The sequence below is a fragment of the Humulus lupulus genome, chromosome 1 (assembly GCF_963169125.1).
Source record: "Humulus lupulus chromosome 1, drHumLupu1.1, whole genome shotgun sequence".
NCBI lineage: Eukaryota > Viridiplantae > Streptophyta > Magnoliopsida > Rosales > Cannabaceae > Humulus > Humulus lupulus.
The window spans coordinates 53010119-53154297 of record NC_084793.1 but is presented as its reverse complement, the minus strand read 5'-3'; positions in this window follow the sequence as shown (position 1 = coordinate 53154297).

The following is a 144179-nucleotide window of genomic DNA, read 5'->3' as shown; positions in this document are numbered from 1 at the left end:
CTGGTTAAGACCAGGATAGGACTTAGTTTGTGATAACTCTTATCCGTAGATAAAAATTAACACCTAAGTCGTTAAGGAGACCTGGATATATCCAGGTACCATATGCCCCCCAAGTAACTGGGAAAGGGTCTTTCGTTGTTACTTTTAAAAATACACTTGCAAATAACGAGAAACATTTGATTTTTATTTATACATGGAAGGTGACCCTCTAGGCCTTACAAATGGCTCATTGATAATATTTCTTTAGGTGGATAGCGTTCCAAGTCCGCGGGACCGCCCCTCCACCAAGTCGAGCTAACTTATAAGTTCCCTCTTTGATGACTTCGATGACCTGGTATGGTCCTTCCCAGCTTGGTCCCAAAACCCCATCTTTGGGATCTTTCCCGGCCAGGAAAACTCTCCTCAAGACCAAATCACCGATGCTAAAGGCACGTCTTTTGACCTTAGCGTTGAAGTAGCGAGTGATTTTCTATTGATAATGGGCGAGCCGGAGTTGTGAATCCTCTCGCCTTTCATCCATTAAGTCTAAGGAGTGGCATAGGAGCTCGTGGTTCCCGTCTTGGTCGTAGGACTGGACCCTGTGCGACAGGACCTTCACCTCCACGGGGAGGATTGCTTCACTTCCAAAGGTTAGGGAGAAAGGAGTGTGACCCGTGGGAGTCCGATGTGAGGTCCTATAGGCCCACAGAACTTGGGGGAGCTGTTCTGGCCAGATCCCCTTCGCCTCATCTAGCCTCTTCTTGAGGCTTGCCTTCAGAGTTTTATTGACAGCCTCGACCTGGCCGTTCGCCTGGGGATAGGCCACGGACGAGAAGCTTTTCACAATTCCGTGCCTTTCGCAAAATTCGGTGAACAGGTCGCTGTCAAATTGAGTGCCATTGTCGGAGACGATCTTTTTGGGTAGGCCAAATCGACATATTATGCTTTTAACCACGAAGTCTAGCACCTTTTTCGATGTTATTGTCGCCAACGGCTCTGCTTCGGCCCACTTGGTGAAGTAGTCAATGGCCACCACGGCGTAACGGACCCCGCCTTTTCCGGTGGGCAGGGCGCCTATTAGATCTATCCCCCAAATGGCGAAGGGCCAGGGAGACGAAATCATTTTTAGCTCTGTCGGAGGAGCTCGTGCAACCGCGGCGAACCGCTGACACTTGTCGCACTTTTTTACATATGAGATCGAGTCTTTGGATAGAGTCGGCCAGTAATACCCCTGCCGAAGGATCTTCAGGGCCAGGCTTTGCCCCCCAGTGTGATCTCCGCAGAATCCGTCATGAACTTCTTGCAGGACGGCCTTCGCTTCACTTGGAAGAATGCACCGGAGGAGAGGTAAGGAATGCCCGCGTCGGTACAACACCCCTTCGACTAGCGTATACCTCAGAGCTTGATAAAGGACTCGCCGCGCGTCGTTGCGCCCTTCGGGTAATTTGCCCTCGACGAGGTACTCAACAATGGGAGTCTTCCAGGTCGGCCTGATATCAATCATTTCAATATCTGCCCGATCTCCGTCTATGCTGGGTTTCTCCAAGAACTCAACTGGCACCAACCCCAGGGTTTCTGTCTCTCCCGAGGTGGCGAGCTTGGCGAGAGCATCTGCGTTGGCGTTCTGCTCCCGAGGTATCTGTTCGATCGACCCTTGCCCAAACGTAGACAGTTCGGATTTTACCTTAGCCAAATAGGAGGCCATCTTGGGACCCCGCGCCTGATACTCGCCTAGAACCTGATTCACCACGAGCTGGGAGTTGCTGAAGCATTGGACAGAGCTTGCCTTTAGCTCGCTAGCTATCCTAAGCCCAGCTAACAAGGCCTCGTACTCTGCCTCGTTGTTAGACGCCTTGAACCCGAACCTCAGCGCCGAGTGGAATCTATGCCCCTCTGGGGATATCAGAATGATTCCGGCCTCGGAGCCGTTCTCGTTAGATGAGCCATCAACGAAGATCTTCCACGATGAACTTGAGGAGGTGAGTCTTCCGATGGGATCTCATGGAATCCCGCGCATTCCGCCACGAAGTCGGCCAAGGCTTGACTTTTTATGGTAGTTCGGGGAGTATAGAAAATCTCGAGCTGACTGAGTTCGACCGCCCACTTTAGCAAGCGTCCCGAGGCTTCAGGCTTTTGCATAACCTGTCTTAGAGGCTGATCAGTCATGACGTGTACAGAGTGGGACTGGAAGTATGGCCTGAGTTTTCGCGAGGCCGTGATTAGGCAGAACGCCAGTTTTTCCATCAATGGGTACCTTGACTCAGCTCCGAGGAGTCTCTTGTTGATGTAATAAACCGGTTTCTGAGCCTGGTCCTCTTCTTGCACCAGAACAGCACTAGCTACGTCCTCAGTGACGGCCATGTAGAGGAAAAGAGGTTCTCCTACCTTGGGCTTTGACAGCACAGGCGGCTCAGCCAGGTGCGTTTTTAGGTCGAGGAATGCGCTTTCACACTCTACTGTCCATTCAAACTTCTTGTTTCCGCGGAGCAGGTTGTAGAAGGGTAAACACTTGTCGGTCGATTTGGAAATGAACCGGTTCAGTGCTGCCACCCTTCCTGTGAGGCCTTGGACATCTTTCCGCGACCTGGGGGAAGGAAGCTCGAGCAATGACCTGATCTTGTCGGGGTTTGCCTCGATTCCTCAGGTATTGACTATGAAACCCAAGAATTTCCCCGATGCGACACCGAAAGTGCACTTCTGAGGATTGAGCCTCATGCCATATTCTCGCAGTATGTTAAAGCATTCTTCCAGATCGGTGACGTGGTTGCTGGCAATCTTTGACTTGACAAGCATATCATCGACGTACACTTCCATGTTTTTCCCGATCTGATCCGCGAACATTCTATTTACCAGCCTTTGGTAGGTAGCCCCGGCATTCTTAAGACCGAACGGCATGACCTTATAGCAATAGACATTAGTCGGGGTCATGAAGCTGGTATGATCCTGGTCTGCTGGATTCATCGCGATCTGATTGTAGCCCGAGTACGCGTCCATGAAGGACATGAGCTCGTGCCCCGCCGTGGCATCCACCAGTTGATCGATCCTCGGTAATGGAAAGCAATCCTTGGGGCAGGCTTTATTCAGGTCGGAAAAGTCGATACAGGTCCGCCACTTCCCATTGGGCTTTGGAACTAACACGGGATTGGCAACCCAAATGGGAAATCTGGCTTCGCGGATAAAGCCACATTTTTTGAGCCGGGCCACTTCTTCTTCAAGGGCCTCGGCTCGGGTTGTCCCTAAACGCCTATGCTTTTGAGACTTGGTAGGGACGCTTTTGTCTAGGTGGAGCGTGTGCATGATGACGCTCGGACTGATCCTTATCATGTCCTCGTGCGACCATGCGAATACGTCCAGGTTCCTTTTCAGAAACGCAGTCAGTTCCGCCTTTCTTCTATCGCAGAGGTTCTTTCCGAGCTTGACCGTCCGTGACGGGTTTTGTTCATCGATGCCTACCTCCTCGAGATCTTCAATAGCTTGGAGCTCGGACCTGTCCTCGCCTACTCGGGGGTCAATGTCCTCGCTTAAGGCGAGATTTTCGTCTTCGGAAACTCGAGGTTTTTCAATCTCAGGAGCCGCCTTGGGTCCCTGTGATTCCTCTTCATCCTGAATGGCCATCGTCACCTGCCCGGGTTTAGATTTTCCCTTCATGGAAATGCTGTAGCATTCCCTGGCAGCGAGCTGATCGCCCTTGATAGTGCAGACCCCTGTTGAAGTAGGGAACTTCATGGCGAGGTGCCGGACGGACGTGATAGCTTCGAAAGCAACGAGCGTAGGTCGGCCCAAAATTGCATTGTAGGCAGCGGAGCAGTCAATGACTACGAATTCGAGTAGTTTGGACACTGTTTGGGACTCGTCCCCTAGGGTGATCACCAGCTCAATCGTTCCTATCACTGCTGACCCTTCTCCTGAAAAACCATATAGCATCATCGAGGTTGCCTTCAGCTCGGAGACGGTCAGACCCATTTTTTCTAAGGTGGAACGGAATAGGAGGTTCACCGAGCTCCCATTGTCCATTAACACTCTCCTTACTCTCCGGTTGGCGAGCTGGACTGCTACGACCAAGGGATCGTTATGAGGGAATTGGACATGGCTCGCGTCTTCCTCCGTGAAAGTGATCGGTTGTTTCTCTAATCTTTGTTGTTTTGATTGACGCTGTTCCGGGACGAACTCCGCTCCATTGTGGGCCTTCAACCCATTCACATACCTCTTCTGGGCGCCTTTGCTCGTGCCAGCCATGTGCGGTCCTCCAGAGATGGTGGAAATCTCTCCCTCAACCACGGGGGGAAGGACGTCCTGATCTACCCGAGGCCCAGGTTGACTGGCTGGGATCTCCGGAGCGGGTCGACTTGTCAGGACCCTGTTCCGCGAGTATTGCGACAACGGACCTGCTCGGATGAGAGTCTCGATTTCATCTTTGAGGTGCCTGCAGTCGTCGGTATTGTGCCCGACGTCGTTATGAAAATGGCAGAATTTGGAAGTGTCTCTCTTTCCCTTAGGGTGTTTTATTGGCTCCGGTCTTTTCCAGGGGACTCGCGTAGCGTTGGCCAGGAAAATATTCTCTCTGGTTTGGGTGAGCTCGGTATACGTTGTGAACACGGGCTTGAATTTATCCACGGACTTATTCTTCTTTTGACCGTGCTGGCTGTTTTCACCATTCCCTTTTCTTTTGCCTCCACCGGGCTGGTTACTCTGCGTGACGTCGGGAGTCGCTACTACGATCTCTGTTCCCGTCCCAGCGGGCTTCTCGAGGACCTGGCTGGTCCCCGCGGCTGAAGCTTCAGCTTCTTCCAAGTTTATCCACTCTTGGGCTCTATTAAGGAATTCACTAACCGAGCTGACCCCCCTCCTTTGAATATCCTTCCACAGATCTCCGCCTACTAGGATCCCGGTCCTCATAGCCATGAGTTTGGAGCTGTCGTCGGCGTCTCTGGCTCGAGCAGCGACATTTGCAAATCTGCTCAAGTAGGCTTTTAGCGTCTCTCCAGGTTGCTGTCTCACGTTAGCTAGGGAGTCGGCCTGGACCCTGGCGGCCTGAGAGGCGCGGAATGCCCTCTTGAAGTCAGCCGAAAAGGTCTTCCAGGAGCTGATTGACTGCCTTTTACTTTGTTTGAACCACTGCCTGGCAAGTCCAGTTAGGGTGGAAGGAAAGATCAAGCAACGAAGCTCTGGCCCGATGTTATGAGCCATCATTAGGGTGTTGAACATCCCTAAGTGGTCAGATGGGTCTCCATCCCCGTTGAATTTTGACAAGTGAGGCATACGAAAGCCAGAAGGGTATGCCGTTGCTGCTATATTGGGGGCGAAGAGTTCCATCTCATCCCCTGAATCATATTCGTCTTTTTCTTTCTCCGACAGGAGCTTCTTCATCAGCTCCTCCATCTGAGTTAAACGTTCTAGGGTCTTGTCCTGAGATCCAGGGTTATTCCGGGGCTGTTCAACAGCTCCGGACCCGTCGTACATATTAGGTGGGTTGTTGCCCCTCCTATCTTGAGATAGGTCATTTGGGGCATTCCCGCCATTACGTACTTCGGATCGGACCCCAACTGAGCGGGCCTGGCTACCATCCCTAACTCGATCCTCTCTGTGAGAGTTGAGGCGATCTCGAAGGTCGCCTCCCTGGGTAGTATGATGACTTTGTGCTGAACTTAGTCGCTGTCGCAGGTCTCCTCCCGAAAGATCACTCCGTGCACTACCGGTCCAGTGACTCCTGCTGGACAGGCTCGAGGTGCGTCTTTGGCGGCTCCGACCTGATCCTTCCCCCGGCACCCTGCTGCGCCGGGAAGGCCCGGCCGATGGCGGGTCTCTCCTACTATTTCCGTAGGTCGGGATGTCTCGGACGGGCTGAGGAGACGGATATCTGATGGGAGAAGGAGGATGCTTGACTGGAGAGGCGATCCTAGTGCCGTCCGGACGGACTAAATTTGGTGGGGGCCTCTCGGCCCTGCCAGCTTGCTGGTTTCGCGCTGGGCGAGCTGGACGAGGAATTGGACGTTCTTCGGGGACGGGCTGACGTCTCCGGATCTCCTCGGCCCTCCTTTGGGAACTTCCTCGATCTCTTTTGGGCGTCCTCGAGGAAGGCTGAGAGCTAGGGGTTGACGTCCTAACCGAACGGTTGTACTGCTGCTGTTCGGTCCGAGGCATTTCCCTGAAGTTCGCCTCTTGGTGGTGTGATGAAGGGGTGGAGTTGGCTGCAGGGAGTCTACCCGAACGGCTATGCCTGGATCGATTACTCCGGCGAGACTTAGGAGCCTCGCCTTGCCTCTCTCCAACGTTACCGTTGGTTGTGAGAGGGGGTAATCGACTCAGAATATCCTGGATTTGCTGACCGGCTGCTGCTAGCTGGCTCCTCAGCTGAGCATTCTCCATCTCCACCGCAGTGTAATAACATGGATTCGGATTAGGCAGTCGGGGCGCCGAACTACCAGTGTCGTCTTGGCCGGCCGGCTGCTTTCCTGGCCTCTGCTGGACTTCAGGAACTTGCTCATCAGGGAGGGCAACATGGAGGGCCTCCTGCCCATCATGCTGTTCTGTCTCGTTGCCATGTTTGGATCGAGTGGTCACCATAGTTGTATGTTTGTGGTTGTACTAATCGGACTTGCTCTCAATGAAAGCACCAAACTGTTGACGCGGTTCTTCGGCAACAGATAATTAAGAGAAGAAGAGAAAGAGATTAGTACTAAAAGTAGAACCGTCACAGATATGAAATCTTTGGGGGAAGAACTAGGTGACTTGAGACACGTTTTTAAGTGGTTCGAAGGTTAAAATCCTTCTACTCCACTAGTCAATATTATTGATATTCTCTGGGTAATTGGTTTACAAAGTATATAGTTCTTAAAAGACTATTTTTCCAACCCCTATCAACTCCCAGGGTCTCCATATTTATAGGAGAAGGCACCTGGAAGTTGGTAGGGAGGTCATCCCGTGACCTTACCATTTGTCATATCAAGTCTGTGATATTCATGATTAATTCCTAAACCTGACACACAAGTGTGGTCTAATCAGTATGGAAGGAGATAATGGGCCGCACGACCCAACTCGTCCGTGGGTGTCTGAATACGCACGTTCCTGCTGCGTGTCCGAGAAGTCAGGGGGATATCGGACACGTGATGGCAGGAATATGCACGTTTATCTTGCGTGTTGACTTCCCATAGGGTCAGAGCTTCCTGAGAAGCTCGCTACCGGAGCAATCCATAACCCGAGCTTATCCGTCAGTGGTCGCCGGATGTTATTCCCAGCTCCTGGTGCGACAAGAGCGAGTTGGAAACAGGACCCCCTCGAGCTAGAAAGGGCCCGTCCTGGAAATAAAGCCTCTGGCCTGTGGGAGCCTCGGACTAAATCATGTTTAGTCCGAGGCTCGTCCTGCTAAACAGCCCGTGGGAAAACCAGGGCGTACAATTACATTCATAGGGCTATTAATAAACTATTAATTAATTTAAAATTAATTGATTAGTTAGTTAAAACACATTTAATCTAAAATAGTATGTGGGAGAAGGTGAACATCTCAATGTGACCTATGGTCTCCATTATTAGTACAACACCGAGAGATATGAATAGGGCCTCGAGGTGGCTTTGTTTCAGTCCCCCTAAGGAAGGTTTCTAGACATATTAATACCAAGGTTGACTTCTTACGAAGATAGGAAGAAGTGATGTATTTTAGGCTTGACCGACCCTAAGGCGACACTCTCTAAGTTAAGTCATGAATTTCGAAATAATGGGTTACACTTTACAAAGATGTAATTAAGCTTTTGTAGTGAATAATTGCATCTTGACGAAACCAATGGTACTTTATATTTAAAAGAGAAAATAGAGAATTATTTTAAGTTTTAAATTAAAAAGATAAGATTGTCTTATAAACTATCTGAATTTAACTTGACCGACCCTAAAACGACACTTTATTTGTTGGGTAGTTTTATTGTGGAAAAGTAAATGTTAATTTATGTGTTTTAATTGTTGCATTCATGCATTATGTTTACTTTTCAAAATATTGATATTTTTCAAATGATAATATTATTTTATTTTATTTTAGTTAAAATGTTTCAAAACAACTGCAATGTAGTGATTGACCTTAATGATGAAAATATAGTATTTTGGAGACATGAGATGGATATATTATTGTTAAGAGAGAATTTGATGGAGGCTGTTAAAACACCACTAATCGATGAACCATCAATAGATGCTTCGGTGATTGATCAGTTTGAGTACGCCAAGTGGTTAATAATAAATCATATGACTAGGTATTATTTACTCCAATCAGTGAATATAGAGACCAAAAATACTCTACAAAGCCTCAAATCTACATATGATATATGAGAGGTCATCCATGCTACATATGGATACATATATGGTTTTATGAGAATGAAATCCTATCGGCCAAGCGTGAAATAATCGCTGAATTTATGAAGAATAAGAAAGGTAAATATGATTTATTTGTTCTTATAACTAAGTGGAAAGAGATTTGTCATTCTGAGCTCTTAACTCAGGGTCCACTAACGATGTTTATTCTTTTGTGTAGATGGATGAATCTAACGGTTCAAGAAGGTTGCTGATGAAGATCATGAAGTGGAAAAGAGGAAAATCGTCTAGTTCAAGAAAGCGTTAAAGAAAGTCCTTTTATTTAAAACTCTTTAGTTTTATTAAAAGAAAACTTTATTGTTGTTTGAACAATGTTTAGTTCATTTTTTTTAGTTATTTTGGAATTTTATTGCATGTAATGACTTTAGAATATTTTATTTATAATTTGATTATTCTTAATTTTTTCTTTAGACATGCAATTGAATATTCAGACTATCACTTTCATTAAAATGAACAAATGCTTAATAATTCAGAATTGTTTAAAGTAGCAAAACCGCAACGTAACAAAAAGTTTCAAACGAGGATGATACATATCTTTGGCATCTTAGACTTGGTCATATAGGTCTAGATAGGATAAAATGGTTAACAAAAGATGGACCTTTGAGAGAACTTACAGTTGGAACTCTTCGAGTTTGTGAATCTTGTCTAGAAGGACAAATGATCAAACGTCATTTCTCAACGAAAGGCAATAGAGCCAAAGAACCCTTGGAGCTTGTATACAACGATGTCTGTGGTTTAATCAATGTACAAGCAATAGCTGGGTATGAGTATTTCATCACTTTTATTGACGATTACTCAAGATATGGTCATACTTATTTAATGCTTGGGAAATTTGAAACCTTTGGTAAATTTCAAGAATTCAAAGCTGAGGTTGAGAAGCAGTTAGGTAAGACTCTAAAGATACTTTGTTCTGATCGAGATGGAGAATATTTGGATTTAGATTTCAAAGATTTATTGCTGGAGCATGGTATTCTATCCCAACTCACAACACTAGGAACACCACAGCAAAATGATGTTTCTGAAAGAAGAAACATGAACTTGTTGGACATGGTCAGGTTTATGTTAAGCTACTCTTCACTTCCTCTCTCATTCTAGGGATATGCATTTTAAACGGCAACGTAAATTTTGAATGTAGTCCCATCTAAGACCATTAGCAAAACATCACTGTAACTGTGGAATGGAAACAAACCTAGTTTGCACCATTTCCGCATTTGGGGTTGTCTTGCTCATGTTCTTAGACTTAAATCAGGGAAACTTGAATCAAGGTCGGAAGTGTGCATTTTTGTTGGCTATGCTCCAAAAAAAGAGATGGTTATTTCTATAGTCCCAAGGATCAAAAGTTATTTGTTTCCACAAATGCGACCTTCCTTGAACATGACTATATGAATAACTATAAACCTCAGAGCAATGTAGTATTGGAGGATCTCACAGTTGATAAGATTCCATCATAATCATCTTCATCATTAAATGATAAACTAAAGACTGAGGAAACCATGATTCCTAAAAAAGAAACCCCGGCGCAACGTCGTAGTGGGAGGATTGTGAGACAACTTGTTCGATACGAACATGAGGCACATGTCCTTGTTTAAGATACAGACAAGGGCGATCCATTAACCTTTAAAAAGGCAATGGATGATCCTGAGAAGGAGAAATGGAAAGAAGTCATAAACCAAGAAATGGAATCGATGTATTCCAATTCTGTCTGGGAACTTATGGATCCACCTGAAGATGTCAGGCCCATAGGGTGTAAGTGGATATACAAGAAGAAAAGAGGTGTAGATGGGAAAGTAGAGACTTTTAAATTAAGGCTTGTAGCCAAAGGTTACACTAAGAGAGAAGGTGTTGATTATGAAGAAACATTTTCTCTTGTGGCCATGCTCAAATCCGTTCGTATCCTCTTATCCATAGCAGCTGCCAATGATTATGAGATATGGCAAATGGATGTCAAGACATCATTTCTGAATGACTATCTTGATAAAAGTATCTATATGGTACAACCTGAAGGGTTCATAAAGAAAGGGGAAGATCAAAAGGTGTGCAAGTTGCTGAAATCCATTTATGGATTAAAGTAAGCATCTAGATCTTGGAATATCACTTTTGACGAACAAAATTAAAACATATGGCTTCGAATAGAATGTCGACGAAGAATGTGTGTATAAATACATCAAATGAAAAGTGGTGGTTTTCTTAGTTCTTTACGTTGATGACATTTTGCTCATTGGGAACAATGTAGAGACATTGTCAAACGTGAAGAAGTGGTTAGCCGAAAAGTTTCAAATGAAATATTTGGGTGAGGTGAGCTATGTTCTAGGAATCCAAATCCTAAGGGATAGGAAGAAAAAGCTCTTGGCACTTTCTCAAGCTAATTATATAAATAAGGTGCTTGAAAGATTCTCTATGGAGAATTCCAAGAAATTTCAGTTACCGACCAGACATGGAATTTCTCTCCCCAAGGAACAATGTCCTAAGACACCTCAGGAGGAAGAGGATATGAGAAAGTATCCCTATGCTTCAGCAGTTGGGAGTCTAATGTATGCTATGTTGTGTACTAGGTTTGACATATGTTATGCAATTGGAATTGTAAGTCGTTATCAATCAAATCCTGGTTTGGAACACTAGATTGCAGTAAAGCACATTCTCAAGTATCTTAGGAGAACGAGACACTATATGTTGATATATTCAGGGGGTGAGCTAAACCCTACTGGATACACTGATTCTGATTTCCAATAAGACAAAGACAGTCGAAAATCAACATCTGGGTCAGTGTTCACTCTTGGTGGATGAGCTGTTGTGTGGAGAAGCATTAAACAATCCAGCATAGCTGATTCAACATGGAAGTCGAATACATAGTGGCTTGTGAAACAGCTAAGGAGGCGGTTTGGTTGAGGAAGTTCTACACTGATCTGGAAGTTGTTCCAGATATGGATAAGCCACTAATTCTGTACTGTGACAACAATGGAGCAGTAGCTAATTCCAAAGAATCGAGAAGCCACAAGAGAGGGAAGCATATAGAAAGGAAATACCATCTCGTAAGAGAGATTGTACACCAATGTGATGTGACTGTTATGAAGATAGCGTCGGAACAGAACCTGGCTGACTCATTTACCCAGACACTTCCTGCAAAGTCATTCATGGGCGCAATATGGGATTAAGGGAGATGCCTCACTTGCTTTGAGGACAAGTGTGAGATTGTTAGGATTAATGTCCTAAAAGTATGTAAAGACATTTTTATTGATTTTAAATAAAAGTACAATTTTATTATATTTGTTTGTTATAATTATTGTTTGAATTAATTATATATTAATATCAAGAAAATTCCATATTCATTCATGAGAATATGATCTTGTATTAGTACGAGAGAATTAAGATCATATATAATGAATAAAATAGTCAGTAACATATTAAAGTAAGGAATCTTTAATGAATGGTTACTTGTACGGTTTGCTAAGCATACGAGTTGCAAGTAATCTAGATTCATATTACTGATGTGGATAGACATCTTAGTAAATGTGTTGTATATAATAGAGTTTATATATGACATGACCGATGAGAATTAATTATCTTTATAAACTTGTCATTTGACGTAAAGATTTAATTTTTATCATAATAGATGATCATTTGTAGATCAGTTTAAATCCTGAGTATCCATGAACTCTTGTTTATGTTTATTTGATCTTTTGAATCATTCGTTAAGGTATCTTATAATAATGAGACTAATGACTTTTTTTTTTTGGAGATTCAATATCATGGATGGCTGGGAACATGAATTACAATAATGGAATCCATGCTTTCCTAACAGATCGAATATTGGTTCCCTTAAGGGTTGATTCTGGAACTGAATAGTTATTGAGCTCAAATATATAATTAGATTATAGATTAATTATTCACTAATGAATTAATGGTACTTAAGGATCAAGAGGTAATTAGAAGGGTAAAATGATAATTTTGGTCAGCTCTAATTAACGAACCAATAATGGAGGACATAACTACATATATTGATTATATCAATGGACTACTAGAGAAAACTTAGTAAATATAATTCTATAAATACTTAGAGTGTAATTACATATTTATAGTGGAGTAATCATGGAATTAATAAATAAGATTATTAGATTAAAGAGTTTAATTAATAATCTAGTTTATTAGAGCTTCGAATTATAGGTCCATGGTCCCCTGATCACCATTGTCCTACACTGTCAAGGGTAAGGATGTCAAAAGAAAGATTTGTAAAGAGAATGACTAAATTACAAAAGAATTAATTCTCTAGGGCAAGGAAATAATTATGTGATAATTATAGGTAATTGATTAATTGTGAATTAATTAAATATTTAACTATATAGTTTTTATTTTGAAAAACTATAGGTTAAAATTAATATTAATCTTGTTTGGATTAATATAAAAAGAGAGAATAATAAATATCTTATTTATAATATGATATTTATTTATTTAATTTAAAACTGATATTTTAAGATAAAATTAATTATTAATTAACTGATATTTATGTTAGGATAAATATATTGTCTTAAAGATTGGCTAAACAAACAAATGAGAAAATCAAAGAAACTTGATACAGGCTTGAGCGACACAATGTGTGGCGCCTATACCGTGGATTTAATCCTTGGGATTTGAATTTTGAATTTCAAATAATTATGTTTAATTAGTTATTCAATTATTCCTTTAAAATATGATTTAAATAAATAATTAAATGTAAATATCTAATCAGTTTTAATTTGAATTATATTTTAATTAAATAAAGATATTTAATCTTTATAAGTCTGATAGTGCGTGACTTGCAGAATAAGACTTCATTATTATTTTGAGAAATAAAAATATAGACTCCCTCTCTAAAGCGATAGTTTTCTCAAAATCTGAAAACTATTCTAAACCTTATCTCTGTCAAAACTCTCTAGATCTCATGTGTTGAGTACATCTAGGGAGTCACATAAATCAATCTTTTGAATCCTACGTGCCCACTGTTGGGAAAAATTACGCGAATTTTCTTATGAATTAGATTAGTGAGAATAAAAATAATAGCGAAAATAACACACACGCAAAAAAATGTCTAAATGTGCTGCAATTCTTTTACTGAAACTGAGAAACAAAAATACACAAAGTGTTTACAACACTTCTCACAACCCACACCCCAATTATACCCAAGAATTTTTTCTCACAAAAATTCTCTCAAAAGCTTTTCTCTCTCTAAGCTTTTCTTCTTTTTGTTTTGGGATCCCAAATACGGTAGCCAAACTCATCCCCGCCATAGCCAATGAAAGTGCATTTCTTAGATTTAGGATCAAGCTTATTCCTACCTTGATCACTAATATGCACATAAGCTACACAACCAAAAACTTTTAGATGTGATAGGTTTATCTCTTTTCCACTCCATAACTCCTCTGGTATTCTGTGCTCTAGTGGACTTGATGGGCCTCGATTAATCAAGTAAGTTGCTGTGTTGACTGCTTCTGCCCAGAACTGCTTTGGTAAACCTGACTGTATACGCATGCTTCTCGCTCTTTCTGTCAATGTTCGGTTCATACGCTCAGCTACACCATTATGTTGAGGTGTGCCTAGCACGGTTCTCTCCATTATGATTTCGTGCTCATAACAAAACTTCTTGAATATGTTGTCTTCATATTCACCACCATTGTGAGCTCTGAACTTTTTAATCTTCAGACTTGTCTCATTTTCAACCATAGCTTTCCATCTCTTGAAAGCCTCAAACACTTTAGACTTATGCTTCAGAAAGTAAACCCATACCTTCCAAGAGTGATCATCGATAAAAGTCACGAAGTAGTGTTTCCCACCAATGGATGAAGTGGTCGTTGGTCCCCAAACATCAGAGTGAACAAGCTCTAATCTTTCCTTCTTTGGGGTTCTACTACTTGTCTAAAAGCTTACCCTCTTCTGCTTTCCAAGTATGCATTCTTCGCACATGTCTATCTCAACTGATCGTAGACCTGGGAGTTTTCCCTTCGAATGCATGAGTTTCATCCCTTTCTCACTCATGTGGCAAAGTCTCTGGTGCCACATATTGGAATTTTCATTCCCTATTGCAACTGAAATTGAATAGCACCCACCTGCTGTCATGTAAAGTGTGCCGCTCTTCTTGCCATGAGCAACCGTCATTGCACCCTTTGAAATCTTCCAATTATCACCTTGGAAGTTTGTAGTGTAGCCTTCACTAGCCAACTGCCCTACTGAGATCAAGTTTTTTCTTAGGTCGGGAATATTTATGACATCCTTCAGCTCCCAAACAGACCCATTTAATTTAATCTTCACTACACCTTTACCAACAATATCACAAGGTTGGTCATCACCAAGGTATACCTTTCCAAGGTTTCCAGAGACATACCTCTCAAAGAATTCTTTCTTTGAAGTAGCATGGAATGATGCTCCAAAGTCTAACACCCAAGATTCTTCCTTGCTCTCTAGAGAGCATATCAACGCATCATCACCCTCTGAGGTAGAAGTAACATTTGCTTCTGCCTTCCCATCTTGGCTTTTTGGTGCACTCTTGCACTGATTTTTGTAGTGTGCAATCTTACCGTAATTCCAACACTCGATGGTCTTCGAGCTCTGGGAATTATTGGGATTCCTAGATTTGGACCTCCTATCTCTGGATTTACCTCGATAGTTCGATCTTCCATGGCCATTCCCTCTAGTTGAATTTCTCCCTCTTGACTCTGTATGTAATACTGAAGAGGTTGATGATTCACCCGACTCTCTCTGTCGGATCTCTTCACTGAGAACTAGATCACGAACATTGTCAAATTTTAACTTATTGCTTCTCGATGAGCTACTCACAGCTGTGACTGTAGCATTCCAGCTGTCTGGTAAAGAAGAAAAAAGTATTAATGCTCGTACTTCTTCGTCAAACTCAATTCCAACTGAACTCAATTGGGTTGTGACGGTGTTGAGTTCATTTAGATGTTGAGCTACCGATGAGCCTTCCATCATCCGCAAATTGAATAATCGCCTCATCAAATGAACTTTATTTGAGGCTGATGGCTTCTCATACATATTAGAGAGTGCTGCCATAAGACCCGCCGTGGTCTTTTCCTTTGCTATATTGAAAGAAACATTGCGAGACAACATCAATCGAATAACTCCGAGGGCTTGTCTATCAAGAAGATTCCAATCTTCATCTTTCATACCCTCTGGCTTATTTTCAGAGAGAGGTTGATAAAGCTTTTTCTGGTATAGACAGTCTTTGATTTCCAACCAGACATGGGAACTAGCTGAGTTACCCATGGGTAAGAAGGCACTTCACAACAAATGGGTGTACCGGGTGAAGAAAGAACATGATGGCTCTAAGAGATATAAAGCCCGATTAGTAGTCAAAGGATTTCAGCAGAAGGAAGGAGTTGACTATACTGAGATTTTTGCTCCTGTTGTGAAGCTCAATACTATTAGATCAGTGTTGAGTATTGTTGCCATTAAAAATCTTCATCTTGAACAGTTAGACGTGAAGATTGATACCAGTTGTCCTTCATCTGCAGCCATTGCTCCCACTCAAATCTGACTTTCTGATAGAATTTCTAACCAAAGCTCTGATACCTGTAGATTATGTCCCTGATAGTTTTGTGACAGAGTCGATTGAGACAAGTCCTCAGCAAAAGAAACTTGTTGGACAAAGCGGCACACAACACCCACACACGTCCTTGTGTGTTTGAAGATTGGTCTGGAAGATCAGGGTGTGAGATCTCATAACACTGGATAGGAAGATCGTTGATTTATACAAAAAGACTCAAGGACACTTGGTAGGCTTCAAGAGATAACCCCTGATCTGTTTGTATGTGATTCAATATTTATATATGTGTAGGATCTTGGCTAATATTAATATTTATTAAAATGGGTACATATTTACCACTGCGCACCTCTGATTTGATCATTCAATACCAACATCTCTTGCCTTGTCCCTCAGTGAGTAAGGGACACAATTTCAATCTCAAGGCATCTTCAGTAACTCCAATCAACTTACAAGAATCACTCACCTCCATGAATAGATGAAGATGAAGGTGTAGATCTTCTCTAGGCATGCCACTAAACTGACCAATTGTCTAAAGCATTTGAAACATTAGTGGCTTTAATTCAAATTGTGGTGCCTGGATATCTGGTCTCACAATGCCTGGATTTAATTCATTGAACAGGAGGACAACGTACTGTCTAATAGCTCTATCCCTATCATCGGCCACAATAACAGCGTTATGCCCATTATTAACAACTGCTCCCCCTTGAGCTACTCTTTCTTAAGTAGCTCCAGCCTGATTTGTCGCCCTATGAGCGACTTCCTGTTGAGCTCCTTCCTCAGCATCCATCACTACCACTTCCCTTTTTGATTTTTGTACTTTTCGCATTCTTCTAAATGTATGTTCGATTTCTGGATCAAGGGGAAGTAGTTCAGGGTCCTTATTCTAGTTCATACACTGCGTGAACCTGAAATTGCACAAGAATCACCCAAGTTAGCACGAAAGAAAATTTAAACCTAATTGCAAGATAATTAACTTTACACTAATTGACTTTAATCATTCCCCGACAACGATGCCCAAAAATTGTTGCGTAAATTAAAGCAAATAAAATTGTGCAAGTGTACACAGTCGACAACAAGTAATATAATGATAAGTAAGATTGTTTCCGCAGGGATTACTCAATTATTCTAAACTTAAACTAATGCGATTCAAGAGCGAAAAATATAAAATCAATAATTTGTAAACATTAATAATAAAAAAAATAAAATGCAAATTAATTTAACAACAAACAATTTTTAGAACCACAAAGCAATAACATTATGATGGATAAATGAGCTAAAACCCGTAATCCCCCTATTATGCAAGTCTAGAACTATTGTTGTGACAATGATGTGAGACCGGATGCAAAAATTCTGGGTATTTCTAAATTGCATAACCCTTTTTTCAAGTGCATTTATGCTATCATGCTTCAAATGAAATTTTTATATGTCTATGCTAAATTAATGCCAAGAACAACCAATTAAATCATAACCAATTAAAATATGCATGGTGATTATATATGTTTATATAAACACAATTAAATCAAAAATTAAATTGATAACATGCATCACTCAATTCCTAAGTCCATTAATCACAATAATTTTCATTATTATAATTTACTCAAATTTTTACTAAAGTTTATCAAGAAATAGCAAGAGTATTCAATATAAACAATTGAGGGAAAAGCATCAAATCTCATAGATTAAAAACAAAGTTCCAAGTCTTACATAATAGGGTTCAAACAAAGGTCTTAGCTACTCTAAAATTTAGTTCATATTCAAAAATCTTAAAACACACCCATTCATTAATTCAGCCATTAAAACAAAATAGAATTCTGAAATTAGATAGGGAGGTGAAAAAGAACAAAAAGGAATGAGGAACGTGTAATCCAAGATGGTGATGGTGGCAATATTCTTCTCCTCTTGCTTCCCCACATGATTCTTCTCTTCCCCTCCTTTCATTTAGTTTTCTCTAAAAGAACTTCTCTCTCTCCCCTCCTTGCAATGGCGACTGTCTTTTATTTCATAATGAGGCATAAGTCTCCAGAAAGGGAAAGTTCCCTTAGGTCATTCCTGTAATGCCCTACTATCTTAGAGCCATTACCAAGTGATTTATAAATGTGTCATTAACTCTCTAATCGAGGGTTTTAGGTTAAAAAGTGTGATCAAATCAACATAAAGACTCATTTGACGAATGTTAGTTATAAAATATTTGGACATACATTAATGTCATAAAAGTTATACATTGGGATCCAAAAATAATGTTTAAAAAATGTATTACTATTAAAAAGTTTCAATACAGTCGACCTAAGCGACAAAATCAGCCATTTACAAAAAATTCCTCAAACAACCCCGGCCGTAGCAGCTAGGTAGGCCGAACATGCACACGTTGCTCCACGCTCTCCAACTCATGGGTGGTCGACCTTCCCCTTGCCCTTACCTACATCATAGAGCACCCGTGAGCCGAGGCCCGACATGAAAACTCAACATAAAGCATATCACAATTCATTCCAGTAATAAACAACTTAAATAGATAATCGACTAAACATATAGCGGTCTATGCCGACCCAGGTGCTTTACCAGGCACTAGGTTCACGGTCTTCACCGAGCGGGCGAGTACAACACCCTTAGAGGGTCTCGCCCTAGCGGCCTGTATTCAGCATGCTTAATGTCCATCTCGGCCTTTGCTGTCCCCGACCTTCGACATTCTCGGCCTTCGATGTTCTCGACCTTCGCCATTCATTTATAATCATGCACAACATAGCATAACATTTATAAGTATTCACACACAAATTAAACACAAATAATAGGGCCATGCCCTGCTCTACGAGTACAAACAATTTTCTTACCTGTGTCCTGAGCTAATTGATTAATGTGATCCCGAGCACGATCCCCTAAACCTGAGCCTTGACGTAAAACCTAGTCACAATGCCTCAATAAATAAACATCCATCAAGTCCTAATCAATTAAGAACTTAAGATTAATATTCTAGCCTTCGGGACCTCGAATTCTACTAAACCGGGTAGTAGAATTGTAACGCCCTAGTACTCAGGGACCGTTACACTGTGTATTTTAAATATTTCTAAACTTACTAAACGAGTAATTTGGCCATAAATGTGTAACTAAACGTGATTAATAGTTTAGGGTTAAAAAAATTGGTCATAGGTACCATCGTTTCATTAAAACGTTTACTTCATACATGGGATCCCAAAATTTATTTAAAAGGTTAACTACAATGAAAAAAGTTACAACCTGTTGACCTAAGCGAAAAAATAGTGTTTAACCCTAGTTCACTCTTTAAAACCTCGGTCGTGATGGTCGAGCAACCGCATATGTACACACCATCACCTAAGCTCTCCAACTCAAAGATGGTCTAGCTTTCTTTTCCCCTTACCTGCACCATATAGCACTCGTGAGCCAAGGCTTCGCAAGAAAACTTAAACATGCTCATAAGTAGTTAATAGCATGTTACCAAATCATAATAAGCATGCCTACAGGTAATAACCCTACTTATGCATGCATACCATTCATATAAATGACTATAGTGTCATATCGAGCCAATTGCCCAAGATAAATGATCAATGAATCATACCGGGGTCCAATGCCCATAATACATGATTATAGAATCATACTGGGGTCTAATGCCCCATAATACATGTGTTGATCCTCGTTTTGGTCAACTGACGTGGAGTCAAATGCTTGATGTGATAGAAGGTATTGAATAAGATCTAATGGAAAGAAAAATAAACAACACAACAATTTATAGTGGTTCGACCCCAAGAATTGGTAATGACCTACGTCCACTTAAGCTATTATTGATCTTGATTCTCAAAAGGGGTGGTCAAAGAACTAGGGTTCTATGAGTTTCACAAACCTTAGAGGGATGAGTAATACAACCGAATGATAATAGCCAAAATTCTCTTCTAAAGCCTAAACAAAAATTAGCCAAAAGTCCCTCCCTTGAGCTATTTCTCTCTATTTATAGGCTCAAGGTGGGTTACATGAATCAATCAAAGATATTTTTACCTAATTAATCGGATAATCAGGTATAAATGGAAATAATCTCGGATATGATTACAACTGTACAAGATTACTCATAAGTATACGGATTATACGAGTCGTCTGGTCGTATATAAAACTCAAATGACGTGTTAGGGGAACATCCCTGATCGATGGTTGAACAAAACCTCTGCCAGGTGTCAGCCATGTGTTGAAAATATTTGCCATGTCATCCACACGTGCTTTTTGGATAACATTTGCCCCCAAGTTTATTTATTACGACTAGCAATAAATAAACTTTAGGAAAATGACCCTTCGATTACCCCACCAAATCTGTCAGAGTTGTTCGTGCCTTCTTGGAAAAAGTGACCTACCCACGTCCAATCACGCCTTTTTGGTTCCCAAGCAAACCTTTGACAGCTATCACGCTTCCCCATTCTTCAAAAAAGGGGAACTTATGATTGCCTCTTTTTAACATATCTCAGACAAATATATATAGCCTTCAAAATTACCTTTTCACTTTTTACAAGCTATCTCTTTGTCAAGAACACTCCAAGAACTCCCAAGACAGAGCCTAGAAATTTCTCCGAAGTTCATCCTTCGTTGTTCCAGGAATCTGCTGCTCGCGCACCTAGAATCGAAGTTTCTCCAGGACTTCTCAATCTTCGTATAGGTAACTTTCAGAACTTTTGCAGCCTTTTTTGTGCTGTGCATGTCCGTTTATGCTAGCTTTTTAGGCTTTGAAACAATGTCGTGTTCCTGGGTAAAAATACAGGAAAATTGGACGTTTGCTTGTTGGTGTTAGATATGGTAGAGCATACTTACTTTGTAGGGGTTATGAATCAGTTTGATAGTTGAGATTATAGGTTTAGGACGTAAAATTGAAGTAAAAATTTGATTTTTACACTAGCTGAAAAGCTAGGTTTCTGGGTTTTTCCCGTCCTTACTGGAGTTGAAAAAGCTTTTTCAGAATTTTTTTTTTACTTTCACTTTTTGATCTGTTTTTCAAACTGTTCATATGAAAATTTCAATTTTTCGTTAGAATGCTGCTGTATAAAAGTTAGACTTTTGTACACGAACAACGTTATTCTAACCAACTTCTTAGGCTCCTCTTCCTCACCTCCCCCTTTTTCTGTTCGCAGCTTTTAATGCCAGATTTGTGGGGAGGTGAAAGGCCGATAGACGACGACTTGCTTGCACAGCTGCTCGAGGGCGAATAGCAACCAGCTCAGCAGATCCAAGAGATTCCATTTTCGCGAATTTCTCCTCCAAGACCTCAACAAACTTCTGCCAGCATGGGTTGTGCCAAGTCTACCGCCAAAAAGAAGAAAAACCCTTTAAATCCACCAGCCCAGCCTGGCTCACAGGCTGGGGTTCCCTCGACCAGTGGTCGGGATAATAATGCTCCTGACCCTCACATCCAAGTTAGAGCATGTCCTCGGTATTCAGTTCTTCCCAACGTCGAGTGGCATCTTGCCCCACTTAGTCATGTAACCCCTAGGATGTTAGCCAACTACTTCAGAAAATATGGCCTTTCTGGGGTAACCCTCAAACTCCCTACTGTGGATGAGTAGGCAAATTTGCCTGGAGGCGTTTATAGCGCCTGGTCGAGATATCACATAGAGGCTGGGGCTACTCTTCCTCTTCATTCATTCTTCCAGGGGGTGGCGAACTATTTTGGAGTCGCCCCGTTTCAAATCACACCAAATGGATATAGAATGCTTGCTGCACTCTATATCCTTTATAACCACAAAAAATGGTCAGAGCCTACCCTTCATGAGGTCAATTACCTTTTTGACCTTAAGTCCAACCCCCAATAGTCTGGTACAGGGTTCTTTCACTTTTGTCACTAGGAGACTAACCGAACCTTCCTAGTGACACAACCCACATTTCAAACATGGGGAAATAGAGTCAGGAGTATTTCCTCATGCCTGACATGGTCGCGAATAACCTGGCCTTCACTCGAGGAGGTAAAAGTCTTTCTCCATTGGTCGCTGTTTTTACTTAGCATTTTTCCTTGCATTTTTCTGAAACTTCTTATGTTTTTCAGGCCCATGGTTGCGACCAGACCTAACACCAGACATGGTGTTGAGGTCTGCCATGTTGGTCAGTATGACAGACGTTGAGAAGAGCATCAAATCTCTGGTCACCGAGGCCAACTTGAGGCTAGTTGGCCTCCTGGCCTCTCACCAGGATGTGAGGGAATCCGCGGCGAATACTGCCACTGCCGAGGAAAATCCCGAGCCGCAACCCCCAGTGTCTCCTCCTCGACAGAGACCAACTGGGATTACAATCAAGGAACCCGTTAGCACCCCCTAGCAAAAAGGTCTTCTGCCCCCAAAGGAAAGGGAAAACAAAAGGCGACCGAGCCCGTCATAGACTTAGATGAGTCCTTTGATGAAAATGGTACATTTATTTTATTCCTAGATAGCTTGCCAATTCCCTGTCACTTATTTGACGGGGACGGCAATTTTACATATACTCCAAACCTAGGGCCAGACTTCTTCATGCCAGAGAGTGAGTGTATGACTAGTAGAGTTAATAGTATAGTGACCAGTAGTAATAGCTCGGGTATTGGACTTTACAATTTTTCTTTATTTCTTTTCTAATGCAACATAATTTGTCATCTATTTTTGGCTCATTGTCCGCATGTTTACTTCTTTTGCAGAAATGGCCTCTGCCAATGTCTTCGACATCTACAACACTCAGAAGGAAGAAAAAGTCCCCCTTGTTCGCAAGAGGAAGTCGTCCAGATGACATGATGGGGAGTCCAGCCAAATGCCCTCGGCTAAGAAGAACCGAGCCTCGGGCCCTCTAGCAGACGGGCCTCCTGCCCAAGACACCGAACAACATCCTCTCGAGCAGAAGGTTCCACCTTCAAACGCTCCAGCTGCCAAAGCTCTATCACCCCCAGCCCCTACTAAACAAACACAACAGGCTGGGGGGGGGGGGGGGCTTCTCCTGGGACAGAATTGTCCCACAGTGCCCTGAGATCTTCCAAGGATCGCCTGGCCAAAATCCTCAAACATGACCACTACAAAGAGGCCATGGCAGGGACAGAGGAAATAGGGGTCGATCAGATCATCAACAGGGCCCTGAACAAGACTGCCAGTTTAAGCATCTTACTTCTCTTTACTTATAATCTGATATTTTGGAAGTTTGTCTAACACTTGTTTTTTGCGTAGGCCATGTTGACTTTAAAAGCTGCCCGTCTGCACTCGGGTGCCAGCATCGAGTAGTCCCGTATTCGGGAGTTGAAGTTGATGGAGGAGCTTCAAGCCATGGAGGCAAGGCATGCGGGGGAGCTGGAAGTGGTGACCCAACAGAAGGACTCTTTGGCCGCAAACCTGGTGGAGAAATAGGCTTCTCTGGAAAGTGCTAGAAAACAGAGAGAGGAATACCAGGAGGCCAGCCGAATCCACTGGCGCGAAGTCAAAAGTCTCGAGGGGGAAAATCTTGCGAAAGATAAGAGCATCGCCAACCTAAAGAGCCAAGTGGAGCAACTCAAGCTCACGAACGCCAAAGACATGGAAAGGTACAAGAATGTGACACTTTGATGCTTCTACGATTTCTGGAAGCACAACCAAAGTGCCAACTTCGAATACCTTCCAGAGGATGCTAGGAAAGCTGAGTTAGCTCGCTGCGCTGCTCGACTGGCTGCCGAAGAAAGGGCCAGAGTTCCTGCCTCCCCTGAGATTTCGCTGGCCACGGGGATGGATGGAGGGGAAGCTGGAGAAGAAGCGGTCAACCAAGATGTTCCCCAAGATCCTCCTACTGCCCCTTAGCTAATTTTTTCCTTGTTTCGTTTTTCTTACATGACCCACGGGTCATGATGTTAAGACAATATTTATTTGCTTTTATTGCTACACGGGCAGCTTTTTCTTTTAAACTTAACATTTACATCTGAGCAGTACTGCTCACGGTGTAAAAGAATTCTTTTGATATTATAATATTTTTACTTTATTATAACATTTGTTCGCATGACCGAACTTTGCATAGTACTTTGGTTTGACTTAACAAAATATATAAAATTTTGAAAAATACTCTAAGTACCGTAGCATGCTTTCACTTATTTTGCTCATGTGTTTACATACCTTTTGGTATGCTTTGCTTCCTATGTACCTTATATGCCCCCCAAGTGATCGAGGAGCTTTAGGTCCTTGGTCACTTGCCTTGACCAAAACCTGTACGAACATTACTGCTTGGTATAGAACATGAAAATTGTAATACAACAAAACAACACACGTAATGAGCAAATACTTGTAAAAAATTACAAAGTTTGGCAAGATTGACTGGCTGCGCACAGTCCCTTATAATTCTCGTATTAAATGGACTAAACATGTCTTTACGAGTGATCTAAAAAAAAAAGATCTTACACTTATAAGCGATTAGCCATATCTCATGACTAACCCTTTTTCAAAAACTTGTAAAAAGTAAAAATAAATACAAGCTTGTCCTTTAAGAAGAACTGTTTACAGATAATACTTGTGCAGGTGTTCTCCATTCCAATAACGTGGAACGAGATCTCCATTTAAGCGTGCAAGTTTGTAAGTTCCTGGATGAAGGACTTCTTCAATCTGGTAAGGTCCTTCCCAGTTTGGTCCGAGTACTCCAGCAGCTTGGTCGCGGGTGTTTAAGAAAACTCTTCTAAGTACCAAGTCCCCGACGTTGAACTTTCTTTCTCTTACTTTGGAGTTAAAATACCGAGCGACTTTTTGCTGGTACGTAGCTACTCGGAGCTGGGCTTTTTCTCGTTTCTCCTCGACTAGGTCTAGGGACTCCATCAACAATTGGCTATTTTGGTCTTGGTCGTATGTTATTCTGCGGTGCAAGGGCGGATCTTACTCGACAGGCAACATGGCTTCGTACCCGTATGCTAAGGAAAATGGGGTATGACCTGTTGTTATTCGGTGGGATGTTCTATACGACCAGAGGACTTCAGGCAACTGTTCTAGCCATGCTCCTTTAGCTTCCTCGAGCCTTTTCTTCAGGGTATCTTTCAATGTTTTATTAACTGCTTCGACTTTCCCATTTGCTTGGGGGTGAGAAACTGAAGAAAAGCTCTTGATGATGCCATGTCTTTCGCAGAAGTCTGTGAACAAGTCACTATCAAACTGGGTGCCATTGTCTGAGACAATCTTTCTTGGCAATCCATATCGACAAACAATTTTTTTGATAACAAAATCAAGTACTTTCTTTGTCATTATGGTTGCTAGCGGTTCATCCTCGGCCCATTTTGTGAAGTAGTCGATAGCTACCACTGCATATTTCACACCGCCTTTCCCTGTAGGCAAGGACCCGATTAAATCTATACCCCACACTGCGAAGGGCCATGGACTTTGCATTTGCTTTAACTCGTTGGGAGCTACTCGTGGGATCTTGGAAAATCGCTGACACTATTCACAGTTTTGCACAAACTCCATCGAGTCCTCATTCATCGTTGGCCAGAAATATCCCTGCCTTAGGATCTTTTTCGATAGGCTTTGCCCCCCAGCGTGGTCTCCGCAGAAGCCTTCACGCACCTCCTTCATCAGCTCTTTAGCCTTTTCTGGTAACACATCTGAGCAGTGGCATTGAGCATCCTATTCGGTATAAAATACCATCGACCAGGATATACCTTGCAGACTGTCTTTGAAGGGTCCTAGCTTTCTATCTGCTGGTAGTGTGCCGTTCGTGAGATACTTTAAGTATGGTGCCATCCATGTATCTGCTAACTGGATCACCATACTGGTTTCGTCTGCTCGAATGCTTGGTGCACACAGCCGCTCAACTGGCACTATGTTTAAAGTGTCAGCATCTTTTGCACTCGCAATTTTGGCTAAGGCATCCGCATTTGAATTCTGATCTCGAGGTATTTGCTGGAGGGTATATTTTTCAAATTGTGCCAACAGATCCTTTGTTTTGTTAAGATAAGCCACCATTTTTAGGTCTCGTGCTTGGTACTCCCCTAAGACCTGATTCACTACCAGCTGTGAATCACTGTAGATATCCAACACTTTTATGTTCATGTCTTTGGCTAACCTTAATCCAGCGAGTAGGGCTTCATATTCAGCTTCATTGTTTGAAGCGGTGATATCAAACCTAATAGCGCAGTGAAATCGATGCCATTTTGGCGTTATCAATATCACTCCTGCTCCTGCATGGGATTCGTTGGATGATCCGTCTGTGAATAGTTTCCACGAAGGAGCTTTATCTTGAGGCTCAGGTGCATTAGGCCTTTCACCCTGCTCGTAATCTGGGAGTTCAATGAATTCAGCAATGAAGTCAGCCAAGACTTGTCCTTTTATTGCTGTTCGCGGTGAGTATGTTATATCGAACTGCCCGAGTTCGACTGCCCATTTCAACAAACGACCAGCAGCCTCTGGCTTTTGCAAAACTTGCCGAAGGGGCTGGTCAGTCAAGACTGTGATTGGATGGCCTTGGAAGTAAGGACGTAACTTCCTTGAGGCCAAAATTAGACAATAGGCTAATCTTTCAATGGGAGGATACCTCAATTCGGCTCCGATCAACCTCTTGCTCACATAGTATACCGCCTTTTGTACACCTTCTTCTTCTCTTACCAACACCACACTAGCAGCATGTTCGGCCATCATTTGCTTAAATAAAACCCCTTATTTTTTTTTTCTTCAGATATCTCTGCCATCTTTTGCTTAAATAAACCCCTTTATTTTTTTTCTTCAGATTTCACTCATAATGCAAAACAGGGGCAGCAAGTGGAAAAAGAGAAGAAACTTGCAAATGGCATCATCTTAGGGACATGGACTCGATAGATTAGTGCACTTTTCAAACAGCTACAATGACTATTTGAACACATTGTTCATTTTCATCAAAAAGAACATTCTAGGTTCCAATTCCTTCAAAACCCAAGTATATGATTTCATGTTCTTTCAAATATCAAGAATTCCATATTACAATTAGTATAGATATAAACTCTATGAAAATAAGTAAAATTTGTTTTGATAATTCAAACTACCACAAAGCCCTCAACAATTTTAAGAATATCAATAATAAGAAATATGTGTTCATGTATATATGTGTGAGAGAGAAACAGTGGGGAAAGGATAGAGAAGTTAAACAAAATTTACTTTCAATACTAATCCAACCACAACAGTAATAAAATTATTGAGATTAGCTTATGGCACATAGTAACAATAAAAATGAGATAGTAATTATCATAATATTGTACAAATTAAAGGCGCTCCATACCGTTTCCTTCAAGGTTGCTAGGCGCTCCTTATGTGTTGCAAGAAGGGATTTTTTGTGTAGTAAACTGCATGATTGAGATTCTAAAAGCAGCCTATACCAAAAAAGAAATTATTATAGTAAATAAATTCAACATAAAGAACTTAAAAACAAAAATAGAGGTGACCAAGCCCAGAACTAAATAAATAAAACCCCAATCTAATCAAAGAAAATACAAGATTTTTTTTTAATAAACACATCTTCTCACCAATTTCCAAAAATAAACTACCACTAACTATTATTATTTTACTTATGCCAAATACATAAACCATCAAAAGGAGCATGTGCACAAACCAAAAGTAATTCATACCATATGTTATATAACAACTGTAAGGAAAACAAGTGGTTGCATACTTGTTTGTTTTCTCAATCATCAATGCTCTAGTAAAATCTGTCACTATTTTGCCTGTGTTCACACTCCTAGCCAACTAGTAAAGACTGTCTACTCAAAACAAGTTTAATTAATTAGAATTTGTAAAAGTAATGTCCCCACAAAATTGAGCTTCAATCAAAACATTTAAAATTATGATTATTTTAGCACTAGACATATATATCCTTGAAGTCATAATGCAATTAAGAAAAATACAAATTTTGAAATAAAAAAAGTAATAAGAACACTTACAAAAAAAAATTGCAACATGAACAACTAACACAGAAACGAAATCAAAACATAGTAGTCATTTGAGATAAAGCCCTCAGTTCTTTTAGACATACACATTTTAAAAACATATTAAAATGGAGCCTTTTTTATACTCAAGCACATAACCATGATTTTCATTAAAACCAGTTTGCATCTTCACCAATCTAGAGAAACAATTCAACTCGTTCACTTGTTCAGAACAATTCACATGAAATAAGATTTTACAATTCTCCTGATTCAAGTAATGAATTTTTCATGTCAATCAATGATAAAACATAAAGGGTGTTAATGTAGTACATTGAGGTACATATTAACATACAACAGTACATGTAACATATAATAGTTATTAAAAGCCTTCAGATCATTAACAGTAAGATCAACTTTACAGCAAGATCAACTTTACAGCTTACAAATAAAAAATCAGTACATAAGTTATATTGTAGACATCATTAGTTAATAATCATGGATTAAGTTCAGTTCGACATTACATATGATTTTTCAAGAGTATAGGAGTGAGGAAGAGAGCATAAGGATTGTGAACAGGAACCATCTCAGTGAAGATGTTGACACAGTAAAAATGTCATCACAAATCAGCAACTCAAGTTATACACGATCTAAGGATCCGTAATGGATGTGAACAACCATTAAGGACACACAAATTCATTATAGAAGTAACAAGAGCAACTCATTAAATGTAACAAATGTATTATTAGAGAGCCCTTAGATCTCATAGCTATATCAGATCATTAACAATATTAACCACATATTATTTTCAAAGCCCATTTACATCTTCACTCACCTCGTAAGAGATAGAGAGAGTAGTAGTAAAGAAGGAATGAAAGAGAGATAAATAGATAGATATGATGGTGGTGGTGGCGATAATGAGGCGGCAAAGATGTAAAGGGCAATTATGAAAAACCAAGGAGAATTTGTTTCCAACAATGAGTTTTTCCATCACAGGGCAGAAACACTATTATACATGATATAATCATCACTAGAAGTCAATTGAAAAGATCACTGAACAATACAATGCAGAAATAAACACGAAAATGAAGTGAAAGTTCCTCCCTTTAAGTGGGTAGGTTCATATAAAGCTTTCTAGGCTGCATGTCCCTCAATTAACGCAGCAAAAAAACTACTCATAAACATTTGCCATCATCTATTAAAGAACCCATTAACATACCAAACCAGAACAACAAAATAAACATTGAGTGAGAAAAATGCAAAGAAAAAAGCTCAAACTAGAGCCATAATCATAGAGATTGCGTTCGGTTGGAAATTAAATATGATTTTTCAAGAGAATGCGAGTGAGGACGAGAGCTTAAGGATTGCAAAACATAGGTAGAGCGAGAGTATGAGAGACAATTAAATTTTCAATACAAACAACCAGAAACTTAGTGATGTTATTTAGAAGATGTAAACAACTGGGAATGGGACAAGTTAAAATATCGTCACAAATGAGAAACTCAAAGTCAGACGTGATCTAAGGATACGGTACAAAGTAACAGATGTGATCATCCACTGATGAAACAAACAAGCATTAGAGAAGTAACAAGAAAAACCCATTAAATGTAATCACTGTATTATTAGAAAGCCCTCAGATCTCATAGCTATATCAGATCATTAACCTTGTTAACCATAGATTTTTCTTCGAAGCCCATTTACAACTTCACCCACCTCATAAAAGAGAGAGAGAGAGAGAGAGAGAGAGAGAGAGAGAGAGAGAGAGAGAGAGGAGTAAATAAATAAAGAAAGAAAGAAAGAAAGAAAGAAAGAAAGAAAGAAAGAAAATGAGAGATAAAGATGGTTATGGTGGTGGTGATAATGAGGCGGCAAAGATGTAAAGGGCAATGATGAAAAACCAAGGAGAACTTGTTTCCAACAATGAGTTTTTCCATCATAGGGCAAGAGCACCATCATACACGCTATGATCATCTTAAGAAGTCAACTGAAAGATCAGCGAACGATACAATGCAGAAAATGACACGAAAAAAGAATTAAAGTTCGTTCCTTTAAGAGAGTGGATTCAGATAAAGCTTTCTAGGCTGCATAGTCCATCAATTACCACAGCAAGAAATGTTTGTTAGAACAAAAAGAGTTCTTCCAAGAAGAAAACCACCTATAACATCCCAAAATATATGAAAGAATCAAATAAAAATATAACACCTTAGTTATAACAGGCAAAGAAAAAGGTCAACATGTCTAAAATAGAGAAACATGTAATATTTTTGCTAAAGAAAAGTAAACTTAAAAACAGAACATGTCCAAATATTTTTTCTGGTAACAGAACAAAAAAGTGAGCAACCACTAGCCAAGTGAGATCAGATTCTTATATGTTTATTTTGTATCTTATAGGTACACATGTATATTATAGTGTTCAACCAAACCAATGTATATTTCGGGTGGAAAAAATCCAATTGTAAACTGCCCAACTGATCTTAGTTTTTTCTAGTGTGTAAAAATGAGATTGATCACAAAGATCATGACATATATATATATTATCTGATCTATTCTTACTATTCAAACAAACAATCATTTAAAAGATGCTTATAATTCTCTGAGACATTTTGTGAAACAAACAATAAGTTCAAAACATCAAATATTCTTAATATTCTCTGACACATTTTGCCAAACACTTGTGTGCTTTAAAAATGAAAAGCTGAGCAAAATAAAAGATTTGAAACCAAATGTCCAAATGAATCTTCTCAAGTGGAAACAAGATATTAAGCAATATATAAACCAGTAACCACATCAATTACTCACAAAAATATAAAGTATAAACCCACTGCTCAATTCTATATTATCTATTTCAACATTCAATCTTCTCAATAATAACTATTTCAGCTTTCAATCAATTCGATAATAACAAAGAAAAAGTTGAATAAAAAGAAAGAAGAGAGTTGACAGAACCTGTTGGAGGAGTCCCTTCCTGTGCCGCTGCTAGTCAGAGAGAGCGAGCCGAGAGCCTGTTGGAGAAGTCGCCGTCGGTGGGTGCTTTGCTTCCTCCACTGCTCGGCTTGTTGGACTGTCCGTTGCCAAGAAATATGGAGAGAGAGTGTGAGAGCAGAGGTCAGGGGAGGCTGGAGGTAGAGAGAAAGACACGAGAGGGAAATAGAAAATCAAACAATCCCATTAGATTTATTCCTAAATTAAGCTCGATTAGCATAAAAAAACCAATGACCTAGATCAATAACACCTAAAACTATATATCCTTACCTGGCTTGCCAAGACCGAAGAGGAGTGAAACAACCCAACGAATAGAACCCTGCTGACAGAGAGATAGAGAAAGACGAGAGAGAGATGGAGGAGATATGAGGGATGGAGGCTGAGATTTGAGGGATGGAGAAGATGTGAGCTCAGATTTGAAGTAGGGATGATGAAACTGAAGATAGAGTTCAGACTTTGCTTAGCTGAAGAAGAAAATGGTGAGTCCGAAATTGGTGTGATTTTTTCTGAAAAAAAATGTATAAGTGGCGGGCTCCCAAAATATTACCGCCTTTTTCATTTGCTACATATATAGCATTTACAATAATACTTTTTCATTTCTATTATATTCATGTGTTATGGAAATGGGTATTTGGTGTAGTGTTGAGATACAAATGGACATTCAGAAGGTGTCCGAAGACGCTCAATGCAGGATCTTCCCTGCAACACTTTTTGATGCTGCACATGAGTGGTTCTTTAAGTTCCTTCCTGCAAGTATTGTATCTTGGGAGATGTTCGTAAAGGAGTTTTACAGACAATTCTATGCGGGTCGTGTGCACCCAACTGAGGCAAACCAGCTGGTCGAGATACGCCAGCAAGAAGGAGAACCACTGAAAGATTATGTCCAGCGTTTCATGCGAGCAGCGGCTGGGGCCAAAATAGTGGGAGACGAAGGAAAAATGATGGCCCTAACTACCGGAGTTAGGCGCCGTACGCCTCTTTGGAGTAGCCTTAGGAAGCATGGGGTTAAAACTGCCCAAGAATTTTTGGATCGAGCTGATCGATACATCAAGCTCAAAGATGCAATTGCCAGCGAGGGAAAGACCCCAAATAAAGATAAGGGGACTGAAGACCCCTCCAAAGCCGCCAATGGGTCAAAGCCCAGTGGCAACGGCAAATGCAATGGGAATGGCAACGAAAAGAATGGGGGGAAGAGGCCCCATAATGAACCCTCTACCTCCGAGAGTAAGCGCACTAAGGGCAATCGTTATGAACCAAGGCTCACCAACTACACCACCCTTGTCGAGTCTCGAGCAGAGGTGTATCAGGCCACAAGTTCTAGTGTGCCTTACAAAAGACCTGCTCCCATTCGAAAAGATATTTAGAAAACGGATACAACCAAGTTATGTCATTTTCACAATGATTACAGACACGATACGAACGAGTGTAACCAGTTGAAGGATGAAATCGAGTTCCTTATTAGACAAGGACACTTGAGGAGATATGTGCGGGCCATGAGAGCTTCTCAACGAGAGGCTCTAGGTGGCAACGAGCAGGCGCCTACATGCCAACACTCGCCACCTTTACAGCTTGATCCCGTGGCTGGCACCTTACTCACCATCTGCGGAGGCCCGCACCTTGCGGGAAACAGCAGAAAGGCAAGGGAACGATACGCTCGGACCCTACGTCACGACTAGGACATCGAGATGATGATTGTGGAGGATTGGGCATCAAAGAAGGCTCGAAAAAAGGACGGTGCAATAACTTTCTCTGATTATGATGCCCAACATGTCCGGTTCCCACATTCCAATCCACTGGTCGTGGATGTTCAGATATCCAACATGATGGTCAAAAGAGTAGTGGTCGATACAGGAAGTTTAGTTAACATCCTTTATAAATCTTCGCTAGAACAGATGAAGTTGTCCGTCAAGGACTTGGAGCCCTACAACCAAAAAATTTATGGTTTCTCTTGTGAGGGACTTGCTCCAACAGGGTCAATCCGACTTCCAGTAACAGTAGGTACTGCACCCGCCACCAGGACACTACTCACTACTTTTATAGTAGTTGATTGTCCTTTGGCCTACAATGCTGTAATTGGAAGGCCAATACTGGTCGACCTTCGGGCCATCACCTCTGTATGGCACCTGGCCATGAAATTCCCAACATATGCGAGGATAGGATGTGTATTGGGAAACCAGAGGGAAGCCAGGGAATGCTACAATGCCTTAATTATCGAGGCCAAGAAGTGGGTGCCAAGGAGTGTTCCTCCAAAAGAGCTGCAAATGGCTATTGATGTACAAGCCCAATCAGGTGATGTAGTCACCAAATAGGGTGTTGCCCAAAGTGAGGATAGAGATTTAGATCCTCGCTTTGGGGATGTTAAGGATGATATAGGACCTGTCGAGGACCTTGAAGAGGTCCAACTCGATGAAGAACATCCGACCAAAGTTGTGAAGGTCGGCAAAAACTTAGAGACAACAACCAAATATGCACTGGTGGATTTTTTGAGGAAGAACCAGGAATTTTTTGCCTGGTCACATAAAGACATGGTTGGGATAGATCCTGTAGTCATCAGCCATGTCCTGAACGTTGACAAAAGCTTTCCACCCGTGCAACAAAAAAGGCGCCTACTTGATAAAGACAGATCAAAAGCCTTAAAGGAAGAAGTTGAAAGATTGAAGGAGAATGGGTTCATCAGGGTGGCGTTTTATCCATCATGGGTCTCTAATACAGTACTGGTTCCCAAGCCGAATGGAAAATGTCGGACCTGTGTGGATTTCACAGACCTTAATAAAGCCTGTCCTAAAGATTGCTTCCCACTCCTAAGGATCGACCAGCTGGTCGATGCAACTGCAGGCCATGAGATCCTCTCCTTCATGGATGCATACTTAGGGTACAATCAGATTAGCATGCATCCCCCTGACGAGGATCACACTAGCTTGCAGACCGATACAGGGCTATACTGTTACAAAGTAATGCCCTTCGGATTGAAAAATGCTGGTGCGACTTACCAGCGACTAGTTAACCACATGTTTAAGGAGTTGATCGGGGTAAACATGGAGGTGTACGTTGATGACATGCTGGTGAAGTCAAAAAAGGCAGAAGGACATGTGAAGGATTTACAAGAGTGTTTCAATGTTCTGAACAAATATCAAATGAAGCTAAATCCTCTCAAATGTTCCTTCGGAGTAGGATCAGGGAAGTTCTTGGGGTTCATTGTCAATTCGAGAGGAATCGAGGCTAATCCCGAAAAGATCAAGGCCCTGATCGATATGAAATCGCAAGTAAAGATCAAAGATGTGCAAAGTTTGACTGGAAGGATTGCCGCGCTCAGTAGATTTATTTCAAAATCAACAGATAAGTGCGTCCCTTTCTTTAATCTACTTAGGGGCAACAAGAAGTTCGAGTGGACTGAAGACTGCGAACAGGCTTTCCAAGCCTTAATAGCCCACATGGCGCAGCCTCCCATCTTATCAAAGCCTGTAGATGGGGAAACTTTGTTCATATACCTGGCGATCACCGAATATGCTGCTAGTGCGGTGTTAGTGAGAGAAGAAGAAGGCGTACAAAAGGCGGAGTATTATGTGAGCAAGAGGTTAATCGGAGCCGAATTGAGATATCCTCCCATTGAAAGATTAGCCTATTGCCTAATTTTGGCCTCAAGGAAGTTACGTCCTTACTTCCAAGCCCACCCAATCACAGTCTTGACTGACTAGCCCCTTCGGCAAGTTTTGCAAAACTAGAGGCTTCTGGTCGTTTGTTAAAATGGGCGGTCGAACTCGGGCAGTTCGATATAACATACTCACCGCGAGCAGCAATAAAAGGACAAGTCTTGGCTGATTTCATTGCTGAATTCACTGAACTCCCAGACAGCAAGCAGGGTGAAAAGCCTAGTGCGCCTGAGCCTTAAGTTGAAGCTCCTTCGTGGAAACTATTCACAGATGGATCATCCAACGAATCTCACGCAGGAGCAGGAGTAATATTGATAACGCCAGAAGGGCATCAATTTCACTGCGCAATTAGGTTTGATTTCACCGCTTCGAACAACGAATTTGAGTATGAAGCCCTACTCGCTGGGTTTAGGTTAGCCAAAGACATGAACATAAAAGTGCTGGATATCTACAGTGATTCACAGCTGGTAGTGAATCAGGTCTTAGGGGAGTACTAAGCACGAGGCCTAAAAATGGTGGCTTATCTGAACAAAACAAAAGATATGTTGGCACAATATGAAAAATATACCCTCCAGCAAATACCTTGAGATCAGAATTCAAACGCAGATGCCTTAGCCAAACTCGCGAGTGCAAAAGATGCTGACACTTTAAATATAGTGCCAGTTGAGCGGCTATGTGCACCAAGCATACGAGCAGACAAAACCAATATGGAGGTCCAGTTAGCAGATACATGGATAGCACCATACTTGGGGTATCTCACGAGCTAAATACTACCAGCAGATAGAAACAAAGCCAGGACCCTTCAAAGACAGGCTGCTAGGTATATCCTGGTCGATGGTATTTTATACCGAAGAGGATACTCAATGCCACTTCTCAGGTGTGTTACGCCAGAAAAGGCTAAAGAGCTGATTAAGGAAGTACATGAAGGCTTCTATGGAGACCACGCTGGGGGGCAGAGCTTATCAAAGAAGATTCTAAGGCAGGGTTATTTCTGGCCGACAATGAACGAAGACTCGATGGATTTTGTGCGAAAATGTGATAAGTGTCAGAGGTTTTTCAAGAGCCCACGGGCAGCTCCTAATGAGTTAAAGCAAGTGCAAAGTCCATGTCCCCTCGCAGTATGGGGTATAGATTTAATCGAGTCCCTGCCGACAGGAAAAAGTGGGGTGAAATACGCAGTGGTGGCTGTCGACTACTTCACCAAATGGGCTGAGGCTGAGCCACTCGCAACCATAACGACAACCAAAGTACTTGATTTTGTCATAAAAAACATTGCTTGTCGATATGGATTGCCAAGAAAGATTGTCTCGGACAATGGCACCCAGTTTGATAGTGACGTGTTCACAGGCTTCTGCGAAGGACATGGCATCATCAAGAGTTTTTCTTCAGTTGCTCATCCGCAAGCAAATGGGCAAGTCGAAGCAGTAAATAAGACATTGAAAGATACCCTATAGAAAAGACTCGAGGAAGCTAAAGGAGCATGGCCAGAGCAGCTGCCTGAAGTCCTCTGGTCGTATAGAACTTCTCACCGAACAGCAATAGGTCATACCCCATTTTCCTTAGCATACAGGTATGAAGCTATGTTGCATGTCGAGTTAGATCCGCCCTCACATTGCAGAATCACATACGACCAAGACCAAAATAGCCAATTATTGATGGAGTCCCTAGACCTGATCGAGGAGAAACGAGAGAAAGCCTAACTCCGAGTAGCTGCGTACCAGCAAAAAGTCGCTCGATATTTTAACTCCAAAGTAAAAGAAAGAAAGTTCAACGTCAGAGACTTAGTACTTCGAAGAGTTTTCTTAAACACTCGTGACCAAGCTGCTGGAGTACTCGGACAAAACTGGGAAGGACCTTACCAGATTGAAGAAGTCCTTCATCCAAGCACTTACAAACTTGCACGCTTAAATGGAGATCTCGTTCCGTGTTATTGGAATGGAGAACACCTGCGCAAGTATTATCAGTAAATAGTCCTTCTTAAAGGACTGGCTTGTATTAATTTTTACTTTTTACAAGTTTTGAAAAAGGGTTAGTCATGTTATATGGCTAATCGCTTATAAGTGTAAGATCTTTCAAAGATCACTCGTAAAGACATGTTTAGTCCATTTAAATACGAGAATTATAAGGGACTGTGCGCAGCCAGTCATTCTTGCCAAACTTCTTAATTTTTTACAAGTATTTGTTTATTACGTGTGTTGTTTTGCTGTATTATAAGTTTTACATTTTATATCGAGCAGTAATGTTCGTACAGGTTGTGGTCAAGGCAAGTGACCAAGGACCTAAAGCTCCTCGATCACTTGGGGGTCATATAAGGTACATAAAAAGCAAAGCATACCAAGAGGTATGTAAACACATGAGCAAAATAAGTGAAAGCATGCTACGGTACTTAGAGTATTTTTCAAATTTTATATTTTGTTAAATCAAGCCAAAGTACTATGCTAAGTTCGGTCATGCGAACAGATGTTATAATAAAGAAAAAATATTATAATATCAAAGGAATCCTTTTACACCGCGAGCAGTACTGCTTGGATGTAAATGTTAAGTTAAAAGGAAAAGCTGCCCATGCAGCAATAAGAAAGAAAATATTGTCTTAACATCATGACCTGTGGGTCATGTAAGGAAAATAAAATAAAATAAGTGAAAAACAAGCTAAGGAACAGTGGGAGGATCTTGGGGAGCATTTTGGTTAACTGCGTCTTCTATAGCTTCCCCTCCATCCATCCCCGTGGCCAGCGAAATCTCAGGGGAGGCAGGAACTTTGGCCCTTTCCTCGGTAGCCAATCGAGCAGCACAGCGAGCCAACTCAGCTTTCCTGGCATCCTCTGGAAGGTAGCTGAAATTGGCACTTTGATTATGCTTCCAGAAGCCATAGAAACATTGAAGTGTCTCATTCTTGTACCTTTCCAGGTCCTTGGAGTTCGTGAGCTTGAGTTGCTCCACTTGGCTCTTGAGGATGGCAATGCTCCTGTCCTTCGCAAGATTTTCCTCCTGGAGCTTTTTGACTTTGCGCCAGTGGATTCGACTGGCCTCTTGGTATTCCTCTCTCTATTTTCTAGCTCTTTCCAAAGAGGCATGTTTCTCCACCAGATCTGTCGCCAAAGAATACTTCTGTTGGGTCACCACCTCCAGCTCTCCCGCGTGCCTTGCCTCCGCGGCTCGATGCTCCTCCATTAGCTTCAACTCCCTAGGACGGGATTACTCGACGCTTGCACCCGCACGGGCGCGAGCAGCCGTCATGGTTAGCATTGACTGCAATCAAAGAATAAGAGTTAGACTGACTTCAAAAAGGAAAATCAGGACCATGAGCACAAAAGAGAAGGAAGATTACTTACACTGGCCACTTCATTGAGGGCTCTATTGAGGATCTGGTCGACCCCATTGTTTCTGCTTCAGCCATGGCCTCTTTGTAGCAGTCATGCTTACGAATGTGAGCAAGGCAATCCTTGGCCGACCTTAGGGAGTGGCCCGATAATTTAGCCCTAGGGGGAACACCCTCAGCTTGTTGAGTTTGTTCAGTAGGGGCCGGAGGTGAAGGAGTCGTGGCAGCAGGAGCAGGTGGAGGCAGAATTTCTTGCTCGTGAGGAACAGAAGGCTGGACAGATGTTTAACCAGAGGGCCCATCCGTCGAAGAATCGGTGGCTTGGTTCCTCTTAGCTGAAGGCATCTGACTGGGCTCCCCGTCATGTTTCCTGGTCAATTTCTTCTTTCGAACCAAGGGAACTTCTTCTTCCTCTTGAGTGCTATAGATATCAAAGACGTTTGCAGAAGCCATTTCTGCAAAAGTGGTAAACATGCGGACGGTAAGCCAAAAATAGATGACAAGTTATGTTGCATCAGAAAAGAAATAAAGAAAATTACAAAGTCAAATACCCGAACTTCTACTATTGGTCCCTATACTATTGACTCTACTAGTCATACACTCACTCTCTGGCATGAAGAAGTTTGGCCCTAGGTTTGGAGCATATGTAAAATTTCCGTCCCCGTTGAACAAATGACAAGGAGTTGGCAAGTTATCTAAGAGTGAAATAACTATACCGTTTTTGTCAGAGGACTCGTCTAAGTCTTTGATAGGCTCGGCTGCCTGTTGTTTTCCCTTTCCTTGGGGGGCAGAAGACCTTTCTGTTGGGGGAGTGCCAATGGGTTCCCTGATTGTAACCCCAGTTGGTCTCCGTCGAGGAGGAGATGCTGGTGGTTGTTGCTCGGGATTTTCCTCGGCAGTGGCACTTCTTGCTGCAGGTTCCCTCACAACCTGGTGAGGGGCCAGGAGGCCAACTAGCCTCAAGTTGGCCTCGGTGACCAGAGATTTGATGCTTTTCTCAACGTCCATCATGCTGGCCAACATGGCAGACCTCAACACCATGTCTGGTGTTGGGTCTGGTCGCAACCATGGGCCTGAAAAACACAAGAAGTTTCAGAAACATGCAAGGAAAATTGCTAAGTAAAAACAACGACCAGTGGAAAAAGATTTTTACCTCCTCGAGTGAAGGCTAGGTTATTCGTGACCATGTCAGACGTGAGGAAATACTCCTGTTATCCAGATTTCCGGATAGCGTTTAGATTGATGGCCTCGGGGAAGCAGAATTATCGATGTCTTTCACGGTAGGTGACCAGAGCTCGCGGATGAACAGAAAGGCTTCACCTCTCCCGCTTGGTGTCCGGATTACTCTTCCAAGAAAACACAATACGGAAACTCGTCAACTCTCCCGGACTCCCGAAGGGGTATCCTTCGGGGAAGCTCCTTCCAGGAGAAGCTCTTCGAGTGGTCTCCGCGGAAGCAGTTCCGTGCCTCGCATGGAACAAAGCCAAACGGTCGAGTCCGGGAGAAGGAATATTTGGAATGATATCCGTCTGACACAGGATCCCGCCTGACACGCCCGTCAGGTCAAAGCCGCACACATCCCAGCACGCCTAAGGGTACCTTTTCGCCTACTGTTCCGCTGACAACTTGGAAAAGACGGCTGACTTTGTGTGTTCCCCATACTTTCACGTAAATATACCCACATAGAGTCTGGTAGCCAGGCTACTACAGTAATTGTATCCCCTATTTATGGCTGGTGTAATTAAGACTCATGTACGTAGAGAAAAACCCTAATCCGAAACCCTAGCTATAAAGACCCCTTCCTTTTACAAGAAGGAGAACGAACAAATCATATAGCAAAAACTCTACAAAAATCTCTCTAGCTTCATCTTCTTCAAGAGAACCCGAGAGAAACACTGTGAGTGTGTGAAGTTCTTGTGCACCAGCCATCTTACTGTAACCTTTTCCAAGTATAATAACATCGACTCGTGGACTAGGGCTCGTTAACGCCTGAACCACGTAAAAACACTGTTTGTTTAGTTACATTTCAGCATTTCTACAGTTCCTATCTTTTTATTATTCTGTTAGTTATTCGTTTCCGAAAAACTCGGTAAACATTTTGGTGCTTTCATTGAGAGCTGTAGGAAGTTGTTTGTCAGCTCTTTTTCTGTGTACGTTTTTTGTATTCACTTCGTACTAAAGAGATGGTGACTACGAGAAAATCCGCTGTTGACAAAAATGCTACGGTCAACCCCGATACCGTGATGGAAGATGTGGTGCAAAGCGAACCCTTAGACTACCAAGGTGAAGACCCGACATCCCGCCAGGATCAGGTCAGTACCGAAGATACAACATACTTAGAAGACGAAGAAGAGTATGTCCAAGACAGTTATTACAAGGACGACTGCTACTATGAGAAGGACCCAGAACTGGTCCAAGTAGCCGAAGAACTGGTGGCCACTAAGGCCAAGCTTGCTGAGCAGGAGCGCGTCTCCGAAAGAATGCAACGCATGATGGAACGCCTCCAAAGTAAGTTCGGAGATCTAGGCGACTCGGACGAGGATGCCTCTGTTCGAGGTGGGGCTGATGCCCCCATGCCGGATCCACCCGCTGCTGGACCATCCAAAGCCGCCCCTAACAAGGGCAAAGAAAAAGTTGGAGAGCCTGTGCGCGCTGACGCCCCTGCACCTCCTAAAGGCGTGAATCACCAGGCCGACTGCCCCCCCCCCCCCCCCCCCCCGCGCGCAGAAGGTCTCTGGCGCTCCTAAGCCCAGACGTCCTTCAGCCCCAAGGGGGCACTCTGTGCCTAAAGGGCCCGGTGCTAAGGCACCCAGGCCTAGGGGAAGGAACAACCGCCCCAGTGATTCCGTCAATCAGGACGGTCGGGCTGCGAACTCGCACTCCGAAGATAGCTGGTCCACGGTGGACCTAAGAAGAAGGTTGGAGGCCAAGTATGAAAAGGCCAAAGGAGAAAAGGCCCGGCCTCGCGGAGATGACCTCCGAAATCATATTAATGACAAGCTCCGGGGACGTGACCTCCCGGAAAGTGATACGAAGAGGCTCGAGGAACAGATTGCTGCCTTGACCAAGCTGGTCCGGAAGCAAAGTGGGGCCCTGTCAGACTCTGAGGAGGAAGACCCGGAACCATGTATTAGGAGGATCGCGGAAACGTCCCTCCCGGATAACTTCAAAATGCCTCACATAGAATTATATGATGGGAGGACAGACCTGCGTACCCACCTAGCAAAATACAATAAAATGATGCAAGTGGCGCGTGTCAGTGAGGACGCCAAATGCATGTGCTTCTCACTCACCCTTACCAAGTCCGCGGAGGACTGGTGGAAAAGATTAGCTCCCGGATCAATCCACAGTTGGAAGGAGCTACAGTCCGCGTTTAGGAGGCAGTTTATTGCTGCCCGCGACCACGACATGGAGGTTGGTTCCTTAACCAACATCAAGCAGCAACCCACTGAGAACCTCAAAGCTTTCATACAGAGAATGATGGAAGCTGCTGCAAAAACCAAGGTCAGCGATGACATGAAGCTGATCGCCCTTCAATCGGGCCTTACTGTCGGCTCCCTGCTATGGGGGGAAATGCAAAGGAGACGGGCAGAAACACTGTCCGAATTCATGTCAAAAGCTCAGGGAATCATCAACCTTGAGGATGCCTACCAGCAGGCCTTTGGAGTTCCCCCAGCTCCAACCCCTTCCGTGACTGCGCCGAGCTTTGCTTCGCAAGCTCCCGCACCAGCCCTCACGCTTCCAGGAGCCCGATTCACTCCAAGTGTGTATGGGCCTTCCGCGTCTGCTCAGACGCCGAGTCAAACCCATTTCTCTGGGTACGGAGCAGTACAAACCGGATGTAGTATCGCTCCTGGCATGCCGCAGCCGCAAGCGGAAGCCCCAGAAAGAAATTTGAGCCAATCGCGGAGCAAACGAAGCGGAAGAAACTCCAACCGGGGAGACCATTCAAAGAAACCCCGAAAGGACTATGAGCCCAAGTTTACGGAATATACCAGTTTGATAGACTCGCGAGAGAATGTCTATCGGGCGACCTGTAATATGGTCAACTACAGGAAGCCCCCGAAAGTGTCTCACGGAGGAAGGCGTCCGCGAGACTCCAATAAGAGGTGTGAGTTTCACGGAGACGTGGGGCACACCACGAATGAGTGCCTTCAGCTGAAGGATGAGATCGAGTCCCTGGCAAGAGCGGGACACCTCGGTCAGTGGGTGAGGATACCCATTATCTATCCCAGACAGGGGGTAGTTCACGGAGCTGCATATTCCCCGGGACAGAGGGGGGCCGCTAGCGCTCCTGGAGCCGGTCACCCCCAAGCTCCCGGGTCTCAGTTCCCAGCACTTCCTGTTCCACCCGCTCTGGCGCCCATTTCCTTGTTGGCTCCAGGACCAGGCAACCCATATCCGCCCGGCCTTGCTCCGCCACCCGTTGACGGACACGTCGCCACCATTTCCGGAGGACCACACCTTGCCGGAAGTACCCGCAACTCCCAGAAGAGGTACTTGAAGGAGTTAGAGCACGCCGAGGAGATGTGCGCTTTGGTCCAATCACCTGCTCAACGTCCCCGAATGATGGATCTTCCCATCACCTTCACGGAGGACGATGCTCGACATGTGCACTTCCCCCACAACGATCCCCTCGTAGTGGAAGCCCAGATTGCCAATAAGAAGGTCTCACGGATCTTGATCGATAACGGAAGCTCCGTGAACATCCTTTTCAAAGCGGCCTTCCACGCGATCGGATTGACCGAGACGGACCTGGCCCCATGCCCCATCCAGCTTCAAGGTTTCAATGGGGACGCACTCATGCCATTAGGCAAAATTCAACTTCCAGTCACCCTCAGAGGAGAAAGCGACGCTTGTGCCTTCAAGCATAGCACATTCGTGGTAGTCGACTGCCCCACGGCGTATAATGCCATCTTAGGCCGACCAGTCCTGATCGATTGTGGGGCCATAACCTCGATACGCCACTTATGTTTGAAGTTTCCATGCGACGATGGGCGTATTGGCACCCTCCGAGGAGACCAAAGAAGTGCACGGAGCTGTTATAACGTCTCCGTCCGATCCGTCTACGCGGTCCAAGAGACGTTTGCTGCCATTCCTTTGGCGGAAGAATTGCCAGAAACTGGGGGTGCTCAGGAGGCATACTTTGACGAACTCGACCCAAGAGTGGGAATCGAGAAAGCAATAGAGCCGATGGAGGAAGTCGAAGAGGTGATCCTCAACCCAGGAGAACCCACCAAGGTCATTCAGGTGGGGAAAAACCTGCCGTCGGCCGTTCGAGATAAGATCGTAGCCACTGTGAAGGATAATCAGGATATCCTGGCATGGTGCCACGCTGATATGACGGGGATTAATCCCAATGTTGCGTGCCACGCACTCAACATAGACCCATCTGCAACTCCAATTCGCCAAAAGAGGAGGCCGCTGGACCCAGTGAGAGCCGATGCCGTCAAAGCTGAAGTGGACAAATTGATGTCCATAGGCTTTCTCCAGGAGTCGCACTATCCCGTGTGGTTGGCCAACCTAGTTCTGGTCCCGAAACCCGATGGGTCCTGGAGAATGTGCATTGACTTCACGGACCTGAACAAGGCCTGCCCGAAAGATTGTTTCCCTTTCCCGCGAATCGATCAGATGGTAGACGCTACTTCCGGGTATGAACTCTTATCCTTCATGGATGCGTACTCCGGATACAACCAGATCAAGATGCATGTCGCGGACCAGGAACACACCATCTTCCTCACGGACAAGGGTGTCTACTGTTACGTGGTCATGCCTTTCGGTTTGAAGAATGCTGGGGCGACATACCAGCGTCTGGTAAACAGAATGTTCAAGGACCAACTGGGGAGGAACATGGAGGTGTACGTGGACGACATGTTGGTAAAGTCCAAGACCTCCGGGGACCACAGTGACGACCTTGAGGAAGCTTTTGCCGTGATCCGAAAGTACGGGATGAAACTAAATCCAAAGAAATGTACTTTCGGGGTCTCGTCTGGGAAGTTCCTCGGTTTCATTGTTAGCTCCCGCAGAGTGGAAGCCAACCCTGAGAAGATAAAGGCGTTCATAGATATGCCTTCCCCCCGGAAACATAAGGACGTCCAAAGTGTTACCGGAAGGATAGCTGCTCTTAGCCGCTTCGTATCCAAGGCCACTGACAAGTGTATCCCCTTCTTCAATGTGTTGCGAGGAAACAAGAAGTTCGAGTGGACCCCCGAATGCGAAGCAGCCTTCCAACACCTCAAGGAACATTTAACCCAAGCTCCCATTCTGTCCAAACCTGTCGAAGGAGAGGCGTTGTTCTTATACTTAGTTGTGACTGAGCACGCAGTGAGTGCCGCTCTCGTCCGGGAAGATGGCCGTATCCAGCTCCCTGTGTATGACGTAAGCAAGAGGTTATTGGACGCCGAATCCAGATATTTGATGATCGAGAAACTCTCCCTCTGCTTGCTGATTGCTTCACGGAAGCTGAGGCCATATTTCCAGGCGCACACCATCAAAGTACTCACCAACCACCCTCTCCGACAAGTCCTGCAGAAGCCCGAGTCTTCTGGCAGATTGCTTAAGTGGGCCATGGAACTGAGCCAGTTCGACGTCCACTACCAACCACGTGTTTCCATAAAAGGTCAAGCTCTCGCGGACTTTATTGTGGAATGCTCAGGAATGAATGACCTCCCGGAAGATCCTGTCCCGGAACTTCCCACCTGGAAGGTCTATGTAGACGGAGCCTCAAATGAAAAAGGAGCTGGAGCGGGGGTCATCCTAATATCTCCCCAAGGGCATCAGCTCCAGAGCGCCATCCGTTTCGCGTTCCCAGCATCCAACAACGAGGCAGAACACGAAGCCATGTTAGCTGGGTTACGACTGGCCAGAGAAGTCGGAGCCCAAAAAATCGAAGTATACAGCGACTCCCTACTTGTGGTAAACCAAATATCCGGGGAATACCAGACGAAAGGCGAAAGGATGGCTGCCTACGTGTCTCTCTCTCGCGACCTACTGCAGCATTTCAAAGGCTACCAAATCCGCCAGGTCCCCCGGGACCAGAACTCACTCGCGGACACGCTGGCCAAGCTTGCAACGGACCCGGAGATTGAACAGTATGGCTTAGTCCCCATCGGGCACTTAGAAGCCCCCAGTACTGAGACGCGAAGGATAAACGCCATCATCGATCATTCCCACTCCTGGATAGGACCCATCCTCAGATTTCTCACCACCGGAGAGCTCCCCACTGATAAAGCTGACGCAAGGAAGCTCCAATATCAAGCTCCTCGATACGTGGTTATGGATGGAAAGCTTTACCGCAGGGGGTTGTCCATACCCTTCCTTAGGTGTGTTGCCGGAACCGAAGTCAGCACCATCATCCATGAGATTCACGGAGGCTTCTGTGGCGATCATACCTCCGGGCTGAGCCTCTCCAAAAAGATCCTTCGACAAGGATACTTCTGGCCCACCATGAAGAAGGATTGTGTGGATTATGTCAGGAAGTGTGAGTAGTGCCAGAGGTACGCCAAGGTTCCGCGAGCGCCGCCTACGGAAATTACCCTAATGACCAGCCCCTGGCCATTCGCCGTTTGGGGCATTGACCTAGTAGGTTCCCTCCCCACTGGAAAGGGTGGAGTGAAGTACGCCATAGTCGCGGTAGACTACTTCACCAAATGGGCTGAAGCTGAACCTATGAACACGGTCACATCTAAAAAAGCACTGGATTTTGTCATCAGGAATATAGTGTGTCGTTTTGGGCTTCCACGGAAAAATTGTGTCCGACAACGGAAAGCAGTTTGACAGTGAACACTTCACGAACTTCTGTGCTTCGCATGGAATTATCAAAAGCTTTTCCGCAGTCGCCAGACCCCAGGCTAATGGACAAGTGGAAGCTGTAAACAAAATATTAAAGACCACGTTGAAGAAAAAACTCCAAGCCTGCAAGGCTCACTGGCCGGAAGAACTTCCGCGAGTACTTTGGGCCTATCGCACAACAGAGAGAACTTCGACGGGGCACACGCCTTATTCCATGACCTTCGGTTGCGAGGCCGTCATCCCAGTAGAAGCTATGATCCCCTCTCACAGGCAAGACACCTACGATCCTACCCGGAACCATGCCCTCCTCCAGGAGTCCTTGGACATGATCGAAGAACTCCGGGAGCAGTCGCAGGTCCAACTAAAAATGTACCAAGGCAAGATAGCCCGACACTTTAACATGAGAGTCCAGAGCCGTGCATTCGAAGTTGGGGACCTTGTCCTACGGAGAGTATTTCCTGCTACGCAAGATCCGGGAGTAGGAGTCCTCGGACCCAACTGGGAAGGCCCCTACGAAGTCCAAGAAAAAGTGGGCCATGGGACGTATCACTTAAAGAGACTCGACGGATCTAAAGTCCCGCGCGCCTGGAACGCGGAGCACCTCCGCCGTTACTACCAGTAGGCCCCGGACCATCCAGTCGGAAGTCCTTGGTGAAAATAACAAAAGTGAAAAAAGTGGAAATAATCCTCCCTGTTGTAAAACTCACGCCTAGCAGGCTAATTTAATGAAACACGGAGAGATTCACTCCGCTTTTACTGCACTTTTTATCCCTGTGTTCAAAGCTGCGTTTTAACAAGTGACCACGCGGTCCGGAGACGTCCGGACCCCACGCTCACTTGGGGGGTATACATGGCTAAGGCATAACCATACGCCCCTTGAACAAAACGTACACAGAACACCACTTATGTGCTAGCATTGTGTTTGAAATTTTTAAATTGTTTGAAATGTTTAAATTGTTGAGCTTAGGTTTATTTGTTGCCATGAACATGCTTGCATTACGTGTCATATGTGCATTATGTGCTTATGTGAAAATTGCCATGGAAATGCCTGCCATTATGTATCATGAGAATTATCTCCTGTGTAGCCCAGCGATGGACGGGACTGGGGGTTGAGGCACGTTCATAGAGCTACGCCAAAACACCCCCAACTCCCTGACAAGTCCTTTGCAGAATTCTCCACGAAAGCTGTAGAGCTTTGCTTCGCAAGCTCCAGCTCCGGGTCCCGCAAGGCGAAAGATGGCAAGATCCGCGAGCGATGTAGAGCTTTGCTTCGCAAGCTCCAGCTCCGGATCCCGCAAGGCGAAAGACGGCAAGATCCGCGAGCGCTGTAGAGCTTTGCTTCGCAAGCTCCAGCTCCGGGTCCAGCGAGGCGAAAGATGGCGAGATCCGCGACCGTGGTAAGCCTTGCTTCGCAGGCTCCAACTCCGGATCTCACAAAATAATGCATGGCAAGCTCCATGGCCATTGCAAGTTTCAGCTCCAGAAGCAGACATGCTTGATCCCCCCACTCACAGTCGGCTTTGCTTCGCAAAGCCCCTGCTCCAGGATCACACCTGGTGGGCGTGGCGATTTCCCCGACAGCAATAAGCCTTGCCTCGCAGGGCTCCATGCCAGGTCCCTGAAGTCAGCCACAATGAGGTTCGCAACAACGGTTAGTTTTGCTTCGCAAAGATCTAACCATAATTCTAGCGACGCTCACCAAAAGAACTCCCGTTCCAAACAATGGAACGACTCACCTTAAGCAATCCTAGCGAACAGTATAACTACAAGTCCCGGGATAGGCTATTTGCCTCAGGAAAGCTAAAATACGGTGAAAGGAGCCTGGCCTTTGGAACCAGGAAACCTTCGTAACCTAGAAACTATATGGGAAAAAGACATCATCCATTAAAGCTTCAAGTGGGAAGTGCATAGGTTTTGGCCGTTGGAACCAAAACCCCATACGCCCCTACAACAGTTTCTACCGTATACATGTCTACCCTAAGCGCAAAGATAAATAAAGAACTCGGCAGAAAAGAAAGGAGAATGCTATGATTATGGCAAAAATGTCCGCAATGAAAAACTCAAAATGAAAAACAATTAAAGATAAAACCCCTTCAAGCATTGGGGGTAACTACAGCGTCCACGACCGCAGCTTCGGGGGCATCGGTTTCAGCTGAGGCTGGCGGAGTCGGCTCATTGGAAGGAGGAATTTGATCATGAGAAGGTTCAGAGGTCCCCGCCTCTCCGGGATCTCCCGCCTCAGGAGCTTCAGCACGTTCGTCAATGTTGTAAGTTTGGACGTACGCCTCTGGGCCCTGATCCCACACGAGTAGCTTCTCCCTCATGGCTTCGGCATCATCTCCCAGATAGCCTAACACCTCCGGGTTCACTTTCCAGAGTTGATGCATGAGGACCACATGCGATATATTAATAGTCCTGTTCAGTATCACCTCAGCATCCTCCTTCTCCTTCAACCGCTCCGCCTCGGAGGTTGCCAGCTGTGCTTCCGCGACAGTTAGTTGGGCCCTCAATTTTTCCATTTCGGCCTTGGAGGCATCCCGCTCCCCCTTAAGAGAATCAATCACCTTGCGCTGCTCCCTATTTTGGTTCAGCACGGATTGCTTCTCGGTCACATGCCCCCTGGCAGTGAATTGCAAAGCCCCGATCTCTTTATCCTTCTCGGCGAGCCCCAATTGAAGCATAGACACGAGATCCCTGCTCCTCTTATGGAGTTGCTCCTCCTCGTGCAGCTTACTCTGAAGAGTGGAGTATTCCTCTTGCCGCTTAAGGAGGAGATCGTTCTTTGATTGCAAGCGGGCTTCCAGGGTATCTTTCTCCACCTTGGCTTGGGACAGCTCTTCCCGGAGCTTGGAGTTTTCGGTCTTAATCCCATCCGACCGCTGTCTAAACTCATTCTCTGCCTTGGCCCGGTACTCTTGATATTTGGCAAGATATTTCTTCTCCGCCTCTTCTTCAGCCGTGCGCCGGGCCTGATCAATCTTCTCCGAAGCCCCCAAGGCCTGTTGGGTCAGTTTCTGTTTCTCCGCCTCCAAGGCCTGGCGAGCCAGTTGGCTCTCCTCCAGCTGAACCAGAGCTGCACCAACCTCCCAGAACGAGCGTTCCGCGATCATAGAGGCCTGCAAGGAAAGACAACAGAATGAGCTAAAGCATGACCAAAAGACAGGTGATCCCAAAAAATAACAACTGACGGCTTACCCCGGACAGTTGCTGCTTCACAGCGTGTGTCAGCAACAGCGGATCCTTGCTGCTGCTGATGGCCCATTTCTCAGAATTGAGCTCGCATAAGCTCAGGGCCATGTCCTCCATCATCTCAGCTCCGAACGGCGCCAATGCACGTCCGAGCCTAGGCACCAGCCTCTTCTCCAAGGCTGGACCATCCAGAACCGCTCCGGCCGGGTGAAGAGATCTCACCCCCTTGGCCAGCTCAGCTCTCTTCACGGCAGACAAGTTATCTGCCCTTCCCTGAGTAACGGCCTTCTCCGCCTCTAACCGCCTCTTCAAAAAACTATCGGCCCGTCTTACACCCTCCAGGAGAGCAGCGGGAAAACTGGTTGGCTTCCGCGGAAAGTGGAACTTCAGGCCAGGCAGGGGAAGATTGGTTGTCTGAGAAGACGGAGACCCCGGAAGGGTGGACCCCCTTTGGGCTGGAGGAGGAGGCAGCCGGGGTATTAAGGCCCCGGTCTGTTGCTTTTGCTGCTGCGGCAGCAGAAGTAATTGCCCTTGTTGCTGCTGCTGGTTTGGATGTTGTTGTTGCTGCTCCTGCGGCGTTGGTGACTGTCTCTCTTGTTCCTGTTGCTGCTGTTGTTGTAGTTGTGATTGCTGTCGTTGCTGTTGTTGTTGCCTTCGACCGGGAGAAGAGTGTCTAAGGCGTTTGTTCTTAGCGCCCTCAGCATCTTCTCCGGGACGCTTGCTCACCCCAGTTGTCCTCACGGGGAACACAAGCCCTTCCCCGTCGCTACTGCTACTCGAGACCATCATAGTCTCGGAAGGCCCGTCAGCAGGGGACTTCTCTACCCTCGGAGACGCTTGCGCCTCGCCACTTGTCTTCTTGGGGGAGGCAGCCTTACCTCCCCTACCAGCCTTGGTCTTCCGTCCTTTCCCCGTGGACGGGTCTTGGCTGGTGGCAGCCTTCTTAATAAGCAAAGTAACCCTCCCCAACATCTTGGCTTCAGGATACTCTGCAAGAAACGTACAAAGCAAGGTTAACGAACCAACAAGCAATGAGAAAGAAGACAAGCGGAAAACAAGACAATCAACAACATAAAAGCACAAGCAAGCCCGCCAGCAGGGAACAAGAAACAAGAAAAAGAAAAGTTTGAAAGGGACGACCATGCACGAGAAACGTGGATGGCCTTCCCCGAGCAAAACAAAACATCGCTTCGTGCTCCAGGAAGCTCCCGTACTCCTTGAAGTCCGGGAATGACATGCTGAGAGAAGAAGGGTCAACCATGATGACACCTTCTGGCAGACTACCATCACTCAGACACCAGAGGAGCTCATCTACCCTATCGCAGTACCTGTCAAAAGGTATCCTACGCGGATCTAGCCTAAGGAAACGGGGATCAAACCCCATCTGAGAGGTCCGAGAAACCTCAGACAGGCTGGGGGTGTGGATCAATCGAAAACTAGTCTTACCTCTCCCGGAGGTACTAGCCCCCGGAGCCCCTTCGTTAGGGTAAGCCGCGGCGTGGCGAGCCTCGATCTCCTCTTCCTCCGGCTGGGGGTCGGGGAACCTCTCCGCCCAACTGGGAGATAGAGTATTTTCGTCCCGAGCTGCTTGGGTGATCACCTTAGACAGCTCCAGGGCAATCTGCTCCCGGATGTCAGCCGACACCTGAGTCTGCCCCCTACCACTTACTGGCTCGATATTTTGGAAGGAGGCGAGTAACCCATACTCCCTCAACGATTCGGAGGTCACAAGTCCCTCCACTTTCAACTCTTCCTCAGAAAGCCCTTCGTAGAACTTGGACCTCCTTATCATCTCCGCGCAGCGAGGTGTCTGCGGAACGACTTCTGCAAAAATCAAATACAAGCGTTAGAGATCCTCCCAAAAAGCAAATCAAGTGCAAAGAAACAAAGTAGAAGAAGAGAGGAAGGAGCGCTTACCAGGGATTTTGAAGTCCAAAGATAGGGCAGGCACCCTCTTCAGCGGGAAGCCAGTCGTCAGGAACCAGTATTCCCGGAGGTCCGGGACCCTCGCGGTATGACAAGTGGGACACATCACGTCCGGGTGTCTTTCTAGCCTGTAAAACCCCACCTTGTCTGAATGACCCCTCATAGGCTGAGACTTCAACCCGTAGAAGTACAGCACCTCCTCCGGGGTAGGAGCTTCCAGTCTCCGGGACTTGCAAAAGATGAACCACCCAGCTAAGAGCTTGTAGCTGGGAGGAATTAACTGGAAGGGGGCAATCCCCGCCTTCACACAGAAATTGGCGAAGTAACTCCTTAGGGGCAAGTGCGCCCCACACACTATGTGTGCCCAACTCCAGGCACCAAATCCCTCGTGACTCTGGCTAGCTGACTCGCCCAGCACCGACAGACGGTGCCACATCAGGCCTGGGATGTTCTTCAGGCCTGCCTCAGAGGAATACAGCTCCAGCATGCCATAATTCCTGAAAAGGTTTGGCTTTTGGTCCATCTCCCAGATGGAGCTATTGGAGATTGGTGGGCTAGCCGCGACCACTTTCGCCTTTCCTTTCCCCTTTCCACCAGCAACAGGAGAGCCCTTCTCTTGGGCAGAATCAGCCTCCCCCGCAGCAAGAAGTTGTTCCTTCGAGATGTTCGTCACTGGACAAAAGAAAAGAAAGAAGAAAACACTCTAAGCAGTCAGCACCCTTGTCATACCCTAGTGGTATCAAAGGCGTCGGGGAGACCCTCCCCGAAAACTGCTTGGAGAGGCTCCCACCGAGCTTACCGAGGGATTGGCACCATGCCACCCGAAGGACAGCAAGGAACCAGACTCAGACCCCGAGCCTAAGCCCACCAAAAGAAGTGTTTTTCCAGAGAAAGACACCCTCAAGGCGTTCATGCTTATGCCCTAAAACAGCAAAACAAGGGACGACTTTCCAAACGCAAATCACCGAAGCATGCAGAAAAGGCTACTTATCGACTCACAATCGATCACATGTCTACCAAAGCCCTATTCACGCATGCACATAAGCAATAATGGCAGAAACCTCTACTCTAACAACTACCAACAACCTAAGGTCTGAAAGGAAAGAGCAAAGTAGAAATACTTACTGATATTCAGGTAGTTGGAGGTTGAAGAAATAATTGGATCAATGCACAGTACGATCGCGAGAAGTAAAAGCTGCAAAGACGAACGGCGATTCAAACCAGGAACTTCGGGGAATAAACCCACTGCCAAATCAAAAAGAAAAGTTTCCAGATATTTACCAAAAGAAATGGCAAGTTCGGGGGAACGTAAGCTGGGAAGCCTGAGAGTTCGAAGGTTTGGAAATATGAAAATCCTAAAGATGGGGAATCTGAAAGCGTAAAGAGAAAGAAAGGTCCTTTCCCTCGTTTTTATAGCAGGGAAGAGGCCGTTTCGAATTCCCTAAGTGGACGGTCCCGATCTTCCCATTCCGTGTGCATCAGATCCAACGGCTGGAGAGGAAGCGACGATCCTATTTATGACTCCTCGGATGGGAATAAAGTATTTATTTCCCATCATTACACCACCTCGGGCCCGGAGTACCATTAAAAACCGTCAAATCATTAGTCAGATGACTGACGCACGCATACTCAACCAGTCGCCTCACGCACACGTCTTGGTCGCAGAACCATTCCCAGAATGACACGTGGTCCTTGCCGCACTCGAGTACTTGATCTCAAACAGAAGAAATTCCCTTTCTTTTTCATATTAACACTCAGGCGGGAAAAAGGAACCCTTCCGGGAACACAGAAGGTGCCCCCTCGCCTAATCTAAGAAACCGATTGTACAAGCTCCCGGATCCCTCAAAGCTCCGTGACCTTGGGGGGTAAATGTTATCCAGATTTCCGGATAGCGTTTAGATTGATGGCCTCGGGGAAGCAGAATTATCGATGTCTTTCACGGTAGGTGACCAGAGCTCGCGGATGAACAGAAAGGCTTCACCTCTCCCGCTTGGTGTCCGGATTACTCTTCCAAGAAAACACAATACGGAAACTCGTCAACTCTCCCGGACTCCCGAAGGGGTATCCTTCGGGGAAGCTCCTTCCAGGAGAAGCTCTTCGAGTGGTCTCCGCGGAAGCAGTTCCGTGCCTCGCACGGAACAAAGCCAAACGGTCGAGTCCGGGAGAAGGCATATTTGGAATGATATCCGTCTGACACAGGATCCCGCCTGACACGCCCGTCAGGTCAAAGCCGCACACATCCCAGCACGCCTAAGGGTACCTTTTCGCCTACTGTTCCGCTGACAACTTGGAAAAGACGGCTGACTTTGTGTGTTCCCCATACTTTCACGTAAATATACCCACATAGAGTCTGGTAGCCAGGCTACTACAGTAATTGTATCCCCTATTTATGGCTGGTGTAATTAAGACTCATGTACGTAGAGAAAAACCCTAATCCGAAACCCTAGCTATAAAGACCCCTTCCTTTTACAAGAAGGAGAACGAACAAATCATATAGCAAAAACTCTACAAAAATCTCTCTAGCTTCATCTTCTTCAAGAGAACCCGAGAGAAACACTGTGAGTGTGTGAAGTTCTTGTGCACCAGCCATCTTACTGTAACCTTTTCCAAGTATAATAACATCGACTCGTGGACTAGGGCTCGTTAACGCCTGAACCACGTAAAAACACTGTTTGTTTAGTTACATTTCAGCATTTCTACAGTTCCTATCTTTTTATTATTCTGTTAGTTATTCGTTTCCGAAAAACTCGGTAAACAACTCCTGATTGTATTTCCCCACGTTTGAAATGTGGATTGTGTCACTCAGGAAGGTTCGGTTGGTCTCTTGGTGACAAAAGTGAAAGAACCCCGTACCAAATTGTTGGGGGTTGGACTTAAGGTCAAAAAGGTAATTGACCTCGTGGGGGGTAGGCTCTGGCCATTTCTTGTGGTTATAAAGGATATAGAGTGCAGCAAGCATTCTATATCCATTTGGTGTAATTTGAAAGGGGGCGACTCCAAAGTAGTTCGCCACCCCCTGAAAGAATGGATGGAGAGGAAGGGTAGCCCCAGCCTCTATGTGATATCTCGACCAGGCGCTGTAAACGCCTCCAGGAAAATTCACCCGCTCATCCGCAGTAGGAATTTTGAGGGTTACCCCAAAAAGGCCGTACTTTCTGAAGTAGTTGGCTAGCATCCTAAGGGTTACATGGCTGAGTGGGGAAAGATACCACTCGACATCGGGAACAACTGAATACCAAGGACGAGCCCTAACTTGGATGTGAGGGTCAGGAACAATGTTTTCTCGACCACTGGTCGAAGGAACCCCAACCTGCAAGTCAGGCTGGGTTGGAGGATTTGAAGGGTTTTCAGGATTTTTCTTCTTTTGGGCAGTGGACTTAACACGACCCAATCTAACTGGAGTTGGTTGAGGTATGGGAGGAGAAATTCTGGAGAAAGGAATCTTGTGGATGCACTAGGCTGGCTGTTCTTTGCCCTCGAGCAGCTGCGCAAGTAGGTCATCGTCTATCGGCCTCTCACCTCCCCACAAATCTGGTATTAAAAGCTGCGAACAGAAAAAAGGGGAGGTGAGGATGAAGAGCCTAAAAAGTTGGTTAGAATAACGCTGCTCGTGTATAAAAGTCTAACTTTTATACAGTAGCATTCTAAAGAAAACTAAAATTTTCATACGAACAGTTTGAAAAACAGATCAAAAAGTGAAAGTAAATTTTTTTTTCTGAAAAAGCTTTTTCAACTTCAGTAAGGGCGGGAAAAACCCAGTTTTTCAACTAGCCTAAAAATCGAATTTTTACTTCGATTTTACGTCCTAAATTTATGATCTCGACTATCAAAATGATTCATAACCCCTAAAAGGAAAATATACACTACCATATCTAGCATCACTCGACAAATGGCCTATTCTCATGCATCTCTACCCAAGAACATGGAGTAGTATCAGAACCTAAAAAACTAGCTTAAATTGGCATGCATAGCAAAGTAAAGGGTGCAAAAGTTCTGAAGCTTACCTATACAATTTCAAGTTTAGGTGTGCGAACAACAGATTCCTGGAACGACGAAGGATGGTCTTCAAAGAAATTCTGGGTTCTGACTTTGGGGTTCTTGGAAGAGTTCTTGACAGAAAAATTGCTTGTAAAAAGTGAAAAGGAAATTCTGGAAGCTATATATATTGTTTGAGATATGGAAAAAAGAGGTAATCATAAGTTCCCCTTTTGTGAGGCGTGGGGAAGAGTGATAGCCGTCAAAGGTTTGCTTGGGAACCAAAAAGGTATGATTGGACGTGGGTAGGTCATTTTTTCCAAGGAGGCACGAACTACTCTGACAGATTTGGTGGGGTAATCGAAGGGTCATTTTCCTAAAAGTTTATTTATTGCTGGTCGTAATAAATCAACTTGGGGGGCAAATGTTATCCAAAAAGTAGGTGTGGATGACGTGGCAAACATTTTTAATACGTGGCTGACACCTAGCAGAGGTTCTGTTCGACCATCGACCAGGGAGATTCCCTTGACACAGCATTTGGGTTTTATATACGACCAGCTTGGTTGTGTACTCCGTATATTTTGAGATAATCTTGTACAATTGTAATCATATCCGAGATTATCTCCCATGATACCTAATTATCCGATTAGTTAGGAAAAAATATATGTAACTAATTCATGTAACCCTCCTTGAGCCTATAAATAGAGAGAAATAGCTCAAGGGAAGGACTTTTTGGCTGATTTTGGTTTATGCTCTAGAAGAGAATTTTAGCTATTATCTTTCGGTTGTATTACTCATCCCTCTAAGGCTTGTGAAACTCGAAGAACCTTAGTTCTTTGATCACTCCTTTGAGAATCAAGATCAATAATAGCTTAAGTGGACGTAGGTCATTACCAATTCGTGGGGCCGAAACACTATAATCTGTTGTGTTGTTTATTTTTCTTTCCATTAGATTGATTTCAATACTTTCTATCACATCAAGCATTTGACTCCGTGTCAGTTGAACAAAACGAGGGTCAACAGGATAGTTCATGAATGGATCAAGCGCAAGGCCATAATAGTGCTAAGAACGAAAAGTTGGAAATACATGAGTTATCAGATAGAGGTGTGTGAGACATTACTAGGTTTTATCACTAGTAATGTTGGGTTCAATCTTTTAAGAATACATTAGCATTTCGGTAGAAACTTTATAGTGTTTTCACTAAGATAAAGTTCAAACCCAAAAGGTATTATATTTTATGCACTAATATCATTTGGATAGAGAATTAAGGATGTATTTAACCAAGTCAGGGAATGTTATGATTTGTTAAATACATGGTGAAATTGGTTAGGCACAAAGAGGTGCAAAGAAATCATAACAATTTCACTAAAGTCAACATGAGAGAGTTGACTTTCATTATAGGCATTTATAAATCATCTTTTTGGGTCCAAAGTGTTTCTATGGAGTATATGAGAGTACCCAAAAAGTTTGGGATCATTTGGGGATGTTTTGGGATAAATTTTGGAGCGCCAAGTCAAAGGCATTAGCGAGAGGTGACGTGTCACCTCTAGGAGGCACCGCATCACTCGTTTATGAAATAAACACCCACACGATGTGTCACTTGGTACTAGGCGACACATCGCCTGGGTCGTCAGTATGATTTCGTAAAATGATGTGTTTTGGCTCCAAAATTAAAATTAAAATATTCTAATCTCATTAGTTGAGTCTAATGAGGTTCCTATACTACTTAAAGAGTTCATTTGAGTTAGTTAATTGTTTGATCACTCACCTCTCTCTCTCTAAAATAACTCTATTTTTTTCTCTCTCTAGCTTTCAAAATTACTAGTTTTCTCCAAGATCTTCATCAAGAAAGCTTGACTTGTAAGAAGATTCAAGGCTTGTGAATCCCAATCTTATTCCATTGTTGTAGCTTCAAGAAATTCTAAGGAGAAGGCAAGGAATAAAGATTTTCTGTAATGCCCCAAAGTCCCTAATGAGGTTTAGTGGTTGGATAAGTAGGCCGGGAGGGCCATAATTGATTTATTATGCCATTAAATGATTATGTGAATTATATTATAATATGATGTTAAATTCATGCATGTGGGTCCACATTTGATCATAGGGGCATTTTGGTAATTTGACCAGTTAAGGGTGTAATTGTGTATTTTCATGCATGTTGGTGAACTATTATTGAGGCCACATTATAATGTGGATTTGATTGAGCCATTCGGCATGAGACGATCTTTGAGTGCAAGTTAGCAGTTTGGTCATAACAGGATTAAGTTCGGAGCTCGGGGTGGGTCTCGAGGTAATTTGGTGATTAGAACATTACCGGGAATTAAAGGGTAATGGGATATTATTTATTAGTATTTGACAATATTGGGAATAATGAGAATTGGAGGGTGTTAATTATGATTAACGAAATAGGCGAGAAAAGACGATTTTACCCTTGGGATCCTTTAAAAGACTTTAAATGACCTAGGGGCAAGAAGGTCTTTTCACCCTAAGGATATATTTAGCCATTGAAGGTTGTAGAACTTGCAAGAAACATATCACCATTTTTTTCTCTCCTGTACATCTTTTCTTCTCCTTTGAAATTTTGAGCCTAATTTGAGGAACCAAGCTAAGGAAGTGGACCTTGAGGGCTTAGGGTTGTGTTCCACCATTGAAGAGGATTCTAAACTGAGCTTGAGGTAAGTTTCTAGCCATTAAAACTCCAGTTTGCTCTATTTTTCTATTGGATTTCAGCTTGGATTTCTAGGTTGGATAATGGGAATTTATGGGAGTTTTTGGCTAGGGTTACATGGGTTATGATGCCTAGGACTTATGCATATGGTTTTTGGGTTCATTTGGGAGTCTAAATGAGGTTTGGAAGCTAGTTTTTCAGGTTGGAAATGGTGGTGTCAAAAGAGGGAAAAACCAGGGTTGAAAACCCTGGTTGTAGCGCTACAGCGTCCATCCATGGGCGCTACAACGCTAGCCAAGGGTTTTCTATTCTGCCTATAGCGCTGGGGCGCTAGGGGGGTAGCGCTGTAGCGCTACCCTACTTTTCCAGATTTCTGTTTTGGGCATTTTTGAGGGTTTTTGGCTCGGGTTTCAATTCCTAAGGCCAGTGATCAAATCTTGATTGACCCAAAATGGGTATGTTATAAATATTTATACTCGCAAGCGCACAGATCGTATATGAAATATAGTGTTCGTGTAAGCACGAGATCGAACCCAAAGGAGTTGTCTAAAATCGAAAAGAAAACTATTTTAAATCAAAATTAATAAATTCTAACCTAGCCCCAAAGATTGATGAAATTTTTGTATAATGAAAATAAAATAAAAGATAATAATAAAGATATTAAAGACAATATATAAAAATAAATTAATAGTAGAAATCAAGATGGTAAAAGAAAGATTATTAAGATAATAGAATCCACAAAATATAAGTTCAATAATATTTAAAAGTGCATTGATTCCTAAGTTTTAGTAATAGTAGAAATTAATCAAATCATCACTTATTCAAATTAAATATTCTATTTAAGCACAAGTTTTTATAAAAATATAGGATCTATCTTCACTTTTAAAAATTATAATTTCAAAACATTTAGTGTAAATCAATCTTATGAAATAACTAATAAATCAATGAGCATTATTTGTAAGGCAAAACATAATATTTTTGTTCTAAGCATTGGATGTGTACTATTTGTTGACGGTGAGAACTCGTCAACGAAGTTAAGTTGGAAAAATTATCGAATCAAGATCGCTAATGGGAAAGTTATCGAAACCAGAACAATAACTCAAGAACTAGGATATCACAACAATGGAGAAATTAATCTTTCATTCACACTTAAGGCCCTGCTACAGTAAAAATTCCAACCCCCTTTCAGATGGCCTTGGAGTTCCTTTTATAGTAGGCTCTAATGGCCTTAGGTACATAGTGGTCCAGGGGACCAAGTGGTACATACGTACTGTACTAGGGGAGTGGCCTCAGAGGTTGTGGTTGTACGTCCTATACAGGAGCAGGTGTCAGGAGGATGTCTCCACTACTCATCTGTACCCGTATCTGATGCATGGTGGCAGGCGTAGTGGCACAGGAGGTAGTGGTGTCGGTTCTGACCTATGGCCGTAGATGTACGGACCACGATCCTTACTGGCACTGGTATCCGTACCTAATACTTGGTCGTACAAATATGTCCCATTCGACTCGTACTGGATCTCCTAAGCATAGGGACTTCGAGGTGTGAAAAAGGGGATCTTTGGTGTCCGTACTGGCCGTGGCGTTGAGTAGGGGTCTTGGGCCCATACGCATCAAGTCATGGGGTGTCGGCCTCCTGAGAAGATGGTGGGCTGGTGGACGTCCCGGGGCGTGCGCGCGTGGGACCTTGCGCGGCCTCGCGCATGGGGCGCCATTGACGGCCTCGCAGCCTCCCTCGGCCCCGCGCATGGGCATGGTGGGAGTGGCCCAAGGGCGCCTCGCCCATATGGTGGCCTCGTGGAATAGGGCGCCTCGCCCATATGGTGGCCTCGCGGAATAGGGCGCCTCGCCCATATGGTGGCCTCGCGGAATAGGGCGTCTCGCCCATATGCTGGCCTCGCGGAATAGGGCGCCTCGCCCATATGGTGGCCTCGCGGAATAGGGCGCCTCGCCCAGATGGTGGCCTCGCGGAATAGGGCGCCTCGCCCAGATGGTGGCCTCGCGGAATAGGGCGCCTCGCCCATATGGTGGCCTCGCGGAATAGGGCGCCTCGCCCATATGGTGGCCTCGCGGAATGGGACGGCCTCACCCATATGATGGCCTCGCGGAATGATGGCGAGGGGACGGCCTTCGCCCATATGATGGCCTCGCCTGTTTGATGAGATTATGAGCATCAACACTTGCCCCCCTAGTCTAAAAGAGGGTCTTTAGGTGCTCTTGTAGACTATTCATCTTTTTCTTCTCTTTTTTTTTATTTTTTTATATTTATCATGCTCGAGGTCCTTTGGAACCCACGCGAAAAGGGGGTTCGGTAGGCCTCTCAGTGGAGCGTCTTAGTTGCACCTGTAAGGATATATTGACCCCTTGGGTTCTAGTTATCCTTTTATATATCTTCGCGCGCGCTTATTATATCTTGCGAGAAGCGTCCTTCTCATCATTAGGCATAGTACTATTTTTGCAAGCGTCTTCTTTGAGACCCTTTTTGCAAGCGTCTTCTTTGAGACCCTTTTCGGAAGCGTCTACTTTGAGACCCTTTTGGATAGCGTCTACTTTTGAGACCCTTTTTGGTGGCGTCTACTTTGGAGACCCTTTTTGGAGGCGTCTACTTTGGAGACCCCTTTTGGAGGTGTCTACTTTGTAGACCCCTTTTGGTGGCGTCTACTTTGGAGACCCCTTTTGGTGGCGTCTACTTTGGAGACCCCTTTTGGTGGCGTCTACTTTTGAAGTGATTTCCCCTCGGGTGGGGACTTTCATGGCTAGAGGGTCTCCGTTGGATCTCAAACATGGTCCGCGACCCCTCTAGCATGAGACCCCCTTCTATATGGGATCTCCAAACGTATTGGTAGTATGGCCACTGGAGGAAGGTTCGCTTTCTTCGACATGGAAGTTCTTATGGCCCTCTTCCACACGTATGTACTTTTGTGCCCTCTCGAAGAAGTCATCCAAATTTGAAACTTCTCTTTTGAGCATGCTCCCCCATAACTTGCTTCCTGGACAAACTCCGGCTGTAATAGCCATCTTGAGCTCCGCTTTGGTTAAATCTCCCACCTTTGTTGCTTCTATACTGAACCTATGGATGTAGTCCTTCAAACTTTCATTCTCGCCTTGTTTGATGTTAGCAAGGCTGGTAGTTGGCATGACGTAGTCACACGCTGCATGGTGTTGCTGAAGAAATTCATCAGAGAATTGTTGCCATGACTTGATTGTTCCTGGCCTTAACCTCCTGAACCATTTGTACGCCACTCCTTTAAGAGTAACGACGAAGCAATGACATTTTGCTCTGCTGTTGACCCCCCTTAACTTCATCAAGTTATTGAAGGAGTCTAAGTGATATTTTGGGTCTGTAGTACCCTCATACAGAGTCATGCGAGGCTCTCTGAAGCCAGTGGGCATTTGCTCAGCCTGAATCTCCCTTGTGAAGGGTGAATCACGGTCGAATTCTCCGCCATCCATGTGCCCCCCGAGCGCAGTGGTGATCTTGCCCCGAGGGCTCCGCATTTTGGAGTCTAGTCCCCTCCTCTTTTTGCATAAGGAGTCTTGCGGGTTCTTGGGTTGATCCCTTGCCTTGGTCGTGTTCCTTGGGGGAACCGCGGGGGGTGCATGTCTTACTTCTGACCTCTTCCCATGGAGCTCTTTTCTTAGGCTAGGGGGTGCCTCTTTTGAGGGGACTTCGGCCTCGTTCTTACGACCATTATCTTCTCCCTGCCTATGCTCTTGGGGGGGCGCGCATGATGGCTTCGCTAGGGGGGGCGTGCATGATGGCGTCGCTAGGGGCGCGCGCGCATGAGGGCCTCTCTGGGGGCGCATGCATGAAGGCCTCGCTGGGGGCGCGCGCATGAGGGCCTCGCGTATGGGCGTGCCTGATGGCTCTGCGAGAAGGCGACGACCCGGGGACCCAACGAGAGTGTAGGCGTATGGGGGTCGAAGTGCGTTCTTTGGGTCTTTTATAAGCGTGGAATATTGAGCATCCACACCCTCCGATGTTCCCAAGTGAATAGACCAAATTTCCCTTCAAAAAGTGGTTTAAAATCTAAAAAATGAGTAACCAGCGCAGTAACGCTACTTCTGGAGCGTTGTAGCGCTATTAACAGTGCCAAAATGCTTCAAAATCTGGTGCACTAGTGCTGTAGCGCTCTTATTATGGCGCTGTAGCGCTAAAGTTAGAATAGAACGAAACTCATTTCGAATAGCCTGCAGTGTCAACTCATCGTATTTTTATCATAACTCCTTCGATATAACTCTAAATTGAATGATTCAAAAAGATATGGTAAGCTAACAGAAATATCGACAACTTCTATTTCAAAAAGTATTTCCAGAAAATGAATAAATAATGATAAAAATGCGGCTTAAAGTCTCATACTTGCGTTATAGAGCATAAACGACGTGTGTTGAGCATCTTCAATGTAGTATTTTCCACACATGATGTCTTGAAACTCCACAATCAACACAAAATCCATCTTATTTATCATATTTAACATGTTTCTTCTCATTTCACTCCATATTATGTACTTGACCATTAAAACCTGAAACAAAAAGAAAACAAGCATAAATCTGCACTAAACAATCCTAAATAACTAAAAATACAACCTAAAACGATCTCTAAAACAAACCTAAAATGACCCTAACAAATTCCCCCAAACTTAACCTTTACTCGCCCTCGAGTAAATAATCTAACTAGACTCAAACCTAACAAACCAAGTTGACATAACTAACCAATTCAAACACTCAAGACTGTTATGCATATATAATTCTCAGGAAAAAAAATCATGCTATTTAAAACATTAATCTAGATTTTCAGTCTCAATTATTCACCCTTTCACCGCAATCTATCAATATCAAAGCTCATTTACTCATAACTCGCAAATAAAATAATTGAACCACTTTATGCACATCAAATTCTCACCAACTAACCACAAACTCAAATATTCCATATGCCTACATTACTTACTATTCTCCATTAATATAAACAAATACACAAATAAGAATCAATAGGACTTTATAAGGGTTGTGATAGAAGGCTTAGGTATAGGTAGATAAAGAGACAATTTTAGGCTTAATCATACCACAAGCATTCCACTAAACAAGCTTTCCCAATAATTTCACACCACTCATCCCTTGTTACCCCTTTTTCTGTGCAATGATTGAGAATATATATTATTTATTTATATATATTTTTTAGATTGAACTCCCCCAAACTTCAATTTTTCAATAAATAATCATTTGGGAGCATAATCACTTTTCACTTTCTTTTTTTTTCTTTTATTTTTTTCTCTTTTTTTTTTCTCAATCAAAAGAAAATTTTATGAATAACACATAATACAAACATCCCATTACACATTCACTCCCCTCATATAATAATTTTCATGCTCATGGTATGGGTCAAAAAGAGTAAATGATATTTCATTTTATAGTTAGGCTCAAAAGAATGAGTTAATCAAGAAAATGGTTATAAGGCTCAAAAGGGTTGACTAAGGATAAAATTTAATAGGGTTAGCTCGAAAGGCACAACCAGTCCAAAAATTACCTATATCATTTTCCTAAATGTGCACTGTTTCAAATTTCATCTCAAATAGTAAGCAAGCAGGTTCTAGAATTTTTCAAACTTTTCAATCCACAATCCAAATTTGACATGCATAAAATAACTCAAGTATAACATTTGCAATGTATGAGCAATAGATCTCTAATGTCAACAAATCACAGTGAAAAAACAAGGCAATCTAACCAAGCACACTGATTATTTTTAGAAACACATCAATTTTTCCTTTGGATTATACTACAAAATAGTCAATCATATTCAAATGGCAATTATTATCAACTTAATTTATACTCTAAAACATGACTCCAAATGAACAACTGATGAGAATTAAAAACAAACAAACCGAAAATAAATCGCATCAAAGAACACCAGAAATAAATCTCTCCCCCAAACTTAAAACCGAACATTGTCCCCAATGTTAGGAATATAAAGAATGAGAACAGAGACTTACCTGACCAGCCACGTTAGTATGGCAGTGGTGGCAGCTGAGACGAAGGTCCCTCGAAAGGTTGAGACTGCGGAGGCTGAGGCCCTGTAACCACCTAAACTTCAATTTTTTCACATTTTTCACAGGTTACGAGTTACAACACAATTGTTCCAGAATAAAACTAAAAACAACTAAAAAAAATCTCTAAAACCATTGTTCCAGAAACAAAAAAAAAACGAAAACGAAAACAAATATCATAAAATTAAAAATAAAAAATAAACATAGGAATGCCTCCTAAGAGCGCTGTCTTTAACGTCTTTTAGCCGGACTCTTGTTTTCATTCATATTCAATATTGTATCAAGTCCTCCCCTCACGCCCTTGAAAGCCATAGTGTCATGAGTTGGCCCTCGTTTCTTGTGATTAGAAATTGGTACTTTCCCCCGTAAGAACGGATATCGTCCCACAGAGACTATCTCCCAAATACCACTTATTGATTTTCGAATTCTATTTGGTTAATTAAAATTTAAGTGAATGATTAAAAATAAAAGAAATCCTATAAACTATGAACTAAACTTAAAGAACTAGAAACAAAAAAATGAATCACTACTTAAGAATCAATAATAAAAACAACCTAGGAATTAATTTCATCAACTGTTCATTCTATTAATTTTAATAATCAAATCTAAATCTCTTCTTTCTATTCTAATAGCAGGTTAATATAATCGATTCCTATTTTTTTTTCAAGATATAAGATCTCAATTTATATGTAGGTTTTCTACATTTCTGTGATAAACTTGAACATATAAAAGGCATTAAACATGGAAACCTAATTACTACACAAGTCATATAGGTACTTTCGTCCAATATGCACCCTATGTCTATATAATGATAGCATATTCAATTCTCATCTTTCGAATTTTGAATCAAAAACATTAAATCAAGAAAATAGTGATCAATTATTTACTAGCATTAAACACACATCATATAGATATAGGGTGCATATTGGACGAAAGTACCTATATGACTTGTGTAATAATTAGGTTTCCATGTTTAATGCCTTTTATATGTTTAAGTTTATCAATGACCCTAACAATAGTGGATCGCTACACCAAGTTAGCTCACTTTCTGCCAGTGAGGACTACTTATACAGTTGACAAGTATGCAGATCTCTATGTGAGAGAGATCGTGCGCCTCCATGGAGCACCTAGGTCGATTGTGTCAGATCGGGACCCTACTTTTACTTCCAAGTTCTGGGGAAGTTTGCAGAAGGCCATGGGGACACAGTTGAAGTTCAGTACTGCTTATCATCCTCAGACAGATGGGCAATCTGAGAGGACAATCCAGATATTGGAAGACATGCTACGGGCATGTGTGTTGGACCTTGGATGATCTTGGAGTAAGTATCTGCCTTTGATAAAATTCTCCTACAACAACAGTTATCAGTCTACCATTGGAGTTGCACCTTATGAGATGTTGTATGGTAGGAAGTGCAAATCTCCCATTCATTGGGATGAGACAGGTGAAAGGAGATACTTAGATCCTCAGGCAGTTCAGAGGACCAGTGAGGCCATTGAGAATATTAGAGCTCGGATGCTTGCTTCTCAGAGTAGACAAAAGAGCTATGAAGATCCCAAGCGTAGGAACGTGGAGTTCCAAGTGGGAGACTATGTCTTCCTTAGAGTCTCGCCATGGAAAGGGGTGAGAAGGTTTGGGAAGAAGGGCAAGCTGAGCCCTAGATTTGTAGGTCCATTTGAGATCCTAGAGAGGATTGATCAGGTAGCTTACAGATTGGCCTTGCCTCCGGCGTTGCCAGCCGTGCATAATGTGTTTCATGTTTCAGCTCTTCGGAGGTATGTATCTGATGTGGGCCATATTTTGAGTTATGAAGATCTGGAGCTTGAGCCAAATCTCTCCTTTGAGGAGCAGCCAGTTCAGATACTTAACAGAAAAGATAAGGTCCTCAGGAATAAGACAATACCTTTGGTTAAGGTGTTGTGGAGGAACAACAAGGTCGAGGAAGCGACTGTAACGACCCTAAATTCGCTATTAAGGCTTAAGGGCCTTGAGTAGTGTGCCTGGAGGGCATGATGAGATTTTGTGTGTGAATTTATTGAGTTTAATGCATGATTATGATTTAATGCATGTTATATGACTATTTGATTATTTGAGATGCATGACTATGTGAATTAGTATGCATGGAGACCTGATGGTCGTAGAAAGAGCATAATTGTAATCTGGCCATTTTAGGGCATAACTATGATAATTGTATTATGTGATTTGTGCCATGTGAGTGTGGTGTTTTTATCAGGATGCACGCATCGAGACTGTCCTAGTGAGCCAATTAGTCTAAAAGTCACAACGAGATTTTATACCCGGCTCGGGAGGAGCCTAGGGGTACTTTAGGAATTTCGTAAGTTGAAGTGAGAACTAGTGGTTATAGTTTTGGCGATTGAGTAACCTGGGTAACCATTTGTAACTGCTGTGAGTAGCAAGTTTTAGATAGAAAATGGTAGAAATGAAATAGAAGTGAAAGGACTTAAGTGCCCTTGAAGGTTTAGTTAGGAAGGGTTATTAGGAAGGGGTAAATTGGTCATTTGGCAAGGCAATTAGACAATTTTCAGCTGGGTTTATGGGGTACACGGTTTGGGCATTGGGTCATTTGGTGTTTTGATAAAATTGGAAAAGAAAGAAAGGCTAGGGCAAGAAGAAGAAAGGAGAAGAGGTGTAGAAGGGGCTGAAGTGGGAGTTTAGGAGGAGATCAAGGAAGCTTTTAGGGTGGATTCTCCACTTGAGGTAAGGATCTTATGCATATTTAAGTTTGATTTCTGTTTTGACTTGTGAATCTAAAGCTTGAGTTAGTTTTTCTGAGTTTTGGTTTGAGTTGCTGAAATTAGAAATCAAGGGGTGGATTTTTGGGTGTGATGGTGTTTTGCTCTTGATTCTAGTATCTATAGGTTGTTAGATGGTTCATATGAGGTTTTGATTTGATTTTGGGGTTTAGGTATTTGTTTAGGATGATTTGGGGAGGTTGAAGCTCGGGAAAAACGCATGGGAAAACCCAGAAAATCTGGGTTCGCGATGGAGCGCCGCGGCCCTGTTCTTGGGCGCCGCGGCGTGAGGATGTTCCAGTCAGGAGAGGCTCTCTGACTTGCTGGGCGCTGCGGCCCTCTTAGGTAGCGCCGCAGCGCTGGGCCGTTTCTGGGCATGAAAGTTTGCAATTTTGGGCTTTTGCCCGGGGACGCGGGGGGTTGGTTCCAATATATTGTTTTAAGGAATTTGAGGTCCCAAGAGTACGGGATTGGTCCCAAGTGTTTCATGTGTGTTGTGACTAGGATTTCGGAAAGGCTCGTGCTAGAGGACCGTGCTTGTGACCTTGGTGCATCGGAAAGCTCGGGATACAGGTAAGAAAACTGTAACACCCGAGAATAGGGCATGGGCCCACAGTGTGATTGCAGGGCATGGCCCTAGATTGTATTATGTGCAAATGTGTAATCTTAGATGAACTATTATATGTTTGAATGGTTATTTCAAAATGTATTATACGTGCTATTAAAATGAAATGAACGGCTAAGGCCGAGAGCGGCGAAGGCCGGGTACGGCCTTGGGGCCAGAAGTAACACTCAGCACATGGGATGCTTATAGCCAGGGTGGGACCCAAGGGATACATGAATTATCCTTACGGTGAGGACCGAGACCCCAGGCTTCGGTAAGGCCTCTGGGGCGGCATGGCCGTGCTTGTTTAGTCTGATGGTTTTCCTGTTTATCAGTGGATTATGTCAGCTATATTATTTGCATATGTTATCTACTATTTGGGTTTTCTTGCTGGGCTTCGGCTCACGGGTGCTCCGTGTTGCAGGTAAAAGCAAAGAGTTAGTCAACCGACCATGAGTATGGAGAGCGTGGGGGCGGCGCGTACATGTTCGGCCTGCCCGACTGCTTTGGTTGGGGGCATTTTTGTATATGGCTGTATTAACCATTCTTTTGATAGTTAATCAAGTGTAAATCTATTTTTGAATTGTAAATATTTTGTAAACCTTATTCTGGGATCCCGGATGTTTGATACTTAATGTTTTCAATGAAACTAAACATCTTCAAAGAGTACAGCCTTAAACTTTGGTCTAGTCACACTTTTGGTTTTAGAAACCTCGAAGAGTCAGTTGGTTGCACAAATTTCCGCTTTAAACTCACTTAGTAGCGGCTCTAAGGTAGTAGGGCGTTACAGCGACCTGGGAGCTGGAGTCAGATATGCAGGATCAATATCCCGAGCTGTTCAGGTAAATTTCGAGGACAAAATTTCTGTAAGGAGGGGATAGTTGTAATGCCCTGAAATCCCTAATGCGGTTTAATGGATGGATTAGTAGGTCGGGAGGGCCATAACTGTTTAATTATGCCATTAAATGAATATATGCATGTTTATGTGAATTATATTATAATATGATGTTATATGCATGCATGTGGGTCCACATTTGAATATTATGATATTTTGATAATCTGGCCCATTGAGGGCATATTTGTGTATTTGGGTGCATAATGTGATTTGTCAATGAGATCCCATTATTATGGAGATATATTCGAGTTATTCGGCATGAGACGGTCTTATATTATGGATTAGTGGTTTTGTCATAACGGGGTCAATTATTGGGTAATAAGAATGTTTATTTGATGATAAATTGGGAGTATTTGAGATCAGGAGGAAATTCTGGAAGTTTTGACTATAATACCCCCGGGAGTGTTTTTGGGACCCCGAGCACTAGGTTTTATTTGAGGTTACTTAAGCTTGAAGTAGCTTGTCAGATAGAACGTACGTTAGAAAACCTCTCGTTCTTGTTAGTTCATTTTTACCGTTCGAAGCGTTTTTTTAAGAAATCTCAAGTTCTAGTAGTCGGAATCAAGCGAGGATCGAGGCATAGCGATCCTAGGAAATATTAGAAGCTTCTTAACCGAAGGATTTGACGAGAAACAACCCAATCGAAGGTAATCTAAGTTTAAAGTTTTGAGCTTTTAGAGTTTCTAAGCTTTGAATTGGCTTTTGTGAATTGTTGAGTTTTTTGTTTGATTGAGCCTTGGGTTTTGATGGTTTTGGATCATTGGGAAGCTTGGAAACTTTAATTTGATGATTTGGAAGTGTTTAGGTATGTTTTTGGAGGGTTTGGAATGAAGAAAAACGAGTTTGGGCATGTTCTGGGTTGGGGGTCGCGGCCCTGTTCTTGGAGTGTCGCGGCCCTAGCTCGAAGAAGCAGGTGGCTGAGATTGTGCTTGTTGGGCGCCGTGGCCCTTTCTTCAGGAATGGCTGGGGGCCGCGGCAAAAGGTGCCAGGGTTGCAGCCCTTGGGCAGGTTTGAGCTCGTTTGTGTGTTTTGACCCCAGGAACATAGTTTTAGGCCTCGGGATTGTTCCTACTACTTAGATTAGTTTGGATTGATGTTTCAGAGGCTAGATATTGGTTTGGGAACCTTTGTTAATCATTTTATTGATGGTATCCTATAATTGGTTATGATTAGGTGACCGCTAAAGGACTAAAATTCAGATCATTCTCAAAGGTCGTTCTTTTATTCTTTCTTGCTCGAATCAGAGGTAAGAAAATTGTACCCCATATGTGACATGCATGGTTATTCTTAAGGCATGTCGATTGTGTAAATATGGACATGAAATGATTATTGAATGCTTAGAAAATCTTGCTCACTTGTGCATGGTACTGACTAATTAGTCAGATTTGGCAAAGGTGTCAGGGTCAACTGTGAAGCTGGGACTTATTAGTCAAGTTCGGCAGTGGTACTGGGCACTGGTCACACAGTGCTGACATATAAGTCAGGACGGCCTTAGCATGTTCAACGCATTAAATGACTCAGAAGAGCGTTAATGCCGAACCGACCTCAAGTTCGATGAATACTAAAAGAGCTTGTGTGACTTACCCATCAGTCACTCATCTATTAAGTTAGAAACTTACCCATCAGTCTCTCATCTGTTCAAGCTAGTGACTTACCTAGTAGTCTCTCATCTGTTTAAGCTAGTGACTTACCTAGCAGTCACTCATCTGTTTAAGCTAGTGACTTACCTAGCAGTCACTCATCTGTTTAAGCTAGTGACTTACCCAGTAGTTACTTATCTGTTTAAATTTAGTGACTTGTTTGTCATTCACTCATTATGGTTTACCAGAACCTCAAGTGATATTCACTCACTTGTTTAAGAGCTATAAGCTCTGTGTGATTATAATGATAATCAGTTGATAATGTTTATATGAAATACTGTGTTTTCTTGCTGGGCCTTGGCTCATGGGTGCTATGTGTTGCAGGTAAAGGGAAAGAAAAGCTCACCCAGCCTTGAGTGGAGAGCTTAGGTGGTGATGTGTACATATGCGACCGCTTGTCCACCACGGCCAAGGAGTTCTTCGAGGAACTAGGGGTTTACCCTATTTTTGCCGCTTAGGTCGGGGGGTTTATAGATTTGAAACAGTAATGACCATTTTGAGTTGTAATAACTTGTAAAAGATTTTATGGGCCCATGAACAGTTTTATGTATTTAATAAAATATATCCTTTCCTTTTTGTTGTTTTTCCACCTTAGCCTATTAATAACACTTAGAAGCACATTTTTAACCAAAGGACTCGGGGTAGCGAGTCAAATTTCTAGTTCATCGTTCACCGTAACGGTTCTAGGGTAACCAGGGCATTACAGAAGTGGACCTTGAGGGCTTAGGGTTGTATTCCACCATTGAAGAGGGTTCTAAACTGAGCTTTAGGTAAGGTTCTAGCCATTAAAACTCCAGTTTGCTATGTTTTTTCTATTGAATTTCAGCTTGGATTTCTAGGTTCGATAATGGGAATTGATGGGAGTTTTTGGCTAGGGTTACTTGGGTTATGATGCCTAGGACTTATGTATATGGTTTTTGGGTTCATTTGAGAGTCTAAATGAGGTTTGGAAGCTATTTTTTTCAGGTTGGAAATGATGGTGTTGAAGGAGGAAAAAACCAGGGTTGAAAACCCTGGTTATAATGCTACAATGCCCATCCATGGGCGCTACAACGCTAGCCAGGGGTTTTCTATTCTGCCTATAGCGCTGGGGCACTAGGGGGGTAGCGCTATAGCGCTACCCTGCTTTTCCAGATTTCTATTTTGGGCATTTTTGAGGGATTTTGGCTCGGGGTTTCAATTCGTAAGGCTCAGGATCGAATCTACTCACAGTTTGGGTACAATTCGGGGTCCCAGGAGTGAGGTTTAGGTCAAGGCCCTTTTATGGTTGATTTTCATTAATGGGGGTTACAAATGGTTATGACTTGGTAACCGCTAAGGAATCAAAAGGTCGATCATTCTCAAGGGTCGTTCTTTTACTATTTCTCCCGCGAACTAGAGGTAAGAAAACTGCACCCCATATGTGACATGCATGGTTATTATTGAGGCATGTTGAGTGTTTAAATGTGGACATTGATTGCATATCAAATGCTTAGCAAATATTGCTTACTTTTGAATGGCACTGACTCATTAGTCAGAATCAGCAATGGTGTCAGTCGTAACTATGAAGCTATGACTCATTAGTCAAGTTCATCAGTAGTACTGAGCAATGGTTGTATGGTATTGACTCATAAGTCAAGAACGATCTTAGCGTGTTTAACGCAAGCCGATACAGATTAGATCTAATCGACATCAGCATTGAATGACTCATCATGAGCATTAATGCCAGACCGACCTCAAGTTCGATGAAAACTAAAAGCGCTTGTCTAGTCTCATGAATAGTCACTTAGAGCCAGGGCCAAAAGGTCCATGTGACTGCATCGTCACATGGCTATGGGTGCTGAGCCCACATTAGTGACTCACTCATCAGTCATTCATTTGATTCAAGCTAGTGACTTGCTCATCAGTCACTCATCTGTTTAAACTAGTGACTTACTCACCAGTCACTCATTTGGTTTACGTTTGGGACTTGCTCATCAGTCACTCATATGATTTAGGTATAAGCCCCATCATGGTTAATAGAACCTCAAAGTGATATTCACTCATCTGTTCAAGGCTATAAGCTATGTATGATTATCATCATCATCGTTTGATATTATATACATGCAGTAATGAGTTTTCTTGCTGGGCTTTGGCTCATGGGTTCTATGTGGTGCGGGTAAAGGGAAAGAAAATCTCACCCAGCCTTGAGTGGAGAGCATAGGTGGTGATGTGTACATATGCAGCCGCTTGACCACCACGGCCAAGGAGTTTCTCTGAGGAATTAAAGGGTAACCCTATTTTTGCCGCTTAGGTCTGCGAGTTGTAATTTTTACACCGTAATGACCATTTTGGATTGTAAATAACTTGTAAATGCTTTTATGGGCCCATGAACATTTTTATGTTTTAAATAAAATAGATCCTTTCCTTTTGATCGAGTTTTTCACCTTAGCTTGTTAATAACACCTACATGCACGTTTATAACCAAATGACTTGATTAACGATCTAAACACGGTTCAAAGCTCATAGTAATGATCTTGGAGTAACTAGGGCGTTACATTTTCGGACAACAAATCTTCATTTGTGTCAAGCCTTGTTACTTTTGTGGTTCACATAAAATCATTAACTTGTGATTTTATGTTTGAAGGTTCTTCTTCAAGAATGGTCTACTCTACACTTTTTTTTAGTGTTTATGTACTTTGTGATTATCTTCCATTAGAGTTTAGATTACTTGTGATTATTTCAATGAATTGTAATACAAAACTAAGGTTATACGTCTCTAACCCCCAACATTACCTTGTGGCAATATAGTCTGGTGTCACTCCAAAAGCTGGTGTGTTCCTCGTCTGGGGGATGCATACTTATTTGGTTGTACCTAGAATAAGCATCCATAAAAGATAGTGTTTCATGTCCTGATGTAACATCGACCAGCTGGTCGATCCTTGGTAGTGGAAAGCAATCTTTCAGATAGGCTTTATTGAGGTCTGTGAAATCCACGCATGTCCTACATTTACCATTTGGTTTGGGGACGAAGACGGGATTTTGAGACATATGATGGATAAAATTCTACCTGAATTAACCCATTCTCTTTGAGCTTTTCAACTTCTTCTTTTAAGGTTATCAATCCATCTTTATTGAGTAGCATTCTCTTTTGTTGCACTGGTGGAAATTTTTTGTCCATGTTCAGGACATGACTAATCACTACTGGATTGATTCCAATCATGTCCTTCTGCAACCAGGTGAAAACCTCCTAATTTCTTTTCAAAAACTCCACAAGCTCTTTTCTTACTATTGTTTCTAAGTTTCTACTGACTTTCATAACTCTGGTCATATATTTTTCTTCTAACTGTATCTCTTCAAGGTCCTCCACATGTCCAATTTCTTCAACAAAATTCCCAAAGCGAGGATCTATCTCCCTCTCCTCACTTTGGGAAATACCCTATTTGGTTATTTGATCACCTGATTAGGCATTCAACTCATTAACAACTCCTTGCAACCTCTCTTTATGTCCATTAAGGCTGCTTGAGGAAATGATACTTGTAATTTCTCCACTCTTCTTCGCTTTTGTAATCCTAGAGTTATAACATTCCCTATCCTCCCTTTGGTTTCCAAAAATACATCCTATCCCCAAATCAATTAGGAATTTTCATGGAAAGAAGCCATATGGATGTAACTGCTCGCAGGTCCACTAGAATAGGCCTTCCAATAACTGCATTATATGCCGAAGGACGGTCAACTACTATAAAGGTGGTGAGTATTGTCTTGTTCGCATGCGCAGTTCTTCCAGTCACTGGAAGCCTGATCGACCCTGTCTAGTAAAACTATAAATGGTCTGGTTGCAAGGTTCTAAATCTCGAACAAACAACTTCATTCTCTCTAAAGATGACTTATACAGTACTGTTATCCCCAAAATTTGAAAATGATGATGTGGCAATAGAAATGACAAGTGGCAAGGAATGGTTGGGTGACCTGGCTTAGGAGTAGCCCAGTGCATCAATGAAGAGTTTTGACTGCTTGAGAGGTGTCATGACCGACCGGTTAAGTTGATGCATCCGACTAGTAATGACTTTGCTGCCCAGGGATGACTTTGCTGCCCAGTAATGACTTTGTTGCCCAGTAATGACTTTGCTGCCCAGGAATGACTTTGCTGCCCAGTGATGGACTTGGCCGATCGGCCATGCACATGTCCGACCAGATAGATGCATGTCCTACTAGCCAAGTGCATGCCCTACCAGCTAAGTGCATGTCCTACCAGCTAAAAGCATGTCCTACCAGCCAAGTGCATGTCCTACCAGCCAAGTGCATGACTGCCCAGTAGAGGTATGGCCGACCAGAAAGTGATATTCATCAACCAGGTAGATCAGACTACGTCAAGATTCCCAGAAACGGCTTCAACAAGAATCGGTCTTGGCATACGCGAGAATCTCTCATTCTTCCCACAAATTGGGTGTTCTGTTACATTTTGAATATTTTTGTAATTCAAATATAATAAATATAATGAAATATCCTGATTCTAGGGGATAGGAGATGTATGATCCTAAGCCTATAAATATATGGCTTATGGGATTAGAAAAGGACTTTTGGAAAAATTGGGAGTTCTAATCTGAATTTTCTAAAGAGAGAGAGTACTTCTTCTTGAGAGAACTCTTGTATTTTGAGAATCTACACTGAAGAAACTCAGTTGATTCAGGTTCTTCTGATCTTGAGTGTAGATAAATATTCATATCTCTAAGTGGATTAGGCTATTACCAACATATTGGGGCTGAACCACTATAAAAATTGCGTGTGTTATTTACTTTCTGTTCAAAATTGTCTGTGTCGTTTAATTTCTCTTGAAGGCTTTATCGTTTTTGACGTTCTCACGTCGTTGGCCAAAAACGTGGTCAACATTTTGGTGCTTTCATTGAGAGCCTGAAGAGAAAAATAGACGGTCCCTGGAGTAATATGGGCCTAAGAACACCAATGCAGCCTCCAAGAAGACGAGCTCCTCTAAAGAGCCTGCTAGATTAGAAGGTCCTATCCTTCAAGACCGTGAGTCTGAGCCTAGAGTCGTGCTCGAACATGTAACCCCAGATGTTGAAGAGCTCCAAGAAGCCATGAGTGCCTTCCAGGAGGAGATGGCATAGTTCAATGCCAGGCAGGAGGCGTTCGCTGAGGAAATGGCTAGGCAGAATGCTGCATTCAAGCAGCAATGACGGGAAATGGATGCTAGGAGTGAGGAGATCCGTCGACAGCAGGAGGAGGCCGACAGGCAACATCGTGAAGCTGCATTCTCTCTGGAGGCAGCTACGCAGCTGACCCTGGCCAATGCCCAGGCTGCACCTGGAGTGGCAGCCACCCCAGGAGCAAGGACCACAGAAGCTGGTCGTAAGAAAACTGATAGACCAAGCAGAGGTTGTAATAACCCACCTGTTCGTGAGGAAGATGGAGTCCGATCGCACACTGCCTTAACTCAAAGGGGGAACTCCAAAACCCCCTCAAGGAGCCACCGATCAGAGACTTCCAGACCAGGAAGTCACAAGTCAGGTAGCAAGAAAACTCCTCCTGAACAGGAGCACAATAGAGCTCCTCGAGGCAATGAGACTTCCCACTTCAAAGATGGGCATGGGTGTGATGAAGCTGACAGTCATCACACTGACCAGTCGAAGGACAAGAATAATGATAACCATCGAGGAGCAAAGGATCGCCCAGCTCAGACAGGAAGGCCACCACTGCATCCTAACCAGCACAGTGGCAAGGAGCATGTTCCACCCAGCAAACCTTCCGAGAAGACTCGAAGTACAGTGTTCGATCGATTGGGAAACCACAGTACTCAGAAGGATCTAAGGGACGTCATTGCTGATAGACGTAGGACCGTCCCGGTCGAAGGGCAAGAGCCAATCTGACCTACCAGTCGAGTAGAAATACTCGATGATGGTTTGCCGGATAAGAGCGCCCGACCAAGCGGTCTCGAAAATGAGTCCCTAGCAGTGGCCCCAGGCATCGAAGCCCAGCTTGATGCTTTGATAGTAGCAGTCCAGAGCCTGTCAAAATGGCCATCTGCGATTGATCCAGTAGACCATAGGAGCGGCAGCCCTTTCTGTGCTCGAATTAGAGCAGCTCAACCACCAGCAAAATACAAAGCACCGGTACTGCCAGTTTATACAGTAAAGGCAGACCTGATTAGGCATGTTGCGAAGTTCGAAGATCAGATGGAGCTGCTCAGGGTGAGTGATGACTATCGCTGCAGAGTCTTCCCCACCACATTGTCCGACACTGCCCAGGAGTGGTTTTGGAAGTTCAAGCCTAACTCTATCACTTCTTGGGAAAGCTTTAGGAAGGAGTTTTGCAGGCAGTTTAGTGCTGCTCAGACCCCTCCTGTTTATGCCAATCACTTGGCAGATATAAAGCAAGGGAAAGATGAGTCTCTCAAGAACTACCTACAAAGGTTCATGAGAGAAGCTAACCGAGCCACTGCAGTAGGAGATGAGGGGAAGATGGTGGCAATATCTTCCGGCATTATCTATCGAAGTCCTTTGTGGGACAGCATACATCGCAACCCAATTTCAACATTACAACAGTTTTTGGACCGTGCGGACAAATACATGAAGTTGGATGATGCAATTGAGAAGGGAGAGAAGGGCCTGAACAACCCGAGTGGATCGACTGATCTCCCCAAGAATGGTGGAAATGATCAAAGTGGCGGTAAGAAACGTGGGAATAACGGGTCTAACCACCACAATGAGAAGAAGGCTAAGTCGGGACCAAACGAAAAGCCAACTAAGTATGAACCCCGGCTCACCAACTACACCACTCTTTCGGCAAGCCGAGCGGAGATCTATTTGGCCAGTCATCAAGAGGTCCCCTACTGAAAACCCCCACCTATCAAGAAGGAGATGAGTAAGAGAGATATGAACAAGTTCTGTCGCTTCCATGGAGACTATGGTCAAGACACGAATGAGTGTAATCATCTCAAAGATGAGATAGAGTTTCTCCTCCGGTCGGGGAAATTAAAAAAGTATCGAGCAGAGAAGACCCAAGGAGAGGGGAGTAACAACAATCATGGGTTCAAGCGGCAATGATCCCCCCTTTTGCAACCTGAACCTGTGGACTTCACACTAGATACCATATGTGGAGGACCACGTCTTGCTGGAGATAGCAATAAGGCGAGGGAGAGGTATGTTCGCACCCTTCGTCATGAGTTGGATGCAGCATCCACCTCCGAAATTATGACAGTGGAGGAGCGACCACCAAAGAACCCAAGATACGGAAGTGAGTCCCTCACTTTCACTGAAGAAGATGCTCGACACATGAGGTATCCTCACAATGACCCTCTTGTTGTGACAGTCCAAATTGCCAATATGAAAGTGAAGAGATGTCTGGTCGATACAGGGAGCTCTGTGAACATTATTTATAAGTCATCCTTCGAGAGGATGAAGCTATCTATCAATGACTTGAAGCCGTGCTCTCAAGTCATTTATGGGTTTACTGGAGAAGGATTGTCACCAGTTGGAACAATCAAGTTGCCAGTCACGACGGGGGAGGCTCCCAAACATGAAACAGTAATGACCGAGTTTTTGATTGTTGACTGCCCGTCCGCCTACAATGTGGTTATTGGTCGACCACTGCTCACAAACTTACATGCGGTAGTTTCAGTCTGGCACCTTTCCATGAAGTTCCCGACCAGTGCTGGCATAGGCTGTGTCCAAGGAGACCAGAGGGAGTCTAGGGAGTGCTATAATGCCTCGGTAGCTAAGGCAAGGAAGGGGGCCAAGGAGAGCAACATGATTGTATGTGTTGAGAGAGAGGAGGTGGACGAGATGGATGTCGATCGAATTTTTGCAGTTGTAACCGACCAGGAAAAGATGTTAGAGGAGTTTGGCCAAGAGAGCACTCTTGGTTTGAAAGAGCAGAAAACCCCATCCGGTGATGAAGTCACCAAATAGGGCGTTGCCCAAAGCAAGGGAAGGGACTTTGATCCTCGCTTTGGGGATTATGAAAGTGATGTGGGTACGTCCGAGGAGTTAGAGGAGGTCCTGATAGATGAGAATGACCCGACCAGAGGGGTCAAAATTGGAAAAAAAATTGAAAGCAGAGGTGAGAGCACAGCTGATAGAATTCTTGCGAAGGAATCAAGATGTCCTTGCCTGGTCTCACAAGGATATGGTGGGTATCTCACCAACTGTGATCAGCCACGTGCTCAACGTGGATTAAAGTTATCCAGCAGTGCAGCAGAATAGGAGATTGCTTGACAAAGATTGAGCAAAATCTCTTAAGGAGGAGGTAGAGCGGCTAAAGGAGAATGGGTTTATAAGGGAAGCATATTACCCTGCCTGGGTTTCAAACCCAGTGTTGGTGTCCAAACCCAATGGAAAATGGAGGACTTGTGTAGATTTTACTGATCTAAACAAAGCATGCCCAAAAGATTGCTTTCCTTTACCAAGAATAGACCAGTTGGTAGATGCAACCTCTGGTCATGAAACATTGTCCTTCATGGATGCATATTCAGGGTACAACCAGATCAGCATGCATCCTCCTGATGAAGAGCATACCAGCTTCGGAACAGATATAGGACTATACTGCTACAAGATCATGCCCTTCGGACTGAAGAATGCGGGAGCTACCTACCAGCGTTTGGTGAATGGTATGTTCTGCGACTTAATCGGCAAAAGCATGGAGGTGTACGTAGACGATATGCTGGTGAAATCAAAGAAAGCTGAAGGGCACGTGCGAGACTTGGAGGAGTGCTTTGCAATACTGAGAAAGTACAACATGAAGTTAAACCCCCTCAAGTGCTCATTTGGTGTGGGTTCTGGAAAATTTCTTGGGTTTATTGTGAACTCTCGAGGAATAGAGGCAAACCCAGAAAAGATAAAGGCCCTCATAGAAATGAAGTCTCCAGCCAGAATAAAGGATGTACAAAGCTTGACTGAGCGGATTGCAGCTCTAAGCAGGTTTGTCTCTAAATCAACGAACAAGTGTGTCCCATTTTTTAACCTGCTTAGAGGGAGCAAGAAGTTTGAGTGGATGGCAGAATGTGAACAAGCTTTCCAGGCCATAAAGGAGCATTTGAACCAACCTCCTGTCCTTTCTAAGCCAGTTGATGGAGAAGACCTCTTTTTGTACCTAGCAGTCACAGAGCATGCTGTTAGTGCTGCCTTGGTACGAGAAGAGGATAGAGTGCAGCACCCGGTGTACTATGTTAGCAAGCGATTGATAGGAGCAGAGTCCCGATATCCCGTGATCGAGAAGTTGGCTTATTGCTTGGTACTTGCATCACGAAAATTGCGGCCATACTTCCAAGCACACCCCATTAAAGTCCTTACTGACCAGCCTCTACGCCAAGTCCTACAGAAGCCGGAGTCGTCTGGTCGGCTACTTAAATGGGCAGTTGAGTTGGGCCAATTCGAAATCAAGTACCAGTCGAGGTCTGCTATTAAGGGTCAAGCTTTGGCAGATTTCATCGCTGAATGTACTGGGATCGCTGATGTTCCCGACTAGCAAAAGCGTATCACTGGGCAGAAGGATGAACTTCCTACTTGGAAACTTTTCGTTGATGGGTCGTCGAATGAGCATCATTCAGGAGCTGGAATTATATTGATCACACTAGAGAAGCACCGAATTCATTGTGCACTAAGGTTCGGATTCAATGCTTCTAATAATGAGGCGGAGTATGAAGCCCTCCTAGCAGGCTTGAGACTGGCTAGAGATGTGCGTGCCCGGTCGGTGGAAGTAAACAGCAATTCCCAATTGGTGGTCTACCAAGTCTTGGGGGAGTACCAGGCAAAGGGCCTACGTATGGTGGCATACTTAAATAAGACCAAAGATCTGCTAGCACAATTCGAGGAGGACACCATCAAGTTAGTACCACGAGAGCAGAACTCTAATGCGGATGCTCTAGCAAAGCTAGCTAGTGCAAAAGATGCTGAAACTCTGAATATAGTACCCGTAGAATACTTGGCGGAGCCAAGCATTGATGAACAAGAAGCCATGCCAATCACGATAGCTGACACCTGGATGACTCCCATCATTGCTTATCTTGAGCAAGGAACCCTCCCAGATGATCGTAATGAAGCAAGGAAGATTATGAGGGAAGCTGCTAGATACACTATGATGGATGGAGTGTTGTATAGAAGAGGGTACTCCCTACCTCTACTCAGGTGCATAACACCCGACCAGTCAAAAAATTTATTAGCTGAAGTGCACGAAGGGTTCATGCTGGGGGGCAAAGTCTATCTAAAAAGATCTTGCGGCAGGGATTTTTCTGGCCTACGATGAACGAGGATTCTATGGAGTATGTGAAGAAGTGTGATAAGTGCCAGAGGTTTTCTAAAGTGCCCAGGGCGCCTCCGAATGTATTAAAGCAAATGCAAAGCCCATTGCCTTTTGCAGTGTGGGCATTGATCTGATCGTGAAATTGCCCAAAGGAAAAGGAGGAGTTCAGTTTGGAGTGGTTGCAGTAGATTATTTCACTAAGTGGACTGAGGCCGAACCACTAGCCACGATCACATCGAAGAAAGTGTTGGACTTTGTAGTTAAGAACGTAATATGTCGCTATGGTCTGCCTAAGAAGATAGTGTCTGACAACGGCACCCAATTTGACAGCGACATATTTACCGATTTTTGCACTCGGCATGGCATCACAAAAATTTTCTCCTCGGTAGCCCATCCAAAAGCCAATGGGCAGGTTGAAGCCATAAACAAAACACTGAAGGACACTCTGAAAAAGTTCCTGGAGCGAGCTAAGGGTGCTTGGGCGGAAGAATTACCAGAAGTCCTTTGGTCATATAGGACTACTGCCCAGACAGCAACTGGACATACCCCATTTTCCTTGGCATATGGGTATGAAGCCATGTTACCCGTGGAGATAGACCCACCATCTCATCGAAGGACCATGTACAACCAGGAGGAGAATCATCAATTGCTAGCAGAATCTTTGGACTTCCTCGAGGAGAGAAGGGAGAAGGCTAACCTGAGAGTTGCTGCTCACCAGCAAAAAGTGGCGCGCTACTTCAATTCCAAAGTCCGAGATTGAAAGTTCCAGGTCGGAGATTTGGTCCTCAGAAAGGTGTTTGTCAGAGACCTAGCAGCTGGCATACTAGGACCAAACTGGGAAGGACCATATCAAATTGAGCAAGTCTTGCCACCCGACACCTATAAGCTTGCTCGGTTAAATGGAGAGCTGATCAAGAATTACTGGAATGGCGAGCACTTGAGGAAATATTATCAATGAATACTGCTTACAGAGTAGTAGCTTTGTATCAAGTGCTTAACTTGTTATTTAAGTTTTTTGTTTGTGAATTGGCTATTTGCTATTTTGAACAATGTTATTTTGTTTGAAACTCATTGTTAGACACGTTTTGTCTTTTATTATTACGAGTAATAAAAGAGATCATGCACAGCGTGGTCGAATCTTGCTACAAATTTTGCATATGTGTTGATTATTCTGGCTTGGCAGTGTTCAACTGTCATTACGATTTAAACAAAATAGGTCTTCTAAAAATAAATATACATATATACCGTACAGTGTTCAACTGGTCGGTATCCATGAGATGAACGACCAACGTTTAAATAGTTGCATGTTTTTGTAGTGGTTAACTGTTGAAATATGTCTGTATATTCTATGTGTTTCACGAGTAGTCACTGCTTGGACAAATTCGGTCAAGTAGCAAGTGATCAATGATTTTTCAACCCTCAATCACTTGGGGGGCACATAGAGTATACTGGCGTGCACATAAGGCATACTGGCGTGCACTCCAACAGTATACTGGCGTGCACGTAGAGTATACTTGCGTGCACATAAGGAATACTAGCGTGCACTTCAACACAGGCAATAAGAGCACGAGCAGAGATATCTGTTTTTAGGCTGACTTGTAAATTTGGAAGTCTAAAAAGGCCATTAAGCTAACTTGTTTGACAAAGCTTAAGTAACTTGGAATTTTAAAAAATTTCAAGTTAGAAGCAGATATTCGTGTGATAATAAACGTTATGCTCATAAAAAGTTAGAGCAATAAGAGCGTGAAGAAGTATATTTAGTATGGACTTATGAAATGTTTAGAATTTCTAAGTTAGAAAACTAAGTACTCATGTGAAAGTTGAGGGCATATAGAGACTTTACTATTCACAATAAACTTGTAATGTCTTTCAGTGTAAAAAGACTTAAATGTTTCAAGCTAGTTAAAAAAGAAAAGTAAAGTGCAAGTGCCAAACAGCTCAATCATACGAGCAAAACTATAAAAAACAAAACAAACTATGATAAAAGACTGGTAGGACTACAACTGGTCGTGCAGAAGCTTCTCTGGTAGGATGAGGGATCACTAGTCGGCTACTCTAGTAGGCTGATCAACCTCCTCCTCGCCATCAACTGCTCCTCTCGCTCGAAATGATAGTGTAGAGGAGGCAGGTGTAGTGCCGATAGGATTAGCAGCTTCCTCAGCAGCCCTGGCCTCACATCTGGCGAGCTCCTCTGCCTTAATCTCATCGGTGAGAAAGTCGAGCTTGATAGGTTTGTTTAGCTTCCACACCTGGTAAAAATAGTTGAAGCAAGTCTCCTCGTAGCGGGTTAGATCAGCTTCCTTCTCCTGCTTCAGCTCTTCATTCTCGCTAATTAGTCCCTCGTTCTCGCGAGCTAACCCCTCGTTCTCATGAGTCAGTCTGTCTAGCCGATCAGTCAAGGACTTGTTGGCTTGGGTTAGCTGATCATTCCCATCAGCCAACCCCTTGAGAGACTCATTTTGCTCAGTGACAGTCTTCTCTGCCCATTCCAGCTTGGATTGAAGAGCGTCCGATTTTGCTTGCGCCTCCACGAGTTGATCATTTAGGACCTTGATCAACTCCTTGTAGTCGACTAATCGCTGCTGGGCATGACAGATGGTCATGAGTGTCTGCATGAAAAACAAAAGTTACTACAAAGCATGAACGTAAGTAACAATCTATCTTGTGGTAGAGCACTTACATTTGTCAACTGATCAACCCCTCTCTCTAAGACAGCATATACACTGAGTCGAGGGAAGGATTCAAAGCCTTGACTCATTAAAGCGTCATGGAGGGTCTGATCAACTACCCCCTAAGTTTGGTGCTAGCAGTGCGGAGTGCCTCGCTCGGGCCGGACGGACGAGGAGTAGTTAAGCTCGCTGACGGAGGAAGCGAGGAAGGGGTCAACTGCGGGATCGTGACTGACCCCTCAGGTTGTCTCCCTTGGCTCGGTGGCACTGTCCTCGGGACCTTGCTCGGGGGGTGGAGCCACTTCCTTCACCAGATTTCCTCTTAGGGACAGGAGGGACGATGCAGTGCCTGAACATCTCTGGATCTGCAAAAGAGGAAAACACAAAATTTGTTAGAAAAATAAATATAATAAAATGTAGATAAGTATGTTACTACTACAGTTTTATTAGTCTCAAATCACCAAGTTATCAAACATATTCCTATGACTACTAGACCTGAGTTGAGAATCTGATCGAGGAAGTCATCCTCATCGTCAGAAGATGGGCTGAGGTCTCTCTCAGTCTGGATGGCCTTTCCTTTCTCGGACTGAACGGGAATAGCAGATCTGTACTGAGGCTCCCTAATGACAAGATCGCCAGGTCTATGGGAGAGCGGAGATGGCCCAGGAGAAAACTGGTCAATCACCACCTCAGTGCCCGCATTGGACTGATCAGTCATGTTGTCCTCCTCAGTGGTACTCTCCACCGTGATATTTTGGTTGCACGGTATCAAGCCCACCATCTGAAGGTTGTCTACAGTGACCAAACTTTTCACGTCTTTCTCCTCGATACTCATGTTAGCCAGCACCTTTGCTCGCTTGAACATCCCTTGAGTAGGCAAGGATTGCTTGAACGGACCCGCATGTGTAAAAGCCAAGCTGTTGGCTTTGATGTCTGATGTGAGGAAATACTCTGTGTAGTATTTCTCGGGGTTCGACTTGTGTGCGATACCACAAAGGTATTTAATTCCCTTTTGCCTGTGAAAAAGGTGAAAAAAACCTGTGTTCTTGTGGCTGGGGTTAGTCCTGAAGTTGAACAAATAATGTACCTCATGAGGAGTGGGCTCGTCCCAACCTTGCAGAAAGTAAAGAATATACAGCGCGGACAATGCCTAGACCCCATTCAATGCAATCTGGAAGGGGGAGACGTTGAAGTAATCCGCTATAGACCGGAAATAGGGGTGTAGTGGGAGTGTCGCTCCTGCGTGGATATGATGCTTGGACCAGGCACAGTATGGTCCGCCGGGCCTGTTGGCTCTCTGGTGAGGGCCCGGACATATCACGTTCGCCCCACTCAAACCCAAAGATTGGATGTGTTTGTAGAACATCCCGGGATTGAGTTTTGTAGGCTGGGCAGTGAACCAGGGAGTTGCTTCTTCTCCACCCTTCCGTGGTTTTTGGATGGCCAAGTGCTGGACCTCGGTGGAAAACTCCTGAAGGGGTGATCTCGAAGAAGTTGCAGTGTGGGCCTCACTGCGTTCCACCACCTTTTGCACCGCTCTGCGGGCAACTTGTGGATCTTGGTCCTGGGGGAGTCTATTGGATTTCTTCACCCTCATGGTCGACTGTGCAGCTTGTTGAAGAAACTGTTCCTCGTGAAAGAAATACAAGGCTGAACGGGGAAGGATCTGCTTGAAGCGGCAGAGGCGATCCTCAGGAGTACGATTGGTGGAAGATTTTGATGAGGAATCGCTGCTTTGAGGGGTCTCAATTGACTGCGGGATAGATGTATCGGAGTCCGTATGGTTGTCACCTCCCCTATAGTCAAAGGGATTCATCTACAAAAATAAATAAAAAATGGGGAGGTGAGTAACCATACAGATAAAATTCAATAAGAATCAAATTTATTTTTCTACTTAGAAAAATTGATCTAAGTAGTAAAAATATAACAGGCATGAGAAAAAATAATTTTAGTGCTTGAAAGTGCCTAAAAATGTTTAAAAATACCTAAAAGTGTTCAAAGTGCATATAGCATGGAGTATACCATGCTTGGTCTGAAAAGTGTGTCTAGTGCCAAGGAGGGCTTGTGCATCCGATCGGATGCCTATGCATCCAAGGAGAGCATCCGAGGAGCCAACGTTTAGTCCGTATATGTTCGACCGGACATCTAGTGTCCAAGTACCCAGCGTCCGAAGAGGAGCTAATGGGCGTGTCCGGTTGGACATTCTATGCCCGAGGAGATGCGTGGCCAGCCGTGTGCATCCAAGCAGGCACATTCGAGGAGTTAATGGGTGTGTCTAGTCGGACACCCTATGTCCTAGGAGAAGCGTCCAAATGGTGATGTTGTCTAAGCCCGAGTGGATGCATGCCTTGTGTCCGAGAAGAGGCGTGGGTTTGGTTCGAGTAGACCATGCTTGGCATGGTGCCTAGCCGTACGAGTCCAAGCCAAGCATGCCCGTGGGGAGCCCGATGCGTGTATCCGGTCGGATTCCACTTGGTCCAAGGAGTGTATATGTGGTCCGATCGGACCACATGTTTACCAAGAAAAAAACATGACAATGGCCAATCGGCCATACCCCCAAATCTCACCATAAAACCCCTATGTTCCTTGAGCCGAAAATAAAAGCTTAAACTCCCTAACATAAACATGTTTCCTCATCCAAAGCTCACAATCACAAGATCAAAATAAGAAAATTGAAAAGTTTTTCAATGTTCTTGAAACCATCCATGCCATCAAAAACCCCAAGACCCATAATCATGGTTTATGCTAAATTGACCTATTTTTCTTGAAATTCTTATGAAATTGAAGATAATGTTGGGTTACCCATAATACAAACATCATCAAAACAGCCACCCAACACATTATATCTATAAGATTCATGGACAAATTCAAGAAAAAACTCCCAATGAAGTTTCAGCTATAGCATTTTTTTTTTCATGAATTTTTTTGAAAAAATAACAACAATATGAGAGCATGGAGGAGAAGACTTACCCAACTTTGGAGAACCCTTGATTTGCTTGGAGATTGCTTGAAGGAATGAAGAGCTTCACCTTGGAGTCCCTTGAAGTTTCGGCCTAGAGAAGGAGAAGCCAAGAGGTTTCGGCCAAGAGAAAAAAAGAGAAGAGGAAGGGTTTTTGAAATTTTATTTTCTTGTGTAAGTGGGAATTTGTAAGTGTAGGGATTATTTAAAGAAAAAAAAAGGGGGAGTTACCACTTATTTTTGGACCCTTGGAATTCCTGGGCTATTTTTTCTCCCCACGACCATGAGCAGTTATTTGCAGTGATCGTGGTCTGTGAGCTGTGGTCTGCTGCATGGCGGGAAGATGAACAGTTATTTTTTTTATAATGCCGTCAACTGTGGAGAAAAAAGTTTATTATGTGAAGTATCATCTAATAAACTTGGGGGGCAAATGTTATCCCCAAAATTTGAAAATGATGATGTGCCAATAGAAATGACAAGTGGCAAGGAATGGTTGGGTGACCTGGCTTAGGAGTAGTCCAGTGCATCAATGAAGAGTTTTGACTGCTTGAGAGGTGTCATGACCGACCGGTTAAGTTGATGCATCCGACCAGTAATGACTTTGCTGCCCAGGGATGACTTTGCTGCCCAGTAATGGACTTGGCCGATCGGCCATGCACATGTCCGACCAGATAGATGCATGTCCGACCAGATAGATGCATGTCCTACCAGCCAAGTGCATGACTGCCCAGTAGAGGTATGGTCGACCAGAAAGTGATATTCATCAACCAGGTAGATCAGACTACGTCAAGATTCCCAGAAATGGCTTCAACAAGAATCGGTCTTGGCATACGCGGGAATCTCTCATTCTTCCCACAAATTGGGTGTTTTGTTACATTTTGAATATTTTTGTAATTCAAATATAATAAATATAATGAAATATCCCGATTCTAGGGGATAGGAGATGTATGATCCTAAGCCTATAAATATATGGCTTATGGGATTAGAAAATGACTTTTGGAAAAATTGGGAGTTCTAATCTGAATTTTCTAGAGAGAGAGAGTACTTCTTCTTGAGAGAACTCTTGTATTTTGAGAATCTAAACTGAAGAAACTCAGTTGACTCAGGTTCATCTGATCTTGAGTGTAGATAAATATTCTTATCTCTAAGTGGATTAGGCTATTACCAACATATTGGGGCTGGACCACTATAAAAATTGCATGTGTTATTTACTTTCTGTTCAAAATTGTCTGTGTCGTTTAATTTCTCTTGAAGGCTTTATCGTTTTTGACGTTCTCACGTCGTTGGCCAAAAACGCGGTCAACAAGTACGTTGACTGAACTTCCCCATGTCAACTAGCACCCTCTTTACCATCATGTTAGCTATTTGGACATCAATGACTAGGGGGTCCGTGTGTGGGAACTGAACATGCTATGAGTCTTGCTCAGAGAAAGTTATACATTCTTCCTCTACTCAAGCCTTTTTGGGAGTTCGTTCCTCTACTATTAGCATTTTGATATCTTGCTCATGACGTAGGGTCCTAGTATATCTCTCTCACGCCTTACCATTGTGACCAGCAACGTGTGGTCCTCCACAAATTGTAAGCAGGGTGCTTGCGACCAGGGCAGACTGTAGTGGAGGCGAGCGTTGACATCCTCGTGTCTGCTCGTTGCCTCCGACAACTGTTTGTTAGGGGTCAACCCCTGTTCGGACATATCTTCTCAGATGTCCCTGTTGGATTAGAAATTCAATCCCATCGGTAAGTTTATTGCATTCATTCGTATCATGGCCATAGTCATTATGGAAGCGACAAAACTGTGTTTTGTCTCTCTTAGAGATGTCCTTCATAATGGGGGTTGGTCATCTATAAGGCACCATAGTATGACTGGACTGACAAACTTCAACTCTACTATTGACCAGTGTTGTATAATTGGTGAATCTGTGCTCGTACTTAGTCTGCTTAGGGCGTTTGCTATCAGACATAATTGAGTTATTGTTCGCCTGTTTTCCTCCATTTTTGCCATTGTTTTTCCCACCGTTGTTGTTCGACTTACTTGAACCACTAACAACCTTAGTCAATTCTTCCTTCTTACTTTGTATCACATTTGCAGCTTTCCCCTCAGTGGATATGGCCTCATCCAACTTGATATACTTATCTGCTTAATCTAGGAATTCCTAGGTAGTTTTGACTCAATTCTTTCGCAGACTACTCCACAGAGAGGAGATTGTCTTTGTATTCTTGCGGTTATGGCCATTATCTTGCCTTCATCTCCCATAGTCTTGGCATGAGCAACTACTCTCATAAATCTCTGGATATACTCTTTCAAAGGCTTACCTTCTTTTTGCCTTATATTCACCAGTTTATTATCTTCTGTGGGATGTATGCGAGCAACATAAAACTTCTTGTAGAACTCCTTGACAAACATCTCCCAAGAAGTAATTGTAGCACGTTGGAACTTAAAGTACCATTCCTGAGCTGCATCAGATAAGGTAGCAGGAATATCCTGCATCAAGTATATTCAGATACCTTTTGAATATCTATATGTATCTCAAACTTCTTAACGTGAGATACATGATATTTTTTTTCATTATAACTAGGCAGGACAGGCATCTTAAACTTTCTTGGAACTTCTGCAAGAGCAATCCTACTGATAAACGGAGTGCCTTTCCTTCGGTCATATTCAATATCACAAGTCTTATTCCCGACCAGTTGTTGAACGACCTGATTTGGTGCATCAAATTGTGCTTGAACAGTTGTTGAAATTGTGGGAGTAGGAGCGGCTGCTAGAATGTGTTCATCGTGTATCTCTCTTTGATCATTCAACACATTCCACAAATCTTCTTCTTCGCGTCTTTGCTCTAACCCTCCTAATCGGTCAAACACATTTACATTTCTTGGTAGCCCCCTAGATTTTGACTCTTTGGTCGGTTATTCATAGGCGGGGGCACCTGCTATCCTCGCCTCTGCTCATCTTGTCGACCAGCGTTTCTCCTTTGATCCCGATAATATTCAATTTCTCCCTCATTATAATCATGTTTGTCCCTATATTGAGACCGACTTGTTTGTGACTTACTATATATGTTGTCTCCTTCTCTACGACCAAGGCCATCGTGATAAACAGGTGTTGGACTTTTGTGGACTGCGTTGGTCACTAGGTCCTGAGGCATTATTTTGTCGTGGGGGGTCCTCCAACCACAAAGCCTATGTCGAGCTGCCTCCTATTTCCTGGAGGGATATTTCCTTACTCTCTTCCCGAAAGAACTTGTTCATCAGTAACTAGGGGTCTTGGGCTTCTGGGATGTTGCTCGTCCCTGTTTTGTCTTGGTAGTTGCTCGCTTTGTCAACTAGGACGTTGAGGTGGACACTGCTCATCTTGTCTTCCAGATTTTTGTGGCTGGTTATCCTGTTGAGTAGCGCAAGGCTGTTTTGGGCGCTGCAGATCCTAAGGTGGCGGAGGATTTTGCGGCTGCTCAGGTTGTTGGGGATTCTACGCAGGTCGATATCTCTGAGCCAGCTGTATAGCAACTTCCAGGGCAGCGATGGCATCCCTCTGTCGGTGGTCCATTCCTGCCTATCTGACATTTAGCTTTCATTGTTGCCTGTCAATCTCCATTTGTTGCATGATCATTGTCTCAACTACATTCTCCTAGCTATCTTTCAGAGCAGCTAACTCATCCTGCAACATTCTCAATGTTGCTCGCATGGTTTCACCGTCCATCTCCTCGCTTTCATCTTCTAGATCCACATGTGGTTCTTTTGTAGTAACTTCTGGGGGAGGAGGTGGAGGTGGATCTTGCGGGCCCTTAGACGTCTGGCCTGCCTGTTGGCTTTTTGTCTTCTTAGGAAGCATGCTTGCTTAGTAAAATATTGACTGTAAGTGTCCTTGAGTTCAGCTCTCAATGAAAAGCATCAAAATGTTGACCGGCGATTTGGCCAACGACACTAAGTCAACTAAACGACATAAAATGAGAAGTGAACTTAAGAAATATAAAACGACACAATAATTTTATAGTGGTTCGAACCCAGAATGGTAATAAACTACATCCACTTCGATACTTTTATTTATGTAGAAGTCCCAAACCCCCGATTAGATGAACATAATATTATGAGTTTTGTGGATTTGAGATAATACAAGGTCTGTATATAAAGGCACATAAAATTATGAATTATCTAGAGATTAAAGAATTACAGTGTAAGAAATAATGATTCACCAAGACCTCTATTTATAGGTTTATGAATGTACACAAATGGGTCGTGGGTCTTACATGATTTACGTAATAAATATTGATGAAATAGTACAAGATAACTAAATATATAATAAATATATAGTTTTAACTAACTCTGAGCATTCTTTGTGTATTATCCGACTAGCCCTGGTCGAGTAGGCATCGACCAGCCTGGTGAGAAATTCCTCGAAGAGCATTTGAGTGAGTCTGAATCAGTGATGAAACAACTCCTTGAATATCTTCTTTTTTCCTGGTCGAGGGTCGACGAGACTCTTGCTGACTAGGTTGTCGTTTGAACTGCTACGTGTTTGGAATCCTTGCCACATCATCAAGCTAATTTTTGGGGAAACAACCATTAATTACATACTTCTCCTCTAGTGAAACAATGACAAGAATTGGGCTCAAGCTCCTGAGGAGGGCTAATGACATAGTAATTTATGCCACATGTCAAATGCTGAAAACACATAACATTACTCATAAAATATATTTTTTAACTAGTATCCAAACATTTTAAAAAGAATTTTTCATTAAAAAAAAGATATTTATATAATAGTTATCGAAAAGTAATTTTGTGAAACATAGCCAATTTTGTCACAATAAGTTCAAATGTTGTCACCATAGGTTTTAACACGTAAATCATGCAAGGCTCACGGCCCATTTGTGTTTTCAATATTTGTTTCCCAAATTGTTATTTTTATTTTTAATGAATTTGATGCATTTAAAGTGACATTTTTATTGGCCTTTATCTGTCATTTAAATACAGATCATTTGCAAATAAAAGGTAATTGTATGGTAAACAGATGTGATTCACGTTGAAGAAAAGCTCTTGCACAACTACCCCTGCTGGTGGTAGTTCTGTCGTCACGAAAGAGATGTCTTCCCCAAAGGAACTAGTCTCTCCCTCTTCGTCCATTCCCTTGGAAATAGAAAGGCATTCATCATCGCAAATACCTGAAAAGTCGGTGTCGACAAAATTTGAGAAGTCCTTATCTAATGAGGGCACAACTTCTATTGCTACAAACTCGTTAGTTGTTTCTCCTACATACCAGTTTGAACTAGCGCTTTTCACTTTGGATTCTTGGAAACCAAAATATGGGAAGGCTAGTAAATCTTCTAAAACCTATTATGCTGATGAAATCCTCTATTCCAACAAAGAGGAAGGTTGTGCTTCACTCATCTTCTTTATTTCGTGAGTCTGAACCTAAAGAAGCTACCACTCCCTGAATGATATTGTCAAGAAGAATTGAGTTATCTGAAGAGTTGGGATCAGAATTAGAAGAGTACATTTCCAAAGTGGCTGGTCCTCCTTCATACTAGAAAAGGAAACAACCTATGGAAGCTTTCTATTCAAAGGATGTCAAAACAGTGATCCCAACTATCACAATAGATTATGTTTTCAAGTTTTTTCTCATCCTTTATGTTATAATGAGAATACTAGAGATATGCATCTATATGAGAGTCGCTCTTTTATTTGTGAAAAGAATTTTTCGTCTTACAATTGGTTGAGGTTTTGGGGAATCATGTGTATGATTTCGATGAATTTGAGGAATCCTATGTAAAAGAAAATATTGTTGCTTCTGAGTTGGTGGGTCAACTTGTCACTTGACCTGTAAATGATGTTCTGAAAGTGTCTGATCTGGAACATACTTATGCTGCCCTGCATCAACGGATTTCATTCCAATTCCTATTGAAACTGAAGTTGCTCCAGCAGAGTTGGTAGCTATTCGGACAGGTTCGACAGCAGTCCAGACAACTACAGAACAAATCCAAGGTATATTGGATTCTATTGAGAGCACTCATCAACAGATCTTCGAGCGTAATACTAGCCTTGCTCACTTTACTTCTCTTTCTGGATTCAAGAAAGACATGGCATTATTTTATGTCGTTTTATTGTTTTATTTTGATCAAGACATTCTCTTTTTTATATAATATGTAGAAGCAATAACACGTTTGCTTGCTTAGTTTTAAATTTATAAAAATTGTTATTAATGTTAATAAAAACTACATCGCTCTTATTTAAATATATTTATAATAGAATAAATTATAATTTTATAATATATATAAATATTTATATCAATAATCTATATATATACGACATCTAAACACAATTTATAAATATATATTTAGATGACTATATGACGTATATATAAAATACAATAATATTTAAAAAGAAATTAATAATAGAAATAAAATAAAAATATAATAAGTCATAGTGTAGACAGCAGTATACATACATTAATTATTTTTAGTTTTTAATATATCTCACAATATTCTTTGGTGAATTTGATAAAGAAAAAGAGCTCAAATCTCTTGATAAAAAATAAATTATCACACAAATTTATAAGATAAAAAAAATAATATGTATGCTTTTATTATTTTTTAAATAAATATGATATAATTATTTAAATTATCATAAAATATCTTTAAAATATTATATTTTAATTAATTAATTTATTTATTTTTGTTTAAATTTATGTTTGTTCTAGATTTTAAATTTCACTTTGACAACAAAAAATTATATATTATATATCTAATATAATATTACGTTTATGTTTAATTAAATTTTATTTAAGTTATAAAATATATAGTTTTATTATTTTTAAATAATTATTATTGTAAAATATATCAAAAATATTTTATTTTAATTTGTTTAATTAATTATTTATTTATTTAATTTTATTTAAGTTTAAATCATGTTTACAATCTACAGTTAAATATAAAAATATTCTGTTAAAGTTAACATAAAAAAATAAAAAAACATTTAAAATAAAAAAATTTATGTTCTCTAAACACTTTTTATACAGAAAATATAAATATATTTATTTAAAACTCTGTTGTTTTATTTTGTGTTCTGTTAGACACTCCAATACATCTTGTTATAACATTTGGTTAATCTATCTCAACAAAACTAAAAATTATTGTAACAGCTTGTATGCTATTCAAATAACTTATTATATATTCCACATTTTTAATAACTTGTTTAACTATTAAAAATCCATATTTTAAAAAAGTTCCCTTTAAATAAAATAACTAACGAAAGGTAATTTCTGATTGATTAAGGTTTAAAAATTTTAAGTGTTAGTTGGGTGAATTATTAGATTTAAATTATTCATCGAGATTAAATAAAAATAAGTTATTTAAGTTGAAAATATTTATGTTAATTTAATTATGTGTTAATTTTTATATTTGTTGGAAAAATTGATAAAAGTGATAGTGTAAATGAAAAAGATGAAGATCTCAATACAAAACATATGTTAGAGCACTTTTAATGGGTGCCATATTTCTTCTTTTAAAATATTTCCTCAAAACATACTTTTTTCTATTTTACTTTTAAGTTTTACATTATATCATACATTAGATTCTCTATTTTTTTTTTCTCTATATCATTTAAATATTATATTTTTCAAATATTTTTTATTCATTTTAAATATTTTCTATAACTATCAATAATATTTTTATATATTTTAATGTTTATAATATCTACCCATATGTAATATCACATAATTAAGTTATAATTTAAATTTATTCGAATTTATAAAATAAACTAAAATATCAATAAATCTAAAAAAAAATACAAATAAGAAATTTATTATTATCAAAGTATATTTTGAGAGTATTCATTGGAAATATTTAAATATAATATTTTTGGAAAGATTGAGAAAAGAGGGAGAAGTGAAAAATTAATAAAATATTGTGTTGAATGATGAATAGTATACATTAGATATAACTTTTTACTATATATGTATCTAAATATATTTGTAAAATGAATCATCCAATGTATACCTCTTTTTCTTAGTTTTAGCTATTTTTTCCAGTTTTTGGTAATATGGCTCACCGGTTGGGAGTGCTCTTATGGCCCAAATCTCAAGCCCAAACCCTTTCTAAGTCAAGCTACGATGCTGGCAAGTTGAATCTGTAAGTCGAGACCAAGAACGTGGCGTGCCGCCATGGATGGCTCTGATAATTTAATTTAAGAGAATTTTTCAAAAATATGGCTTGTATACTATCAATGTGCAAAAATATAAAAATAATACTTTTTTTTTAATTTGTATGGTAAAATTTATTAAAGACAAAATTAAAGTATGAGAAACATAATTAGTAGCTAACTAAAATATAGAAATGCCATATTTTTTATCATAGTTATATTTTCTTTGATTTTGAAGGTGATTTTATTTATTTTTATTTTTTCCTTCATTTTTAATTATTTTTGTTATTTTTTCTCTTCTTTTTTTTCTTACTTATTTTTTCATTTTTTTTTTCCTACCAATTTTTTCCTTTTTCTTTTCATTTCTCCATTATTATTCTTCAACTTCTTCTTCTTCTTCATTTTTATTAGTTTATCTATTTTTTTTATTTCATTTGTATTGTTTTTTTTATATATATATTTTCAGTTTTCTTTCTGTTTTTCCCCCTTTGTTTCCTTTTATTGTTTTCTATTTTTGTATTTATTATTTTCTCATCCTATTCTTTTTTCTTTTTTCACACATATGAGCTTTTTTTTCTTTCTTTTTTTCTTCTTCCATTTTTTTTTCATTTTTGCTACCAATTTTTTTCATTCATTTTTTTCTTTCCATTTTTCATTACTTTTCTTCTTCTTCTTTTCATTTTTATTCGTTCATCTATTTTTTTTCCTTCATCATTTCTTTTATTTTGTTTTTTTTTTCATATTTTTTTAGTTTTCTTTCCTAAGTTTTTTTTCCCTTCTTTTTTCTTCTATTTTTGTACTTATTCTTTTCTAATTCCATTTTCTTTTTTTCACACATATTTTAATATTACATAATTCTTTTACTATTTTTTATTTATTATCTTTTATTATTGTAATTGTTTTTAGTATTTTCCACTATATGTAAAAAAATTCAAATCAATTTTTTCAGCATTTTCTTTTTACTGTAACCCTTATAGGAACACTAAAATTTGGAAAGAAAACTAATAAAAATATGAAAAACGTGAATGGGTAAGTAGTTACCCTGATGAGAACATTCAATCTAGAAAAAAAATTATATGAAGAAGATGAGAGAGAAGGGAAAGGGGGGTAGATCTGATTTTGTTTTCTATTTCAAATTTGTGGAAACTGGTTACCTTCCCGTTATTTGTGTGTATATTTCTGGGGGTAACTGGTTACATTCACGTTCTTTGTGTGTATATTTCTGGGGGTAACTGGTTACCTTCACGTTATGATATGTGTGTATATTTTTGGGTTCTTTATGGTAACTGGTTACCTATGTTACTAAAATCATAGTTACTTCTACCTTTTTTTAATGAAGTGTTCTTCATCTTTATCATTAAGATTTTATGTTTCTTTTCATATTTAATATGAGTAACCTGTCACCCCTCTTATGGTAATTGGTTACCCCTCTTATGGCAGAAGGTTACTCCTCTCAGGGTAACTGGTTACTCCTCTTGGTACATGTTATTTAACCTAGCTCTAGGATTTTTTTTTTTTTACATAATTGTCAAAGATCAATCAAGTAACTGGTTACCTTACCCAGGATTTGAAAAAAGAAACGTACAATATAAAAATAAAGAAAAAAGGTTTATAATAAATAAAAAATAATAAACACAATTCACATCACACAAAAAAAATTGCAAAACATCCAAAGAAAAATTTAATATAAAATTAGTTATATAAAAAAACAAATAAGCTAAAAAAAGAATCAAATTACAAGCATACCCTTCCAAATTAATAAAACTTGATTAAGAGTAAAACTATGGCATAAACTAACTTTTATATAAAAATATGGGAAAATAAACCAGTAAAGTGAAAAATCTTTAAAAAACAAGTCATAGATTAACTTTTTTTTTAAAAAAAATCATTTTTGCACACTCTATTAAAAATCTCATATAAAATGTAATTTCCTCTTAATTTAATTTGGAAAAATTTACACAAAATACCAACATATAAAAGAGAGAGATACAATATTTAGATATATGTAAATATTCAAATATGTAACATATCTGCTGTTACAAATTTGTAGCTCTCAAATATTACCGAATAATATGTAGATTTGATATTACACATTTTGATTTGAATTTCTCAAAGCCATAAGAGATATGATTGTTATAGATGTGATTTTAACCCCAATAATATGTTTGGGGTTACAAAATTAATTGGAAGTGATTTGGAACAAAATTGCACAAAAATATGTGCTGAAAATGGGTTGTGGTTGCGGCCACTGTTTATCACTAGTCGCGGCCCTGAGGGACAGAGGCCAGTGGCTGCGGCCACTGATACTCCTGACTGCGGCCAGTGAGGCTGACAACCAAATTAAATGTTTAGTTTTTTCCAATTTGAACGGTTCTAACATCCTAAGTAACTCCCAACTCTTCATTTTAATTCCATAAACATCCAATTAAACATTGGTAACAGCCATGTGGGTTGGTGTAATTTGAAATTCAAAGGGTGTCTCAAAACTCTATAAATAAGAGATTATTGCTCACTTGTAAGACACAAATTTTCTATCTATTAGAGCACTTGGTTAGAAAATACCTAGAGGCTTGAAAATTCCACCAAGCTATTTCCAAAATTGTGAGAGTTCCCTTAGGGCTTGAGTTAGGGGGAAATAAGCTTTTGGACAAAGGTTTCAAACCTTGCTCAAGTTGGTGATCCTCAACACTCTTCACTTTGGTTGTGTGAGTGAGAGTTCTTTGTTCATTGTCCATTGTTCTTGTTCTTGTTCTTTTTATACTATTTCTTTCATTTTCTTCTCGTATTCTCTATTTACTCTTTTACTTGTATCTTTTGTTTTAGAGTTGTAATTTCCTCTATATCTTTCATTCTACCACTCCTAGTTTATTTGTATCATTTTGTCATAGAGTTATATTTTCATTACTATCTTCTTCTACCATTTTCATATTTACATGTATCTTTTGTTATAGAGTTGTAAATGTTTTTTTACCATTTCCATTGAGGTAATTTATATTTTCCTAACATTCAAAAGCCTACCCCTTTGTTTGTTTCAATGGAAGGTGAGACTATCAAAATCATGAACCAAGACCTAGTGAGGTTGGTTAGGTTTGATGGATCCAATTTCACTAGGTGGCAAGACAAGGTGAGGTTTCTCTTGACCACTCTCAAGATCGCCTACATCTTAGAGTCCACACTTGAACCTCTCCCAACGCCATCCGACAAGGACACTCCCGAGGTGGTGAAGACAAGAAAGAAGAGGGAGGAGGACAATCTCCTTTGTAGGGGTCATATCCTCAACGCCCTATCCGATAGGCTCTATGAACTCTACACCGAGACCAAGTCGGCAAAAGATATATGGGATGCACTTGAGACAAAATTCAAGGCAGAAGAAGGAAGGTACCAAAAAGTTTTTGATTTCTCAATATATCGATTTCAAAGTTTTTGGTGATAAACCTATTCTTCCTCAAATACAAGAGCTACAAATAACTGTTAACAAATTGAAAGTTTTGAGGATTGAGCTTCTTGAGGCCTTTCAAGTTGGTACTATAGTGGCAAAATTACCACCAACTTGGAGGAGCTATAGGAAAATAATCTTTCATAAAAATGAGGATTATTCTTTGGAGGAAATCCAAAAGCATATTCAAATTAAGGAGGAATCGATATGTAAAGACAAACTTGTGGAAGGGTCTAATGGAGAGACTTCCAAAGCAAATGTGGTGTCACAACCAAAACATCTCAAAAACAAAGAGAAATGCAAGAAGGGTAATGAGACATCTTTGGGTCCAAAAACCAACCCAAACAAGTTTAAGGGCGAGAAAGGTCCTTGCTTTGTGTGTGGGAAAATTGGTCACTATGCTAGAGAGTATAGGCGTAGAAAAGACCAACAAGGACCTAAGGTAAATGCAACTCAAGAGGAGAATATAGTTGCTACCCTTAGTGAGGTGAATTCAGTCCAAGGCAAGGTGAAGAGATGGTGGTATGACACATGTGCCACCGTCCATGTAACCTATGACAAATCATTGTTCAAGACCTTTTAAGAGTCAAAGGGCAACCATGAGATTCAAATGGGTAATGAGGGCAAATCCAAGGTACTTAATAAAGGTACCATTGAAGTCTTTTTCACCACCGGCAAGAAAGTCACATTAATGAATGTGCTTTATGTTCCCAAAATGAGTAGAAACTTGGTAAGTGGTGATTTTCTTGGCAAGCCCGACATTAAAGTTGTTTTTGAGTTTGGTAAACTTATTCCTACCAAATCCAATGTATTTTTGGGAAAGGGGTACTCTTGTGAGAGTATGGCTAAGTTGTGCACCAATGATGTAACTTTCAATATTATCAATAAAAATGTTAATTCCTCCTATATTGTTGAGTATGATTCTTTATTTTTATGGCTTCATAGACTATCTCATAAAGGTTTTTCAACCACGAAAAGAGTAGTAAAATGTGGTATGATTGCATGCAATATTAAAAACTATAGAAAATGTGAAACATGTGTTAAGGCAAAAATGATTAAGAAATCATTTCCTAGTGTAGAAAGATCATCTAATTTATTAGATTTAATCCATAGTGATTTTTGTGAATTAACTAGAGGTGGTGAAATTGATTTTCTTACTTTTATAGATGATTTTAGTAGATATACCTATGTGTTTCTTGTAAAGCATAAAGATGAGACTTTTGATGCTTTTAAAGTATAAAAATTAGAAGTTGAAAATCAACTCAATAAAAAGATTAAGGTTCTAAGAAGTGATAAAGGAGGAGAGTACTTCTCTAATGAATTCAATGCTTTTTGTGAAGAAAATGACATAATTCATGAGTGCACAGTACCTTGTACACAACAACACAATAGTGTTGCCGAAAGGAAAAATAGGACGTATCTAGAGATGATAAATTCTATGTTGGTGTTTTCTAAGTTGAACTTCAACTTATGGGGCGACACGTTGTTAACCGCTTGTCACATTCTTAATCGAATACCGATGAAGAAAAATGAGATATCTCCATATGAGTTATGGAAAGAAAGAAAACCCAACATAGGGTACTTCAAAGTGTGGGGGTGTCTTGCATATTGCAAGAATACCGAACCTAATAGAATAAAGTTAGGTTCAAGAGCCATAAAGTGTGTTTTTTTTGGTTATGCCAACAATAGTAAAGTTTATAGGCTATTAGACTTAGAGTCTAATATTGTGATTAAATCTAGAGAAGTTGAATTCTTTGAGAACATGTTATGTGACAACAATTTTCAAGTTTCAACATCTTTAAAAGAGAATTTGTTATATAAGAACAATTCTCAAGCATCTACATCCAAACATGATTATCAAGAGGAGAATTCTCAAAGGAATTTAGAGCAACCCATTGAACTTAAAAGAAGTCAAAGGGCTATAGAGTAGAAAAGTCTAGGATTGGATGAGATAGATTCTCAACAAATTTCTTTCTACATGGTAGAAGGAAATAAAGAGGAAGTCATTAGGAAAATTCCTATTGTACTTCTCGTTGAGGATGATCCTAAGACTTGTATAGAAGTTATGCAATCAAGAGATAGTGCATTTTGGAATGAAGCCATCAACGATGAGATGGACTCCATTCTTTCCAACAACACTTGGGAATTGGTAGACCTCTCACCGGGGTCTAAGCCAATTGGGTGTAAGTGGGTATTTAGGATAAAATACCACACTGACGGCACTATCGAAACATTTAAAGCTAGATTAGTAACTAAAGGGTTTAGGAAAAATGAGGGTATTGATTATTTCGATATCTATGCGTCTATTGCAAGAACAACTTCTATAAGAATTTTGTTCGCTTTGGCTTCTATACACAACTTTTATGTCCATCAAATGGATGTCAAGACGACATTCCTTAATGGTGACCTCAATGAGGAGGTCTATATGGAACGGCCTGAAGGGTTTGTCCTACCAAGATATGAACATAAAGTATGTAGACTTGTAAAATCCTTATATGGATTAAAACATGCTCCTAAGCAATGGCATGAGAAATTCGATCAAGCCATCATGTCTAATGGGTTTAGGCATAACAATGGAGACAAGTGTTTATATTCCAAAACTTGTAAAGGATATGTGATCATTATTTGCTTGTATGTGGATGACATGCTTATTCTCAGTGATAACATGAAAGTGATAGAAGAAACGAAGATGTTTCTATCATCAACCTTCAAGATGAAAGATCTAGGAGAAGTTGACACCATACTTGGTATCAAAGTGAAGAAACATAGTGGGGGTTTTGCGTTGGAGTAAGCCCACTATATTGAGAAAGTATTGAACACATTTAACCATCTGAAGGTTAAAGATGCCAATACTCCATTCAGCCGTAGTGTAAAACTAGATAAGAATGAAGGAAGATTGGTGGCTCAATTGGAGTACGCAAGTGCTATAGGGAGTCTTATGTACGCCGCCCAATGTACTAGACCTGATAAAGCATTTGCGGCAAGTAAACTTAGTAGGTTTACAAATAATCCAAGTGTGGATCATTGGAAGGTTATTGGGAGAGTCCTAGGTTATCTCAAGAAAAACAAAGGACTAAGCCTTCACTACTCAAAATTTCCTTCAATCTTAGAAGGATATACAGATGCAAGCTGGATATCCAATATTGGTGACAACTTGTCCACCACTGTTTGGGTATTTACACTTGGTGGGGGTGTAATTTCTTGGGGTTCTAAGAAACAAACATGTATATCTCATTACACTATGGAAGTAGAGTTCATAGCTCTAGCCACTACAAGCAAAGAAGCCTAATGGTTAAGGGATCTTTTGATGGAGATACCCCTAATCAAAGAGAATGTATCCACTATATCGATACATTCCAAGCAACATTGGTTAGAGCATACGACAGAGTGTATAATGGGAAGTCTAGACACATTAGTCTAAGACATGGATATGTAAGAGAATTCATTCAAAGAGGAGTCATCTCAATATCCTATGTGAGAACAAGTGAAAACTTCACGAATCCTTTCACTAAGCCACTAATGAGAGATTTAGTGGCTACATCATCTCAAAGGATGGGACTTAAACTCCCTAAAGAGATTCACGATTGATGGTAACCTACCTTGACACTAGTTACTTAACTAGTATTAGGTTCAATAGGTAATAACAAGTCAATTAAGTGAATGTTAGTTGTACACAAAACAGCCCCATCTGAGATGTTGAGTACTTGTGAGTTGCCAAATTGAGGGTTAAAACTGAGAAGTTTTTTAATAGAATTCAGTCTTGTGAAAACAAGTATTTTTGGTAACAAACTACTGTAAGAGTTCTACCTATATGGACCTAAGGGTGGTGCCACCTCTCATGAGAATTGGGAGTATTCTCAAGAACGTCCATGAATGGAAAGTAAACTTGGCCATTAACGGTGCAAAGCGAGACATAGAGGTCTCAAGTGAACATAGCAAAGGTGTGTGTGTTATCACTGATTTGTTATCATGGAAAGATGGTTCGATGCCTAGTGCAACCAAATTTTCAACAAATTTTGTGATAATTACACTATGGTAAAGTTCAAGTTGAAAAACACTTTACTTTATGCACCAATGCAATGGCTTATATAAGAGAGAGTTATTATTTAATCAAGTGGGGGATATGTCATATTTTAAATATAATGTTGATTGATTAAACAAGTATTACAATAATGAACTATTTAATCTAGTGGTTGAATGTTATATTATTTTATAATATGACATTTAGATTAAATAATGTGACAATGAGTGTCACATATTGTAACATATAAAAAAGAGTTACAATATTTGGATATATGTGAATATTCAAATATGTAACATATTTGGTGTTACAAATATGTAACTCCCAAATATTACACAATAATGTGTAGATTTGATGTACACATTTTGATTTGAATTTATCAAAGCCATAAGAGATATTGTTGTTAGAGATGTGATTTTAACCCTAATATTGTGTTTGGGGGTTACAAAATCAATTGGGAATGATTTGGAACCGTTTGGAAAATTGCACAAAAATATGTGCTGAAAATGGGTTGTGGCCGCAGCCACTGTTTATCACTGGCCACAGCCTAGGGACAGAAGCCAGTGGTTGCGGCCACTGATACTCCTGACCGTGGCTAGTGAGGCTGACAGCCAAATTGGATTTTCAGTTTTTTCCAATTTGAACGGTTCTAACATCCTTAGTAACTCCCAAATCTTCATTTTAATTCCATAAATATCCAATTAAACATTGGTAACAGCCATGGGGGTTGGTGGAATTTTAAATTCAAAAGGTGTCTCAAAACTCTATAAATAAGAGCTTATCGCTCACTTGTAAGACATAATTTTTCTATCCATTAGAGCACTTGGCTAGAAAATTCCTAGAGGCTTGATAATTCTACAGAGCTATTTAAAAAATTGTGAGAGTTCCCTTAGTGCTTGAGTTAGGGGGAAATAAGATTTTGGACAAAGGTTTCAACCCTTGTTCAAGTTGGTTATCCCCAACACTCTTCACTTTGGTTGTGTGAGTGAGAGTTCATTGTTCATTGTTCATTGTTCATTGTTCTTGTTCTTATTCTTTTTATACTATTGCTTTCATCTTCTTCTCATATTCTCTATTTACTCTTTTACTTGTATCTTTTGTTTTAGAGTTGTAATCTCCTCTATATCTTTCATTCTACTACTCCTAGTTTATTTGTATGATTTTTTCATAGAGTAGTATTTTCATTACTATCTTCTTCTACCATTTTATTATTTACATGTATCTTTTGTTATAGAGTTGTAACTTTATTTAATCGATCCTTGTTCATTTGTATATTTTGCTTAGAGTTGTAAATGTTTTTTACTATTTCCATTTCCATTGAGGCAATTTATATTTTCTTAACATATACCTGTAAAAATGTATTTTGGTGATAGATATGCATGCATTACATGTCAGCATGATAGCTTTTCTTATTGACAAAAAATATATGCATATCTCAGACCAATAAAGTTGGGTGGTCATCTCCCTACTTAGTATTGTTGAGAAAGTAAGTATTCACCACCCTGAAGTTACAACTCTAAACAATATAAACAATGCAAATATCAAAATTAAAATTACAAAAAATGATGGGAGACTCATAAACGAAACCAAAACATCGCTATGTCAAAGATACCAAAATCGTTGAACCAAAGCTTGCTACGATGATAATCGTTGTCAATGTTCTCTATTCCAAGATTTTCCCAAGTGGCTTGAAGCTTTTACAGGAGTGGAATGAAAAGTTGGATATAACAAGCCTGGAAAATCACACAAGTCAAACCATTTTTTGTGAAAGTGTGTTCTTGAGAGCTAGAGAGAGAGATTAGAGAGAGAATTGAGAAGTGTGATCAAGACCTCTCAACTCTAAATGAATCATTTTATATTGTAAGCATTATTATTATGTCTAACCAATAGAATTAGACCATTTAAATTTTATTTTTGAGCCAAAATTGCACATTTCCCATATAGTGACAGGTGACACATCGCTTGGTGATATCGCCCAATAAACTCCTAAGCGGTCGTAGTAGTAATCGGGCTATGTCGTATCCACAGAGAGGAAAACACAACTAAAGATTATATTAGTAAATAAAAGATAAAAATAAAGTAGAATTGAAGATATTGATTTTGTGAAATTAAAATGATAGATTAGAGAAAATGATCAGATAAAGAGCATGGCAAGGTAGAGATGCAGTGCTGAAAAACCTATTCTAATATTGATATTAATCCAAAATACAGTTACAATTCTACACCATTAATTGCAACTGGAAGATGTATATGTTAAAAACACAAATTAAATAATCTAGATTAAATTGAATCTAACTCCTAATTTCATAGCATATCATATTATATATCCAAGAGCGACAAAATACCACTAGCAGAATGCAGTAAAAGACATACAATATAACAAATATACTAAAATAAATTAACAATCTAAGTTACATAAGAAAAGGATGACTGAACTTATGTAAAAGATGCTAAATAATTTTAGAAAAGAAATTAGAAGATGAGAAACAAAATAATTAATGAGATATGGAAATAAAGCATAAGAAGAATCAATATCAATATTGAGAATGAAAAGTACAACAACTACACTCTAACCTCACCAATATTTCTAAAATAATTCACTCATTTTTGTCATCTAAAACAAGTAAAACTAAACTAGAAACAAGAAAAGAAACAAAATAAGAAAGTGTATTTTTCCCACTCTACCATCTGATAATTTACACTGGCTTTGGTTCTCTATTTATAGAGAAAATAGGACCCAAAACGTGTAAAATCGTGTACAAAATAGTGGGGAAAATGGCTACAAAATCTGATGGAGTGGAGCAAATGGTGTTGGGTCGTGGGGGACAAAGGCTGACGCAGGGGACAGACGGCAGCTTAGGATTGGATGGGGCGACTGGAGGCGGTCAGGTCGTCAGGCGCGTGTGTCAAGGCGCCAGTCGTGGTCGGCAAGTGGGGGACATGGCAGGCGCGGTCAGGTGGCGTCAGGCGTGGCAGGCAGATGGGACGACACGTCAGGCGTGGCAGGCGCATGTCAAGCGGCTTGGCGCGGCTCCGGCTCGGCTTCGGCGGCACGGCTGGAGACTGGAAGGACATGTGGCAGCGTGGAGGGAGCAGCTGAAACTTGGGTTTTGGGCTCCATTTTGGGCCTAAACTTGTCAAAAATACCACTTTATCGTCATTCTTTTCAATTATATTTCTTTCTTTCTTTCTTCTTTCTTTTTGTTTGTGTCAAAAGTACATTTTATTTCCTAAAAATTAAGCATAAATTAAATCAAAATTAATATTTTCAAATATAAAATATATTACAATAAATCCATGAAAATATTAATTAAAACTTAATTAATTTTAAACTTTAAAACTAATAAAATGATATTTTTGAGCACTAATCACTTGGTATGACGCAACACGTTGCTTGTTGTGTTTCGTGCAACTTTCTATCATGCGTGCAACGCACCCCTCTAAGGAGGTACTGCGTTGCCTAAAAGGCTGGCCAGTCTTCACAAAAGTGAGTTTAAACACCTGCAAATGCTCCCAATTTTTAGATACATCATCATATCACTTTAGACCATAATTTTTAGATACCTACAACTCAAACTTTTTCACACCTTTTTATGTGAAATTGTTAAAGGTTTTACATCTTAGAGTGTAAGACCAATTAGGTTTTGTATTTAACCATTCTTAGCCATTATTATATTATTTTTATATGTAAAAGTAAATAAAACAAAACAAAAACATTTCCTTATTTTATATCAAATAGCATTTTTTTACATATATAAATTTATTGAACATCAACTTACAGTAAGCAATATTTTTCATTACAATAGTCATACGAAAAGATAAACTCCAAATCAACCGTTATTAAAAAAAAAAACAATCTGAGACACCTTATTTTTGGGCTAATGTCTTTTCTGGTATTTTTTAGGTTTCGTTGTTTAATTTTGGGTGATCAATAAATGTTTTTATTGGCCATTTGGGACTAGCTTAACTAGTTAAATGGTTGGGTGGATGACAACATTATATTGGAAATACTTATAATAGGAAGCAAGAGAGAATATAACATGACCTTTCAATTTTATTTTATCACTTTTAGATTATTATTGTTATTATTACTTTTATTATTATTATTATTATTATTATATTAATAATAACAATAATAATAATAATAATAATATAAATTACAGAAGTAAAACGCAAATACCAAACAAATTCACAAACTTCGAGCGAGTTGTGTGTGAAAAACAAACAAACAAGATGAACACAAAATTTTGAAGTAAAAGTTGGTTAGTCTTTGTTATCCAAAAAATTAGCATTGATGACGTGGCAAGTAATCCCTGGACACGTGGCTGACACCTGGAAACGTTCTGCTAGAGTATCGACCAGAAGACGCATTAGAAGCTGTTAGCGGCCCAGTCTTACCTGCGACTAGGCTGGTCGATAGTTCCGCATACAAAGCACATTTATGAGAAGATTATTGTGAATCCCGAATTTATCTCACACAATCTCCTGAATATCTTATTATTCGGGAAAGAATATCTGTAACAATCTTTTGTAATCCCCCTTGAGCCTATAAATAGCAAAAGATAGCTCAAGGAAGGGACTTTTGGCTTTTAAATCATTTGAGACTATAGTAATTCTCCTAGTAATATTGTATTGTTCCTCAGAGGTTAGTGAAACTCATTGAACTCTAGTTCTTTGATCACCCTTCTGATTCTTAGATCAATATCAGTCTAAGTGGACGTAGGTCATTACCAGATCTTGGGGCCGAACCACTATAAAACACTGTGTCTTTACTTTTGTCATTACGTTCTTCTCATTATATTCATTCATATCAAGCATATTCTGACTCCGTGTCAGTTGGCTAAATCTTGGGTCAACATTCTGGTGCTTTCATTGAGAGCTTGACATATCATTGTTGAGAAAAACCGATGGCGAAAGCTACAAAGAAAACTGGACAGGCGGCCGCCGCTGCACCGTCAAACCCGCCACCTCCTCCTGCAAGTGTGGCGGAGGATGAGCCACATCTGGACTTTGAGGAGGAAGAGATGGATGATGCAATGCTGAAGAGTACCCTGGGCGCGTTGCAAGAAGAGCTGGCTAATCTGAGAGCCAGTCAGGAGACTGCTGCCGGAGTTGTGGCACGGCAGCAGTAAGAGATTGAACGGCAGCGGGCGGAGCTAAGCGAAAGACAGGCAGAGATGGACCGCCGCCAGAATGAAGCCATGGCAGCTCTCGAAGCAGCCTTGCAGCTGGCAAGGAATCGGTCCGCACCTGCTTCGCAACCTGACCAACCGGGTGATGGACCACCCCAGAGGGGTCCTAATCCAAGCCCACCGATCCAGCCTTCGAGTCCGCAAAGGCCCGAGCAGCCTCAAGCGCCCCATGAAGACGCCCCGCTGGACCCTGAGGTGCAGCCACCATCCCAAGCTGCTCGGGGTAATCCCCTGCAACAGAGGCAGAATAGGGTCGAGCATCAGCCTCGCGGTCCTAGACGCCGTAGGGATGATGGGCCAAACCTACCGAACAGAGGACAGTATCCCCCTGGTAACAAGAGGGATTCAGAGTTAGGCTCTGCGGTCCGGGGTCCCCCATGACACGATGATGCACGGGGACACCACGACTAGCGCAGGCCGCCCTCTAACGCTCGGGACGGTTCAGCCAGGAATGAACATCGAGGGAACAGTCGATCCCACCATAGCCAGTCGAGGTTCAGGGATGGCCATGGATATAATGAGGCTAACTCAGGCAAAGGGAACGCTGGCCAAAGGAATGAAGAAAGAGGTAAAGGCAAGAGCCAGGTACCTCAAGATGACCAACCCAATAGATGGGATGCCGGGGGGCATCCCAGACAAAATAATGTCTTTAACCGGCTCGGGGGTAGCGAGCAGCGGAGAAGAGACGAGGATTTGCGTGACGTACTTAACGATCGCCGTGAGCGACATGGAGAAAACGTCCCCCCGGCAACAGAGGCCACAGCGATTCCTGCCGCTGTACAGGCCCAGATAGAGGCCCTCAACCAGGCAGTGCAACAACTGGTCGGGGGAAGGACATCCTACATCGACCACGATAGGAGGAAAGGCACTCCTTTCATACAGAAGATCGCTAATGCCGAAACCCCAAGAAATTTCAAAATGCCTACACTCCCAAACTTTGACGGGTATGGAGACCCAGTCTCTCATGTCAACAAGTTTGAAATTCAAATGGACATTCAGAAAGTGTCCGAAGACGCTCGGTGCAGGATCTTCCCTGCAACACTTTCTGAAACTGCGCAGGAATGGTTTTTTAAGTTTCCACCCGTGAGTATAGTTTCCTAGGAGATGTTCGTAAGGGATTTCTACGGACAATTCTATGCAGGTCGTGTGCATCCGACCGAAGCAAACCAGTTGGTTGAAATTCGCCAACAGGATGGGGAGTCAGTGAAGGACTACATCCAGCGTTTTATGCGAGCAGCAGCTGGAGCGAAAACGGTCGGAGACGAAGGCAAAATGATGGCGATAACTGCAGGAGTTAAACGCCGTTCTCCCATCTGGAAAAGTCTCCGAAAGGAAGGGGTGAGAACTACCCAAGAATTTTTGGACCGGGCTGATCGCTACATCAAGCTCGAAGAAGCCATTTCCGACGATGGAAAGCCCTCAGGCAAGGATAAGAAGGCTTCCGAACCCGCCAAGGCCGCCAACGGGTCTAGGCCTAATGGCAACGGCAAGGGCAATGGGAACGGTAACGGCAATGGCAAGAATGGTGGAAAACGGCCGTATAACGAGCCTTCCACCTCCAACAACAAACGAGCCAAGGGTAATCGTTATGAACCCCAGTTCACTAACTACACTGCCCTCGTTGAGTCTCGGGGGGAGGTTTATCAGGCCACAAGCTCTAGTGTGCCTTACAAAAAACCTGGCCCCATTTGGAAGGATATTTCGAAGAGAGACACTACCAAGTTCTGTCGTTATCATAACGACTACGGACATGATACCAACGAATGCAACCAGTTGAAAGATGAAATCGAGTTCCTTATTAGACAAGGACACTTGAGAAGATACGTACGAGCCTCGGGAAATTCCCAACGAGAAGCTCCGGGTGGCAACGAGCAAGCGTCCACGTGCCAACGCTCGCCACCCTTACAGCCTGCCCCCGTGGCTGGAACACTCTTAACCATCTGTGGAGGCCCGCACCTCGCGGGAAATAGCGGAAAGGCCAGAGAACGATATGCTCAGACTCTGCGCCATGACCAGGACATCGAGATGATGACTGTGGAGGACCGTGCACCAAAGAAGGCTCGGTCAGAAGAGGGTGAAATAACCTTCTTTGATGTCGATGCCCAACATGTTAGGTTCCCACATTCCGATCCGCTGGTCGTGGACATCCAGATGGCCAATATGATGGTGAAGAGGGTACTGTTCGATACAGGAAGTTCAGTGAATATCATGTATAAATCAACACTGGAACGCATGAAACTGTCTGTTAAGGACTTGAAGCCCTGCAATCAAACGATATACGGCTTCTCTGGAGAAGGACTCGCCCCAGCCGAATTGATCAAACTCCCTGTATCGACGGGTACAGTGCCTGCAACAAGGACATTACTCGCCACTTTTGTAGTGGTCGATTGTCCTTCAGCGTATAACGCCGTTATTGGAAGGCCCATACTGGTTGATCTACGGGCCGTCATTTCTATGTGGCACCTAGCCATGAAGTTCCCAACAGACGCGGGGGTAGGACGCGTGTTGGGAAACCAGAGGGAAGCCAGAGAGTGCTACAACGCCTCGATCACAAAGGCGAAGAGTAGAACGTCGAAGAGCGCTGCCTCAGATAGGTTGCAGATGGCAGTTGATACACAAGCCCAATCCGGTGATGAAGTCACCAAATAGGGTGTTGCCCAAAGTGAGGATGGAGATTTGGATCCTCGCTTTGGGGATTTTGAAGAAAATGTTGGACCCGTCGAGGACCTGGAGGAGGTCCAACTCGACGAAAAAGACCCAACCAAAGTTGTAAAGGTTGGGAGAACCTTAGAGCTTACCACGAAGAACGCACTGGTGGAATTTTTGCGAAAGAACCAGGAGGTTTTCGCCTGGTCCCATAAAGACATGGCTGGGATAGATCCTGCAGTAATCAGCCATGTCCTGAATATAGACAAGACCTTTCCACCCGTGCAACAAAAAAGAAGGCTACTCGATAAAGATAGATCAAGGGCCTTAAAAGAAGAAGTCGAAAGACTAAAGGAGAATGGGTTCATCAAGGTGGCATTTTATCCATCATGGGTCTCCAATCCAGTGCTGGTTCCCAAGCCTAACGGCAAGTGGCGGACCTGTGTGGATTTTACAGACCTCAATAAAGCCTGCCCAAAAGATTGCTTCCCACTCCCAAGGATCGACCAGCTGGTCGATGCAACTGCAGGACACGAGATCCTCTCATTCATGGATGCATATTCAGGCTACAACCAGATTAGCATGCATCCCCCTAACGAGGATCACACCAGCTTTCGGATTGATACGGGCTTATGTTGTTACAAAGTAATGCCCTTCGGACTGAAAAACGCAGGTGCGACTTACCAACGGCTAGTCAACCACATGTTCAAGGAGCAGATCGGTGTAAACATGGAGGTATATGTAGATGACATGCTGGTAAAGTCCAAGAAGGCAGAAGGGCATGTGAGGGATTTACAAGAGTGCTTTAGTGTGTTAAACAAGTACCAAATGAAGTTAAATCCCCTCAAATGTTCCTTTGGAGTTGGATCAGGGAAGTTTTTGGGGTTTATTGTAAATTCAAGAGGAATCGAGGCCAACCCCGACAAGATAAAAGCCCTGATCGACATGAAGTCGCCAGAAAGGATCAAAGATGTACAAAGTTTAATCGGAAGAATCGCAGCCCTAAGTAGATTCATTTCAAAATCCACAGACAAGTGTGTCCCTTTTTTCAATCTACTTAGGGGAAATAAGAAGTTTGAATGGATAGGAGACTGCGAGCAGGAATTCCAGGCCTTGAAAGCCCATATGGCACAGCCTCCTATCTTATCAAAGCCAATTGAAGGAGAAACTTTGTTTATTTATCTGACGATTATTGAAGTTGCTGCCAGCGCGGTGTTAGTGCGAGAGGAGGAAGGCGTACAAAAAGCAGTCTACTATGTCAGCAAGAGACTGATTGGCGCATAATTAAGATATCCACCAATTGAGAGGTTAGCATATTGCTTGATCCTGGCCTCTAGGAAGTTACGCCCCTACTTTCAGGCCCATCCTATTACAGTCCTAACTGACCAACCCCTTCGGCAAGTCCTCCAAAAACCAGAAGCGGCTGGACGATTATTAAAGTGGGTAGTCGAACTGGGACAATTCGATATAACTTATTCACCACGAGCAGCAGTCAAAGGACAAGTCTTGGCCGACCTTATTGCGGAATTCACCGAACTCCCAGACAGCGAGCAGTGCGAACAGCCTGAAGCGCCCGAGCCTCAAGACAAAGCTCCTTCGTGGAAGCTATTCACGGATGGCTCATCCAACGAATCCCACGCTGGAGTGGGAGTGATATTGATAACGCCGGAAGGGCATCGATTTCACTGCGCCATCAGGTTTGAATTCACTGCATCAAATAATGAAGCGGAATACGAAGCACTCCTCGCTGGATTGAGAATGGCAAAGGATATGAGCATAAAGACGCTTGATATCTACAGTGATTCACAGCTGGTGGTGAATCAGATCTTGGGAGAATACCAAGCGCGAGGTTTGAAAATGGTGGCCTACTTAAATAAAACAAAGGACCTGCTAGCCCAGTTCACAAAGTACACCCTCCAGCAAATCCCGCGGGATCAGAATTCAAACGCAGATGCCTTAGCCAAACTCGCAAGCGCGAAGGATGCTGACACTTTGAACATTGTGCCCGTAGAAAGACTGAGTAAGCCGAGCATAAAAGCAGCTGAGTTCAGTATGGAGATTCGAATGGAGGATACATGGATGGCGCCTTACTTGGAGTATCTGACAAATGGTACGCTGCCAACAGATAGGAACAAAACCAAAACTCTACAAAGACGAGCTGCTAGGTACATACTGGTCGAAGGTGTTATGTACCGAAGAGGATATTCCTTGCCACTACTCAGGTGCGTTACACCAGAAAAAGCTAAGGAACTCATGAGAGAGGTGCATGAAGGCTTCTGTGGGGATCACGCTGGGGGGCAGAGTTTGGCAAAAAAGATTCTAAGGCAAGGCTACTTCTGGCCAACGATGAACGAGGATTCGATGGAGTTTGTACGAAGATGCGATAAATGTCAAAGGTTCTCCAAGATTCCACGAGCAGCTCCAAACAAATTGAAACAGATGCAAAGTACGTGGCCTTTTGCAGTATGGGGGATAGATTTGATTGGATCCCTACCTACAGGGAAAGGCGGTGTAAAATACGCAGTCGTGGCAGTCGATTACTTCACCAAATGGGCCAAAGCTGAACCCCTTGCTACCATCACGACCAAGAAAGTCCTTGACTTCGTTATCAAGAACATCGTCTGTCGATATGGTCTCCCCAGAAAGATAGTTTCAAACAACGGGACCCAATTTGATAGCGACTTATTCACCTATTTCTATGAAAGACATGGAGTCATTAAAAGCTTTTCTTCAGTCGCACACCCACAGGCGAATGGGCAGGTCGAAGCCGTAAATAAGACTCTTAAAGACACCCTGAAGAAAAGACTTGAGGAAGCTAAAGGAGCGTGGCCAGAGCAGTTGCCTGAAGTCCTTTGGTCGTATAGAACGTCCCACCGAACAGCGACAGGACATACCCCGTTTTCCTTAGCCTATGGATATGAGGCTATGTTACCTGTCGAGTTGGATCCCCCCTCACATCAGCGTTTAACTTACGACCAGGACCAGAACAGCCAGCTAATGATGGAGTCCCTAGACTCAATCGATGAGATACGAGAGAAATCTCAACTCCTAGTTGCTGCATACCAACAAAAAGTCGCCGGGTACTTTAACTCCAAAGTTAAAGAAAGAAAATTCAACGTCGGAGACTTGGTGCTACGACGAGTTTTCTTAAATACCCACGACCCTACTGCTGGAGTGCTCGGACCTAATTGGGAAGGACCTTACCAAGTTGAAGAAGACCTTCATCCGGGCACCTACAAACTTGCACGCTTAAACGGAGATCTCGTTCCACGCTATTGGAATGGAGAACACCTGCGCAAGTATTATCAGTAAACAGTCCTTTTTAAAGGACTGGCTTGTATTAATTTTTCTTTTTACAAGTTTAGCAAAGAGGGTTAGCCACGCTGTATGGCTAATCACTCGTATATGTAAGATTCTATTTCAGAATCACTCGTAAAGACATGTTTAGTCCATTTTTAATACGAGATTATAAGGGACTGTGCGCAGCCAGTCATTCTTGCCAAACTTTGTGAATTTACATTTACAAGTACTTGTTCATTACGTGTGTTGTTTTGTTGTATTACATATATCATTTTTGCACACGAACAGGAATGTTCGAACAAGTCATGGTCAAGGCAAGTGACCAAGGACCTAAAGCTCCTCGATCACTTGGGGGGCATATAAGGCACATCGATAGCAAAGCGTACCATGAGGTATGTAAACACATGAACAAAATGAGTGAAAGCATGCTAGGGTACTTAGAGTATTTTTCAAAATTTATATTTTGTTAAATCATGCCAAAGTACTATGCTAAGTTCGGTCATACGGACAAGTGTTATAATAAATAAAAATATTATAGCATCATGCAATCTTTTACACCGCAAGCATCATTGCTTGGATGTAATTGTTCAAGTAAAAGAAAAAAGATTTACTGCCCGTGCAGCAAAGTTTAAAACAAAAATATTGTCTTTACATCACGACCCGTGGGTCGTGTGATCAAAAGGAAAGAAAAAAATAAATGAAAAAGTTAAAGAGGCATTTGGGCCCGCAGGGTCCTCACAGGCATCCTGGATAACAGCATCCTCAGCAGCAACTTCTTCTTCTACGAAAACTAGGCTTGGGGAATCAGGGATCCTAGCCCTTGCCTCCTCTTCAGTCAGTTGGGCAGCACAGCGAGCCAGCTCGGCAGTCCTGACATCTTCAGAAAGATAGCTGAAGTCGGCACCCTGATTGTGTTTCCAGAAGTTGTAGAAACATCAGAGCATCGTCCTCTTGTACCTCTCCAGATTTTTGGAGTTGTCAAGTTCCAGCTGCTTTACTTTGCCTTCGAGAGTAGCAATGGCCTCGTCCTTGGACTTGTGCATCTCTTCCAACCTTTTGATTTCGCGAAGATGAGTTACGCTGGAATCTCGATACTGCTGCCTCGACTTTATTGCAGCTTCCTTTGCAGCCTCAACTTCTGACAGCTTAGTCACCGCAGCGTCCCTCTCTCGAGCCATTGCCTCCAACTCCTTGGCGTGCCTAGCCTCCATATCCGAAAGTTCTTCAGCTGCCTTCACCTGATACCTCTCAATGGCCTTTGCCCGAGCCTGGTCGATAGAGGCTTGGGTGCGGGTGCGAGCAGTGGTAGCAGACAGCAAGGCCTGTTGACAAAGGAAAAAGTTAAAACCTATTGCGAAGAATAAAGGACTAAGGCTTGAGAGGCAAGGGAGTACTTACGCTGGAAATCTCATTCAGGGTCCTGTTCAGGATCAGGTCAACCGACATATTTTCTGATTCGACCATTGCATCCTTGACACGGTCGTTCTTACCGATGTGTACAAGGCGGTCCTTGGCTGATCGCAGAGTGCGGCTCAAGATTTTGGCCCCGAGAGCTTCTTCCCGAGTAATTTTCTCTCCAGTAGACGCAGCCGGAGGTTTTGGCGTGGCAGAAGGAGTCTGTTTCTCCGTAGGAGTCAGAGGATGGGCGGAATTTTGCCCAGTAGGTGCGTCCCTTGGAGGATCTTCGGTTCGACTCTTTTTGGTGGGCCCCTGGCTGGTCTCGCCGGTGTGCCTCCTTGATGACTTTCGCCAAAGTTGGGGAACTTCCTCTTCCTCCTCGGCCTGGTATATGTCAAAGATGTTGGGAGTGGCCATGTCTGCATACAAGTAAACACAATCAAATGATAAGGCAAGAGACAGATTAAAATTCTTTATACAATAGAAAAGAGGTAACAAAGTGAATACTCGAGCTACAACTACTGGTCGCTATACTATGGACTCTATTAGTCATACATTCACTATCTGGCATGAAGAAGTCTGGCCCTAATTTTGGAGTATATGTAAAGTTGCCCTCCCCATCAAACAAGTGACAGGGAATTGGCAAACTGTTCAAAAGTAAAATAGTGTTACCGTTCTCATCAGAAGACTCCCCCAAATCCACAACTGGCTCTTTGGCCTTTTGTTTCCCCTTGCCTTGGGGAGCAGAAGGCCTTTCTGCGGAAGGATTGCCCGTGGGCTCCCTGATAGTAACCTCCGTTGGCATCCTCCAAGGAGGGGACGCAGGAGGTTGCTGCTCGGGAACCCCCTCGGCAGTGGCATCATCTACCACGGACCCTCTTGTTTCATGGCGAGGAGCCAGGAGGCCAGACCGCCTCAGGTTTTCATCAGTAACCAGGATCTTGACACTTTTTGCTGCGTCAGTCATCCTGGCCAAGGTATTTGACCTCAACACCATGTCTGGTGTTGGGGTCGGACGTAACCATGGGCCTGAAAGACAGATTTCAGTTTGAGAAAAATGAAAGAGAACAACTTGATTAAAAGTATTGACCTGTCAAGTACAAGCACTTACCTCCTCGAGCGAAGGCCAGGTTGTTGCTGGTTATGTCCAGAGTAAGGAAGTACTCCTTACTATACTGCCCCACATTCAAGATGTGCGTGGTGTCACTCAGGAACGTCCGGTTGGTCTCCTGGTGACAGAAGTGGAAGAAACCCGTTCCATGCTGTTGCGGGTTGGATTTGAGGTCGAAAAGATAGTTGACCTCATGAGGCGAAGGTTCTGGCCATTTCTTAAGTTTATACAGGATATAGAGTGCGGCCAACATTCTATATCCGTTTGGAGTTATTTGAAAGGGGGCGACACCAAAATAATTGGCCACCCCCTCAAAAAAGGATGAAGAGGGAGGTAAGCTCCCGCCTCAATGTGATACCGGGACCAGGCGCTGTTTATGCCTCCGGGGAGGTTAGCTCTCTGGTCTACGACAGGACGTATAATGGAAACCCCTATGAGAGGGTATTTCCTGAAGTAATTAGCAACCATCTGCATGGTCACTGAGCTGGCTGGGGAAGTGTACCACTCGACATCAGGCAGATTCTGATGTCGAGAGCGGGCCCTAGTTTGGATATTAGGGTCAGGGATATGATTTTCTCGACCACTGGTCAAGGGAGCCTTAGCCTGCGGATCAGGCTGGGGAGGATGGTTTGGACTGTTTTCAGGTTCAGGTCTTTTCTTGCCTACTGATTTTGAACGGGCCATTTGAGCAGAAGGATGGGGTCTAGTAGAGAACCGTGAGAAGGGAATCTCGTGAACCCGGTCGGCCGGTTGTTCTTCACCCTCGAGCAGCTAGGCGAGAAGGTCGTCGTCAATGGGCCGCTCACCTCCCCACAAATCTGGCATTAAAGTCTGCAAACAGAAGAATGGGGAGGTGAGGATAGAAAACTTTTAAAGGCTTTTTAGAATAACGCTGGACGAGTATAAAAAGCCAAGCTTTTATACAACAGCATTCTAACAAGAAGCTAAAGTGTTCCATACGAACAGTTTGAAAGACGGATTAAAGGGTGAAAGAAAAAAGTTTTTCAAGAAAGCTTTTTCAACTCCCCTTAGGGCGGGAAAAACCTTTTTTCCAACTAGGCTAAAGATCGAATTTTTACTTCGACCTTACATCCTAAACATATGATCCTGACTAATCAAACTAACTCGTAACTCTTTTTGCCTACAAAACATCCTATTCACAAGCATCTCAAACCAGAAACAGATAATCTCAAACGGTCTACATACAGAAACATGCGCCACGAAAATCTGAAGCATGGGAATTCGAAAACTTACCAAGAAAATGATCGTGGAGATGGAAGAAAGGTCTTCGAAGATCAAGGAACTCTCGGTCTGAGTCTTGGAAGTGCAGGAGAACGGTCTCTGGAGAAGTTTAAAACTCTGGTTTTTAGGGTTTCTTGCAAAGACAGTGGCGTGCGTAAAAAGAAAAGGAAGACTTCGAAGGTCTTAGATAAGTTTGTTTCTGGCATTAAAAAGTATAATCATTAGTTTCCCTTTTTCAAAGTATGGGGAAGCGGGATGGCCATCGAAATCATTTATGGGGAACCGAAAGGACGTGATTAGACAGAAGTGGGTTACTTTTTCCAAGAACACACGAAGGGTTCTGACACGTCAGGCGGGGTTATCGAAGAGTCGCCCGTCCAAAAGTTTATTTATTGCTCATGATAAATAAACTTGGGGGGCAAATGTTATCCAAAAAATTAGCATTGATGACGTGGCAAGTAATCCCTGGACACGTGGCTGACACCTGGAAACGTTCTGCTAGAGTATCGACCAGAAGACGCATTAGAAGCAGTTAGCAGCCTAGTCTTACCTGCGACCAGGCTGGTCGATAGTTCCGCATACAAAGCAACATTTATGAGAAGATCTTTGTGAATCCCGAATTTATCTCACACAATCTCCTGAATATCCGATTATTCGGGAAAGAATATCTGTAACAATCTTTTGTAATCCCCCTTGAGCCTATAAATAGCAAAAGATAGCTCAAGGAAGGGACTTTTGGCTTTTAAATCATTTGAGACTATAGTAATTCTCCTAGTAATATTGTATTGTTCCTCAGAAGTTAGTGAAACTCATTGAACTCTAGTTCTTTGATCACCCTTTTGATTCTTAGATCAATATCAGTCTAAGTGGACGTAGGTCATTACCAGATCTTGGGGCCGAACCACTATAAAACATTGTGTCTTATTTACTTTTGTCATTACGTTCTTCTCATTATATTCATTCATATCAAGCATATTCTGAATCCGTGTCAGTTGGCCAAATCTTGGGTCAACAGTCTTGTTAAAGTAATTATTAATAGCTTATAAGGCTAGTTTAGTCTTTCTCTTTGTAAGAGTTATTTTAGTCACTTTTCTTCTCTTCATCTCTTTGGCTTCTCTATTTTCATTGAATATTCCACATGGTATCAAGAGCTTGGTTTCATCTATTGCATCAAATCGGTATTTTCTCTTTGAAATTGCTTCTTTTTACTATTATAGGGTTTCATCAATTTTGAATCTTTGGGCTTTTGTTTGATTTGGCACTTGGAAGTTTTCTTGGCAATTTGGGTTCTTTGTTTCCTTTGATATTTGCAAATTTGCTTGATTTTGCAATTTTAGGGTTTCACCAAGTTGAGGTTTTTGGTTTATTTGGCACTTGAAAATTTGCTTGTTATTTTTTGCAATGGCTAGTATTAAAGATGATTCACTTCAATCCATTAGTGTAAGGTTAGATGGGAGAAACTATTCGTATTAGACTTATATGATGAAAAAATTTCTCAAAGGCAAAAAGATGTGGGGTTATGTTTCTAGAGTTGTGAATAAACCCACAAGTGACAAGAGTGATTATGCAACTCTATTAGAAAAATGGGAAGTTGATAATTAAAAAACTATCACTTGGATAAACAATTTTGTTGAACATTCAATAGGTACCCAATTAGCCAAGTATGAAACAGCGAAGGAAGTTTAGGGCCTTCTTGCAAGACTGTATACTCAATCTAATTTTGCAAAGCAATATCAATTTGAATCATATATTAGAGCTCTTGAACAGAAAGATATGAGTATTCAAGAGTTCTATTCAGTTATGACAGATATTTGGGATCAGTTGGCACTTATCGAATCTCTAGAGCTACAAGCTTTTGCACCTTATATTGTTTGTAGGGAGGAACATCGATTGGTTCAATTTTTAATGGCACTACGTGTTGACTTTGAGGGACTTCGTGGCTCTATTTTGCATCGTACTCCACTTCCTTCAGTTGATTCAGTAGTCAGTGAGTTGTTGGCAACTGAAATTCATCTTAAGTCTCAACCAGGAAAAGGAATCCTCTCAGCACTCAGTCCTTCTATTTTGGTAGTTCCTCCTAGATCTTTTACTCACCATGAGAATAAACCTCACACAAAAGTTGGGGTTGATGAATGCATTTTTTGCAAAAAAAAAAGGTCACTCGAAGACTCAGTGTCCTAAGCTAGTAAATCGTGCACCTCAGCAACAAAGACATCAATTCATACCTCCTCATCATGGTAACCAACATCAATTTAGTAATCAGCCACCTCATTATTGTAATCAACCACATTTTGACAACCAATCACAATCTAGACCATATCGTCCACAACAATTTAATGATGTTGCTACCGTACCTCCATCTGACTTGTATGATTTTGGATCCTCATCCTCCAACTCTACACTTGCTGCCCTCTAAGAACAGTTTTAGAAGTTTCTTACCATGCAGTCACATGCCATGTCTACCTCTTCTTCGATAGGTCAGCGCCCTACTAGCACTTTAGGTATGACCTCCTCTACATGGATTTTAGATTCTGGAGCTTCGCACCATATGTCTTCGCATTCAATTTTTTTTTTTGTTTCTTTGTGTCCTACATCATCTATTCCTGTCATGACTGCTGATGGTACTTCCATGCCATTATCAGGTGTTGGTTCTAATGTCAATCCTTATTTATCACTTCCTAATGTTTATCATATTCCTAAGCATTCACTAAACCTTGTATATGTTGGTCAATTGTGTGATTCTGGCTATTTAGTGTCTTTTTCTTCTACTTCTTGTCACGTGCAGAATCCACAATCTCAAAAGTTGATTGGGATAGGGCATAGGCAGGGAGTTTTATATGTTTTGGATGAGCTGAGATTGCCATTATTTGCAGCTCCTAGTGTTAATCTGTCTTCTTTTTGTTTGTCTACGTCATCGTCTAATTTTTATTTTTGGCACTCTCGCCTTGGTCATGTTTCAGCTTCCTGTTTAAGTTTCTTAGTGTAATGCCCTAAACTCCAGGGACAGTTACGGTGTGCCTTTTAAACAGTGCTAAACTTGCTAATCAAGTCATTTGGCCATATTCGTGTAACTAAGTATGATTAGCGGTTTAGGGATTAAAATTTTTGGTTAAGATATAACGTTTTAGTATACATTGGGATCCCAAAAATATAATTTAAAGGTTAATTACAAGAAAATATTTACAATCAGCCGATCTAAGCGGCAAAACAGGTTTTAACCCTAGTTCCTCTTTCAACCCTCGGTCGTTGCAGTCGAGCAGCCACATATGTACACATCGTCACCTAAGCTCTCCAACTCAATGATGGTCCATCTTTCTTTTGCCTTTACCTGCACCACATTGCACCCGTGAGCCGAAGCCTAGCAAGAAAACTTAACATGCTCATGATCAGAATATCATGCCATCAAGTCATAACGTGCATGCCTAGCAAATATAGCCATATTCAAGCATGCAAGTAAGTTCTGATAATGATGGGTATCTAGGATAGGGAATCTTGCCCTCTTGAATGGATGACTATCAAGTCAATTCTAATTAGATAAGTGATTTAACACTGGTGGTTCCGGTAACCATGCTGGACTTATAGCCCTAAATAGTAGAGTGACAGTTGTAATAGTCACTAAGGTGGTTCCGTTCCCATTAGCCATGTGACGATATGGTCACCTGGGCTTTACAAATAAGTGATCCTTTCACTAGCTTAAACAAGATAGGTATTTGATGAAATAGTCACCAACATAAACCTACTGAGTGACCATAGCGTCACTAACATGGGATTCAGTTTCCCTCAGCCATGTGACAAAGCAGTCCCCTAGGCCTTTGGCCTTGGCTCTGAGTAACCAGTCATAGACTAGACAAGCGCTTATAATTTTCATCAAACTTAGGGTCGGTCTGGCATCAATGCTCCATATGAGTCATTCAATGCAGATGTCGATTAGATCTAATCTTTTATCGGCTCTACGTTCATGACGTTTATGCCGCTCCTAACTCTTAGGTCAGTAACACACGACCAATGCTCAATATCGTTGTTGAACTTGACTAGTAAGTCACAGCTTCATAGACGGATCTGACACCATTGTCGATTCTGACTAGTAAGTCAGTGCCACGCACAAGTAAGCAATGCTACCAGGCATATATCATATGTCAAATATCTTAATATAGGGCATTCAGCATGCTTACTTAACTATTGCTAGCATAATTAGGATCATGCACAAACACAGAGACTCAAGCTCTGATCAATCTCATATTCAGCATTTATGGCATGCCCTAACCACATGTTTCTCGTGCATCACATTTAAACACTCGACATGCCTCAAAAATAACCATGCATGTCATATACAGGGTGCAGTTTTCTTACCTCTGGTTCGAGCGAGAAATAATAATTGAACGATCTTTGAGAATGATCAATCATTTAATCCCTTAGCGGTCACCTAGTCATAACCAAATATGGGATTCCATCAATAAAATCAATAATAAAGGTTCCCGGACCGAGACCTAGCCTCTGGGACATCAAATCCCACTAAACTGGGTAGTAGGAACGATCCTAAGGCCTAAGGTTTGAGTCCCCAAGCCAAAAACCCAATTTTGGCCAAAAATGCTCTTAAGGGTCGCGGCCCTACATCCACCATGCCACGGCCCGCCTCCCAAACAGAGGTGCCAGCCTCAAGCTCCTGCACCCTATGCCACGACATTGCCTCCCAAGCGCCGCGGCATTGCTTGGCCATCAACCAAAACCCCTATTTTCTCCCATCAAAACTTCATTTTTTTTCCCTCTTTTAATCCTTCCAAAACTTACCCAAACATCTCCAAATCCAAACCAAGCATCCCCACAACATAATCAACATTCCCACAACAAAACCCAAGCTTTGAACCACCAAAAACCACACCAATTACTCAATTCTAGAATCAAAAGTTCTAACTCAAAACTAACTTCAAAACATAGTAAAAACCAGAAATTTCATGGTTGAATCTTACCTCAAGCTCAAGATTAAACCCCCTTCAATGGCTGAACACAAGCCTAGAACCTCAAGCCTTGATTCCCACACTTGTATCCTCAAACTTAGCTTCAAAATCCATGAAGAAAAGAAGAAGAAAATGATGAACGGATGAAGAGGAAGAAAGTGAAGGAGACGTTCTGTTTTTGCTTAACTTTCCACAGCCTTCTCAAGTTATATCTATCCTTAGGGTGAAAAGACCTAAATTCCCCTAGGCTTATCTTCTTTCCTTAATAGCCCCCCAAGGGAAAAATTGTCCTTTCCCATCTAATCCCACTAATCATAATTAACGTCCTCCAATTCCCATTATTCCCAATATTCTCAAATGCTAATAAATCACATCCCATTACCCTTTGATTCCCGACAATGTTCTAATCACCAAATTACCCCGAGACTCACCCCGAGCCCCGAAACTAACCCCGTTATGACCAGACCGATAACTTGCATTCCATGACCGTCTCATGCCGAATGGCTCGAACAGATCCACATATAATGTGGTATTATTCATAATTCACCCACATGCATGAAAATACACAATTACGCCCTCAATGAGCCAAATTACCAAAATGCTCTTATAATTAAAAATGAACCCATATGCATGCATTTATCATCATATTATAATATAATTCACATAAACATGCATATAATCATTTAATGGCATAATAAATCAATTATGGCCCTCCCGGCCTCCTAATCAAGGTCCTAAACCTTATTAGGGATTTTGGGGCATTACACTTAGCTTCTACGGGAACCTTAGGGAATTTGCAAGTTCATGATATTTCTGATTGTAGTGGTTGTAAACTTGCAAAATTTTCTGCTTTTCCATTCAATAAAAGTACTTCTTCTATTGCACCTTTTGACTTGGTTCATTTTGATGTGTGGGGACCCTCTCTTATTGCTACAAAATGAGGGTCTCGATATTATTTTTCATTTGTTGATGATCACACTCGTTTTTGTTGGGTTTTTCTTATGAAACATCAAACTGATTACTTTGATATTTATAATCGTTTTTGAGCTTAAGTAAAAACTCAACATGAAACTGTTACTAAATATTTTAGATGTGATCAAGGTAGTGAATATACTTCAAATAATTTTTTTGATTTTCTTGCTTTAGATGGAACTATGTATCAAACTTCTTGTACACCCTGGTGTTGTTGAAAGAAAGCATAGACACATTGTTGAAACTGTTAGTTCTCTTTTGTTGTCATCTTCTGTTCCTAGTCAGTTTTGGGGAGAGGCAGTTCTTACTGCAGTCAACCTAATTAATAAGATTTCGTCTTCTATCACTTCAGGTTTGTCTCATTTTGAAAAAATATATGGATATATTCCTGACTATTCTTCCTTAAGAGTCTTTAGTTCTACATGCTTTGTCCTTCGTCTTGATGTAGAGCGTACAAAACCATTGTCATGCTCTACACTTTGTGTGTTTCTGTGTTATGGTGAAGGTAGAAAAGGCTATCGTTGTTTTGATCCAACTTCTCAAAAATTATATGTATCTCGTCAAGTTATTTTTCTTGAGCATATACCTTTCTTTTCTATTCCTGGCACTACTCATAACTTGACCAAATCAGATCTTATTCACATTGATCCTTTCTCTGAGCATACAAGTACCTCTTCTCATCAAGTTTCTCAAATTGTAGAGTCTGAATCTTCTACTACTCCTATAGTCCATTTTCCTCTTCATTACTCTCGCAGGTCTCGAGCTATTGATACTGGTACTTCGCATCCTAACATTTTTTATGCACCTTCGCCTACAGTTGTTCAAGATGCTCTTGAAATTGTGGATCCACCTCGTTATCCTCATCGTACTCGCAAGTCTACTAAACTACCCAATTTTGTTTATTCGCCTTATTCTACTTCCTTCACTTTGTTTTTAGCTTCTATTCATTGTCTGTTTAAGCCTTTATCCTATAAAGAGGTAGCTACTGACCCCCTTTGGTAGCGTGCTATGAATGAAGAACTTTCAGCTTTGAAAAAGACAGATACTTGGGATTTGGTATCTTTACCTTCTGGTAAACGTACAATTGGTTCTACAAAATCAAGACCAAGTCTGATGGGTCTGTTGAATGCTACAAAGCTAGATTGGTGGCTAAAGGGTTCTCTTAGCAGCATGGTATGGACTATGAGGAAAAAATTTCTCTGGTTGCAAAAATGACTATTGTTCGTACTCTTATTGCAGTTGCATCTATTCGTTAGAGGAATATAACTCAGATGGATGTTAAGAATGCTTTCTTGAATGGTGATTTGAATGAAGAAGTTTACATGGTTCCTACACCTGGTGTTCCTCATAATCATGGAGAAGTTTTCAAGCTTAAGAAAGCTTTATATGGTCTCAAACAGGCTCCTCGAGCATGGTTTGATAAGTTTTCTATTGTTATCATCTCTCTTGGATTTTTCCCAAGTGATCATGACACAACTCTCTTTGTCAAGTGTACCACTGTAGGTCGTATTTCACTTTCTTTATATGTTGATGATATGATTATTACTGGTAATGATGTTGATGGAATTGCAATGTTAAAGTCTGAATTAGCTCGTCAGTTTGAGATGAAAGATTTGGGTTCTTTGCGATTCTTTCTGGGTATTGAAGTTGCTTTCTCTCCAAAAGGTTATCTACTCTCTCATTCAAAATACACTACTGAAATTCTTGAGCGAGCTCGTCTTACTGATACTAAAATTGTTGACACTCCTTGTAAGCTCAATGTTCAGTCTTCTCCTTTTGATGGTACACCTTTGGAAAATCCCACCTTATATCGCACCATTGTTGGTAGTTTGGTCTACCTCACTATTACTCATCTAGACATTGCATATGATGTTCATATTGTTAGTTAGTTTGTGTCTTCTCCTACTACTGTTCATTGGGCAGTTGTTCTTTGTATTTTTAGGTATCTTTAAGGTACTATCTTCCAAAATTTGTTATTTCCATCTACTTCTTCCTTGGAGCTACAAGCATATTCTGATGCTGATCATGGTCATGATCCCACATATCGTAAGTCAGCTACTGGTTTCTGTATCTTTTTGGGTGATTCTCTTATTTCTTGGAAGAGTAAAAAACAAATTGTGGTCTCTCAATATTCTACTGAAGTAGAATATCGTGCTATGTCATCAACAACCATAGATTGTTTGGTTACGTTGGTTACTTGCAGATATGGGTGTTGTTATTTCTCATCCCACTCTTATGTATTACTGTGATACAGCCAAGACTGCTAAGATGAATGAGTTCCTGAACCTAGTTCAGAGAAATGCAACAGTAACAGAGTATGTTAATAGATTCGATGGGTCGGCCAAGTTTTTTTTATATGGTACCCATGGATGTAGCTTGGAAGGAGCGATTTATCTAGGGATTGAATCTCGAAATAGCTCAGGGCATTAGGGTCGCCCTAGTGCATGAAATCTCTACCTACCTTCAGGTGGTAGGGAAGGCTCTTGCTATTGAGAGCACAGGAAATGAGATTATGAAGGACAGTGCTGGAGAGCGTAGAGCTCAAGCAGTGACACCTTTGTTTATTGGAATGGGCACGGACAAGGATTGGGAACCCCACCCGACATGCACTCGGTGCAAGAGACATCATTTGGGAGAGTGCCAAGCAAAGGCATGTTTCTTTTGTGGAATGGTTGGGCATCTCAAGAGAAATTGACCAAGGCGAAGGAAGGATGAGAAAAAGATGGTGGAAAGCTCGACTCCAGCTCGAGTGTTCACTTCGATGCAGTTAGAGTCGAAGACTAAGACTGAGATTGAGGTTGGTTCCTCAGTAGTGGCAGGTCAGCTTTCTAGTTCTGATTTTTGTATTGTGTTGACTGGTTTTGGTGCCATGTTGTTCTTTGCTTGTTGCATCTAGAGAGGCATAGATTTGATATGTAGATTAAATGGTTATGTTGTGATGAGAATGTGATACTTTATTGGTGATCTTAAGAGTTGATGTAATGACCCAACTATTTCTAAGACCTTGGGTCATTACAGTTGGTATCAGAGCCTCCAAGGTGCTAGTGTTACTATAAAGAGATACACTTGGCTTTTGTGTTAAAGATTTATCATTCTAAGCTTTTATAAACACTTAGGAAGTGAGAAATAGTGTGATTTCGGTATTGAGGTTTAGACCAAACCATAAGATCATTCAAGGTATTTCTATTCCTAAGTTCAGTTCTATATGGTTCTTTAGTTTTCTTTAGTTTCTTTTATTCAGATCCTAACTCTTGTTATTGATTCTTGATTAGGTATTTAAGTTCTTAAAACTTAAGGTTCTTCTTGGTAAGTTTATTCTTGGATGGTTTAGTGTTCTTTTCATCTCTTTTTCTTTAGATTCTCACGATTTTACTGTTGGTTTATAGAAGTGCTCTAATCCCGTTCTTGTTCCTAAATATCCCAGATTTTGGTAAAGAAAATATGATAGATTTTATGTTCTTATATGTTATGATATGATATGTTTATGTTATAATATGTATATGTATAGTATGTTTTATAGTCCTCGGGCATATGACTTGATTAGCTAGCAAGCCCCAATAATTTATGGGCATAACACTTGCTTAAATAGCAAGCCCCACAAATTTATGGGCATATGACTTGCTTAGTTAACAAGCCCCAAGAAGCATGATGGCCATTGTCGTCTTATATGATATATGTTTTTGATAGCCCTATGTTTATAGTATATGTTATAGTCTTATGATGTATGTTTTAATAGATTTTCCTTGCTGGGCATTAGGCTCACTCCTTTATTTTTAGTGTGATGCAGGAAAATAAATATGGAAGGCGGAAGGATTCTTGGCAGCTTGGCTTGTGTGTTAAGGATAAATGGACTAAATGGACTATGTGTCGATCGAGGATGATGTTATTTATTTTTAGTCTTTTGAATTATGTTTCTTTTTTAATTTCGCATTTAGTTGTTGAACAAATAATTTAAAGTTATGTTTTATGTTTTATTAAACAATGGGTACCCATACCATATTTTACATCTTATTTTATAACTTGCACAATATTTTAAGTTGGGTCATTACAGATGAGTTAAATTATTATGGAAATGACTCATCCGTTGATTTGGTGGGGTTGGTTATGACTAACTTCGATATGATCTTGGATATAGATTGGTTAGCCAAATATGAGGCAATAATGGATTGCAAGGAAAGGATAGTAATCCTTATGTTTGAGGGTGAGAAACCCTTGTATTTGTTGGCACTGCGCATGAACCTTATATGCTTATGACATCTATATTTAAAGCTGGAGACCTATTGCAAGGGGATGCATAGAAACCTTAGCTAAAGTGGTGGATACCACTTAGGTTGTGCCAGTGGGACCAGGACAGACTGGATTAGTCTGTGAGTTTCTGGATGTATTTCCAGGGGATTTGTCAAGATTATCTTTAACCAAAGAGATAAATGGTGATTAGATTGGTGCCAGAGACAGAATTAGATCTAGGGTACTGGGTTGTACGGCTTCAGCAGAGTTGTGAGAACTAAAGGCTCGATTATTGAGTAAGATGGTATTCTCCAAGGTGAATCTTTGATCTGGTTAGTACCAGCTTAAGATCAGGGAGAAGGATATGCAGAAGATTGCTTTTTATATTAGTTATGGGCACTGTGAGTGATGAGTTATGTTTTGAGGATTTGATTAATGCCGAGTTGTTTTGATGGATTAGATCTTATTATCCACATCTTTAGCGGTAAGAGCCTTCTCAACATCCTGGGCATAAGTCGTTCTTCCAGGTACTGTTGTGATTCTCACATCTCGGGCTATCATAGCATTAAGATCTCGAATAAATCTGTCCTGTCTAGCTACATCAGTAGGCACTAAATCTGATGCAAACTTCACAAGCCTATCAAACTTCAGGGCATACTCAATAACTATCATTCTGCCCTGTACCAACCCAACAAGCTCATTCACCTTCGCTGCCCTAACTACAACGTTATAATTTTTCTGGCTAAACAAATCTCTTAACCCATCCTAACTCAAAGTAGAAATGTCCCTGGTCTGAGATGCCACCTCCCACCAAATACGGGCATCCTCTCTAAGCATATAGGTGGCATAGGCCACCCTGTCATTACCTTCCACCCTCATAAAATCCAGGATAAAAGTGATCATACTCATCCACTATTTGGCCTTCAATGGATCTGGTCCTCCCTCAAAGGTTGGAGGATGCTGACTCCTGAACCGCTCATACAATTTATTCCACCTAATCCCAACCTCAGGTGGTTGTACAACTGGTGCCACAACAGGTGGCAAAATAGGTGCAGCACTCGCTGATGGAGCCTGCTGTCTCAAGAGGCAGATATGCTCTTCTTGGCTCTGTAACCGGGCTTGCATATCAGCAAGTATCTACTGCCAGTTCTCAAGGACTGGCAAAGGGTTCTGGCCCTGATCATCATCTCTAGCCTCAGACCCTATGTCGGCTAGTCATATAGATCTCCTTGGACGCATAGCCACCCAAGTTTATCTGCAATCAACGACTCGATGGTCAAGCAATGATGACAGGTTAACAGTCTTTCCATAGTCCACCATTAAATCTCAAACAGCCAAAAGCAATCAAAATGCAAACAAGCATTCAAATATTCATTCACATGCAGCAGCAATGTTAATAAGCACTCCTCATAACATTCACAAAGCAGTCAAGGGCCAAGCCCTATCAATATCTCATGCTCCCTATTAATCATGCAACAAAGCATTTATATTTCATTCAAACATTTAGGCTTATAATCACATATATACAATTACCAAACCCTGAGTCAAGCTTATCTTTAGCAGCGAGTGTACATGCCCTGCCAGTCTTCAGGAACCCTTAAACCTAGACGGCTCTGATACCAAGTTGTAACGCCCTGGATAACCAAGACCGTTACACTGTGTATTTGAAATAGTGCAAGACTTGCTAATCAAGTCGTTTGAACAATGATCTGTTCCTAAAGTTAACTATCAGGTTAGGGTTAAAATAATTTGATCATTAATGGTTAATTTTCATTAAAATAGATGTTTGGTACATGGGATCCCAAAAACAGGGTTTAAGAAACAATTTACAACTCCCAAAAGTTGTGTACAACTAGTAGGCACTCTAATGGAAAAATACAAAATTTAAGGCTCTGTCCCTATGCTATTACTCGGCTGTAGCGGAGGAGCAGCTGACAATGTACACCTCGCCCCCCAGAGCTTTCCAACTCATGGTTAGTCCAGTTTTCCCTTGCCTTTACCTACACAACGTAGCACCCGTGAGCCAAGGCCCAGCAAGAAAACCATAACAACAAATACATAATCAGTAATAACAATCAATCAATCATAAGATAGTCATCCAGAACAAATCACAAGCATCAAACTAATAACAGTAAACATGTACGATCAAAAACATATCTTAATCAATATACAAATGTACAGGGTCGGTGCCCTTAGGCCAAGCCCTCTATTTACTCAACTGACTCTGGCTCACTTGGGCCAAGTCTATTTTTTATTTAGCTGACCCCGGCTCATAGTGGCCGAGTCATGTCTTGTGCGCAAGTCATCAGCCCCGATTCTCTTAGGTCGTTCAATCTCATATACCATATCTTTCATTCAGTCATACACCATACATACTCAACTATTGGGAATCTTAGTCCCGTTCACAACCATTCACGGGTGTAGTTTTCTTACCTCGAATTCCGAGTGGAGAGTACAAAATGGTCCTGAGCACGAGCCTCATACCTGAGCCTTGGCAATAAACCTAGTCACAGTGGCCAATGGGTAATCATCAATTTTTAATCCATATAAATATTTAGGAAACATTAGTTAGCCACCGAGACCTCAATTTCTACTAAACCAGGTAGTAGAAATCGTCCCGAGCGCTTAGGTTCGAACCCCCGAGCCTTTCTAATTCTAAAAGCCAACCTAGGCCAAAATCGCCTAGGCACACCGTGACCTGGCCCTAAGGTTCGCAATGCGCCCCCAAGACAGAGACACAACCCCCATGCATTTGGGGGAGGTAGGTCGCGACATGCCCCCTAGGGTCGCATCGCGCCCTCAAAATAGAAAGCCCTCCCAGTGCATTCTCGGCATGCGGGCCGCGACGCCCAAGAGCTAGGTTGCGGTGCCCCGCCATACCCATAATTTCCTGGGTTTTCCTCAACATTCTTCCCAACCAAATTCTCACAATTAACACTCAACAAGCCCTCCATCCAAAATCAAGCTCAGCTACGAGTTTAGGACTTTTAATCATATATTTAAACACAAAACCTTGACAATCCTACTGAAACCATTACCCCAATTCAGTAGTACTTCACCACCCAATATTCGGCTCAATTCCACCCTAATGATCTAAATTCCCTAACATAATCAAAGACAAGAACTTACCTCAATTATTGTTTGAATCCTCACAAGTTTCCAGCCTTCTACCAGCCTCAACTTCTTAACTTCTTAAGATTCATGCCCAGTCTCCAGCCTAGCCTAAGCCTTTTCCTTCAGCAGCTCAAGCCTCAATCACAAGATGAGAGTGAGGGTGAAATTGTGAGTTAGAGAGAGAAGAGTGAGCTGTGAATTTCCACTACCTTCTAGCTTATTTTCTATGACTTCTGAATATATCCTACCCCCACAAAAGACTATTTTGCCTTTCAAAGCTTATTAGTCCTCTAATTGTCTCTAGGGGTAAAATGGTCATTCCGCTCCCGGTTCCCGCTAATTCCTCAAGTGTTTCTACTATTAACTAATTAACCTTGTCATGTCCAATTAATTACCAAATACTTATTCATTATCTAATAACTCCCAAAATATTTCCCTAAATTCCTAAAATACCCCTAAGCTCCCCCCGAGCCAGATATTAAACCCTGCTTGACTAATTTGCTAATTCACTCACTAGGACCGTCTCGAGCCATATGCTGCAAATATATCCACATAATAATGTGGTCTCAATCATAAATCACATAGAATCACATTTATGCCCTCAACGGGCCAAAATTACAATTATGCCCTTATAAGTTATAAAGGGCCCACATGCATATCTAATACTCATAAACATGCATATAATATATCCATATAATCATATTAATCATGCATGCCACGTATTTAACTAATTAAACATACACATAAACCAATTATGCCCTTCCGACACACTAATCAAGGCCCTAAGCCTTATTAGTAATTTTGGGTCGTTACAAATTGGTACTTAAGTGAAACAATTAACAAAGATTTGATATTTTTGTCGTCGAAAAGAAAATAATTGGTATATAAGTGATAGTATTTGAAAATATTTGGTATTCCATTATCCCTATATATAAATATATGTAAATTCAAAATTTTAAGACAATTAATGAAATAAATATTTTTTTTTTCATGACGGGATCACATATGTTCAATGCTTACTTGTGACATTTCTTCATTTGAAAGCCAAGAAAATTTGATTCACATCATAATGTCAATAAGTTGTAATTTGTATATGAGATTTTGAAGTTGTTTTAGTTGCAAATGAGGGTTTTTTTTATGTTGCTTTAGTTTCAAATGGGAAATTCACTCTTTATGCTTAATAGTCTCTACTATTACCAAAAAATACCACCATTATTCACTCTTTCATTTTGATGTTAAACATTCCCCATTTACCCAAAATACCCCTCCCATTATATCAAGAAGACCAAAACCCTATCTTCCTCTCTTTTCTCTCTCTCTCACAAAACCCTCACCAAAACCCACAGTGAATGCCAAATTTCTTGCTGAAATCGTTGTTAGACATCTCCATTGTCTCTGTAATGATCTCAATATCAAATGCAACATCCATTTTGAGGGATTTAGGAGGAGAAAAACCATGGGTAAGAAAATTGCTCATTTTTTGTGTTGGGTATTGTTTGTTTACTTTTTTTTGGCTATTTCAAATAGATCTGAGCCTATATTGGTGTGTGTTTTTGGGTTTGTTAGAGAGATTTTGCGATATGTAGTTTTCTGGGTTTTCTGCAACATTTTTTCCCGATAGGAGCTCAATAACAACTCGATAGGGGCTCGATGATATGTAGAAGACTGTTAAGTTGTGAGCTCAATGTTTCTCGATAGTGGCTCGATGATAGCTCAATAAGTTTAGAAATTATTTCTCGATGGTGCTCGATGGTAACTCGATAGGGGTTCGATTGGACCCTAGACTATTTGGTTTAGTAGTTTCTCGATACATGCTCGATGGGAGATTGATAGGGGCTCGATAATAGGAAAATGATGTAGGTTCTATTAAGATCTCGATGTTGCTCGATTGTGACTCGATATATGGTGCTCGATTAGTGCTCGATAGGGGCTCGATGAAATATTTGGTTAGGGTTATGTTCAGTTTAAAAACTTGTTGCTCAATGTAGGTTCGATAGAAGGACGATAAGAGTTCGATAGAGCTCGATATAGGTTTGATTACAACTCGATAGATTTCTTTTTAAAACCTCAAAAAAATTGTAATTTTTTTTTAACAATTTCTTGGTTTTTTTTTAATCACAGGTTCCATTGTATACATTTTTGTATCTTACAATGGTGTTTGGGAAATATAAGTGAGGAAGTGGATTTTCAAGGATGCTCAATGCACGGTGATACCGATGGAGAATGACGTAACGTACTTGCAACTTCTTGACATATTGCACAAGGAACTTCATGTTGATAAACAGATGTAAGGGTTGAAATTGGAGGTTCCTTACACATGCGGTGACCAACCGTTTACACCCGCTCATGTTGAAAGTGATCTTGGTGTTTGTGCATTCTTAGGAGTAACATTGAAAGAAAAGATTGCCTTGTGTATCACTCCTGTTAAGAAGAATGTCATTTCAGATCCACATTCCACTCCCCGACCTAGTGTTAATAAATTTCATAGTGAGGTGAAAACTTTTGTTCCAGAAATAGATCTTGTGGATATTGTTGGTGTTGATCATGTGGGTATTGTTGGACCTAAGGGAGATCCTATGGGAGGTCCTATTGGTGACCTGAGGGATAACAAATATGAGTACGACCCCTATGTGAATGAAGATCCAGTAGCTAAATTTAATGAGGGGTCAGGGTATGATTCAGAGGCATATTATAGTGCAGAAGTGTCAATTGACAAGTCTGATGATTTGCAAGTCAAACAAGTACAAGAACAGCCAGTACGTCCTATTGCACGGGTCAACCTACCAAGTCAAGGACATCGAACACCTGGCACCAGCTCTTGTCGTCCTAGTGGAACAGAAGATAACATTACAGGGAATGTTCCAATATTTTTAACACGAGATCACAAAAGATGGAGTGCTCCCATGTTTACAAAAGAAGATATTATGGCCTCTAGTTGATCACATACCTCCTCATCCGATGCACTATTGGGAGAAATACACCTCGGGAAGACTTTTGAGAACAAGATGGATTAGAAAACCAAAGCGGATCTCTTCACAATGAAGAATATTTTTTTTTTTTTGTGGTGAAGAAGTCTTATACTAATGTGTGGTGTATCACCTACAAGGATCTTGATTGTGGTTGGAGATTAAAGGGTAAAACTAGCACGGTCACCCATGTTTAGGATCACTGTTTACAATAGTGTACATACATGCTCACTAGAAGTGCGACAGAAAGACCACCGTCAAGCAGAACCTTGGGTCATTGGGCACCTTATCAAGAACAAATATGCAACTGATGGCACTAGCTACACGGAAAACAACATAAAGAAGGATATGAATAAATATTTTGGGAGCGATATGAGTTATATGAAGGCATGGAGATATAGAGAGAAGGCACTCGGTTATGTCAGGGGGACACCTGAAGAATCCTACTCTAAGTTACCTTCTTACTTGCACATGCTGCAGCAAAAGAATCCAGGTACAATAACTGATTTTGTCACAGAGGATGATCGTTTTCTTTACTACTTCTTCTCACTCAGAGTTTATAGAAGGGGATTTACATCATGTCATATTGTGATATGTGTGGATGGAACTTTCTTAAAGATGAGGTATGGTGGCCACATGTTGTGTGTTGTTGCATTGGATGTGAATAGCCACATTTATCCAATTGCGTTCGCGTTGGTGGACAGTGAGAATCACAATTCTTGGAAGTATTTCATGATGAAATTGAAGGAAGCCATTGGAGTTGTCGATAATCTGGCTTTTGTATCAGACATGCATGCTAGCATTATTCATGCTCTTGAGGTCGTCTTCCCTGATGCCTACCACGGTGCATGCTACCATCATATAAGTATGAATGTAATCGCTAAGTTCAAGACTAATCACTGTCACATGGAGATGTGCAATGAAACATATGCATTTCGGAAGTCAAAATTTCACAGGTTCTTTAACAATATAAAGAAAATGGATCATGTCATAGGTCAATATCTCGAGGGTATTGGCTTCGATAAGTGGACTCGTGCTTACTTTCCTGGGAATCAATACAATATAATGACAAACAACTACGCCGAAAGCTTCAACAACAAAACCTGAGACGCAAGAACCTTCCCAGTCACTAATTTTATGGAATTCATTCATTTCACACTTCAGTCATGGTTTGTTGGGTGCCGTAATGAGGTAGAGAAGTGCACATCCAAATTATCACCACTAATGGAGAAAGATTTGGTAGATATTGCAGCTGATGCAAGGTACTTGAAAGTCCATGCTCTTGGACAGTTCAAATTTCATGGGGTGGACCTAGATGGTGATGGTGAGGTGAATTTGATGACCAAATCATGCTCATGCAGCATGTTTCAGATTATAGGGATACCTTGTGTTCATGCAGTGGCTGCAGCCATCGACCACGATGTCAACATTTACTCATTGTGTTCCCCATTCTACACTACTGAGATGTGGAGGGAGTCGTATAAAGAAAAATTTTACCCAACTGGAAACGAGGATGAGTGGACAGTTCTTGAGGAGATAAAAAAATATGCAAGTTGGGGTACTCATTGAGAAATAACCAGTTGGTTGGCCGATGAAGAAAAAGGTAGGAAGAACGAAGACAAAACGTTATCCATCGACCGACGAATTGGTGTGCAAAGAGCGTAAGTGTAGTATGTGTGGTGGTCTTGGCCACAACAGGGCTTCATGCAATAAACTATTTGTATCAATTTTGACACATTTTTATTATGAACTTTGCTTGGTTTCCCTTGTTTTTTTTTTTTTTTTTGACAAGTTTGGTGTAGATCGATATAAACTCGATGAGCTCAAAGGAGCTCGATATGAACTTGATGTATGCTTGATAAGAGTTCAATGACTTCTCGATGATAGGCTAGTTAAAATGAATTTTAAACCTGATTGTTTTCGTAGCTCGATGGTTGCTTGATATAAGTTTGATGGTTTCTCGATGATATCTTATTAAATTGACTTAGCTCGATGGCTACTCAATAATAGCCTATTAAATTAAATTTAAATTCGAATATGATGGTTCCTCGATAATAGCTTGATAATACATTTACAACAGTTATATAGTTCTATAGTGATCCGAAAAAAAAACCCAAAACACAAACAGAACATGTAAAGAACCTGTATATAAACAGTCATCATCAAAAAAATTAAGAGCCTATTATAATCAATCTTATAAAATAAGTCCAATAAAAAAATACACAGGTATGGAAGCCAATCATATGGAAGCCAGTCAAGGTTGCACATTTTGATACCACAAGTCTGTCGTCCACTTGTTCCTAATTAGCGCTATATTTTCGTTGTAAATGGTGTCCAATGGAAGGCCAAAAATGAGATGCTCAATATGCTTGATAGCATACACACCACAATCTCCACTGTAAAAAACATATAAAGATTAAATGTATTGTACTATAAATTTCCTTACAAACTGATATAGGATAGAGATGATGTTATTTACCTTTTCTTGGGCTGAGTGAGCTCGTGTCACTGTAGGTGGCTCCATATGAACTGATGTGGCCTCTTTCCTATTGCAAGAATATTCAACATCAAGCTATCCTTGAACAGTTTACTCTGCAACAACAGGGAAGGAAACAACATGCACCATGGCTTCATAATTTCCTCCATCTGTGCGTCACTAATCACTGAGATGTGTGAATCATATATGGTGAATATCCAACTAGAAATACAAGCCTCAATGGCAAACCAATGGGATTGATGATAGTTCTGTCACCAATATGCATCCTGAGCTCTTGACCAAGACGCTAGAAATTGTTGCTCGAGGCCGGTCACCATCGACATCTCGTCAGCATCCCAAAGGTACTTTTCTTTGTTAGGGTTGTTCTTGTACTAATTATATGTGGCAGGTATCACTTGTGAGAACATCACATTTCATCACAACACCACTCTGGTGATATGTCATGGGAAAAAACTGGTGACGCCTACGAAGTATGTGTTGTGCTGCATCAATGTGCTAGAAAGAGAGCACATAAGAAAAATTTAGCGAAAATGATCATAAATGGCTAAAAAATGTTTGAAAAATAATTCATCGAGCTCATATCAACCCATATCGAGCCAATGAAAACAAAACTTAAAATATTTAAAACAAAACAGAATTTGTTAACACTTTAAATAAATAGCTTACCCCATCATCGAGCCACGACCGAGGTGTCTTCCACGTCAGAAACCATGCTGGACCATGACACCCTGTCTTCACATCCCTCAAAGTCTTGTTGGGGATGTCTCCAAGCAGCCACTTGTAGAGTGTCATATATTGTTTAGCATTTGGCTTCTTGAGAGGGTCGAACACCAATGCCTCCACTGTATGTACAGCTGCAGCAGTGCGAGGTCTCTTCCTCGTTGGTTCAGTGTAGTCCTCAAACCATTCTAGCTTGTGTCTTCTCCACTAAAACTGAACCACGAGTACCTCCTCAAGGTTGACAATAGTGACTCCTGGAGTCGCAGCATCAGGTGTCACAAAAATGGTGGGAGGAGTGGATGGATCAAGTTCAAAGTCATCTGGAATATCCAGTGACTCTGAGTCTGAATCTGCCTTGGAGTCTCTCGATCGCTCCTTAATAAATGTCAAGTTCTGACTGACTGCACCTATGATCACCGACTAGTTCTTCAGGAGGGTCTCATGTCAACCCTTGACTCTCTCCAACCACTACATTAACTCTTTCATATCGGCTAGGTTCGGGGCTGGGGTTGCAGCAGGAGGGGTGGGACCTGCAACCTCCTTGATAACTCTTTAATAAAGAGTTATTTTTATACTTTTAAGCTTATAAATATAGAATTAGGTTGAATGATGTTTGTGTATTATTGGTATTTTTAGTTAACTCTTTTTTTTTTTTTTTTGTATTCTTGTTTCTTTTTCGGTGTTTTAGAGCTGAAAGCAGAAAAATAAGGAATTTATGCATGAATTGTTCAAATAAAAATAATGAAAAGTGAATTGGCTCTAAGTTGTTTAATTTGTGCTGAAATGTCAGATTTTGCTGGAGCAAAAGAAATTTTGCTGGAGCATTTTCAGCAGGATACAAAGAGGGAAATCAAACATATCAGGGAGAGACATATGTCATTTCATTAATTGACTTGTCAAAGTGTGGTGAGGTGGAAAAAAAATCAGAGGTATTGGATTGCATTTTGGAGTATATTCTAGAAGAAGAAAAGGAAAGGAAGCTCACGTGTGAATGGAAAGAGGGGCAATTTTATACTTAGACTACTAAATTGGGTAACCTTGAGGAAAAAGAAAAAAAAAGGGAAACCAAACGCATATAAAAGGGGGATCTGCCATTTTTTAAGGGAGATAGACAGAGGACAAGAGAGAAAACCAGAGATATAAGAAGGAAAAAGAAGAAAAGAAGAGAAGCTTGCTTCCATCATCACTTTTGGGCTATTTATTCTCCTTTGTTATTTTTTTCCTATTTTCTTTTAGTATTTTGTGTTTGATTACTCATGGACTGCTTAATTTTGGATTTATGCTCTTTAAATTAGCCATGAAATAATCTTTTGTGGCTTGAATTATTGATGAACTCTATGCCTTAGTTTTAATTTTCTAGCATTTTATTTTAGCAAATTGTTCATTCAAATATGCTTATTAATAAATTATTGTTGTTGTTTGGCCACCAATGGTAAGATATTGAGTTATATTTGTGCTGGAAACTTTGAATATAATTGAGAGATTTGAATGACATAAGTGAATAATCTTGTTAGATTATGTTTGTGAATATCATAGGAATGTGTTATTTTCATTGTGTAACAATTATGAATTGATGCTTAAATTGTGGGTTCTTAAACTTGATTGGTGTTGACGGTGAGAACTCGTCAACTAAGTTGAGTTGGAAAAATTATCAAGTCAAGATCACTAATGGAAAAGCTGTAGAAACTTAAACAATCACTCAAGAACAATGATAGAACAATAATGGAGAATTCAGTCTTTCATTCACACTCAAGCCTTTGCTACAGTAAAATTTCCAACCCCCCTTTAGATGGTATTAGAGTTCATTTTATAGTAGGCTCTAATGGCCTTAGATACATGGTGGTCCAGGAGACCAAGTGGTACATAAGTACTATGTCAAGGGAGTGGCTTCAGAGGTTGTGGTCGTACATCCAGTACGGGAGCAGGTGTCAAGAGGATGTCTCCACTACTTGTCTGTACCCATGTCTGATGAGTGGTGGTAGGCATAGTGGCGCAGGTGATAGTGGTGTCGACTCTGACCTTTGGCCGTAGACGTACGGACCATAACTCTTATCCCAGCAGTCCCACTGGTACTGGTGTCCGTACTCAGTACTAGATCGTACAAGTATGTCCCATTCGACTCGTACTGGAGCCTCTAAGCATAGGGGTCTCAAGGTGTAAGGAATGGGACTCTTGGTGCGTGTTATGGTCGTGGCGTGAGGTGGGGATCTTGGGTCCTTGGCACGAGATGCCTGAAGCCTCCCGAGGCCACTCATGAGTCTGAGCGATAGGCATGTGGCCTTGACGAATGTCTAAGGATGCGAGGCGAGATGCCCTCCTTGCGACCCCCTTGCTCCACTCATGTGGACACCAGGTGGCGTGGCTCACATTCCTTCTCGAGGCCCCCTTGGAAGGCCCATTGATGGCGCGGCTCTCTGGCTGTTCACGAGGCCGAGTGTGCTGCGGATGTGGCCACTCCGGGGGCCATGGGCGAGGCCACCACGGGGCCTAGATGGCGAGGCCACTTAGTGGGCATGGGCGATGCCACCACGGGGCCTAGATGGTGAGGCCACTCCGTGGGCATGGGCGAGGCCACTTCGTGGATATGGGCGAGGCCACCACGGGGCCTAGATGGCAAGGCCACTCCGTGGGCATGGGCAAGGCCACCACGGGGCCTAGATCGCGAGGCCACTTCGTGGCCATGGGTGCTGAGGCTAGGCCAAGCGAGGCCATGGAGGCGCGCGCGCGAGGCGGGCCGCATGCCTGGGGTGCCACCGAGCGACGCCAGGGAGACGCGCACGCGAGGTGGTCGAGCGACGCCAGGGGATGCGTGCACGAGGAGGGCCTCGCGCCTGGGGCACGGCCGAGCGACGCCTAGGGGGTGCGCGCGCGAGGTGGGCCTTGCACTTGGGGCATGGCCGAGCGAGGCCATGGTGACGCGGCTGGGACCTCGCTCATCGCGAGCTGATCCGAAGTTGTCGTCAAAGGATGATGGGCCTTCACGGGATCTTTTATGGGCGCGGAATATTGAGCGTCCACAATTGGCATAAGAATATGTTAGATTAGGTGAAAGAATTAATACCATAAGATTTGGAAAAGTTCTATGTATTAATTTGGAATTCTTGTTGACTGTGTTTTTAGCCAACGACGTGAGAACGTCAAATACGACAAACCTTCAGGAGAATTTAAATAACACAGACAGTTCAAATAAGAAAAGTAAATAACACGTAAGATTTTTATAGTGGTTCAGCCCCAATATGTTGGTAATAGCCTAATCCACTTAGAGTTGTGATTATAGATCTGTACTCAAGATCAGATGGACTGAGCCAACTGAGTTTCTTCAGTACAGATTGCAAAAATACAAGAATCCTTTCAAATATCAGCACTTTCTCTCTCTAGAATACTCAGACCCAAATTTTCTCTCTCTAGAAAGAAGAAGCAGAAGAAGCCCCCTCTAATCCCATAAACGCTCTATTTATAGGCTTAGGGTCATACATACGGTATCCCCTAGAATCGGGATATTTTATTATACTTATTACATTTAAATTACAAAAAACATTCAAAATTCAAAATGTAACAAACCCCCAATTTGTGGGAAGAATGAGAGATTCCCGCATATCTTGTTGAAGTTGTTTATGGGAATCTTGACTTAGCCCTCCTCTAGCTAGTTGATCCACCTCCTACTGACCACCCATGCAAGTGCTGGTCGGACATGTGCATGGTGGTAGGACATGTTTTTGTGGGTCGGACAAGTGGATGGTGGTAGGACATGTACTCCTCTCCTCTAACATGTCATATCTCTCCTCTAACATGGCACTCTTTATTTGGGCAACCATGCACTTGCTGGACATATGTATAAAGACCAAATTCTTGGGCTCTCCTCGGACCACACCCTTGGGGTCTCCTAGGACCACTCTCTTGGTTCTCCTCGGACCAAAGTCCCTTGTGCTCTCCTCAGACCACATCCTTGGGATCTCCTAGGATGCACTCTCCTTAGCTCTCTTAGGATGCACTCTCCTTAGCTCTCCTAGGACCACCCCCTTGGTCTCTCCTCGGACCACACCCTTGGGATCTCCTAGGATGCACTCTCCTTAGCTCTCCTAGGACCACCCCCTTGGGGTCTCCTCGGACCACACCCTTGGGATCTCCTAGGATGCACTTAACTTGGTTATGATATCTTTCAAGCAGTCCAAACTCTTCACCAGTCTACCGGGTCACTTTATCATAACTCTGAGGAGTCAATGTATTTATTGACTATTAATCTGTCTTTTACTGACCATGCACTGCTACTTGTCACCTTTATTGCCACGTCATTGATCTCCAATTTTTGGGGATAACATTGTTAACTCTGGGTAATTTTACTGAGATTTTGCTGTGACAAACGTACAGGTCAATTGGCATAGAGAGATTTAATAATTCAAGTCTATTTCAACCAATTTATTTACCTCACTTTTAAATTAGCATTGTAGTTTATTTTTGAGCATTTTTAATTGATTCCAAGTAATGTTAGTTTACAAAATCAAAACAATTTAATTTGGTTACTTTTGCAATTGTTTGGTAATTAATTTTTTTAGTTCTAATTTGCAATCCTTGTGGAGACGATCTCGAATATTTATCACTTTGTTACTTGTTTTGTGACTGTGTACACTTGCACATAATTGATCGAAAAAATATCACAACACTCCTCTTCCTTAAGGACAGCATCATCAAAATTCTTCCCTGCTTGGGCAACCTGAGAAACCATCTCGACCACTTTCTCAAAATCCATGGACATCTCCTCCTCCCCATCAAAATCCTCGGGATCTTGGCCAAGCCCAAGATACAGAGGAACATCTCCCAAAGTCAAGGATTTGTAATAATCGACATCTGATGGTCAGGGCTTCAACAACGGAAGAACAATCAATTGACAACATTAAACATTGACTTAACTCAAATAATCATAAAAGATAAACGTATAGCTAAACATAACCGCTTAAAGTCAATAAAATATAACTTACAGTACTCTTCGATAACATCGGTGAGAGGACAGACTTGGTGAAATCTTTATTCTTCTGGTGCGATCAACTAAACATCCTTGGGACCATATTTCCTAAGCTCAAAACAAACTCCATTGCAAGCTGCTGAATGGCCTCATATGCCCAGTACTGTAACATCGAAGCATAACCATAAAAATTTTACTTCGATTCTTGCTGCACCTTCGCATCCTTCTTCTTTTCATAGTTAGCCTTCTTGCGCTGCATGTCCTTTTTACTAGAATTTAAAAGCCTCTTGTAAGAGAACTTCCCCCATGGATAGCTGAAGAAGTAGTCTATGTCCTCAACCATCTTCAATATATCTCGCCATATATTAAACTTTCCCTCTATGGAATTTAGAACCCCCTCAACCAACAAACAGAGACCCAACTTGTACACATCTTCCACAACAGTGAAAGTTTTGAAAGCATTCTTCAATTGTAGGAACTTTACTTTCTCAGCATCATTGAAATACTCCTTTGTTGGGTTAATAGTTTAATTAGGAATAAGGGACTATTATTTATCTTTGTTGATAGATTGATTGTTGAAGGTGGAGAGTAACTCTTGACTATTTCTTTAAAATCGCAGTGTTCTTAGTTCTTGAATCATTACTCGTAATCTTTATTCTTTTTAATCTTCATTTTATTTTATGTTTTAGTCTTTAAAAACTAAATCCTCTAGTTAATTTATGTTTATTTCTTATTTAGAATAATAATTAGAATCATAGTCCTCGTTGGTTCAAGCCTCATTTATTGCTATACTGAAGTAGCTGTTATAAGTGATTAAAAGTAATAATTAAATTTGGTACGACATACGACACATATCAAATTTTTGGCGCTGTTGTCGGGGACTATTTTATTTAATTTGTTATTCATTTTTTTTTCTTTTTACTAACTTGGTCTATTAGTTGTGGTTGATGTTTTCAGGACTTGCATAGAACTTGGTTTGAGACATGGCAATGTACTATAAACTCTTGTATGATCCACAAATGAATAAATATGACCCCTATTCTAACAATTACAATTCACAATGGGATATTCTAATACTTTCTATGATGGAAATCAATATGTTAGTCGAGTTACTACTCTCAATCAGAATATAATGAGTTCTCGCCACAATATTCAGATCCATCAATTGGATATCTCATCAATGCATTGAATGCCAGCAATCTCCAATTTCAACAAATGTCACAGCAGGCTTATGGGCCTTTTCCTCAACAAGCTCCTACAGAAATATCACAAGATCAGGAACCATCAATTTCAAATATGCTAAATACCTTGGTGGCTTCAAATATACAGACCCAAGTTGTTCTTCAAAGTACTCAAGCATCCCTCAAGAATTTGGAGAGTACAATGGGACAAATTTCTACATCATTGCTTAATCTTGAGGTTGAGAATTTTGGAGAATTACCCACAGAATTAGAGAGTAATCCAATTGAGAATGATGGTACCCTAACTCACCAAAGTGGTACATAACTTGACACGCCACCTCATCTAGACATAACATTTGAGCCAATTCCAACTTAGGAAGTCAACAATTCAACCCCAGATGCATCTTCTCCACTAGAGACCGAAACTTTCACGTCAGTTGGTTCATCACCATAGAACATGCTACACAAACCAATTGTCAGATCGTATGCCCCCACTCATCCTTTTTCAAGCAGATTGACAAAATCTAAAAATGAGGAGGAAAATAAGGTGATCCTTAAAATCAATATTCAGCTCCTTAAGACCATTAAGCAAGTACCACAGTATGTTAAGCTTCTTAAGGAGTTGTGCATAAATAGAAGAAAGTTAAGAGGTGATGAAAAATAAGCGTGGGAGAAAATGTTTTTGCTATTCTTCAAAGAAAGTTGTCACTCAAGTGTCAGGATCATGAGACGTTTACAATTACATGCATCATCGGTAAAAGAAGGTTTCATCATTATATGATAGATTTAGGAGAACCTATTAATGTTATGTCTTATTCTATTTTTTATTCTTTAAATTTAGGGTTATTAAAAGAATCTGATGTTATTATTTGATTGGATAATCTCACCAATACTTATCCCCTAAGGGTAGTTGAAGATGTTTTGGTGCAGGTTCAATTTGGGAGGTCATTCCTACTGATTACAAGTACAAAGTTGGATGTCAAACTATGGGTACTTACAATAGAATTTGATGGTAAAGTTATAAAATTCAATGTACTGAATTCTATTGATAAGTACAAGAGGAATAAGGTTCTGTTAAACGACCCACCATGACAATTATGACCACATCATCCAATCAAGCTAACAGCGTTAAAAAAAGCACTTGCGAGAGTTTTTACCCTTTACTTTTTCTTTGCATTGATTTTATTTATTTCTGACTTGAGGACAATGCTTAAATTATGTGTAGGGAGAGGGAAAATTGCATGTTTTATTTTTGCTTTTCTTATTTGTCATTTTTATAGTTGTTATTTGTGTTGTGTTATGTTTAGTTGTTTCTAGTGTCATTTTTTTTTAATTTTTAGGTTGTCATAAGCATGATTGAGTTGAAAGTTGTCTGTCAATGATAAAACTTCTGATTACAATAAGAGTATGTTTAGGAACTTGATGAATTCTGCATGAATTGTGTGCTTAACTCTTGTGTGGTTGTTACTTAAGCTTGATCTTCGATTTTTAAACATAATGTGTACAATTACATTTTCCTAGATTTATCATGTCCTTATCTATATATAGTCTCGACCACTCTAGAAATCATTGATTAATTATTTAAAGTGAAGTCAGAAGTACACATGATTAGGAAGAAGATTAAGGCATATTCTTTGGATTGTTTGAGCCTTTCAAGCTTACCTATGAAATTTAATACCCTAGTTTCCCATTTTTGAGCAATAATGACTAATCATTTTCTTTTATGAATCCAATATCTAAACATTTGTAGCTTGAAAATTTTATCTCTTCTGGTGACCCATTACACCATAGTTTTATATGATTGTTTGATTTTGTGGGTTGGGTTATGGATTGTAAGAAGGGGACAATTTGTATTGGTTTGTTGGATTGTAATGTGAATGTATATGATATACTATTTCTCCCAATGAAGTTGAAAAAAAAAAAGAAAAAATTCTGCATTGAAAAAAATGAGAAGAAAAGTTTGCAAAAGTATAAGTGTGGGGGAAATAGTAAGATCAATGTGGAAAGAAAAAAATGAAAAGGTTATATATTTTTTAAATGTATGAGAAAGTTGTGGGAAGATCTAGATAATAGAATAAATATAGGCTATGGTGTGATTTAAGCTTAAATATTCCTTTTTCATCTACCTTTAACCTTAGTATTACATTACAAGCTTTTAAAGACCTTTTAATTCTTGATTATGTGTGTTTATATTGGTGGATAATAATTGGTTAATGTCTATGGAGTGGATGCTTTTCATGATAAATATTTTCTATATAAGAGACTTTGAAACATATTTTGGCATTTATAAATTGATTCGGGTGCATGTGATTTGGTAAGTTTGATTGTGCATAATCATAAAGAGATCGAGTTTAAGTGGTGACTGGGCATTGAGTTGAAATTCTAAGGAATGTGGAATTCATATTTTTCCTATGACTTTTTTGTTTAATAAATTTTTGGGAAAACTAACGCTTTCAACAAAACCATTGCTTATGTTTTATTTGTTTATGTGTTTAGTTTTTATTTTGTTTGCTTGAGGACGGGCAAATGTCAAGTGTGGGGGAATTCGATAAGTATCAAAATTTTCTATTTTTAATTCATTATTCCTCTATGATTATGCACTTGATTATTTATTTATGTATGTTTAATTAGTTTATTTTTTTGTTTGTAGGATTTTCAAGACATTTTGGTGAAAAATAATGAATTTTGGATGTTTTACAAGCAATGTTAAGCTCGAAATTACAAGTCTGAAATTTCACACTGATTTTGGAAATTTTTTAATACTCTTTTGGAAATCTTCCTAGAAATATAAGTTTTAGATATTTTTCTTAGATTTCCATAGCAATTTGAATCATCTAATTCTGAGTTATATCGAGGAAGTTATGGGTAAAATACTATTAGTAGTGACAGTTGAAGAAAAACGAAAAAATGGAAAAGAAAAAAAAATGCTATGGTCGCGACCAGCTACATCCCAGGCCGCGGCCAGCAATGTCCCGGGCTGCTGCCGGAGCCCGATTTTCTGGAAAATACATGTTACAGCGGCTGATGATCGATTTTTTCTTAAATTTTGATTTTTAAATGTAATTTTTAAAGAGGCTATAAAAGGATTAGGTTTAAGTTTTACAATAACTTTGGATCGCGAATTTTAGAGACTAGAGTGGCAGAGGAGGATAAAAATATAT